The sequence below is a fragment of the Camelina sativa genome, chromosome 7 (genome assembly GCF_030686135.1).
Source record: "Camelina sativa cultivar CO46 ecotype springtype chromosome 7, ASM3068613v1".
In the NCBI taxonomy this organism is placed as follows: Eukaryota; Viridiplantae; Streptophyta; class Magnoliopsida; order Brassicales; family Brassicaceae; genus Camelina; species Camelina sativa.
This window is the reverse complement of record NC_141886.1, coordinates 20,735,310-20,879,488: the sequence shown is the minus strand read 5'-3', so window position 1 is coordinate 20,879,488 and position 144,179 is coordinate 20,735,310. Positions and strand designations below refer to the sequence as shown.

Sequence of the window (144,179 nt, the reverse complement as noted above, 5' to 3'; positions counted from 1 at the left end):
GGATGTTACTACTTACTACACATCTTTAGTTTCTTTGTGGGAAGAACACAAGAATTATGTAGAATTACCTGTTTGCACATGTGGAAAATGTGAGTGTGATGCGGCTGTTAAGTGGGAGAAACTACAACAGCGAAGTCGAGTGACTAAGTTTCTCATGGGGTTAAATGAGACTTATGAGCAATCTAGGCGCCACATATTGATGTTGAAGCCAACACCCACTATCGAAGAAGCTTTCAATATGGTAACACAAGATGAGTGACATGGGACTATTAAACCTCTTACACGAGTTGATAATGTAGCTTTCCAGACTACGACTCCTGCTTCTTATGATGGTGACAATGCTTATGTTGCTGCTTATAATACGATGAGGCCTCAAAAGCCTGTTTGTACACATTGTGGACGTTTGGGACATACAATACAGAGATGTTATAAGCTTCATGGTTTTCCTCCGAGGTACAAGACTGGTGGTTACAAGGGTAATGGTATGGTGCAGAATCAATCTTCTTACAACCCTCGTATGAAGACCACTCAAATGCAACCTCGGATGCCTCAAACTCAGCCACGAATGCTGATGGTTCCTTATGATCCTATTCAGAAGGCAAATGTTGTTGCAAATGTTTATGCAAAACAAGCACCTTATTCTTCTACGATTGGTCCTTATCCGTATGCAGCTCCTTCTGACATGTTTTCTTCTGCTCGGCTTGATGGTAATACTCTTAATACTCCACTCTTTACACCACAACAGTTGCAACAGATTTTATCACAATACAACTCTCAAGTACCAGCTCAAGAGCCTGTAGCTACTTCTAATACTGCAACGGTTACTGAACATGGTCTCATGGCTTCCACTTCCACTTCTGGTACTATCCTTTTTCCTTCTACTAATCTACGATCGAAAACCACATTCTTACTTTTCAAAAACATGTTCTTTCTTCTCTTCAACAATTTCTTGCACCTAATGATTGGATTATTGATAGTGGTGTGTCTAGTCACGTTTGTTCTGATTTAGCAATGTTTAGAGAATTAGTACCTGCTTCTAGTGTTACGGTTACTTTACCGAATGGTACTCGGGTTCCTATCACACACACATGCACCATATGCATTACCAAAACATTGATTTTACATAATGTTCTACATGTTCCTGATTTTAAATTTAATCTGATTAGCATAAGTTGTTTGGCTCAAAGTTTATTTTGTTATGCTCATTTCTTTCCCAATTGTTGTCTTATTCAGGAACTTTCTCAGGGCTTGATGGTTAGGAGGGGTAGACTCATCAATAATCTCTATATTCTTGAGACAGAAGCAAAGACCCTCTCACCATCTCTTCCTGCTGTTTGTTCTTTTTCTGCTACTGCATTATCTGATGGAGTTCTGTGGCATCATCGACTTGGACACCCATCTTCTGCAGTTTTACAAAGTTTAGTTAGTATAAATCCTTCTCTTAAGTCTATAGTCCCGAGTGGTTCACCATGTCAAATATGTCCTTTAGCTAAACAGAAGAGATTAGCCTATGTTTCTAATAACAATTTAGCTTCACAACCTTTTGATTTAGTTCATTTAGATATTTGGGGTCCTTTTGGTACTGAGTCTGTTGAGGGTTTTCGGTATTTCCTTACTTTGGTTGATGATTGTACTCGTGTGACATGGCTTTATATGTTAAGAAATAAGAGTGATGTTTCTACAGTTTTTCCTACTTTTCTTAAAATGATTTCTACTCAATATAACTCAAAAATTAAAGTCATTCGCTCTGATAATGCTCCTGAACTTGCATTTACTGATATAGTTAACGAACAAGGCATGTTGCATCAATTTTCATGTGCTTATACACCTCAACAAAATTCGGTAGTAGAATGCAAACATCAACACTTGTTAAATATTGCTAGAGCTTTATTGTTTCAATCAAATATACCTTTGAAATACTGGAGTGATTCTGTAATGATTGATGTCTTCTTGATCAATAGGATGCCTTCACCTTTGTTAAAGAATAAGTCTCCTTATGTTTTGCATCAACTCCTTTACATGATAGGCATAAGTATTTTCCAAGATCAAAACCTTGCATTTTTCTCGGTTATCCATCTGGTTATAAAGGGTATAAGACCATGTCCAGTGGCATGACTTAATGGGTTGCTATAACAGTTTCTGGATCAAAAATAAATCAAAAAGGAAAAAACAAGCCCAAAAACATGAGAATCGTTGCTCAACTAAGCATCAGAAGAACGGTTGAAGCAACCCTACGTGGAAACTTCTGGTTGGTTGTCTTTTAAAATATAAAAGACCAATTTATTTTTTTCCGGGAAAACGGTCTATTCCCCCACAAACTTAGTTGCTTTATCGTATTCATACCCAAAACATTGAGTTGTGCTTAGAGCTACATGAACTTAACAAAAATTTGAATTTCCTACACGAACAATGCAAAACTGGTGAAAACCCACAAATCGATAAACGGTGTTACTGTTACGTTAACAAATGCTGACTAGGATGCTTCGTTTGCAGTTTTAGATGCCACGTAATATATCTATATCTAAAAGATGTCGTTTCAATTTTTAAAAAACACAAAAACCTGAGAAAAATGACTATATCTAGGCTCGAACCTGGGTCTTCCATACACTTGACCATATAAGGGGATATATTAAAAGTAACAAAAGCCTTTTCTCTTCGTTCTTTCTCTTCTCCAGTCTTTTCTGTGATCTCAGTACGAATATATGAAACTTTGTTCAATTTCTCGCCTTTTAACAGTTTTCTTTTTTTTTTACAATTTGATTTGATTCAACAGTTTCTCTTTTGATCGATTTCTTTTACCTTAGGCAGATTCGGAACCTTAAGAAGTTGGGTTGAGGACGGAAAAAAAAGATTTTTCAATTGATGGATTGATCTGATTTTTGGGTATCACATGAAGAAGCTCCGTCCGTCCGTCGTATTGCTCATGTTGAAGAGAATGCAAAAAAGATTTTTTTACGTAGTACAGAATATATATATATATATATATAAACGTCTCGGGTGGATAGATAAATATGTTGATTGGCTCAATTGGTTGTGTGTAATGTTATCTGTACAAGAGTGCCCAGGTTCGAATCCATGGAATAGAGATATTTTTGTCTCCGTTTTTTTTTCTTCTTAATTTCAAATAATTGAAACAACAGCGTTTCGTGATATTACATAGCATCCTAGTCATCATTTGTTAACAGAAAAGTAACGCCATTTATCGATTTGTGGGTTTTCACCAATTTTAGGTTGTTCGTGTAGGAAATTCAAATTTTTCTCAAATCCATGTAGGTATAAGCATAACTTAAAGTTTTGTGTACGAATACGATAACACAACTAAGTTTGTGGGGGGGGGGGGGGGGGTATATGCGGTTTTCCCTTTGTTTTCCTCGGCTGCAAATGGTTGCTTAAAATTGAAAGAATTGAAAATTTTAAGTTGAACAAAATTGGGCTGAATAATATTCAACCCATTCATCTCCAAAATAGTGGTTGAACAAGTTGAACATTTTTGCAGTAGGATTAGTTTATTTTTTCAACTTTTTAGGTTGAATGAGTTAAATAATTATTTTCAACTTCTTCAACATCTTCCATTCAAATGGTGAAATTTGGTTGAATAATTTTTTTCAACTCCTTCAACTTTTTCAATTGTGCAACCATTTGCACCCCTCATTTTTTTTTCCTTTTCCTGACTCTTTCTTTCCTCCCTCGACGAACAGATGAGAACAGATGAATCTCTTCTGATTCTTTAGTTTTCATAGATTTCAATCGATTCACCTTGATTTTTCCGGCATAAAGATGTAAGATCGTTTACTCTAAAAACGATTTCTGGTTCCAATCGTTATTAATCTCGATCTGACGTTTCGGATTTGACGGCAATTGATCTCCGATGGACTTACGGGGACGGCGAGAGGACGGGGAGGGGACGCGAAGGGGACGGCGAAGGGCATCGGCAAGGTTAGTTTTCTTTGTAACTGTTGTGAATCAGTCTAGATTCATTTGAGAGAAGTATATTGTTGGAGAGTTTTGAGTTTGTTGTTGATGCTTATATTGTTGATTCATGGCATTTTTTTTGTAGTACAATTGATGAGTGTGTTGTGTTACTTAATCTTAATCTTGTCCAGCTCTTGGCAGAAGATTTTGCTTTGAAGAGATTTAGTCTCACAAGAAAAGTGTGCACAAACTTAAGAGGATTGGAGATGTGCTCACAGTCGTTGTTGCTGCAGGTATATCACTTTCACAACTTTGTCAAAGCTCTATAAGTAGTCTCAGTAAGAGATTCACTAGGCACACTTGATCGTTTACTTAAGGCTCTGCTGTTTTGTTGTTTATGTAATAAAATGATGAACTTAATAATTGTTTTGCCTCTTCTTGAAGCCAGCAGGAACGAAGTAGCAAGATATAGAGAAGTTTGTGCAATTCAATCGCTTGGTACTTGGTACTTCAACAAACTGAGAGTCTAAGACTCATAACGAAAGAGGTTAGAAAATTAAAATCTCCTTTCTCTTTTGTGCGGGAACAATTTTGACTGCATACCCATTATACTTGTGTGAATATCAAAAGCAAACAAATCTTTACTCTTTAGAAACACAAAAAGAACCGATCTTCTTTTTCAGGCTGTTCCAACTGCAAAGGGCCAACCTTTGGCTGATGAGTATGGAATCAATTTCTTTGAGACGGTAAGCTAGAAAAAAAACTTGTCTACTGTTTTCATTAACTATCGTCTGAGATTACTGATGTGACTACAAAATGTTGCAGAGTGCAAAAACAAACCTAAATGCAGAGGTAAGAACTGCAGGAATCTAGTACAATTACTCGCTCTTCATACCCTTATACTGACATTATACCTGAATGTTGTGTTGTTTTTATTCTGAAGTTGTATTACCTGAGGTGACTGGATCGTATGGTATGTCTGTGAAAATGATTGGTTATTGAAACATGCTTTCTAGTGTGGTGATGATGGAATGATATGATATGATGATGGATGCAAGGTGTTTCAATTACCCTTATGTAGTTGTAGCATAAAGGATGTCAAACCATAATGAGTGTGATGCAAGCAATCAGGATGTGAACACTTATCTAAGTTAAGCCAAATATGAAGGATGTTTGTCACTAACAACCTAATGATGATTATGAAATGCAGAATGTAAAGCTACTAAAACAGGATACTAAATGCAAAGTAAACAGAATGATCAAAGCAGTAATGAAATGAAACAGGAACATGAACTATAGTAAAGCAAAACAAGTAATAACACAAGATTAACAGGAACTAAATGAAATGCAACAGGAAAAGCAACTAAAATGAAACAGGGAATGAAACAGAAAGATGCAGAACATAAAACAGGAACTCTAGAATGAGCTCGAGCAAGCACTCGATCGGATGCTCTATCGAGTGGATGGTCGAGTTGATGAACGAATATCAGAAACAGAGCAAATATTGAAACAGAGCAAACAACAATCAATTAACAGGATTTAAAACAAGGAAATCAATAATCAAATAAAGGTCTTAAGGATGGATTCAGGGGATGAACTCAAGCTATGGTTATCTAAATTGGTCAACAAACCTCAATCAACAATGAGCTATCTCTAGACAATGATCTTCTAATACATGTTAATCCATTCTCATGACAATAACAATCAAGCCAAGATACTTTTTAGACCTAGCTCTCACTAGCTATTACATATCAAAGCAGGTATTAAACAACCAGATCATCAATGTCAAAAATCATAGTAAACATCTAATCTCTTAGCATGCTTCATGATAATCTCTAGTATTAGCCTTATCTAACAACTTAGACATTGGTATGATGCTCAGAAGCTTAAGATCTACCCTTACCCTCTCAGTATTAGAATAGCATAGAGCATATCTAACCGAGAAGAGATATTAAGCAATCAATCTTGATCAATCCAAACAACCATAACCATTATCCACCAATCCATCCTCAAGATCCTAAGCCACTACTCACAATCACAAAACATGATGAACAAAATCATAAACCCAGAAATCAATGAAACTTGCATTATTAGATAGATGAGATGAAGATCTACAATATTGAAGTCAAATTCTCAATACTTAGAAAGTTATGAAACCAACAAGTATCAAAGATTTCTTGTTTTTCTACAAAAGTGGCTAGAGAATCTTTGCAAAGAAGTGCAAAAAGTAGATAATTCTCAAAAGGGTAAATACTAGGTCTAGAATTGTACTCTAAAAAAGTCTATCTCTTGGTGGCTGCAGGGTACAAGGCCTTTTATAGGAAAAAGAAGGGAAGCCCTAAAAATGCTAAAAGACAAAATAGGTGGGCAGCTCGGTCAACTCGACCAGGTGCTCGGTGAGGGCTGGTCGAGTGGCCTCTTCTTCTGCTTCTCCCATCCGGTCGAGTCCTTCTCCGCACACGGTCGAGTGTTTGGTCGAGTGGGTGGTCGAGTGGACTTCCGGACCTTGATTCTTCAGCTCCAAATCCCTTGTTTCCTTCTCTTGACAGCTCCAATCTTCTTCAGCTTCACTTCCATGCTCCTTAGGATCCAAAATCACCTGTTTATGCAAGAAACTATGCAAATGCAATGCAAATCTACTCTAATACATAAACAGTTCTAAAGCTATACATTAATGGACAAATGAGATAGAAAATCATGCAAAAGATGTGAATATGCTAAGGGAAAACAGGGTAAAATATATGAACATCAACACCTCCAAACTTAGTCTTTGCTTGCCCTCAAGCAAATGAAAAAGACATAAGAAGGTAGGTGAAGTTTGAAAGTGGGATCTCAGCTCCTAAAGCTTGTTAATAAACTAGCTAGAATCAATGTCCAAGTTACTAGTACTATGATGCAAGTTGAATGAGTTGTACTTAAAGATTTTAGACAAGCCTATCACAACCTTTACTGATTTGAGCCTTAGATATCCACATGCATTCAAATCAACCATTTCCTTTAACATTCATTAAGCAAGAACATGAATCAACTTATGCAATGCTTAAACTCATTTGGCTTGGTAATAAAGGCTTAGAGACAATGATGGTCTCTCTTTCGAGTGGGGCTTATCAATATCAAGGTTCTCTCATAAAAATGGATTGAGCTTTAGAAGAATGCTAAAGGTAAGAACACTTAGACACATACAAGAACAAAACCTTGTCTACCCAAAAGTAACCAAAGTGTTTGACCCTATCATTCTAAACCCAAATCATCCTAGTTCTACCCTTTGTCTTCTTCTCTTCTCAAATACCCTTTTCTCTTTTGTTTTTAAGCCTTAGGAGAGGTTTCTTATTTGAATCAACTAGTGGAATGGGGATTTCTTTCTTATTGCTATGGTTCCCTTTTTCTTTTCATTTCTTAAGACATAAAAGCTTTTTGCTAGTCTCTTCTTTTCTTTCTTTCTTCTCTTTGATTAGAACCATCTTTAACAATCTCATACTTCTCATTCTTTCACTAGAGCTTAAATTTACTTAAACACATTCCCCTCCTAAAGACTATAACATTTTATTTCTTTCTTTCTCTTTTCTTTTTCTTTTTCAAAACAACCAAGTCTCAAACCCAACAATTAAACCACCTAGTCCTATCTAGTTTGAAAACTGCGAACTAGAACTACACAAGGCAATACTCTTGTCAGCTCAAACTCTAACATTTTCTACAAGCTCAATCCCAAAAAGGCCTTACACACACAAGAATAAACATGGCTTGAAAGAAGAGTTGGTTAAGGGTATTGGAAACTGATCGAAGATCAAATCAGCTACTTGGATCAACAAGAGTGGTAAAAAGGAGAAAGATGATCCAAATATGTATATGGTATCCATGAGTTTAAAGCAATGCACAAATTGATAATTAAAAGTCAATATTAGGTTCTTATAAATAGGAAATGGTATCAAATCACAACATGCTTCAATTTAGACCAAATACAATGCAGGAATTCAAGAGTTGATTCAACCTTATGCTTCTAACCACTCAACTAGCATCAAAGTACTATTAACTTGGGCATTGATCCTAGTTTAGTGAATTTAAACAAGCTAACAAGGCAAAACTCATCATAGATCTCTAATGCAGATATGAAACAGTCCTAAATGAAACATGCTAAACAAGTGCTAATATGCAATGCAAGCTACATGAACACTCTGTTTTTGTAAAGATTTTTGCAAAAAATTTCAAATTTTTAGGTTTTTTCTATGCCTTAAATGAAATGCAAGTACTAACATGATTATGCTAAAATTTTGAAATAAGAAAACAAAACACAGCATCAAATACGATCTCAAACCCTCCCCCAAACTTAAATTACACAGTCCCTTGTGTAAGATAAATTTGTAAGAGGATTCAAGACTTAAAACAAAACAAAACTAGAGATGCAATGGTATTTATAATGAAAAGGTGATGTTGTTACCTCATGGATTGTGGAAGAAGCTGTCCACATCCTCATTCATGCTTTCATAGGTGTGATGGGAGTCTTATGGTTGACTTGGAGGTGGAGAAGGAGGCAACTCGGCTATGGCCATCGATTGGTACTCGGTCGAGTGCCCGGTCGAGTGGGTCGGTCGATTCGGCTTGCGATCCTTCCTTTCTTCTTTTGTTTAGAGTCTCTTGCCTTTCTGATCATGAAAACATCAAAACAAAATCAAAATACCAAAAATCCTAAGCAATATATACAGAGATACCTTAGGGACTTCCTCCCTAGTGAGCTTGTTTAAAGTCACTAAGCTTGACTTTTGATGCTTTTTCAGGCTTGGTTTAAAGACCAAGGAGGTGATGAAATCCCCCCTGGTTCTACTTGATAAACTTGGTGTTGTTTCTTGATCACTACCTCCTTAACACTTGAACTTTGTTTCTTCTTAAACTTGAGTCTTGGTCTTGCCTTCTTCAAAGACCTTTTGTTGAGCTGAACTTGAAGATCCTTCACTAAACCAGCTAACACTTAAACTGAACCCTTTAGTTTTTGGACAGTCTCGGCTTGGGCTGAACCTTTAATCATAGGGTCCTCTCCATCCTCAAAAACTTCACAACTAGTTTTTTTCTTTACCACAAAGTGTTGACCTTCAATAGTAGGGTGATGTGTTGAATTATTGATGTCAAACTTCATAGTGAAGTCTTTAGCAAGGTGGAGCTTGATGGTTCCCATCTTAATATCAATTACAGCCCCAGCTGTGGCTAAGAATGGTCTCCCCAAGATGAGAGGGTCTTCTGGCTCTTGGTCCATGTTCATGATCACAAAATCAGTTGGGATTCTAGCATTCCCTATCTTGACTGGAAAATCTTCAATTACTCCAAGCACATCCCTCTTGGATCCATCTGCTAGGACAATATAGAGATTGCAGGGTTTAAAATGTTCATATCCCAACTTCTCAGCCACTGAGTATGACATTAAGCTCACTGAAGCTCCTAGGTCACATAGACACTTGTTGAAGTGCATATAGCTGATGGAGCAAGGTAGGTTAAATGAACCTAGATCTTCAAGTTTTGTTGGGATAATAGCTTTCCCAATCTCTTTCAAATCCTTCATGTCTTGATCTTGAGCCTTCTGCTTGGATAATTCAAGAAGCATGTCCTTGAGGACAGGATGTTGAGCATATTTTTCCAAGGGAGGTCCTCTCTCTTCCTCTTTCTTCTCAATGACAACCTCTTGTTGTATGGCCATCACTTCCTTCTTTTCAATCACTTCCTCTTGTTGCAAAGCCATCATTTCTCTTTTTCAATAATTTCCCTTAGTTCCTTTAGCTTTTGTGCTTTGAAACGTCCTGGGAATGGTAGAGGTAGTTTGTAAGCAGGAGGAATGTATCTAGCAGGCGTAACAGCTTCTGTGTCTTCAACTCGATCGGTCACTCGGTCATGTACTCGATCGTGTGTGTGGTCGAGCACCTGGTCGAGTGGTTTCTCTGCTTCAGTCTGCTGAGTAAAACCTTCACTTTGGGCTTCAATTAGTGACGAATCCTCCCCACCTTGAACCTCACTGTCCTCAGTGACAACTTCTTCATAGAAGTGAATCGCTTTAGCTGTAAACTCCCTTGGGTTTTGAATAGCTGGTCCAAGAAGTTGGTTTGGCTTAGGAGCTGAAGTGGAATCAATGTTGCTCTCCATGTACTTGACCTTAGAGGTCAGACTCTCAAGCTTGTTACTCGGGTCATTAGAATAAGAATTCAACTTTTGGGTTAGCTCAGCAAACTGCCTTGCTTCCTCAATCTGTTTATTGGCTTGCCCAAGCAACATTTGTTGCATCATAGCTCTTAAGTCAAGTGCTTGGCCTTGGTAGGTCTGAAACCCTGGAGGGGGACACAATTGAATCTGGAAACCTGGTTGCTGGTGCATGGGTACATAATGGAACATACTGCTTTGAAACATGATTACTAACTCGAACTGACACTCGGTCGAGCACTAGCTCGAGTTGAAGGTCGAGTCGTCTGAGATGAGAAGTCTATTTGAATCCAGGTTGTGGCTCGATCAGGTACTCGAACAGAACACGGTCGAGTGGTAGCTCGAGTTGTATGTCGAGTTGGTACCTGAGACTCAAAAGAACCAAGCAGATGAAGAATTCGAATCAGTAATGGTTAAAGGAGAAATAGAACTTAATCTTAGACTTGTATAAATCCTAAATGTCATAAACAAACACTCAAACAGGCAACAACGCCAAATTGAAACATGCTTTCTAGTGTGGTGATGATTGAATGATATGATATGATGATGGATGCAAGGTGTTTCAATTACCCTTATGTAGTTGTAGCATAAAGGATTTCAAACCATAATGAGTGTGATGCAAGCAATCAGGATGTGAACACTTATCTAAGTTAAGCCAAATATGAAGGATGTTTGTCACTAACAACATAATGATGATTATGAAATGCAGAATGTAAAGCTACTAAAACAGGATACTAAATGCAAAGTAAACAGAATGATCAAAGCAGTAATGAAATGAAACAGGAACAGGAACTATAGTAAAGCAAAACAAGTAATAACACAAGATTAACAGGAACTAAATGAAATGCAACAGGAAAAGCAACTAAAATGAAACAGGGAATGAAACAGAAAGATGCAGAACATAAAACAGGAACTCTAGAATGAGCTCGAGCAAGCACTCGATCGGATGCTCTATCGAGTGGATGGTCGAGTTGATGAACGAATATCAGAAACAGAGCAAATATTGAAACAGAGCAAACAACAATCAATTAACAGGATTTAAAACAGGGAAATCAATAATCAAAGAAAGGTCTTAAGGATGGATTCAGGGGATGGACTCAAGCTATGGTTATCTAAATTGGTCAACAAACCTCAATCAACAATGAGCTATCTCTAGACAATGATCTTCTAATACATGTTAATTCATTCTCATGACAATAACAATCAAGCCAAGATACTTTTTAGACCTAGCTCTCACTAGCTATTACATATCAAAGCAGGTATTAAACAACCAGATCATCAATGTCAAAAATCATAGTACACATCTAATCTCTTAGCATGCTTCATGATAATCTCTAGTATTAGCCTTATCTAACAACTTAGACATTGGTATGATGCTCAGAAGCTTAAGATCTACCCTTACCCTCTCAGTATTAGAATAGCATAGAGCATATCTAACCAAGAAGAGATATTAAGCAATCAATCTTGATCAATCCAAACAACCATAACCTTTATCCACCCTAATCCATCCTCAAGATCCTAAGCCACTACTCACAATCACAAAACATAATGAACAAAGTCAAATTAGATAGATGAGATGAAGATCTACAATATTGAAGTCAAATTCTCAATACTTAGAAAGTTATGAAACCAACAAGTATCAAAGATTTCTTGTTTTTCTACAAAAGTGGCTAGAGAATCTAAGCAAAGAAGTGCAAAAAGTAGATAATTCCCAAAAGGGTAAATACTAGGTCTAGAATTGTACTCTAAAAAAGTCTCTCTCTTGGTGGCTGCAGGGTACAAGGCCTTTTATAGGAAAAGGAAGGGAAGCCCTAAAAATGCTAAAAGACAAAATAGGTGGGCGGCTCGGTCAACTCGACCAGGTGCTCGGTCGAGTGCTGGTAGAGTGGCATCTTCTTCTGCTTCTCCCATCCGGTCGAGTCCTTCTCCGCACACGGTCGAGTGTTTGGTCGAGTGGGTGGTCGAGTGGACTTCCGGACCTTGATTCTTCAGCTCCAAATCTCTTGTTTCCTTCTCTTGACAGCTCCAATATTCTTCATCTTCACTTCCATGCTCCTTAGGATCCAAAATCACCTGTTTATGCAAGAAACTATGCAAATGCAATGCAAATCTACTCTAATGCATAAACAGTTCTAAAGCTACACATTAATGGACAAATGAGATAGAAAATCATGCAAAAGATGTGAATATGCTAAGGGAAAACAAGGTAAAATATATGAACATCAGTTATATTTGGTGTAAATTTGTTCCGTTCACCTGTTCATGAAGTTCTTTTTCTGTCTGCAGGAAATATCAAAAGGATCTGTGAAAACTTTATTTGGGGATCGTCTCTCAGTACATGGAAAATGTCGCATTGAAGATCAATGTAAAGCTTTAGTCATCTATGCTTCTTATTGTCCATGCTCTAAGTTGTTTCCAACATAAGCAAACCCTTCTTTCGTCACTGAGCCTTTTGGTCAGCCAAGTGACTGTCTTCAACTGAAGAACATGTTCGATCCTGCTGGCTCTTTTCTAAGTATGCCTTTGTAATGTTTGTCTCACAGTTTTAAGGCAGTGAATGTTTTAATAATTGAGAAACCTTCATAGGTTTCTCTAGTGGAATGATGAATTTTGTTGAAGTACTTAGTGAGTTACTTAGATTAGTTTATTATAAATAATATGATTAATTTATTTTTGGAGCAACCCATTGGCCATGCTCTAAGATTTTAGATATGGAGTCTCATTCAATATCTGTCTCTCGTAATGTCATTTTTCAAGAAAATGTTTTTCCTTTTAAGACATCAGAATTGTTATCTCAAGCGGTTGATATGTTTCCTAATAGTATATTACCATTGCCTCACCATTACACTTTGTTGATTCTCTGCATTCGCTTAGTGATGTTGATATTGATATCCCTGATGAATTTGATGCATCACATACATCTGCATCTGACACTGCACACTTGGACCCTGGTACAATTCGTGTAGCTAATCCTATCGTATCACGGTATACAGTTTCTTCTTCTCTTTCTGTTGCTAGGCCTAAGCGAACTGTAAAGACTCCCTCCTATCTTTCTGAATATCATTGTGCCCTTGTTCCTTATATTTCTGCAGATCCTCCTTTACTTCTTCAATCACTAGAATAAGCCATTTCTTCTAAACCTCATACTACACCTTAATCTCTTTCTTCGGTTGTTTCATATGATCGCTTTACTCCTCTTTCTCAATCTTATATTTTCACATACAGTCTTGAGACTGAACCTAAAACCTTTGCTCAAGCCATGAAATCAGTAAAGTGGACCAATGCAGCTGGTGAAGAGCTTCATGCTCTCGAGATTGCTCACACTTGGGATGTTACGTCTCTCCCACCAGGTAAAAATGTTGTTGGTTGTAAGTGGGTATTTACTATTAAGTATAACCCTGATGGTACAGTTGAACGGTATAAAGCCAGACTCGTGACACAAGGGTTCACACAACAGGAAGGTTTGGATTTTATGGAGACATTCTCCTAGTGGCTAAACTAACGAGTGTGAAATTTTTATTTGGTGTTGCTGCTAAACAAGGATGGAGTTTGACACAAATGGATGTGTCTAATGCTTTTCTCCATGGTTACTTAGAGGAAGAGATCTACATGAGTCTGCCTCAGGGATATACTACTCCACCAAATGTTGTTTTGCCACCTAATCCGGTTTGTCGACTTCAAAAGTCTCTTTATGGCTTGAAACAAGCTTCTTGACAGTGTTACAAGCGACTGTCTTCTATTTTCTTTGGCGCAAACCTCGTTCAGTCTCCTGCTGATAATACTCTCTTTGTCAAAGACATACCAGGTTCTTTTATTGCAGCATTGGTGTATGTCGATGATATACTCATTGCTAGTAATGATGACAATGCCATGGAGAGCTTGAAAGCATTGCTGCGGTCAGAATTCAAAATCAAGGATCTTGGACCAGCTAGATTCTTTCTTGGCTTGGAGATATCTCGTTCTTCAATCAGTATTTCGGTATGTCAACGGAAGTATGCCCAGAACCTGTTAGAGGATGCAGGAGTACTCGGTTTTAAACCAAGTCCTGTTCCTATGGATCCAAGTTTGCATCTTACGGCTACGAGGGGAACACCTCTGCCTAATCCTTGTTCTTATAGAGAACTTATAGGTCGACTTCTTTATCTCACCATCACCAGGCCGGATATCACCTTTGCTGTTCATCAGCTCAGTCAGTTCATCTCTGCACCTTCTGATATTCACCTTCAAGTGGCTCATAAAGTCCTCAAGTATATCAAAGCTAATCATGGCCAAGGCTTGATGTATTCTGCTGATTCGGACCTGAACTTGAATGTTTTCTGTGATGGTGACTGGGCGAACTATAAGGATACTCGACGCTCTATTACTGGTTATTGTGTATATCTTGGTAACTCTCTTATCTCATGGAGGTCCAAGAAGCAAGGTGATGTGAGCACCGGACCAGAGACGTGGCCAGGAACACTCGCACCAGACCCGGACACCAACGAAACACTTTTATCACCCGTAGGATAACTCGGAGCCAGCATGCCTAGGACCACTTCCGGTGCAACCACGCGGAGCAAGAGCTCATCCAGGGCTTCCAAGCAAAGGATCAATCACTTCGGCCAAGCCTTCATCCAAGAAGACCAAGAGTTCGACTCGACCAAGGAAATCATCGACGAGACCATCCGTACGACCTTCATCCTTACCCAGGATGAGGGCGCCAAAGACGGTAGGATCATGACTCATACTCTTTTTCTTACTTCGGGTTTTTCCCATGAGGTTTACCGGAGAAGGTTTTAACGAGGCGACAAGTCCTACCGCACAACATCGCGTTTAACCCAAGGACGCATGCAACGCCGCGTTTAACATCGGTAACGTGGCAACCCACACTCGGCCTAACGACGCGGCCTTTCTTTTCTGTCCTTTTCCTTTAAACTCTGCGTTTTAAACTTTTCTATAGTCTTCCCTTATGAACGTTGGAATAGTGTGACGTGTGTGGCCTTGTTTAAACAACATAGAGGGCGAAGTGTTCACCTTCTGTGGAGACGCGTCAAGGGCACACATGTGCGGACCATAGCGAGTCCGCGTGTCCCTAGTCCCCTCTAAACCTTATAGTATTTAAACTCCCAACGCCCCTTGCTTAGACTCTTTAGACTTGAATGAAATCATAATTTCCTAAAGAGAGAATCTTTGTTTCTTGTCTCAAATCTCTTTCTCGCAACATAGTCCGGGACTAGGCTTGAAAGAAACCCTAGAAGGATAGATCCGGGATCGCTCTTCTTCTAGTCGGCGTACGACGCTCACTACCGCTCGTGTACAATGTCGGTTCAATCCATACCACCATCACCACACGACGTCCGATTCCGATCGTTAGTTGTGTTCCACTTCGACTTCATTATTCTCTAGTGAACCGAGGTCGAGTTTCTTACTCGGTTCGCTAGCCGCCGTCCGATATCCCTGGCACGTCTGTCTGCTATGGCGTTCAGCCGTCCGTAACATCGTTTTCATACCCCTTTCCATTCTAATTCGTATTCTACTCGTCCATTCAACCCCAAATCTCGTCTCCATCACCGATCCTCACTCTACTCTAATTCCACCTCCCTTTGTCCGAACAAAGTACCTGCCTTTCCGTCCGTCCAATGACGTAGAACTCCGTCCGAGCCTTCAGGCCGTCCGGCGTTCACATCACAAGGTGTCACTAGTAGAAGCAGTACAGAATCCGAAGATCGCAGTATGGCTCAGGCGACTTGTGAAACTATTTGGTTACAGCAGTTGTTCAAGGATCTCCATCTTCCTGTTACAGGTCCTGCCAAAATGTATTGTGACAACAAGTCGGCTCTGCATATTGGTATGAATCCCGTTTTTCACGAGAGGACGAAACATATAGAAATTGATTGTCACACAGTCCGCGATCAGATCAAGGCTGGTACACTCAAGGTTTTCCACGTTCCTTCGGAGAATCAACATGCTGACATTCTTACCAAACCCCTTCATCCAGGTTCTTTTTATGGATTGCTTTCTAAGATGTCATTATCAAGCTTGTATCTTCCAAACGAGACATCTTTGAAGCTACAGACTTGAGAGGGGCGTATTAGGATACATGAGGATTGGTTATTGATTGGTTCACAACCGGTTAACCCTGGTACAATTAGTTTGGTTAATATGTTAGTATATAAGGAGATGTGGATTAACAGATAAGATTAAGTTTTGTAATATTCACATTATTTTCTGGTTAAGAGAGTTTGTTAGAACCGTTGATGGTTCTCTTCTTCTTCTTCTTCTCCAATATGTTTTCCGGTGAATCGAATTCTTAATAGGAAGTAGCAGCAACGCTCAGGGAGAGGAAGGGAGACAAGAGAGTAAAGATAGACCCACGAGAAAATGGTTCAACTGGAACCTCAATGGATCTGATTAAGCTTATTTGATCTCCGAAGGTGGGCCGGGTTTGTTCTTACCCCGGTACCTCGAATCTCAACTGGCTCATAAATTTTTTTCATTTGTTTATGTTGTGGTTCTCTAAGGTAAAAAATATGTTCATCGGAATGATCTTAAGAGAGAAAGATCGATAAGCTCTTTTATTGCAAAATTTTTGTTGTGGTCACAGGAAAGTGTTTCATTTGGGTGTTTAAGCTCAGTTTCACTCTTTATTAGGGCTACTCTTTATGATATATGCAACATTTGATTCATTGCAACTTTTAAGTAGCCTATTCACTTTGGGCCATATGTTGGTTACTGGTTAGAAAAGTAAGTTTGAATTCTTGTAGCATCGGGCCCTCAACTAGAACATTTGGACAAGTTAAGAATAAATTTCCAAAACAAAAGCTACAATTAAAGACATAGGATTGATCGTGAAATATTCATTTCATTCGATACAAAAAAAAAATAGAAGAAATGATGTATTATTAGTTTAGTATACATTATGTCTAATAGAGAGGAAAAAGTCGAAGTAAATATGTTTGATATGATTCTCAAACTTTAGTCTTTATGCGTATGCTAGAAGGTACTTGCTCTTTTCTTAATCAAAGTATTTATTTCCATTTTTAAAGTGATTGAAATGTCAAATGACTAGATTTCAACTAAACATCGTCAATAAGTAGTAAGGATGTCAAATTATATAAAAATCAACGCACAAAGTAGAATGATTATTGGGTTATGTTAATATTATTATAAATTTTCAAAAGATCGACTAATAAAAACGATAGACCTGTTTTGACTTTTTGAAGCTTTGGACTAAACAAAAATTAATGTAGTTACAAAGTATAATAGGAGAGAATAATTTAAAATAATTGTAACTGACTACCTGGTAATGTTTAAATGGCTAAAAACTTAAAACCATATAAACTAAAACAAACTAAGTATTTGAAAAAAACAACAAATCTTGTATTCTTTTTGTATCATAAAACGCAAGACTTGGGTAACTTTTTGCTTCAATTTTTTTATATTTTTAACCACTCGGTAGCATTTTCAAAACTACCAAATCTCGTATTACGTCAAATTTATTGCACATGACTGTTTAGTACGATAGGTTATCCACGAAAACTGTATATAGTATAAGCAAAAGTAAAACTGTTTAGTACGAATCAAAATCCCAAACCATTACCAACGACGTACATAGAAATTTTATTATTATTTTATGAAGGTAAATAAACTCAAAACTATAAAATCTAAAATGATTAACAATTACTACAAGAGTACAAGACATGATGAACTCGATGAAAATAATAACATAGGAGAGCGACCAAGCATCTTCGCACTGCACTGACACAATTCACGCAACTAGTGACCCAAGGTCCCAAACCACATGATTTCAGAATATAAAAGTAATTCAATAATTTGTGCCGGCGGCTAACGAAATGGCTATTGGTCAGATTCATGGTACTAATCAATAACTTGCACTAGATATGTTTTGCTTCTGATGTTTGGGATCATAATTAACTTATTTAAAAGAGAAAATTATGAGTTTGTTTTTTAATAGTTTACGCAGTAAGCCAGTAACTACAAATCCTGCCATAAAATAAAAAAAGAACAACAAAATATTGTAATCACTTTTTAAGTGATAAAATCAGTCTGACATACACTTGTGACTTGTTTACCTCTTCATCTTACGCAAAACCTAAGAAAATTCTTTTAAAAAAGTCTTAAAGAAATGTATATCAGCTTTCCATGGTTGCTTCCTCGATGTGAGGCATAAAATGTGGCTGTTTATTTTTAAAATATGTGTGGCTGCTTATATCTGGAAATCACGGATCAATATGGCACCGTCTTTGCAAGGCAACTATAGTGATCATTCGAATTGTTTATATATATACTAGCAAATGCTAAAGCACATGCACCACGGCTTTATCAGAGAACATTGCAGAAATGTGTAGTAAAGTGACTTAGATCATATGATTAATAAAACCAGTATTATTGTTCGACTTCGTATTAGATCTATAAACTGGAGTATTTGCATGACCAAAACATATGATTTAGTGATTTGTATTAGTATCACTATCTCTATCTAACATGCATTATGCATAGTGTTTTTCTAAAAAAGGCTGGAGCAATGTATTGCATATAATGTTTTATACGAAATCATATATTTTTAAGTTCTTAAATATGTGTATGAACTCAATTCTAGGTTTTGTTTCAGGTCAAATTATTTGAAAATTTTAAATATTTACAGAAATTTTAATATAGTCTAAAACATTTATGCTTTTCATTCAGTAGCTAATTATCCCCTCCATTTTGTCACATATTTAAAAACTTATAAAAATTCACTTTTAACCTTCATCAATACACAACATCAAATTTATTCATTGTTTAATACATTAAAAAAATAAGGAGAAAAATACAAAACTATTGTAAAATATAGTTATCTTGAAAATATAAAACAATATTTATTGTGAAACGAATCTGAAATTTTAAAAAGAAACTTAATTTAAAGTAAAGGTACTAGTAAGTAGCAACATGCATTAAGAGTCAAAATGTATGTGTGTTAATGCAACCACTTGACGTGTCCCACTTGGATTAATTTGTAACCCTAAAGCACTTCTGCTTTAAGAAAAGGAGAAAATAAGTGTAATTAAAGATTTAATTAGTTCGATTAGGTGGTCACTTGGAGTTCATAATGGGACTTTGTGATGAATCATCACACCCCACCATCTTTGTCTGGCTTAAGGAAAAGAAAAATATGCTTTGGAGATATCCGTTAAAGGAGATTTGGACTTGAAAAACCAAATGTCTAATTTTGGTTTTTTTCTTTTTCTTTTCGAAAACTGAAAAGTCGAGTCTTCCTGATGTGTGGGTTATAGAATAAACTAATCGCATTTGTGAACCAAAAGCCACATTATATTTTTATAATTACCCCTTTTGTGGGAGCGACTTTATTTTAAATGCATTAATTTAGTTTATTATAAACCCCATTGGTTGAATTATCGCTGCTAATCAAAATTTAGTGGGCCATAATTAGATCTTGGAGATCTTATAATGATAAAATATATAACATCATTTCTATCAAAAATTGATAGACATGACATTGGTACCTAAATGGTGCTAGACAAGAGCATCGAGAGATAGACAGCTGGTAGTTCAATTCGTCAAGTAATATCACTTTTGCCGGGACATATAAATTGGAAGAAGAGTTAACTAACGTAAAAGTCGAGATGAATTATGAGTTTTAATTAAAGAGATTAAACACCACTATATTCAGATTGTCAAACTTATGGGCTATTGGTTGTCATCACCACGAGTTGGGATGTCGCCATTTGTTTTGGAAAATTCTGTTTAACCCATTATTAGTCATGTGGTAGTATTTTTCAATGGAATATTTCAGAATTGCATGAAAGGTTCTGGAATGAAATTTTGTTTATCGAAGTAACATGACTTTCATATAAGATTGTTTCATTTGCTCTGGTCATATTTTTTTTTGCAAAATGGTGAATTAAAGATCACAACGGCAAAACATGAAACACAGCTTCAAAAAACATTTATAATTAAAAAATCATTTTTTTTTCAAATTATAAAATCATTTCAAAGTTCGTTGCTATGTGGTTTATCTATTTAAACCATTATAATTTTTATCTAAATTTTTTAAAATATGGTCGTCACATAAAAATTAAATATAAGTCTATTTGAATTATATTTTCGTTAGTATGTGAGTTACCCACCACAGACAAAAAAAAAACAAAAAAAAAAAACAAAAACAAAAACAAAGCAAAAAATATATTTAAATTTTGTTATACTCTTTCACATGGGATATTTATTAAAATGGAGTTTTTGTGGGCTAAATATTTGAGATTGGGTACTCTAGTCCGGACTCTTGAATTTGGACCTTTTTTGTTAAACAAAATTTCTTTTTTGCCCTTCTATCTTCTCCTTCGTTCTCTTCACCCGGCAAACAACAACCACCACTTTTTTTTCTGCGCCGATGACAATCCTTCTTTCTTCTTCCAACCATACCTTCAAAATCATGGTTTCTCATCTTCCTGCTTCATCAACACTATCTCCGTCACTTTGACACCAAATTTGTTGGCCTCCAAGATACAAAGGTCCTAACACATCTTCAAACCAATGGATTTAATCTATTTCTTTTTGGTTGAAGAAAACTAAATCCCAAAGAGATAATATCTAGTAAACCCAAGGGATCAATCATAAACATTGATCAAATCAAACTTCTCCTCTAATTTTCCATTAATCAAAGGAGATAGAAATAATTGGGTGGGTTTTTTACCAATCGGAATAGACGGCGCCCAGATACAACTGAGAGATATCTATTAATCTCTCACAGATCCAAAGAGTTTCATCTTCCAAATCATAGATTAAGTCAAGGGAAAAAAAATTGGTTCAGAAAAGAGAGAAAATCGTGAGAGAGAGAAAATCGTGAGAGAGAAGAGAGAATGGTGAGAGAGAAGAGGGGCAATTTTGTCATTTTTGGGTAAAATAAATACCTATTTCTGTAAATCCGGATAATAAATTAAGAAAAAAGGCTTATATCTGTAATTGATCCCTCTTTCACATGGATTAATGTTTCTTCTTTTTCTTTTCAATCGAATCATCAAAACACTGTCTGATATCCAAGAAGAATAGAAAATACTTACATCTCATATTTTTGTTTTAAACTGTTATTCATAGATTCATATAAAAAAAAAGTGGTGTTGCATATACAAAGATAGGTTTCTCTTGGGCACGAATATCGAAGCTTTCTCTTTACTAAAGATTTCCGACCCCGGCGCCGCTCTAGCTCGTCGGCGTCGGACCACCTCCTTCACTGTGCTAGTTTTTTCGTTTCTCCTTCTTTTAATTCTCTTGTTATGTCTTTTTCCCTTTTTTTAAAACTGGTTTCAACCTTACTTAACCCTACAAGCTTCAAAATCTCAATTACCTGTGAAGGAAAGATCTGGAATCCGGTGAATCCCCTTTTTCTTTATCTGTTGGTATCATCCCTGATGGCGGATGCAAAGAGCAAAGATCTGTTTCTGTTTCTTTTCAAAACCGGTTTCCTCCATGGGATCTTTCTCCCTTCCGCATCCCATCCTCATAGCCCTACTTTGTTGTTGTCCTGTTCACCGGAGATGTAGAGCTCTCTGCAAATCTTGAAACCATCTCTGGCCAGCCGCCGCACCACCAAATTACCATGGCCACCCACACTTGGTTTTAAAAAGCGCGCATGTGGCGCGCCATGGCGCGTTGCGCACTGCTGTGAGGAGATGAGGGAAACAGGACACTATGGCAAGGCGATATCCATGATGCGAGCGAAACGATGAGCCATAGCCGATGCGACCATTGCGTATGGCGAGCGCAACATGGTTTATGGCAAAGGTAAAAAATCATTCTGTAATATAGTAGTTTACTTATAAATCAAACGTATATTTGATTTTCTGAATAATATCTTTCATTATTGATTTTATGTAATCAAAAATCTTTGATTTGATCATTTTTTTCACCCATTATATATACGAAAACCCTAATTTATTTAGTCTCCTCATCTCTTTCATTCACGAGTCCTAAACGTGAAGACGTCAATCAGCTTTACTACACGTCTACAACTACTGCAAAAGGTAATCATCTACTAATCGAAACTGTTGTATACTTGTATTGGTGGAGGAGAGCTCTTTCAAGATACTATTTTGGATCGTGATGACTATGAGTTTGAGAATACTCAATTCGATTAGAGCCTTAGTGGTTTACTGGGTTTAAGAACTATCTCTGTTTTTTTTTTGTTTTAACTTTCTTAGTTTCTTTTGAGATGGATTGGATTGTTTTATGCTAGTTTATTCTAAAGTTTTAATAAGTTTCAGCAGAAAACCTCTTATTTTCTTTCTTTTAAACACCAAGTGCCTCATATCCATGTTGCGATGCACCGCATGCGCCATGGTGTATGGCACATTAACAGGATGTTTGTGCCACAGTGCGCTTTGCGCGATTTAAGCCCATGAGGTACTCTGCTTTTAAACTTGTGCTCAGTCTACAAGCAATGGCCTTTCTGTGATATAGCATTATATCGTTGTCATTGAGTTGGATGTGCGAGTATTATTCTGGAACCTTAGTCCACAGCGAGTCCTCTAGTACTGCATCGATCTATACACTATTTAGGCTGCTTGGGTTGTTACTCCTTGATCATAGTGATGAATCTGGTTTGAAGAATAATGGCATTATGACCCTGTCTCCAAGGAGAGAGGGTTACCAAAACTTCCTCAATCTTTCATCCCCGCTACACCGAGCTTTTGAACTTAATCAAGTGCTATTGCATATCATCTGGGAGTTTACTACGAAACTCACATTTTTGCGGAAGTACGACATTATGGTTTCCTCTCCAAGGAGAGGAGATTACCGAACCCTTCCTATATTTCCCACCCCTGGTTTTATCAGATACTGCAGAGGTACGTCTCTTACATTAGCATGTGTAAAGCTCAAGTTAGGTTTGGTAGAGAATGTATGCTTTGTTTCTAATCGTGGTGGGCATCCAATCTTGTGGTACAAAAGATTGCTTGCCCTGGTAGGGTATGGGGAATTTTTCTTCACACCCGTGTATGATAATGTATTTTCAAACGCAACTCCTTTAGTTCCGCTCCCTGTTTTAAAAATCGGCCTAGGCGGCCGTGTAATTGTCGGTTATACGCTCGGTGACTCCCTTCCGCCGCGATTTCAACACAATCAGCCAGAAAACCGGGAACTAAAAAAAAATATGAGGGTTTTGAAGTTTTAACCATGTTTTTTTTGTAGATCTATCATATGAGGACTAAATCTACAAGAATAACAAAGTAAAACGATGTATAGTTGCCAAGAAAATGAAAAGCAAGACTTAATTTAGGGTTTTCAGATCGGACATCACGAGGAAGAAGATGAGGATATTTTGGTCATTTTATATTCATTAAAGAAAAATTTTAAAAAAAGAGCAAAAAGAGGTTGGTACGGCTCAAACCGAAAAACATGAGTATTAAATCCTTCTGCATACCACTGGACAACGCATAATTCTTGGTAAAACATTACAGTTTTAATCTATTATATGTGTATACCGGGGTGTATATTGATAATGCTCCTAAAACTAGTCTCCGATTTAAATCCGATTATCCGATTAATCGCTAGGCCCATCTTCACTGCCCGACTAACGCCTATCGATTTTTAAATCGATACCTGCTTGGTCAAGTTGAGGTCTTCTCGGTAGCAGTATGTTGTGTTCTTCAGAGTGGTTTGATTATTATCTGTTGTATCGAGGCAAGTTAAATAGTTTTGCTTGGATGTGGTCAATGTTGAGTCCTAATGTGGAATATGATCCGTTAGTCCCTTTGTCCCTGAAGCCGTCAATCCCTTTGTCCCCGAAGCCTGCACCCTCTGTTCCCTTTTGCAACTTACTGCTAAAAGATGTAAAGCTTGGGTCTGGTATCATCATTCAAGACCACTTCCAATGCAAGCTTTGTGTGGATATTCTTAATCTCCATGACTTTGAGTGCCATGGGAGGGAGGACCCACCTGTCTTGCTTCGATTTGGAACCCATCCCTTGCGATCCCCGTTTGCAGCTTCATCTAGAGCCATGAGGTTAGTACTTGCACTACTGAAGGAATATGATCCTATGCTTATGAACCCTCCCTTAATGGCCAAAATCATGGTATGTGTCACCCCCATGGAACACCTTTCTCAACGCTCGATTGCGTCAGCCGCTAGAGCTTTTTATGATCACTCGGTGGTCAAGGATATCGCAAAGACTTTTTTCATGGGCGAATCCGCTTTGGTTCCAATAGACTTTTCAAACATTTTTAAACTCCGACAAGTTAAAAATCCCTTTGAAGAACTCATGGTGCCTCTATCTCTATTTTCTTTTGCTGTTATCGTTGTATGTTGTTTCGAACTCACCTCTTTGAGGTTCTACCTTGAATGAATGAAAGATCTCTTGTGACAAAAAAAAAAAAAAAAAACTGTTATTCATAGAAAAAAAAAAAAACTGTTATTCATAGATACATTAATTATTCTGAGCGCCTAATTAAGTCTCAACCTAAAGTAATTATACTAGGTCATATCTTAAAGTTTATTTGTAATGTAAAGTAAATCTAAACAACCCAAAAGTTAAGCCATAAATCATAGGCCAAATTATTGCTGATGAAACCAGTTCTCAACTGTCTAAGAAGATGCAAGTTTGTCTTAAAATCTGGAATTTTTGCAGTGTGTGTTCTACAAAGTGGGACCAAATGGCTTATGGTTTCTATAATCACTAAGAAAATAAATAGAAGAACAATCCAAAAAAAAAAAAAATAGCAGCTTATGAAAAAGATTATTAGATAGACAATTTGGATCCATAATCACATGTGTAATCCTTCATTAGTGGAAAAAACCTACGTGCCCTATGTCCACCCACTTTTTCATATTTATAACCTTTACCATAGCCCCTTTTTCCTTCTTCACTATGCTAGTTTCCAAACTTGCTCCTTCTCTTATATTAGCAAGACCTAAAACACAATATCTTTCTTATTCGAATCGTTCGCAGCCCCGGCTCAATAGTATTTAGAGCTCTAGGGCAAAAAAAAAAAAAAAAAAATTGAACCCTTTAAGCTATATATATTATATACTGAATTTTTAGTATATTTGGACCTATTTATGCTTAAAAAAAACTTGTTTGGGCCCTCTTGAAATTTATAAATACAAAATAGATTCTACTATACATTTAAATGTTATGAATTTAGGCTATTTTTTAAAAAAAAAATGGACCCCTAAACATAAAAAAAAATTGAAATTGTTGATGGTCCTATGGATCACTTCCCCTCTACCCTCCCCACTTGAGCCGGAGCTGATCGTTCGATCCATCTTGATACATTAATCATCCATATTGTGACAAGTAGACTCTAAGCACCACAACTTATGATAGGTTAGTTCACTTTCTAAAACAAATTTAATGAACAAATAGCTACAAAAATAAAATTGCAGAATTGGTTTTAAAGTGAGGTTCAGTTTAAGATATACACATAAAAGTTACTGCCTCCATTTTAATTTAGTTGTCTTTTTACGACTTAAATTATTTTGTTTTGTAATAGTTATTATTTTGATTTTCAAAGCAAATGATTGATGAATATATCAGTTTTTTTTTTCAACCAAACATTAAATTAGAAAGGAATTTCAAAGTTGGAAGCTCAAACAAGATAAAAAATGTTTATTTATGTAACTTCCAAGAGTAACAATCTAGATGACCTAGCAAGACAATTCGCTTTCAAATTCGACGTACGTGATATCTTAGACAAAGCGAAAAGAGGGAAGGCCGCACGAAGCAGGTGGAAGTTATCTAGATGATTAGAAAAAGCCGGCCAATCGTCACGGATTGAACCATCGCAACTACTTCTGCACAATCCATTTCGAAGCTCTGACAAAAGACTCCTCCAACATGAATACTCTCCATGGCCCATAGTAGAGCTTGCAACTCCGAATGTAGAGGAGACGGGCTTCAACCAACACATTTTGCTCCCAACAATATAATCTGATCGTCGCCGTTACAGCAACACCAGCCCAAACATGAATTGACGTATGAAACTTTCCATGAGCCATCAATCTGATATCGAGAAACCTGAACCTGATTATCCCCGAATTCCACAGACTCCGACAAACCGGAGATACACGAGGACTCTCCTGGTTGTAGTTGCGCGCCTCCTCCCATAATAATTTTTCACATAAAGCATGATTAATAATATCGTTTGGCTTTAAATGTGTACTTTGAAATACTTAATTATTCCTATCTTTCCAAAGGGACCATAATATCCAAGGTAACTGAAGATGGTTATCCTGATCTCCGGAAAAAGTTTCCCCCCTCCAAAAAATGAAATCCAAATTTGCGTATACTGACTCAACAGAAAACCCCATGGTAGAACCGTAGCCAGAGACAACTCCCAAACTTGACACGAACGAGGACACTCAAAAAGAGCATGATTAATTGTCTCCACCGCATAATCACATCTTTTACACCGGGTATCACACTGAACACCTCGATGAGCTAAACGGTCCATCACAAGATGAGAATCGAATGTAATTTGCCAGAAAAATGCTTAATTTTAGGTGCTACGCGAAGTTTTCATGCATGAGCTCTTAAAACTGAGCAAGTTGGGCCAATTTCTACCTCGTTACCCATGTCTCATGCTAGCTAGTAGTCTGATTTTACTGAATACTTGCCGGATCTTGTATGATGCCATACCAAACGACATGGCCTAAAAGACTTACTTATAGCCATAACACGAATGATCTGAATATCTGCTGGATCCATAAATTCCTGGAGAATAGGCAGATGCCACTCCATAGTGGCCGAATTTATTAATTGATTAACCATTAAATTTGGATGTATATACCTACCCCTACCATTGGTGGGACGGGGTGTTGATCGGGAATCCATGGATCTCGCCAAACTGAAACATTACACCCAGATCCTATCAACCACCTGCAACTAAATTTTTTGTAGAGAAAATACTTTTCCAGCCAAATGACGGAGCCGAAGGTTCTTAGCCAATAAAGGATGTGTATTCGTGTAATACCTACCCTTCATCATCCGAACAAACTAAGAATCCGGGTATGGTATGAGCCGCCAATATTTTTTAGCTAGCAATGCACCATTGAATTTATCAAAATCTCGAAAACCCAATCCTCCTTCACTATTACTTCTACACAACTTATCTCAAACTACCCAATGTAATCTTCAATCCTTATCTTTAGAACTCCACCAAAAATTAGAGATGACACTTGTTATAGTAGTCAAATCCTGAGGAAGTTTGAAACAAGACATAACATTGGTGGGGAGAGCGAGAGCGACTGCTTTAATTAAAATTTCCTTCCCACCTTTCGTCGGATATTTTGCAGACCAGCCATTCACCCGATCATTAAGCCTATCACAAACATAACTAAAACCTTGTTACGAGAGCCCACGAGATTTTCTGGAATACCCAGATGGGATCCCATACCCCCTTCTTTAGATATACCAATCACAGATTTTAAATGCTTTTTAGTTTGGTTTGGTACTTTCTTCCCAAATAAAATAGATGATTTTTCAAGATTTACCTCTTGTCTTGAGGCCTTTTCGTAGCCACCAATAATATTCATTATTGTCTTACACTTATCCTCCTCTGCTTTACAATAATATCCATTACTGTCTTACACTTATCCTCCTCTGCTTTACAATAATATCCATTACTGTCTTACACTTATCCTCCTCTGCTTTACAAAATAATAGACTATCATCAACAAATAAAAGATGTGATATAGGAGGACAATCACGAGCTAACGTAATCCCCGTTATTTTTTCCTGTCTCTCAGCCTTTTAATATTATCAATCAAAACCTCCATACAAAGAATAGATAGGTACGGTGATAAAGGGTCCCCTTGGCGTAAACCACGTTGCGGGAGAATATAACCCCTCGACTGACCAATTAATATAACTTGATAAGAAACCGAGGTTACACCACATAATCCATTTAATTCACTGGCCATCAAACCCCAACCGATCAGAACCGCTTCCAAAAAGTCCCATTCTACCTGATCATAAGCTTTACTCATATCTGTCTTAAAAGCCAAAACATCAGATTTACAATGTTGATTAGTATTTTACTGATGAAACATTTCTTGAGCAATAATAATATTATTTGTGATGAATCGGCCCGAAACGAAAGTCGATTGAGTTTCCAAAATAAAGGAGATTTTCTTGAGCCGGATACAAAAAAAAAATAGAAATAATTTTGTAACTCACATTACAAAGGCTGATTAGTCTAAAATCTGCCATACTTTGAGGCTTATCAATTTTTGGAATGAGACAAATATTTGTCTCATTTAACCTATTTTGGAATGAGATGAATATTTCAGTTTATAACTGCTTTTTAATGTTTTGACCAATAAAAAATAAAAAATATATTAATAACGAGCAAAACAGAAATTTTTTAAAATTTTTAAAATTTGTGTTACAAAAATCTTAAACGACAAGTTAAAAAAAATGGAGAATATTAATTAAAAAAACGTGTCAGCATCTTACATTAAAAAATTTAAAGATCTAAAATAATATACTATGTCCATCTATTTTAAAAATAGGATGCTTGGGTCAAATAGTCATATTTTAAAAAAAAATTACATATATATATATAACAAATTCTCTATATGTATATATTGCAAATTATCAATTTTTTTTCAAAAAATCGACCAATCATAAAAAAGGCTGTAAAATATAAATATTCACAAAGTATCAAATACACTTATAATTTGCATAGAAAATTAAATGAAATAAAATCTTTAAAACATCACATCTTTAAAAACAGATAAAATATTTATAGATATAAACAAATTGCTCACTATCAGTTACATTTAAATTGGAGGCCTACAAAATTTAAGATATTAGTTTGACACATAGGAGGACCAACGATTCAATGGATACTTATAAGAACATAAGTAATTAGCTAATTTTTGCTACAAAATATATAATCTGACGATAAAATATAGAATGAGAACTTAATGACAATGTCAAGTTCAGGGTAAAGAAATAATTTAGATGTCTGGTCCCCCCTATAAGAAAAAAAAAACCTATGACTTATATTTGAACTCTTAGGTTACATTTTAAAATTAATTGTAGGATAGGCCAATCCTTGTTTTAAAACCTATGACTTGGTGAAGATGGTGTCTTCACCGCACGACTGGCCGGCTTTCTCGACTTACCTACATGACATAAGGACGGACAGGGAGGAGTTCTCTTCCTTTTCCTTATCTTATATTTCCAGAGATGCAAATTCAAAAGCGGATCTTCTTGCACGCTATGCGCGCACTTCTCCGCAAAGTGTTCTGTATGTAAACAAGTTCCCTACGCATTGGCTCGTTTGAGCTAATCTATTGTTGTCAAAAAAAAAAAAAAAAAAAAAAAAGGATAGACCTATCTATATGATTGTATGTGTTTTTTTAAAAGTAAATATCCATACACACACATTAATTAATAGAGTCCTTGAGTTCCTAGGAGACTAGAAAGGAACATATTACTCGATGCTCAAAAACAATATTAACGAAAGTCACAAAACAAAGTTTCATTGGATCCGCTAAAGATAAAAAGCAGAACGTTAATTGCATGTTGTGCATCTTTTTGCTTTTAGTTACATCCAATAAGAATTATTTGATATAACATGATTATAAATTTATAATCATACACTTGAACAAGTAAACAAAATAGTCTAGCCTACATGAATAAATCGTACGCACAAATAAATTTAGGTCTTTACTATGCGAAGTCCACATGACATGTGTATTGCATATCGAGGAGCGTATTGCATATCAATTCTCACATTGCTCTAATACATTATATTAATTATTTATGTTTTCACCCTTTTTTGTTTATATAGAAATAGGTTAGTCTACAAAGTTAGGATTACATAAATAGTAAATGGTCTATTGATAGATGATTATCTTATACTACATGTTATGTTAACCGAAATTTACAACTTAAAAATGTGTTTAATCAAAATCGACGTTTGACAACAATTCAATACATGTTTTAGCAAACCTACCGAGCCAAATTCTATGATCAAGTGTGCTCCATTAAAGTGAGATATCAAGAGATTTATAATAATTTAAAGCATCCTCCACACACTTCTGAATGAACTTCATAATATCATTTTATATCCCCTAATCAATTCGACACAAGTGCTATATTTTATCCACCAATGATTTGTATACCCCAATGTAATACCATGTAAAAAAATTTGGTTGATTAAAGTAACACGTTATTTGATAAAGCACATACGAAAATTTATATGCGAGAAAGGATTCGGTTTATTGATGCCGGTTTTTCAATTGTAAGATATTCTATCTTCTTTTGAAAACAAAATGGCTTATTGTAAGCTATATTGTTGGTGTGAGAAAGAAATTAAAAGAAGATACACGGAAACAACCAAGTAAAACGAATTATGTAGTTTCTCGTGGAAGATATAATTAAAAGGGAGACAAGATGGGACATTTCTCCAGCCCCCTAACAAAGACTTTAGTTTATCAGGGTTTACACAATTATTAATTTTTAGTTTTTGTACAAAGAAAAGCCTTAATCAAATCATAAACCACCCAATTAACTTTTCATTGAGTTAGTAAGATTCGCAGATCTCTGATCCGTCATCTATAACATAATTATATGTGTAAGTATGATAATTGATATGGAAAAGGTGATTATGCCCGTGTGTGTGTGTGTGTGTGTGTGTGTATGTGTATGTGTATGTGAATGTTGACGTCAATCACGCAAACATACTCGTGGAACAAGGGTTAGTCATTTGGCACGTAATTTGTGGGGAACATGTTAACATCTGAGACTTTATTTTGGTCGTTCCTATTTTTTCCTCAACAAACCCCACTTTTAAGTAGTTTTCACATTACTTAGCTTTTGTCTTCAAATGCTTTTTTCCCCTAGCTATCTTACTTACTCATAGATTAAACTGAACATTCTTTCAAGTCTAGATCGATTTCAAACTTGTGATACATGCTGGACTCGAAATTATTTTTACTAGAGTTGAATTTGTGTAAATATAGTACTCTCTTATAAGTTATTAATATATGTATATATATATATTTACTATATATATATTTACATAACTTATAACAAGATGACTTGTGTTAGTGCCATTGACATTATTATATAAAATATAGTTATGAGAAGATACAAAATTAAACATGGTAAAACATGTCCAATATTTATTTTAAATTTAAAAAAAAAAATCCGAACATGAGTTCTTATCTTTTAAAATGACTCGATAATATCGAAAGTTAAATATACACAAGATAATAGCATGTACCACACACTCACTTTTCACTTTTGAATGCAATCTATATTATGATTAGTATATAGAATTATGTTGACTTCTTTTTTTTACTTTTAAGTATAGTTATATGTAGGTAGTGATTGGTGAACAAAAACAAAGTATTACAATTGGTACATCTTTGAATTTTTACCAATCATAAAAACTTTATCAAAAGCTTTATTAAAAGTTTTACTCTCAGCTTTTTATTCAGCTTTCACATACAACTTTTTCTTACAACTTTGCACTATTCCGTAACAGCTTACAGCTTTGGTTACGTTACCAATGATAATAAACATATTTTTTTTCTAAAATCAATAATTAAAGACAAAAGTTAAGCTTAGATGTAAGAAAGTAAACTGTAATAATATTCCATAAACGTAAGATATTTGACTTTGATAAATATTTTGAGATCGTATCTGAAATATAGATATGCACGATAGTGCGACGGGGACACGTGGGACACACAGAAGTGAGATGTGGGACTTTTGTTCTTTTTATTTTTCACATCTTCAATAGATTCTCATGTTTCTTTCTCACACATTTCAAACTTTTGGGCTTCTGGGTCACTTCAGATCACATCCCACACCCAAATTATGATATGCTTTGTTATGTTTATGATAACATTTGCTTGCATCTACTTCGTCTTGACTTTACTGATCACGTTCCGTCTGTCGGCATCTTTATCACTTTGTAATAGTATATTTTTTAGGTGAATTTTAAACAAAATACGAAATTGAATAAATGTGATAACTGATAACAATGTTCTTTAAGTATTTTCTTTATATATATATATATAATTAGTTAATTTATTTTTCAAGTTCCAGAAAATTTTAGGTAATTCTAGGCATTTCAATTAGGATTTGGGCTAAAATCCACGGTTGGTTTGCCCGGCTCTAAAAAAATACCGGATTCAGGCTTTATATATCAGAAAAATCGGATTTTTCGAGTTCAGTCTGTTCAAACTAAAAGATCGGGTTCGGGCTGACTCGAAAAGTCCTTAAACAAATATATTTATACCATTTTGTCAACATTTTTGTTTGATTGCAATATTTGATTAATGATTTATTTTAGATAAATTTAAAATCTAATTTTAGTTTTCATATTTACTTAATAAATTTACTTAATTCTTTTAATTTTTTATCTATTAAATTTTATATGAATTATATAATAGTTTATTTGCTTAAAGTATAAAAAGTTTATTTAGTTTTAATATTTTTTTAAGTTAAGTTAGTTTAGTGAATATAAATTATTTAAATTTTGATTGATTTGTTTTATAGTGTACCTTTAAACATTGCTTTTCAATAAATGTTATAAAATTATAAGTTTGAATTTTTTATCCATGAAAAACCCAAAAAATCTTGTAGCCTTGTTAGGACTGGACTGCACTTTAAAATATAGGTTCAAAAATATTTCAGACAGAACTGGTGTCAAATATATGTCAGTTTTATGGATTTCAAGATGGGCCGGGCCGGACAAGCCCGATTAACATCCCTAATAAAAAAAATATTTACAAATCCATTTTTTATTTATCTTATTTTATTATAAATGATAATTATACGACTGAATTTAATAATCTGCTGAATATGCGACCACAATTTCACAAACAATTCCGATATTGGTTGAAAAACCTGATGATTTCTTAGTGTGTATGCACATACTCCATGTACGAGACTCGCTTTCTTATATGTCTAATTGTATTTGTGTAAGTTTAAATGTTTGCGCGTCATTTCTTGATTTACATATGGAATAGAATATTGGAAGTTACCAGAATTATTAATCATAGGATGTTATTCCAACTTAGCTATAGCCTCTAGGTATCACGGAACTCTCTTGATTTTCCCATTGTATTTGGAGGTTAATATTAAAATTGACGTTAGTCTAATTTACATCTTTAGTCATTTGTTGGAATTAGGTCTTTGATCACAAGTACGCAGGTGGTTTTTTCACTATTTTCACCTTTTGGTTGTAGTTCGACTCTGCTTCCGGATTGTTCCTTTAATATGAAAGACATTTTCATAATGAAGTAAATTAAGAAGAGTTCAAGGGTTAAGGAGATGAATAAAAAAACTAATAATGAAAAACACGGAAAAAAAAAACGATTATTCAAGTAAGACTGTAAGACACAAGTATGCCACTTCAATGAAACGATAAGTTTGCCTATGACAAGAGAAATAAGCATGTTTCACAATCCACATAAATTTGTATCAAAATGCATTATTAATTTATTGATAATTTTTAAAGTTTATTTTTGATATTTTCATCGTAATTATTCTCTCTGCTTAGAATCACATTATAAATAAAAAAAAGTAGGTGGAAACATATGAATTTTCCCGAAGAGAACAAGTAAGAATGAACACATAAAAGTGGAGCCGAACTTGAAACTTTCCCTTCACATGAAAAAAATAAAATAAGGAGACAAATGAAATCCAATCGGGTCCCATTATCCATGTCGTCTCGGTTCGTGTGTTCCTCAAACTCCCACTTTCACTGTTCTTTTTCTTTCTTGGGATGTCCGAAAATTAAAACAAATACGAAGAAAACAAAAACCAAAGTTAATCAACCAAACAACAATCAATCTCTCATATCTTTCACACAACACACACTTGCACAGTGTCTCCCATGTTACTGTTCAAACTCACGCATCTCAGTTTATATATAAATAATACTGCCCCCTCCTCACTCATCAACCCTCCTCTTATTATAAACCTTATTCTCAACCCTCTCTTTTTTCTATAACTCTCTCTCTCTAAAGACATACATATATATTATAATGGAGGAGCTAGATTTCAGTTCTAAAACAACAACTACTTCTCGTCTAAAGCTATTTGGATTCAGTGTTGAGGGAGAAGAAGATTTCTCCGATCAATCAGTCAAAACTAACCAGTCATCCGTATCACCGGAACGTGGCGAGTTTCCGGCGGGATCTTCCGGAAGAAGTGGCGGTGGTGTACGAAGCCGAGGAGGAGGAGGAGGAGGAGGAGGAGGAGGAGAACGTAAGTACGAGTGTCAGTACTGTTGTAGAGAGTTTGGTAACTCGCAAGCTTTGGGAGGTCACCAAAACGCTCACAAGAAAGAGCGTCAACAGCTTAAACGCGCTCAGCTTCAAGCTACACGAAACGCAGCCGCGAATTTCTCAAACGCTGGATCAGCGTCTCAGTTTCTAAGGAATCCTATAGTCTCTGCCTTTGCTCCTCCGCCTCATCTCTTATCATCATCATCATCGTCTCCTAAGCCTATGGGAGGTCCTTGGATGTATCTACCACGTGTCTCTCCTTCTCAGCTCCACGTGTCACATGGTTGCCTGATCCAAGATGGTTCCGGTGGTGCGGGTGTGGGTGGGTTCTCGTATGAGTATGGAGCTCGTGACTCTGGATTTGGGATTGTTGGGTCTCAGATGAGACATGTTCAGGCCCATGGACCGAGACCATCGGTGAATGGGTTTTCAAGAGAAGTGGGAACTACGTTTGATGATGGTTTAGGGTTGGATTTGCATCTCAGTCTTGCACCAGCTGGTCATTGACATTTTTTTTCTTCCATTTAAGCTCTTTGTATATTTTTCTACATTTTTAATTAATTAATTTATTTCTAGTCATTTTTTCCAACATTTTAGTGAATTTAAATGCCTGTAATTTGTTTGTCTCAAAATGGTTAACCAATTCCTAAACTAAAACCAGAATGTAATAATTGTTCTGGAATATTTGTTGAGACTCCAGAAAAAAGAAACAAAATAAAACAATAGGACTGCAGACTATAATAATATAAAAATAAACGTTTAGAGTTAGGACATAACTTATATAAGTTGTGTCAGGTGTACTGTAAGTGATTCCATAGAATGTATAAAAACATACAAAATAATTCAGATCCATATTATATCTTAATTTATTGAAAGCCTTTTATCATAGTGGCCAATGTAGAATTCAAAGGTGAGTATGAAAACTCTAAAAACTTTTCTCACATACTCACAAGTTTGCAGCAGATTTGAGTTTAAAATTAGTCAAAAGGGCCACGTTATGCAATATAACCTTTTGAGTGAATGCCACTATGTGTAATTTACTAATTTTCCTAAACTCCAATTAGTATCGTAGTAAGTACGTACGGCTTAGTCAGATACGGTCCATGTTCTTGTTAGTCGATTACCCAATCTTATTAGAAGTAAAATTTGGTTAGAATTAAATTTTATCGATTACCCAATTTGGTTAGAAATAAAATTACTAATCTAACACAATTTGGTTTGAAATAAATTGTATACAGATTGTAGGACCACTCGGTTTTTTTTCTTTTTTTTTTTTTTTTTTTTTTTTTCAATTATGAGCATTAGATATGATATTATGATCCAACTCCAAACTATCAAAGTCAATTCCTCTATATTCTTAAGTTAACTCCCTTTTGAGAGCATACATATACACACTAGCAAGGTCGGCTATATAATAAAAAAAATTAGAGTTTGTAGTACAGTACATACGTTTTGACGAATAGTAGTGTATTATAAGATTTTTAAATTTCTTTTTCTGTGCTACAAAATTTGCCAATCACGGAAAACCTAATGAATTTAATGCGAATTGACTCGAAGTATGAGAGTACTCATACATACCAATATATGTGTTGGTATGTCGACGCACATGCATATAAACGTACATGAGTCGAAAGATATCAATTATATTTGTTAATTTAAGTGACTGATACGTTATTTTTATTTATTTTATTTTTTGCGACGTTAGTAAATATTATTAGGAACCTACATGTTATAAGTATAACTGTATAAGGTATAAGAGCACTTATATAATGGAGGAATCTAACACTATTTTAACATTTGTTTATTACCTGTATTTGATTATTTTCTTACGAATGTCGATGTGTATAAGCAAAACTAGAACAACTTTTCAAAAAACAATAGCTTAATTGACGTAACATCTAAAAATAAATATAAGTCACAACTCAGAAGCTAGGAAGGATCCCCGGGTACCTGAATTTGAAATAATAAAATCATTCTAGTCTACTACATATGATATATTATATAATATGTAGAGGGTAGACCAGCGCATTTCATGTTTAAAATATGAAATGGGATCCTCGTCACCATGAGCCAATAATATAAATTATAGGACACCAAGTATATTTTGTTTTAGATCTTTTGTAATGCAACTGGCATGTATTTATGTCCCTGTCTCTGTTTATATAGTATTGGGTATGGATGTGACAGGAATTGGGGCAGCTGGGCATTAAGATTTTTGTGCTCAAACCAAAAAGTTTAGAAAGCAGTTATGGACATTGATCGGTTAGTGACTTAAGAGGATGTAATGGGATACAATTTTAATTCGGGATCATAATGTTTCCACCTAAGATACTTTTCTACCGGTCGGGGACAAAATTGCGTTTTCAAATTTTATGTATGAAAGGATTTAAACTAATCCTGAGCAATGGTTTTAGGCGTTAAAACGTTGGATGAAGGGCTTAGATCGATACAATAAGCATACAAGCGCACAATGACTCAGGATGTCGAATTAAATAATATCTAGGTCATGTAACACTGAATTATTACTAATTCACTCTTCTGGTGTTACACTTTGCACATCAGCTATAACTAGTAATCATTGCATTTAAGCCTATTAAGCTCAATATCCCCTTAGTATTAAACCCCCTGTTCTAAATCATTGATCACTAGAGAACAACCTAATTGTAGGATCGACAAAAGAATAATAATAAAACATTTTTTTTGTAGCACATGGTCCTGATTAGGTTTCTGGATTCCACTTGGTTCTTTCAGCTTTAACCGATCGAGTCTGGTGGTCTAAAGCGTCTACGTATTTTCTGTAAGGGTAAAGAGAATACACAATTCAAACAACCCGCTTGGAAACGCGCCAAGCAAACACTTTTATTCAATCTTATAAAAAACTCGCGTTTGTTACAAGATATGAAACTAAGCCCACTCTCCTATCTATATAGCACAACATCCTGTGTAGATCTAAAAGAGTAAATCACACTCACCTTCTAAGCCTTTTTATGAATGCTTGAAGGTTTACAAATCTCTCGACTTTATCCTTACGAGTGCTAAACCTTTTTGCGGCTAGCCCACGCCTACTTATAACCCCACAAACGATCTCTAACCAAGATCTTTGTGTATCCAAAAAGGAAATATTCATTATCCCTAAGAAAATATCTTCCCTTATCTCTTCTTATCAAATATATTTTCAATATCTTCGAGTATATCTTGATCTCTTCTTGCTTCCTTCCCACGCATCTTGTCATCACGTCCACAATATTTCTCCACGTCAGCACGTCATGTAACGTCAGCATATCAGCCTTCTGAGATACTTCACAGCTGCCTGTTCCCTTCAAAGCTTTGTTGCACTTTCATTTTCTCCCGTGCAATAGTTCGTAATGCTGTTTCAAATAGTTTCTGGCTCTTAAAGTATTTTTCTATCAATACTGCGATATTCTTGCTAGCATTTCTCCCTTATACTTGCGACGATTCCCCAGTGTTAGAGGTCAAACAGTCATTAGATAAAGATGAAAAAAACATCATTTCGATCAAATAATGTTGATTTTTTTTGCATAGTACAACATTTTGAGAAACTAGTAGTGACTATGGCATTTGTTTGCTTCTTTGTCTAATTGACATTCTTTTCACTAGCTATATTTTTGACATTTTGCTATAAATATTGTACGTACTACAAAAGTGAAATTTTAAATTTGACTGAAATTAAAAAAAAAAAAATCAAATTGACTTATATAAAATAGCACAATTGACCTTGGTAAATTTTTTAAATCACATAATCGACCACAATAATTTTTTTTTGACCCTGATGTAATGATTTCCTAGTTCCGCCACTGTGCGTACGTACGTATCTACATATATTTTGGACGGACACAACAACATATCCAAAAGTAAAGATGGTTATGTTGTCATGAAAAGTGCTAATCCAATATTCAATTGACTATTTCCTAATGAAAACGAAAAAAAAACAACTATGAATGTGCTTCTATGTGTTATGTTTTGCTATTAACGGGCCACCTCATCCGCATCACTGACAAAACTGTTTGTCACCGCGTAGTTTCACTCGGTTCTTAATTACAATCGAGCAATGCAAGAGGATGCTCCTGAAACATTGTTCTATTCTTTTCTACTACTCTTAGCAATAGTCTTTCAATTTTCTGTTTTCGAACTAATTTTAAGCTTTTTTATTACTTTGCTTTAATCAATAAACTTAACATTGAAAATTAACAATAATAATTAATAAGTGTATATTGTATGAAGAAAAAAAGAAAGTGTATTTAATGTAGTAAAACTGTAAATTAAAAGGTACCTTTTTGGAGGGAAAGTTTTTTTATAGTCCCAAAACGTGCCCTTTCGCTGAACCATGTGTCCTTTTTAAGGAATCATCAAAGTCCTTATCACACCATCAATCATGCAATATATATACCCTAATCTAAAAGACACCCACTATAATATAACTATTGAGGGTACGTCTTATTTCTGCTTTTGCTTTCCCAGTCTGACAATTACACATTATACATTGCATATAATCTCATTGTCGTAAAATATCAAAATCTTTGGATCTTCAAGACTTCAATAATGTATCATGCATGCACATATGCATCCCCACTGAAAAAGAAAATAATATAGATAACAATGATTTCTACTTTATTATACACTTAGCCCGCAGTAGACAGTAGTCTTGACTTTTAACCTGGCGATAACAAATTCTCTAGCTAATAACAATTGTGTAATACACACATGAACAGGGACAGGCGCCGTACATATGGAAGAAAGTTCAGTGTTTCGTATGGTCCTCATCATGCATTTTGCAGTCCGATTATATCAAACACAAGTACTGTGTGTGTGTGTGTATTGCACGATTGTTATTAGAGAAAACATAGCATTCTTATATCGAAAATTGGGTTACACAGTTGTTTCCGATGTAAAACAGTTTATCTATTGTTTGTTCGAAACATAACATTCTTATACATTTTTATATCGGAAATTATTTAAGTCGAAATATATCTTCCACCTATTTTTTATTTTATTCAGTCTGTAATTTTTTTGATAAATTTAATTTCTCGATGATATTAAAAACAAAACTAATGTCTTCTTTAAACATACTAATTTGACTTAGTAAATTAAAAAAACTCAAAAAAATATAGAAAGTAAAAGTCATATGACTTATACGTATATATAGTCGTTTTGAATAAACATTATTTGCGTATCTTGTATTTCGTTGATGTGGATTACCGGAAGCAAGGGTCAGGCTGGTATGTGACTTCTGTTGGTACAAGTTCGTTGACATTTTTTTTTTTTTTTTGACATCGTTGGGAAAAGATCTTTAACACATGGTTTGTTAATATCCCCTCTAACAAACCAAGAAAATAATTATTTGTTTAGGAGTAATGTGGAGTTAGGGTAGTGGTTAAAGTACGTTGTGGTAGGTTAGGGACAAGCACTAAGATGAAAATTCAGATTCCATCCAAGTAACACGATAGGGCTTGCGTGGAAAGTGATTAAAACATTTTAAAGCAGGACAACCCCTAGGGTTCGGCTTTTGTTGACGTGAAATATGGAAAGAGAAGAAATATGCGTTGGATGTGTGTCGAAGCCTCGTTGGTTCCAAGTAAGTTTATGGCTTAAGTATATCCAAAGAAAGTTCCTTTCTCTCTTTAACGTTTTTGCAATGTAGTTACAATTACGATGTCGATGGATCAATTCAATATAGGATAAGAATAAAGTACTAGATCTTGTCGGGGATACAAATTTTTTGCTCTTTTGTTAAGATCATTCTCGTTAGTTAGAAAATTTGAAAAACAAATGAGAATGTTACATGTCAAATGTATAAGAAACAATCCAAATGAGCTTACGATCCATTGAAATGTTTCACGTAATAAGTATATGGATTTGAATAGAACATGGTCTGAGAATTTAGATTCGTACATACTGAAATAAATAAATTAGAAATAGTGGCCGTTCTAGTTTATTTGAAAACACTGATTGCTTGTACATAGGCACAATCCAAGAAGAATCTATAACTTTAAACTCACATGGGGAGGGACGTAATGTTCGCTCATTTTAGAGTTTATTGCTTAAGTAGTTGGTCCACATAAAGATATCTTTTGGGAAGCGAAGTGCCATGAGGACCCAAAAAAAACTAAAAACAAAAGTGCACGTATGTACGTGTTCGATAAATACATAACAAATTAACAGATATACTGTCACTCATGAAGACACTAATTGAAGTGGACTAGCGTACGATACTGTCCTACCAGTTTCAGAACACATTACGAAGCAAAAGTGGTAAAAGGACATGTCTTCCTGACTTCCTCTTGTCGATCTCTCATTCGTTGCTTCAACAAACCTCCTTTTCTATCTTTCTCCTGCTAATATATGTTATGGAACTTACTTGCGTATAAACATATTGACTACATCTTGCGAACATGCAACAATTCGACGGCCCAATAGGCTTTAGCTAATGGCCATAAGATTTTGTGATTAAAATTGTTCAAATATGGCCTATGCCGATAACTATATGTGATTGGAACTGTTTGGTTTTGGATTCCAAGATATTCCCCAAAACAATTTAAAGAATCAAGATCGCACAAATGTTATAATGGTTCACTCCAAACGTGAGAAAATTTTACTTTTACTTTTACTCTTTTTTGTCAACGGTGAGATGCCACTAGGTATGACTACAGTTATGATTATTACGATTATGGTTTATTAACCACTGGTTACGATTAAAAAATTTGTTTAATCTTAACCATAACCGTTTAATAAACGGTTAAACGGTTACGGTTAAATACAATTCCGGTTGAAGCGGTTACAGTTATATATAGTTACGGTTATTTGATAATATGATACGGTTAATATTATTTGATATTATTTATTTATAATTAGTATGTTTTTAGTGTAATCATATTTCTATATATCATATGATTTATATTAAATAAATAATTATTAGTATATTTCATTATATATTTAAAACGGTTACGGTTAACAAATTACGGTTTAACTATGCGGTTAATCAATAATTTTGATACGGTTACAGTTAATTAACGGTTATGGTTAATATAATTTAACTATATATCTACGGTTAACAGATATGGTTTTTAACCATTTTATATGGTTACGGTCTGGTTACGGTTCAGATACGGTCCAAAATACGGTGACGGTTTAATTTTGGTCATGCTTACATGTCGCTATAATCAGATTCGAAGTTCTTACAAAACTATTCGCTCTTTGGCGATCTCAACACCTATAAGGAATATATGAGAGGAAGGAAACCTGTAAGACAACCCAACATAAGTCTGAAACGGATAAAACACCTAAAATGTCCTTTTAACGAACCCTCAGGAGAAATAGACTCCACAACCCTCAACATAAATGAAGAGGGCTCCATTTCCAATTAGACGGGCCAATTTCTTTTCTTACAAGCCCAATGTAATTTCTTTTTTAATTTGCTTTCAAGAGCCTCTAATTCCAAACTCAAGCAAGAAGTGATAAACCTGAAAATTGTAAACTGATATAATCAAATAGAGTGAAATAAATGAGTCTCCAAAGGTCTCAAATACATGATGCGGAGACACTGAACAACAAAACGAAAAAACTAACACGAAAATAAAATATTCCAAAATTCAAAAAAGTAAATAATGTTTGGTCAATCACGCAAATTCCCTCGCCTGCATCCTCATCTCATCGTAGAATTTTTCAATGAATCTCTCAGCCTTCAAGTCAATTGAATCATCTTCGCTGAAGTAATCAAACGGCTGCGGAAGCTCCCTTGCTTGAGAAGCAACTCCGAGGGCATAATGCAAAGGCTCCATCTCCATCCAACTTTGTGTTATGGTATCGTCACTGTAGCCAATGCACCGTGAAAGAATCAATAACTCGTAAATGCGTTTAAGGCCCGCTCTAGTTATCCGAATTCGCTTCCTACAGGAACGAATAAGTGATGTACGTGAAGGAGAGAACTGATACTCTTGGAGAAAGTTATAGTTGTATTGCTGAAGGAGTTTGACCCTTTTGGATGACCTTCTTCGTTTTATGGGAATGAGCTTGAGTCTAGGGATGATGGGTCTTCTCAAGATCGACACTTTTAGTAGTTTTGAGACCCTCTGGAAAATGGGTCTTCTTCTTTGGGACATTTTGATATAAAAGAAACTTTAGAGTTTAATTCTTGGAAAGGACATCAATGTTCAAGATTTATAAAAGATGAAAAGTTTTGAGTTTTTAGATCTAAGCAGGAGCGCCAAGCCAACCTGTTAAAAAGCCATGGTCGGTTTGGTTGTCTACTTTTTCAATTATATGTCTATGTATGTAATAAGTAGCCGTTGGAGGTTCCTTTTCAATATAGTTTTTAATATATTTTTGATAAAGGTAATATTTATAGTTACCTTTTTATATAGGGTTGAAGTGGAAAACAATGTTCTTTGCTGTACACATGTATTTGTCTTGACAGTTTAAGTTATAAGTTAGAATTTGTTACACAGAAATATTTACTTTAAGTTAGGATTGTTAAATCAAAATCTCTAATTTAGGATAAATAGAGGTTACGTCTAAAATAAATAGAGCTAGGTTACGTTTATAATTGTTGGCGAAAAATTAAAATAAATAGAGGTTACGTCTAGGTTGAGTGGAGACTAAATAAAGATTACAAACTGAAGCAAAGCTTAATTCGTGGTTGTGACTCTGAATTGTCACTTTAATTAAACTAGATAAATACACATGCTATGTGCGGGTTATTGACTTACTATTTTTAACAATTTTGCTACTAATTTGTTTTTTATATAGAGTTTATTTATATATTTTTTTTTGTGTGGAAATTTTGAAAAATATAATTTGAAGTTAATTGTTTTCGTACTTCACATACGTTTTCTCATTTTGTAATTGAATTATTAGATGCATGAACAATTTTGTTTTGAGAGATTTAAACATTCTACAATTTTTGTCTAAACCTTCAAAAGAAAAATATTTTAAATGAAAGCTTGATTTAAAGATGCATATTTTGTAAAATAGAGTTTTTGGTTGATTTTTTTTACATTCACTCAAAAAAAAAAACGCTTAAGTATTTAGATATAATCATACTTAAACTTCTGAATTAAATACTATGAAACACTACCATTTTCTTTTATTAAGAATTGCAGGTTGACTAACTGTTTCATAGATATAATTAAGATAGACATCTTTCTTTCAGGTTAACTTTTCAACTTCTTGAATATAACTCTAAAATTTGGTTTTTAATAAGAATTTCATTTCAGTTTTCTTTTTGACAACTTCTAAATATTAAAATATATGAAAACCAATAATCATGAATTTATTCAACTATCTTCCTCTTTGTCTCTGTATTTTTCTAAACCAATATTCTATAGTTTTATTCAACTATCTTCCATTTGATAGTGAACAAAACCCCAATCTTCTTTATATATAAAAAATTGTTTTCTTAAGAAATTTTTTTTATGAATTTCTCTACAATATTAACCAATATCTCTATCACTACTGCAACTCTTTAAACTACTGACAAAATTGTAACCCCTAAATCATATGCCTATACATTCATGGTTTAGACCAAAAGGAAGAAGTGGCTCTTTGATTCACTTCTGATGCTCTTTTGTCTTCTGGTGATACATCTATTTTCTTGGAACATGTTCTAAGTCTCTCTAAATTACTTATGTAAATATTGAAATTGTTTATGATATAAAAAAAGAATAAAAGATATGAAAAATATTTCATATTCCTTTTAAATGTAGGTCTGTTTACTTTTAATGAGCATAGACATGTGACATTCTCTCCACTGCTGATGTGTCATTCATATGGAGAGAGTTGGCCATCTTTCATCATATAGATTATGGGAGCGAGTTTACAAACAATTTTAAACTGCGCACAACTTATTTCAGAGAATTTAAAAATAAATAAGAAAACAAGTATATAAAAAAAACTATGATTGATTAGAAAAGTTATACTAATTTTAAATAGTTAAATTTTTTGTTGGTTAAACTTGGCTTAAGAAATTAGAAGTAATTGTGAAGTGACCTTAGTGCAGTGGCAGGAGGTAAGTCCATTTGTAGAAGGTACCATCACACCCGGAATCGAGTCCCGCTTCCTACGAATATAGGAATTTGGCTAATAGGCCGGCAAGCTGTGGCCCAATGATTGGCAAAAAAAAAAAATAGAAGTAATTATAAGAGAATTTTGGCCTTATAAAACCAAAAAAAAATACAAAAATCCAATGGCCACATAATTTACATGGCCGTGGTCCAATTACACTTTGTTTTTATTCGGTGCACAAAGAATTTTTAACCCCTCTCAGTTTTAGGCTCCCATATTCCCATGTATTAAAAAAAATGAAGTCGATTTATTCGTAGATGATCCTACTAAAAATATTTAGCATGCTTTTAAATATGTCACGTTGATAATTTGTAAAACAAAAAGAAAATAATCGAAATATAAATATGTATACTTATAATTAGTGAAACGTATTATTTTATATAAAAAGTTTGATTCTCAAAATTAGTAATTCACCAAATCGTGACGCGTGTTAGTTTTAACGATCAGAGATTAAAGTTAAAAAATCACCAGATCGTGACAAGTGTCAGTTTTAGTGACTAAATATCCAATTTAATAACCCATCAGATCATGACACATGTCAATTTTAACAATCAAAAATCACATATAAAAGTTAGTAATTCATCAAATTGTGATACGTGTCAGTTTTAACGATAAGAAATCACAGTTTTCAAGGTTGGTAAAACGATGCATAAGATAATTGTAATCTTATTATATTAAAAAAAAACTTTGTTAATCCTAGAAAAAAATGATTGTAAATACATCCCTCTATATAAGCAAATAGATGAATACATATTTTTCACCAAACAAAATAATTTCGATTAGCTTTGTCTTTCTTGGTAAAATTTTATTCTTTGTTTTTTATTAACTTTTTGTTTGACACATCATCGTTCTTGAACAAGTCTCGAAAAAAATTTGTTTGTTGTTTAATTAAATTAAACAACTATTTAAAAAGATTCCTAGATATTACCACGTGTTTTCGTCGTCGTTTCTTTGAATTTTATTTCATTTCTCAATTTCATAATGCATACTATGCAATCGTTGACTTTGAAGTGTTAACAAAGTTTCTTATGCATAATAACTAAGGTGGGGTTATTGGTTATATGATTTTAATGGATTTGGAAATCCAAATAAAAATCATGTGTTATTCAATCATTGATTTTAAAATATTTATCAAAATTATGTGTTATTGGTTATATGATTTACAAATACTTGTTAAAATCTCATGTTATTCATTTAATGATTTGTTTTTGGATTTCAAAATCCACATTATGTTTTAATTGGATTTGAATGGATTTGACAGTGTAAAATATAAGAATTCAAATCCAAGGATAAAACATATTATTTTAAAATTGATATGTTTTGATTTCCATTATTTATGATTCTATATGGATTTAGAAATCACATCTCCAATAAGAGCCCCTAAAGTTTTTGGGATTAACAAATTTCTCACGGTATTATTATTCTTGTAACATCCCGACCGTCACCTCTCAGTAGGCCCCATGTCCAGTCCCAGTCCATGGGCCCACTTTCCTTAATGGGCCTCACGTCCTCTTACTAGGTCCGTGAGCCCATCCATATCCGACGGTCGGTTTGCTACGTCCGGGAGTTCTCTCATGACCTTTGACCGAAAAGATAGGTGCACTTTGGTGACATAGGTGACCAAATCAATTCTCTTAAACGTCTTCGCATGTCCCTGAAACCGGGGTATCACAATTATTTCTATTAATTTGCAGGACATGTAGCATAAAAAAAAAAGATGAATACACAAATGCAAGATAACAACAAAAATTATATAACACTAGATCAACTAAACAAAAAGCGTTCTTGCCATCAAACAATAGTACGTCTTACAAGAAAGTGGGAAGCAATAGGCTCATTGGAATAAATTTTCTCATAAAATAGAAAAATGATTAAGGAAAATATACAGAAAATTATTAATGCTAAAAAATATAAATACTCACTTTTATATAAACATAGATCGTCTCATACTATTCATCTAATAAAATAATTTATTCAAAATATTGTTTTCAACTTTGTTCTATTGGTCAAACTTTTTTAATGTAAAGACAAATTTTCCTTATATTTTAAACCAAAATATACTCCTACTTTCTACTTTTTCAATTTGGAATAGGTAAGATTAATATGTTTACCAAAAAAAAATGGAAGATTAATATATGCATCTTCTTTTTCTAATACTGTATTGTAAAATTTATTGTAGAAGTTTTAGATTGTTTGATTTAATTTATATTTTCATCTTTGAATTATTTGGGATTCATATATTACCGTGCTTATTATTTTCTATTATTTCATTAATTATATCAAATTTATTTTTTTCTAATTTCTCCATCTTGATTTGTTGGTCAGAGACTTTTTTTTGTGCAAACATAACTGTTACCATTCGTTCAATCTCAAAAGGAGATAAAGAGGAGAAGGTTATAAACCTAATGATTGGATAAAATAGGCTAATCAAACACAAGCCTACAACAAGCATAGATAGATTGGAAAAACATAAATCGCTGTTGATAAATTTTCATGAAATACATTTAGAAATTTAACATCAGTTATTATCAAAAGATTTTGTGACGTTGGAAAACGGTCTTTAGTTTTGTTTCAGGAGCAAGCCACTTTGAGATAGCTAAAAGACGTGAACATGTTCTCTCCACACATGAGAAGGGCAGAGCCGAGGTTCTCTCTATGGTAGAGGAGGTTGGACGCAAGGTTATCTCTCTAAAGGAGGAAGGTGAGGGAGGTTGGACGCAAGATTATCTCCCCAAGGGAGGAAGGCGGAGCGAAGGTTCTCTCCATGGTGGAGGAGGTTGGACGCAAGGTTCTCTCTATATGGGAGGAGGACAGAACTGATGTTCTCTTTATGGTCAGTCATACACTATTGTGATGTAATTTATTTTTTATTCAAAATGTTTTTAGTGATTAAAGAAACTATGCAAAAGTGAAAGTAAAGTGATATAATAGTTGTCTTAATTTGTTCATAAAGACATTTTCTAGGTAGTGGTAAATAATAAATTTGTAACATATAGTATACCTAGGTGTAAAAAATATAGTATTAATGGTAACATACATAAAAGATTTGTATATGGATATAAATCAGTATATTATAGTAAAAATAAAAATTATAAATAATGTACAATAAATTTTATTATATTTTTATGAAATTTAAATTTGTTTACAAAACTTTAAACCCGCACATCTGACGTGTCCTTATCTAATATAAATATATATATTTTGGGTTAGCCCTACACAAAAGAAAAAGAAACATGCCCTTTTCATACTATGGAAAATTCATAAGTAATAGTAATATGAAAAGATCAGATTAATTTTAAAAAAAAAATTGTTTTATAAAAAAAATTATAAGAAAAAATAACAAATAATGTTTTTTTCTATGTGAAAGATTACACCACATTAAAATATCATTTTGTTGGAATATAACAACACACTTAATAATTTACTTGTATTATTGAAATATATTATTCTAAATTCTTTTAACAACAAACTGAAACGACCCGCCCCTTTTTTTTAATTAATAAATAATAAATATAAATATAATATAACTACAACTAGTGGTCCCATATCCACTAGCCACATATCCACAACCACAGACAACAGCGGAAATAGCAATATCAATAAATATCCAATAATAATATAATCAATAAATATCCATAACAACAATCCAATAATCAAACATCAGGAAATATGAAACCGGCAACCTAACATTGTTCCTAAAAACCCAACTCTAGCAAACTAGCAATGCCAGACAACATACAATCGAGTCCCTAGAACATCCTCCTCTTCATCGCCTTGATTCCACGATCACACTTTGCCTTTACCTGCACCACAAACACATATTGAGATGCATGAGTATTTGATAAACACTCAGTGAGGCAATCCTCCCATCTACTGGGCTATACACACAAGCAACAATGATATCAATGTTCCAAACAATCAACAAACAAGACATACAAACCAGGAAATCGAACATGTCTCGCTGGAAGAGAGGTGTCGACCGACAGCAGCTAAGTGTCGACCGACACTGGCCTTGGTGTCGACCGACACTACCCCACAGTGTCGATTGATGCCTAATTTGCTGGTGTCGACCGACACCAAGTGGTGTTGACCGACACCAAGTGGTGTCGATCGACACTCCCTCTGCAATCGCGATCCGCTCGAAGCCGAGAGTCAAATCTCGCTACCAACCTCCTCCAAATTGCCCAAAACTCAAAACCCAAGCCGGAAATATCCTTAGAAACCTGTAGCAACCAATCCCCAGCAAGAAAACACACAAAACAACAACACACAAGCAAGAACAAGGAAATCAAAGGCTTAGATTAGCCATGATCATGCACTCACCTCTTTGCAGGAAGATTTGGACCAACAGCAACGAATCCTACACTCCCAACAACCTTCTAACACGTTCCTGGCCCTAGATCCTCACTCCCACAGCAAGATCTCACCAAAAACACCTTGAAATCTCACAAACTCTCTCAAGAACCTTTAGAAACTGTTTTCTCCTCTTTCTCTCACTCTCAAACGGCGTAAGACAACAAAAACACAACCCTAGGTCGTTTTCCCTCTTTTAAACTTCGGTTCAATGGTTTTCCCTAAACCAAACCGGTCCAAATCGATAATTAAATCAAACTGGTCGAACCAGAGAGTGTTGGTGTCGACCGACACCACCAATAATGTCGATCGATACCCATCCCAAAAAACCAATAATTGGTTCGCGGATGTTACACAAACTTACTAAACATTGTTAGTAAAAGTCCACAAACATATATAGTTTTAAGAAATACCCAACAAAGATAAAAGATCTCCTAAATTAACATACTAGAATGATCATCAATCGCTTCACTAACTTGTGTCGTGGACAGAGTCGGATCAGATAAGTATGTGACTCACTATTAAATCCATACACGTGAAAAATTTTAATCGTAATTAATATCTCACAAGCTACCCATAACATGAAGAAATGAAGATATTTGTCTTACAACTATCGGGAAAGACAAAGAACACGGAAAGAATGTTGTAGACCCTGCACAAACAAGGACGTTGAGAAAACTACAACGATACAAACACAAATGAGTTACCATCTTCACCCTTGTGCATTTCATGATTATCATGTCGATCGACTATCAAATGTAACAAGAAAAATGTGTTCAAATCACTAGGAGCTGCCACGTATATCTTTGGTGCATTTTTTTCCTCTATATGAGTAGGAGCTGCTACGTATATCTTTCATCTACTCTTAATTAGTATTTTCTCTAATATTTTTCAAGTTTTTGATTTTTCTCTTTATTCTCTATAGTTTAAAACATTTTTTTTCGATCACTATAACATCCACGAACCAAAATAGCTGGTTAAGAGGTGTGTCGATTGACACAAAAGGTTTGTCGGTTGACACAAAAGATGTGTCGGTTGACATAAGCACCTGCGGTTTAATCGATTTCGGTTTTAAATCATCGGTTCGATGCGAGTTGGATTTAGGAAGTCCTAAACTGGAGTATATAAGCTGGAATTCAAGATAGGTTTTGGTAGTAGCCTCATTTGTCGATTATAGAGAAAAAAAGAGAAAAAAATTCTTGAGAGTTCTAATTCGTTCTTGGTGAGATTTGTTCATGTGGTGTGGAGATCTGAGGCTGGGAACGTGATAGAAGCTTGCTAGGAGTGTGTTTTCACGGGTTTAGAATCAGATTCGTCATTCTCAAAGGTGCGTGAATGACCATGGATGATCTAAGCTTGAGAACCCTCTGTTTCTGTGTTTTGTTGATTGGTTGATGTTTTTACCGTGATTGTTGTGAGCTTTACTTGTTTTTGTGGCTTGGATTCGTTCTGTGAGTGCCTTGGACGAGTGGAAGGTCTTTTGGGACGAAGATTCTCGCAGTAGATCGCAGGAAAACGATGGGCGGCTTCTGTATCGATCGATGCAAGTAGTATGTCGGTCGACGAAAATGCGAGGATGGCGCAAGAAACCTAATGAGCATCTATCAACGCATGTGGAGGTGTTGGTTGATGCGACTTAGGGGTTTCAAGAAATGTCGAGCAGGCGTCGATTGACACAAGGAGTGTGTCGGTCGACACATCCTTCTGAAGTGTTGTTTGTTGCCTAGTTTGATTATTTTATTTGTTTTTTTATTGAATGGAGATTCTCAATTGCTTGTGTGTATTTATATAATACTCATGCATCTCATTTGTGTTGTGGTGCAGGTAAAGGCAAACTTTGATTGTGGAATCAAGGCGATGAAAAGGAAGATGTTCTAGAGGCTCAGTTGTTTTGTTCTATGCTGCTGATAAGTTGCTAGAATAGAATGTAGTGGTCTAGAATGGTTTTTTAGGTTGCTGGTTCATTGCTCTATGACTTGGTTTATGTTATTGGCATTGTTGGATAGATGTTATTGTTTTATTCGTTATTGGTTTTTTAATTCATTGGTTTAATGTTGGTTATTTCCGCTGTTTGGTTTGATTGGGGGTTAGATTTTTAGTGAGTATGATATTACTAGTTAATATTATATTAAAAACAAAAAAAATAGGTTGGGTCGTTTCAGTTTGGTACTAGAGCCCTTACTGTTCTAGGTACGAGTTCATTAGGCTTTATGTTGTTGATGTTGTGGATTCCATGCTTTGATTGATTATATGAGTTATTCAACTGTGTGTGGCATAGAGTCCTAAAACATCATCTTCGAGCCTTCAATGTGATTCCATGGTAAGTTTTGTTTTTGTGTATGGTTTCAGATTGTTTGCTTAGCCTTCTGTTCATGGTGGTTCAGATGGTTAGAGGTGGTGTTGTTGCTGGTCGTGGACGTGGACATGGTCGTGGTAGAGGCAGAGGCTCAGTTTCTAGTGACACCATGGACCAGAGTGTAACGATGGAGGGCATCGGCGAGTCGTATATATTCCAGGAGAAGTCCGTGAGTGTGACTGGTGGTGGTGTCGATGGGGCCATAGGTGCAGGTAGAGCCGGTGTGGGCAGTGTCTGTGCCGGGATGGCCGGTGGTGCTGGACTTCCGGATGCGAGGGTTGCAGTATGTGGAGCACTTGGTGGAGATGTTAACCTAGCGGGCTTGTTGGCATAGTTTTTGGAGCGGATGTTGGGAGTTATACTGGTACAGGCTGCAGTGGTACCACCTGTGGCGGCGGAGGTGCAACTGCCAGTGGTTGTAGCTGCGGGAGCTCATTCCTAGCATGATGAGGGAGATGGGTAGGATCGATATGGTGCTTTGCTTGGGTGGTACTGGCCCTACTGTGGTTGTACGTGGAGGACGAGACTGGAACGCAACTTCCAGTATTGGGTGGACATAGGGGTTCACTACTTGGCAGATGATGCTCACTTATGGTGGAAGTCGGTGGCTGCCAGGAGGGTGCAAAGTAAGGTGACCTGGGTTAATTTCGTGGAGGAGTTCAACGGCAAGTGTTTCCCTTGGGTGGCGCTAGACCGTATGGAGATGCAGTTCCTACAGCTGTCTCAAGAGACTTGGTATGTACATGATCTGGTCGTGGATATATAGGGTGAAGCGATGGAGTCTGAGGAGGCTCAAGTCTGGAGGTTCATGAGTACCCTTTATGACGACCTGAGGATCCATTGTAGAGGGCGAAGTTATGCTACGAGGGCGGAGCTGGTTGAGATCGCAGCTGAGATCGAGGAGGATATCTAGGAACATGTAGCGACGGTCAGTTCAACAGTCCAGCCAAGGAAGGCTCAGCATCTTGGATGTTATGGCAAGGACGACAAGCCTGAGCAGGGAACCAAGAGAAAGTGGGAGGCTACGCAAAGGCCGAGTGGTGCGAGATGCTACGGGTGTAGTAGCATGGATCATAAGGTGGCTAGCTATGCCCAGAGGAGTGATTCAACGACAGCTTAAACAGTGATTTGTGTTTGCTTCCACTGTAGGAAGGCTGGGCACATCAAGTCCAAGTGTCCCAAGCTGCAGCAGATGGCGGTGGCAGTGGTACAACATGGAGTGCAGCTGATTGCATGGATTGAGAAGGCGTCGCAGGTGTACACGACCGTGGACACATGAAGAACCAGTGCCGGGGTGATCTGTACAATCGTGAACCAGATTGTGGATTTTGGGGATGGGTGTCGATCGACACCAGCAATTTCTGGTTCGTCCAGATTGATTTAATTGCCGAATTGGAGCGGTTTGGTTTAAGTGAAATCTCCAAACCAAGGTATATAAAGAGAAATTCAACCTAGGGTCGTGGGTTTTACAGTTTGGTCGTTCCCGAGAGTTGGTGGAAAGGAGGAAAAATGGTTAGGGTGTTCTTTAGAGTTTTGGGAGTTTTTTGATTTGGATTGAGAAATCTGTTGTTGTGGAGGGAAGATCTTGTGCTAGGAACAAAGGAGAAGCCTTCTAAGGGTTGGATTCGTTGTTGTTTGGTCAGAACTTTTTGTAAAAGAGGTGTGAGCATGACCATGGCTGATCTAAGCTCGAGATTTCCTTTGTCTTGCTTCTTATGTGTTGTTTGTGGTGTTTTGTTACTTGTTATGGTTGTTTTAGGGTTCCTACGAGTTTATGTGGCGGTTGGTCGAGTTTTGGATGGATTGGAGGTGAAGAGAAGTGAGATTTGACTTTCAAATTCGAGCAGATCGCGTCTATGGAGTCAGTATCGATCGACACCAAGGAGCAGTATCGATCGACACTGTGGGGTAGTGTCGGTCGACACCAATAGCCTATGTCGGTCGACACCTCCCTTCCAGTGAGCAGATGATACTTATTTCCCTGGTTTGTGTGTTTGTTTGTTGATTGTTTGACATTGGAATCTTAGTTTCTTGTGTGTATAGCTCAGTAGATGGGAGTATTGTCTCACTAAGTATTCTTGATAATACTTATGCATCTCAATTGTTGTTTGTGGTGTGCAGGTATGTGGTGTGGAATCATGGCGATGAGGAGGAGGATGATTTAGAGTCTCGATTATGTGTTGTCGGTCTTGGTTATATTTATTAGTGTCAGAAACTGGTTTAGTAGCATGATAGGTTGTTGGCTAGAATGGTTTAGAATATTGTATTGTTGGTATTTTTCCGTTGTGCATGTTGATTTATTATTGGATTATTGTTTGAGTTGCAATTAAATATTATAGGCTATTTAATTAGATTACTATTATTTACAAAAAAAGGGTTAGATTGTTTCCAGTCCAAGTGTCCCAAGCTGTAGCAGATGGCGCTGGCAGCGGTGCAGCATGGAGTGCCGCCATGAGTGCAGCTAATTCCATGGATTGAGAAGGCGCCACAGGTGTACAAGACCGTGGACACAGGAGGAACCAGTGTCGGGGTGATCACAAGTATAATTTCTGAGAATAAGACTTGGTGATTTTCAATAGTTTCAGATTTTATGAATTGCTTTTGATAAAGCGTTAGGTTCTTAGCACATGAGGTTTATGTAGGGACCTTATTGGTGGGCGGGTTTAGGTCTCATGTCATGTTTGATTCTGGAGCAACCCATTACTTCATTAACCCGGAGTGCGCTGAGAGAGCCAATATCAGAGGAAATCCCAAAGAGCGAGCTGGAGTTGTCAAAGTCGCAGGAGTTGTCAGAGTCGCGGGAGGCGAGTTCTTGAGATTTGTTGGACTGGCGAGGGGTGTGGAGTTGCATGATGTTATCCTGGAGATGGACCGATTGCATCGGTGCAGGGTACATCTGAATTGTCATCAAGGTAAAGTGGAGTTTGAGTGTCCAGAAGGGAAGTTGGTATTTGAGGGAGTGAGACGGACTTCAGGGAGTCTTGTGATCTCGGCAAGGTAAGCTGGGAAGATGATCGAGAAGGGACGTGAGGCTTATCTAGTTACAATCTCGATGCTGGAGTTAGTGGAGCAGTCTACAGTTAGCGGTATTCAGGTCGTTGAGGAGTTCGAAGATGTGTTCCAGTCGTTAGAGGTGTTACCACCATCTCGGTCTGATCTCTTTACGATTGAACAGGAACTGGGACGACACCGTTATCCGAGGCGCCTTACAGGATGGCTCCAGCAAAGATGACAGAGCTGAAGAAACAGTTGGAGGATCTTTTGGTCAAGGGATTCATTTGTCCTAGTGTCTCACCGTGGAGAGCATCGGTGTTGTACGTTAAGAAGAAGGATGGGAGTTTCCAATTGTGCATTGATTATCGGGGTCTGAACCGGGTCACTATGAAGAACATGTACCCTCTTCCCGGGATTGATGAGTTGTTGGATCAGCTGAGAGGTGCTACTTGGTTATTGTGGAGAAGCTGCGGGAGAAGAAGATGTATGTTAAGTTGAGCAAGTGCAATATCTGGCAGAGGGAGATGAGTTTTCTGGGTCACATTGTCCCGGCGGAGGGAGTCTCAGTGGATCGAGAGAAGATTCAGGCCCTCAGGGATTGGTCTAGATCGCAAAATGCCACGGAGATCAAGAGTTTCCTTGGGTTGGCGGGTTACTATAGGAGGTTTGTGAGGGGGTTGGCGAGTAAGCCACGCCCGATGACTAAGTTGACAACAACCTAAACAACCATTCTAGACTACTACATTCCATTCTAGCAACCTAACAACAGCATATAACGAAACAATCAAGCCTCTAAAACATCCTCCTCTTCATTGCCTTGATTCCACGTTCACACTTAGCCTTTACCTGCACCACAAACACAAATTGAGATGCATGAGTATTGTCATAAACATTCAATGAGCAATTCTCCCATCTATTGGGCTATACACACAAGTAATTGAAAATCTCTAATCAACAAACAACAAATAAACTATCAAACCAGGAAAAGCAAGTATCAGTCGCCTGCTGAAGGGTTTGTGTCAACTGACACCATCCTGTTGTCGATCGACATAGAAACTTGGTTAAGGTTGCGTCGACCGACACACACCTTATGTCGATCGATGCAGGCACCTTGCATCGACCAACACACTCCTTGTGTCGATTGACGCATGCTCGATATTTTCCAAAATCCCTAATTGCATCGATCGGCACCTCCACATGGCATCGATCGATGCTCGTAGGTTTTGCGCGTCGTTCTCGCACTTGTGTCGATTAATACACACCTTGCTTCGATCGACGCAACTGCCGAGCATAGTCTTCCTTGAAGCTCCAAGTCAGATCTCCGTTCCTAATGCATCAAACTCAATCCAAAGCCACAAAATAGTCTCACAAAGCCTCAAGTACCATTAAAACACTCCAACAAACCAAAAAATCAACCACACAACACATAAGCACAAAAATCAGAGAATCTCAAGCTTAGATAAGCCATGGTCATGCACTCACCATTGTATTCCTAATGCATCAAACTCAATCCAAAGCCACAAAATAGTCTCACAAAGCCTCAAGTACCATTAAAACACTCCAACAAACCAAAAAATCAATCACACAACACATAAGCACAAAAATCAGAGAATCTCAAGCTTAGATAAGCCATGGTCATGCACTCACCATTGTAATATGAAAATTCTGACCAAAATTGACAAAAAAATATAAATTTACTTTGTACCAAGCCAAACTTATCTATTCCTTAATCGAATCATATCTTAATATGGTTTAAATTGATTTGATTATTAGTTATTTATATAAAAAAACAAATTTAAATGTTAATCATAACAAAATATTTTTATAAATTGATATAAAACATAAGTTTACCATAAAATTATAATACATTTCACTCAAATTCAAATACCAAACAAAATCAAAACATTTATCGACTCATCCACTTATATTCAAAATTATGTCGGATACTTTTATTTATAAACCATTTAAAAAAAATAACTTGCACCAAAATCAGGATTGAACATATTTAAAAAATTTTGACCAGAAAAATGTTATTTCATTTTTATAATTTATTCTATGTGATTGTATATGTGTTTCCTAAAGATGATATATTTAATTAGGCGCTATTCAACCCTAAAACTATTTAAATTTTAATATTAATAAGAGTAATTTAGGATAAACGATAATTTCCTAACAAAAACATATAAATTAGCAAACTTAAAAAATAACACCTGTTATTTTAGTTTCCTCATTATATATATATATTAAAATTCTCAAGGTAAGGTGATTTAAAAAAAAAAAAAAAAACTCAAGTAAAACTCATCACAAGTTCACAACACATGTGAGATTCCTAAAATTATAATCCAAAACATTAAGTCCCAATTGAATAAATCTTAATCCCCTAAACTAGTTATAGATTCTACAAAGATTATGCGGTAAGTTAAGATATCTACGGATACATTACATCACAAGTCAGAAAAAATCGAACGGTTATATCATATACCAAATAACATCATGAGTAAAAAAATACATATTTGTACTTTTGTAACGAAATATAACCTGTTAAGGTAAACACAAACTTTTTTTTATAAAGGAAATAAATGTATACCTTTTATCATTGAACCAAACTTATGTTAATAAGGGGTGTTCATATGTCAATAAGGGGTGTTCATTTTGACTGACAAAATAATAGATCTAATTCGTACTGAACCAAACTTATGTATTCATTAATCGAATCATATCTTAATATGGTTTAAATTGATTGATTATTAGTTATATATATATATATATATATATATATAAAAAGCAAATCTAAATGTTAAACATAACAAAATATTTTTAAAAAATTGATATAAAACATAAGTTTACCATAAAATTAAAATACTTTTGACTCAAACTCAAATACCAAACAAAATCGAAACATTTCTTGACTCATCAACTCATATTCAAGATTACGTCATATACTCTTATTTATAAACCAAAAATTTTGAAATTAAATAACATGCACTAAAATCAGGATTTCAACATATTTAAAAACCTTTGACTAGCATTTTTCTAATTTATTCTATATGTGTTTCCTAAAGATGATATATTTAATTGTGCGCTATTCAACCCATAAAACTACTTAAAATTTGATTTTATCTATTAGTAAGGGTAATTTAGGCATAAGTAATAATTTCATAACAAAAACATATAAATTAGCAAACTTGAAAAATAACACCTATTATTTTAGTTTCCTTATAATATATATGAAAATCCTCAAGATAAGTGATTTAAAAAAACAAAAAGAAAAAAAACATACTCCCTCCGTTTTAAAATATAAGATGTTTTAGAGAAGTTTTTTATTTCATAATATAGGATGTTTTTAAGTTTCTATGCAACTTTTAGATTAGTTTAGTATTTTATATTATACAGTATTGTTTTTGATTGGTTGAACTTGTTAAAAGTAAAGACTTTTTAATCTGCGTGCTTTAGTTAAAACATCCTATATTTTGAAATAGAGGAAGTAAGTAACACTCATCACAAGTTCACAACACATGTGAGATTCCTAAAATTATAATCAGAAACATTAAGGCCCAATTGAACAAATCTTTAACTCCCTAAACGAGTTATATAGATTCTACAAAGATTATGCGGTGAGTTAAGATCTACGGATACAATCACAAATCACAACAAATCGAACGGTTATAAACAAATCCCATCACTTGAACCGACATATCAAACCCGGGAAAATCTTAAACCTATGCGCCAAAGGCCCAAAGAAGAGAGAACTCATAGCGCAATTTAGCAAAACACCTCTCACAAACAAAACTTATACTTTCCCCAAAATACCCTTAAATGTTAAAAACGGCACTTCGTATATAAACCAAACTCTTCTATCTCTCAAAAGCCACAGAGCAAAAATAAATTCCCCAAACAAAGAAAGAAGACGAAAGCGAGAGAGAAGGTTTAGGTCTTTTTTTCTTCCAATGGCGACGACGACGGGACACGAGAGATCGAAGGCTCTTTCCAATTTCTCGCTACCGAACTTATGGGGCACTCGAAGACAACTAAGGTGTATGAAGGCCGCTGATGATTCCGACGGTGGTTCTAGCTCCGGCGGTGATCAAAGACTCCGACGCCGATCTTCGAATTCCGAATTAGATCATCGAAATCGACGGTCTCAGGTCGAGGAATCGTCTGAGAAAGAAGGAATCGAAGAGTTTAGGGAGAAGATTATGTTAGATCTTAGAAACGTTGCTGATAAGATGACCGAATCGGTTTTTAGGGAACAAGTCCTCGTCGGCGACGACCCGGAACCGGAGACGGAGATGGAGATGGAGATGGAGGATTCTCCTCCTCCGCCGCCGGAAGCGCCGGGAGAGACGGTGGAGGTACGGCCGTGGAATTTGAGGAAGAGGAGAGCTGCTTGTAAAGCTCCGGTTCCGAGGGTTGATTCGAATCAGTACAAAGGGTTAGGGGTTGAGGAGAACAAACGAGTAGTGAAGGATTCGGTTTCGGGAGTTAAGATGAGGTTTGAGTATACGTTGTCTAAGAAAGAGATTGAAGATGATTACATGAAGATCTTTGGGCAACGACCACCGCGTAGGCCTAAGAAACGTTCTCGAACCGTTCAGAGACAGATCGATGTAAAAGCTCGAATCTTTTTTGGTGTTTTTATTGGTAATGTGAAATTTGTTTTATTTTGGGGTTTTTGTTTTGGGTTGCAGTTGTTGAATCCAGCTTCTTATATAACTGAAATTACTGAGGAGCTTTACAATGTTCGTGACCAAGCTGAGAGGGGAAAGGTATGATTCTTGTTTTCTTTTTTTTTTTTTTTTTACTTTTTATGTGTTGAAGTTTGTAATGTTACTTTACTTTGTGTGTTTTGCTGAATTTGTGATTTTACTGATTCTGCAGAGATGATGATGATGGATTGAGGAAGGAGTTTCATTGCCTTAATTTGCTGACTTGTGGGATCGGGTTGAAGTTTGTGAATTGGTCTTTTTTTTTATTTTTAGTTATTCATTGTTTAGTTTTGGGTTTCTTGTTATGTTCATTAGCTGAGAATAACCTGTACAAATGATATGGGAACAAAAAGTAGGTTCTGTTTCATTAGATCACTACTCTTTTGTTTTTTCTTCAGTAAGGCAGCAAAGAAAAGCCAATATTAAATCAAATAATAAGATTTAACATTTTTATCAAATCTTGCCTTGTGTGATGAATGATGATGATCCAAGCTCCAACGTTTATATTGTGTTGAGTGTCATTTCTCATTCCAACTGATCGATGATTCCTCCTTTCCGGCGTATTGCCTGTGGATGATCGATTACTAGCCTATCCCCTTTTCGCTTGACCGTGGTGACACGAGAATGTGTTTGAAGACTTTTGTATGTTTTGCGGGTAATGATTCTTGTTTTTGGGTGCGTTGTATATTAGAAGAGGGTGCAGCAACATGTACGGTCAATGAAACTCATGTCAATTATATACAATTCAAGGCGTCTGTGCTTACTTATTATTATATACAAGAAGTGGACTAAATTATTCCGTGTGGGGGCATTCTTTTTCCCGCGTTGGGTTGTTTTCACTCAGTGTGACTCGGTCTCTACCGGTTTACTTTTTTCCGGTCTGATTCAATTTCGTTAACCCAATTATGGCTATGGTAAGCTAGTAAGAATCATAACAGTGTGAAATAAATCTTTATATTATTTACATTTTTTTCAGTTAACTAAAATGGCTATGATCAACTTTAATACTTAACTTTATGATTATATTGACAATACTAAAAAAAAATACAACAATATTATTACAAATTGAAAAAACCTATGATTATCTTTTTTAAAAGTCAATTATATATATATGATTTGTGATAAATTAACTAATCAAAATAATAAATATTGATAGTATTGCTGTTTAAAATACACTTGGAAGGCGACAATATTACTTATTACATTTTCTGCTGATCTTCCACATGAGAAAGTGTATAAATCTCAGCCTACAATTTCTTATTTAACAAAAAAAATATATGACAACAACACAAATTAATTTTTAGAGTTTTTGGTAAATTTATAGTTTTAGATATTATAGAGAATTTTAGATATTATAGAGAATTTCAATATTCTATCTTTGCAAAAAAAAATCTAGTCAACCACACAATGTTATTTTTTTTCTTTCAAGTTTCCTTCTTTGCAGGTTTTATTAATCATATGAAAAAAAAATATATAAATATAGTATCTTTTTATACATCATTTGATGTTATACAAAATCAATATATCTCAATGCACAATCTTGTAATATCTTCCAAAAAAAAGTATAGTACAAATTTTAAAATGTGATCACACGTAAGCAATTTATTTAAAAATTACTTCAAATAATAGATATGAGATTGTATTACCTACATTACCCTTTATCTACCTCTTTTATATAAATCTGATATTTTTTGTATATATATATAAACATGGTTTCTCTAAAAATATGTTTAAACATGTTTCATACAAAAAGTGCTGATCATGTTATGCAAAAGTTACTTCTCATATAAATATATAATATAAAGACAATTTGTTCTCTTACATTGTTTGCAAATTGCGATTGCACTGGTTTGAATTTGATCATACTAAAAATGTGTTTTCTTTTGGAGATTTTTTTAAAAATTTCTTTTTGGTGTGCCTTTTTCAAAAATATTCATTTGGCTGTTAAATCTGAAAAGTTTAAAATACCTCTGTTAAATCTGAAAAGTTTAAATTTTTTTTATATGGTCTATAAGATACTTCTAGATGGTAACTACTATTCGAAAACTCGTTACAAGTATTTATAAGGGTTTATAATGTCTCACAAGGTATTTGTAAAGTATTTAAATTTTATACATGTATAAAGGTAAATTTGTGTATACTTTAGTATGTGCCTACACATATTTGAGTAGATCTTAGACTTTTAGATGTATTTTTAATAATTTCTTAAAGATGAAACATTTTTGAAAAGTGGTATCAGAAATAGGACACTTTTGAATTTCCCTCTCTGGCTCTCTCCTTTTACTTTATAGTGCTATGGAACACTCCAAAATAACAAGATTCTGTGTGTGCATTTCCAATGCAATGAACTAATTTTTTTTGTTTTACAATTTATATGTACTCTTAAATTTACTATATTATTGTAGAATATGTGAGGAAAAGAAGTTTGCATTTTATAGACTTTTTATTTTTAATATTAATGTTTAACTTGAGTTAGAAATAATTTGGACTGTTTTCAAATGTATAGTTGTTGGTAATTTGGTATCCACTTTGGTATTTTAACATTCTCAATTGGCTATCCGCTATCAATAAGTTGAGGTTACTCCGCACCATATTCATATTCATGTGGATACTAGCTGTAAATTTGTAAAATTACTCTCTCTTTCACAAAAATTTCATTCTAGAGTTTTTTTTTTTTAATGAATGTTATTTTATATTTTTATTGTAATTTAAACACTAAAATTCTTCAGTTACCTTCAAACCAAAACTACATTTCAATAAATTTAATTAATTAATCATTTATTAGGTAAAAACATACATCGTTTGAAATATGTCAAAATGACATACTATACATATGGAGACTCGTGGCTAATTACCGTACCCAAGTCTAATGAGCCTAGCTCAGCTCTATTGCTATTGCGACCTCTCGAACGACGTAAAATGCCAGTCAAAGTCAACCTAAGAATATGCATGGACATATCACCACGAAGATTTCATGTATCTTTTTTAATCATCAATTTTATCACCACGACGATCCATTTTTCTTTACATATATCTTTTTCTATTTACGTGTTTACAAAACTAATCTTATTACCACAAAGATCCAATCAACGAAGTGTACCTATGCTTCTGCTACGCTTCCTAGTTTGTCAATTATTCTTGTTTTTTGGTTTTTGAAATTACAGACAAAACCCACATGCTGTCTAATCTTCACATGTGCTGTCTATATTAATATTCCACATTATACAAACAGTAAGAAAAATAAATAAATAATAAAGACATTTCTTGTTTGAACTTTTTTTCCCCCTCCGGCCACAAAATGCCAAAAGATGTTTTCATAATTTTGTCTTTGTGTTGGTCTTACCACTACAGAGAGATCCAATGCTGAAAAATCCGTTGGCGACGTTTGAGATGAACGCCGGCGGTGGGAAGTTCAGGACCGGACTGACTCGAATCCCACCGTTTCCGTTTCCGAAACTCTTTCTGCCCTGTGACTTGAGGTGATAAGGGACTGAAGAAGCTGAGAGCGAAGATGATCTTCTTAAAGGAGACGTGTGTTTAGGAAGATTGTGCGCCTTGTGAGTGTGATGGGTTTCCTTGGGGTTCAAGTTAAGGTTAGGGTTTGGAGTGGAGTTGCTGCGTGAGAGGAAATGAAGGGATCTTATCAGCCCTTTGCTGTTTCGGCCTTTGTCGTAGTTGAGACTTATGCTTCTCTTGAATTGCAAGAACAGTCCTCTTGGCTTGTCGTTGAAATCAGATTCAGGATTCAATAGAAGCTCTTTGAGTCTCATCTTCTTTTCGGGTGCTCTCGATGAGGATGAAGAGGAAGAGGAAGAAGATGATGATGATGACGAGAGAGAAGCTGATCTTTGAACACGGAACGTTACTGCCTGTGGTAAATCTTTCTTGATCTGTACGGGAAGAATCTTGCCATCGAAGAAGAGTTCATCAGCCGGAGACACTTCTTGAACAGAACAACTCGAGCCAAAGCAGAAATCTAAATCTGAACCTGATTCAAGAAGTGTTGTGTCTAATCTGACTTCACCGTCGTCCGTTGAGTCTACATCGTAAGAGAAAGAGATTCTTGGACTAATTCCAGAACCAGAGGCCTCCGAACAACAAACGTCAATAGCCATAACCTCTCTCCCACTCTCTCTTTTTCTCTTTGACACACACACAATATCTCTCTCTCCGTATATATGTATATGTCTCCGTTGGATATCATTCAAGAGCCAAAGCCCGGGAAAAGAATAAAGAGACCTTGAAGATTTGAAAACGATGTTGAAGAATGAAGAATGGATCGAAGAAGATTTTGAAGTCAAAGAAAAGAAAGAAAGAAATGAAGATTCTCAAGTCAAAAATGGCAGCTTCAGCTTTTCTTTTTAATTCTTTTGTAACTTGTCTTACGAAGCTAAGGAGACAATAGGAGATGGAGGGACTAATCAGTTGTTGTAGACTTGTACTTTTCACGATAAAACAAAAAGAAAAAGAAGAGGAACAGCTAAAGAAAAAGGAATAGGGAAAGAAGAAAACAAAATAGTAAAGTAATGTTGAGATTTCAATCTATTTGCCCAAAACGAATATAAAAAAGATATTTACCCATTATTATTTGTCCTCGTCTGTAAATAGATGCTTAAAATGTATGTAGCTGAGCAGTTTATGCAACATAAACTATTGTTGATGTGTTCAGCATAATCCATATAAAGACAAATGATATATGACAAAATAAAAAATGTTAATGATGAGTTGAATCAAACCAACTTTAGTTATTATTTTTAACTGTTTGAAATATGAAGCTAATGTAATCAAGAATGTGTCTTACAATTATCATGCAAGTCGCACGAATACACTGAACGGCGATCACTTAGAGGTTCTCGACTTGCACACAGTACATTAAAAATATATAAATGAATTAGACAAGTAGCAACACTGAGATATTTATTAAATAAATGATAATTGGAAGAATTATTAATAGATATAGCAAAATAAACATCCATTTGATAAATTCGATCTTAAGATCGGAAAATAACATAAGCCCTGTTGTTTCAGCGAACAAGGCTTATGTTACACTGACATCAATTGATTCTTTCTATCGCTCATTTTTCGTTTACTGTCGCTGTTTTCCTTTCTGCTCAAAATAACTGATGTTATTGTCCGTTACTGGCCGTCGCTGAATTTTTCAGCATCTCATTTAATGGAAAAAAGTATCTCTATTTTTTTTTATAAGATGCTTTATTGTTGGGTCAAAAATAAACGAATCAAATTAGTATTATTTTTGGTGTTGCTAAAAGATGTCGCAATAGATGTATCACCAAGTCCGGAAAAAAAACTCCATTTTTCTTTTAAACATTTGTTTATTGTTAATAACTTTTTTTGTTTCCTTGGTAGTAGAATTTCGAGAAAAGTATCACCAAGTAATTTCTTCTGTTTATCTTTTACCTTTATGTTGGAAAGGGCATCTGATAATAGTGTCTGTATTTTGAATCTACATAGTACCACATTATTACATTAATAATAACCGATGGTATCGTTTGATACATTGTACTTGATCATTGCCATATCTTATTTCTTAGATATTTTAGTATGTTTTTCACTATTACATAGATGTATGTAAAGGACAGTAATAATATCCACTAAGATCACTAAACAACATGTTAAAAATATGATTTAATCAGCAATGCATGTTTTCTGGTTTGAAACATTGCAGCTGTAAAGTCGCTCAATGATCTGAACAAATTGGTATATATATTATATATAATTCGCATATTAGGCTTTGAATGGTTGATACATATATTGTAAATCAGACTTTCCATAGTAATATTTTGATAAGCAAAACATCGGACTGTAATATATAATAGACAATAGTATACACTACAAGATATAACTAGTTTGGACTATTATCACAAAAACCCTGAAAAATGAGACTATATAACCTCTGCAAAGCTCCATTTTTTCATCTCACAATCATTTGCAAGAAAAAAAGCCATCTCTTCTTATCATTCTCTCATCTCTCTACCAAAAAAAAGAAAAACCATGGATGCCTCTTCAGGGTCGTGCCTAGACTCCCGGAAGCCTAAAGCAAAAAATAAAAATTTATACATTTTTGTGATCAAAAATGTTATAACTTATAACTAAAATTAGATATATTTTTTATAATAAATTATAGATAATTAGTACTTTGTTTTTAATCTATGAAAATAAAACTTTATGTTATATACTATAAATATATAATATTATATAATTTTTAAATTTATTTTCTTAATTAACACTTTATATCTACGAAAATACAATAATTTTTAAAAGTATATATTGTAAAATACTAGAGATAAATAGAGATACTTTTTAATATATTAAACAAATTTTTGAAACTTAAGAAAAAGAACATTGAAAATATATATTTTACTAATATATCAAATAATTATTTAAATTTGGGGACTAATTAGAAGGCCAATAAAATCTTAATATTAGGGGCCTGAAGCAAATGCCTTTTTTTTAACTCATAGGCACGGCCATGTGCCTCTTCTGCTGCTTACTACACACATAAGGATTTACCATTCAACGTTTAAAATAGATAAGGTATTGAAGTATTGTATTTTAAATCAAAGGTAATTAGATCAATAATACTTTTCCTTATGTATAAATGTGGAAGCTACTAATTGCTGGCGACACCATTATGTATATAGTAAATAAAGAGTCAGGAGATGTTTCTGTGAAATAATGGAAGTAATATGCTCTAATCATGTGAAGAGAATATAGATCACGTACGCGAGTTTTGCCAGTTTATTATATATGCGACTAGGGAGCATGTGTTATGGGGTTTGATCCCATCTCTAACTGAAAGATTATAGAATACCGAACAAGATCTAGAGAGAAGCATCTTCGACTTTTGTTAATTTTTTCTTATTTCTTAAACTGATTTTAGTATTTTAATATGGTAATCATGCAAATTCGTTTTCAGCTGAACAGTTCCATAACTTGCATTATACAAAACTGTTGATACGTTGTTTGTTGTTTTTTGATTTTTTTTTTTTTCGTTTTAAAATTTTAAACTGATACGTTGTTGAATGGTAATTGTATTTGCTACGCCAGGCCCTTTTTTTTTTTTTTCGGTTCAGCAGATCAGTATAGGAAAAATAATATAAATAAATAGAATGTATCTAAAGATAAATTAAAGCGTTAAACGTTTACATTAGTTTAACTTGCACTCTTCAATACAATAAAACTAGAATGTGTTGCTCTCCTTTTCTGACACATCAGTCTCAATTTTAAAGTTGGTATTGACATATCAATTAAAACAGTTAACCAATCAAAATATAAAAATTAATACAACTCATCATATACTACCAATAGAAATTGAACTATGTTCCACACATGTATAATCATGAAGGCATATCACACATATAGCCCTTCCTACTAGGCTTCAATATTCATTATGGCCCAAATAATTTGAATAAAATGATACGACGTCGTTTAACAGTTAGCAGTCTAACGTACAACCAAAGTATATGAATATCTTCATCGCTTTCCTCGATTTACCGATTTATGAGTGAACTATTTCTAAAGTAATGGCTCAGAATCATATACGTTTAATAAAATGAGGTACTTACTCTAAAATTTTTATTTTCTTTTGCGTGTTGGTTAAGGAATTTTCTCTTCTAAATAATATTTTTAACCCAAATTAAAAAATATTCACAGCCCAACTAAAAAAGAAAATAAATATTAAGGTATATTTTTCAAGTTCGTATATCTTTCCAAATAATTAAAAGAAAAAAAAATCTAAATAAAAAAATTATCCCCTTCTAGCAGCTGCCTCTTTCTATTTTTTTTTTTATTCGAATTCCATCGAGTTAAGCAAAAGCCGAGAATGTGGATCATGTGAAAAATAAAATGTGCTGCAATCTCCGAATCTAAGACTTTTTTATGAGTTTTTTTTTCCTGATTTATCTTTGTGTTCGTGGTTTTGGGTTGAAGAGAAATTTTAAGTTTTCCCGATTGAATCTTGTTATGAATTCGGTATTCGCCTTGATTCCAGGGTAAAAGGAAAATTTGACACTTTCAAAGTATTTCTTTGTTAGGTGAATGAAGATTATGAATAAAGTCGACAACTTTATAATGTAAACAAGTTATGGCTTGTGAACATTGTCCAAATTGGTATGGAACTATAGGATTTAGCTCAATGGTGTTTGCTTTAGATCTATTACTGAGTTATTTTATGAACTAAACTGCACTTTAATGCCGAATTGAATATGTGAGCTCATATTCATGAAATTTTAAGAGAATTTTAATGACTTTAAATAAAATCATGGAAAGTATAAAATTGAGGATTCTTAAGTGATTGTTTAGAAAATTGTTTAAAATCTTGCTGATTTGTTTTTCCTAATATTGTAAAATCACTCATAAAATCTTGTAATATCTTTCTAAAAAATATTGTTTTAAACATATTGTTGGATTAGAGGATGATACCAAACATTGTTTTTTTTTTTGGCTATAAACATTATTACATATGTTGTAGGTTTTCTCACATGCTACGATCTCATCAAATAGTGAATTTGCAATTGGTTAGCTGTTGATTTCTGTGTCATCGGAATCTCAGATTTTCCATTATAATCGCATATTTTGTTGATGCGTTTGTGTTCTCTTCATCGCCGCGACGAGTGCGTTGGCTCCACTTCTTGTTACGGAAGTGATGATACAAAATTTTATACAAAAAGGATGTCATGATCTAACATGTACACACATAGAGAAGAAAGAGAGATAAAGAAAGAAGAGAGAGGGTCGCAGTGAAAGTTGAGAGAATGAGAGAGAGATGAGAAAATAATATACATTGACTTCTCTGTCTCACGAGGATGCACATGCTCTTCCCTCTCTTTTAAAGTTTTTGTTTTGATTTGTATTTTTAGTGCTCCCTGTTCACATATGTTTGCTCTCTGCAAGATAACTAGTAAAATATATCTTCTTTCACAATTCACAACAGGTTTGGGTCGGAGCAAAAGCCAGAGCAAAAGTCGGTGGTTTGCGAAGCATAGGTGGAGCCATTTTGGTATTGCTTGACCAGACGGAGGAGGAGTTTCCGCTGGGTTTGTCATCATCGGACGGTGGTGGAAGGTCACCGTATAATCTACCAAGCACTTTTTTCGTCGGACGGTGGTGGAAGGTCACCGTATAATCCATCATCGGATGGTGGTGGAAGGTCACCGCTGGGTTTCTCATCTTTTCTTCTCCCCACTATTTTTTTCTTTCTGGGTATATGAGTTTGGTTTGCGACATCTTCGGTTCTTCTTCTCTGCCTCCCAAAAAATCATAGACTATGATTCACAAATCTCTCTATTTGATGAAAGAGTTTTCATAACTTTTTTTTATAAAGAAAATGATATAAAATCTTAAACCAATAACCGAATATTCGAATTCATTAACAATCCAAGATTCTTTTGTTTTATTTGAATAACATAAAACTTTTAATGACTTTATAAAACTCTTAATCCAATAACAATAGATTTATCAAGATTTTAGATTATTTTTTATAAATCCACAATTAATAACACCAAATTTTAAAAGAGTTTTTAAAAGTCTTGATTGAATAACAACATATTTTACATAACTTTTAAAGTCATTAAAATTCTGTCTAAATCCTAAACCAATACTCCCCTAAAACTGATATACATGACTAAATATAAATTAAAAGCATTAAACGTTTTTAAATAAATCGATCATTTTAAATGTCATATTAAATAAATTATCTTTCGAGACTAATTTATCATAAATATTGTTAAAATACTTAAGTTTCTAACATAATTGATGTATATGTATTTTATAAGTCCGCCACGTTCTTTTGTGCTATTATACTTGTAAACTAGGACCGGACCCGCGCTATAGGGTGGAGAAATATTTTAATGTTGTTAAAGCGGATAAGAATAAATAAGATGTTATAGTATTTGTTTATTATACTGTTTCTGTACGTCCTATTTGCTATTGTTGTTAAAAACCGATTAAAATTGAGCTATATTTTTCTTTGTCAATATTTGAGATTTTTAACACTATTTTTTTAAAAAATTTGATTTTATTAAAAGGAACAAAGGTGAGTGAAATATATAATGAGACATGATATAAATATAATGAAATCATAATTTACTTAACGGGTTGTCAAAACATGAGTAGTTGAATATTATTTTAAAAGTTTGTGTTTATTAATACTAATATATACATAATAGTAATATGTATTTATTTTTCTATGCATCATATTTACATGGGTAATGTATTCATCCAATGTGCCGATCATAGTATATATAATTAATTTGTAGTTTATGACTTTAAATTGTGGTTTTGCAAAATGTATTATAATTTTTGAGTAACAGAAATTGGGCTATAGTTTTAATTGCTACACTTAAAACAATTGGGTGTGGGTTTAATTTTTTGGAGATTTCCGATTTGGGCTTGGTTGACCTTTTTGTAAGTTTTTTTTAACCTCTGTCTGTTTTTTTTTTTGAACAAAAACCTCTGTCTTGATATCTGAAAAATGGATCGTTTTTTTTCATTTCTTCTATCCAAGAAAACAAACCATCGTTTCATCTCCATTTTCTATTTGATCAACCTTAGAGTCGTAAGTTACTTCGTGAGTTTTGACTCTTTTTGATTAAATTCACTACTTCTTCTTTCAAGAAAATATTTTTGAGAAAATTAAATTCATTACTTCTTTCCACAGAATCTTTTTGAGAAAACTGTTAAATCCGAAAAGGGGAGAAACTGCAATTAGTCGAAGCAATTCGGTGTGCTTATGGGGTTGATAAAATTCTCAATAAATTCAATTTTGACCCATGAGTTTTTCGAACCGATTAATCAATTCAATTAGGTTGGTAAGTTGATTTTGATTTTGAATTGCTTTTGTTTATAGGGATATTGTTTAGGGAAACCGATTAATCAGTTTCTTCGATCAAAGAAAACATCTTTCATCGTTTCTTCTTTATCTTCCATTCGATCAACCAAAGATCCCAAATCTACCAGTCTTCCAAATCTTTTTCATAGAGCTGTTAAATCCGACATGTTTACACAACCAATTACTCTAAAGCAATTCGGTGGGTTTATGGGGTTGATAAAAGTGTCAATCGGATTGATTCAGTTTCGCCCACATACTTTCCCGAATCAATTAATCAATTCAATTGTATTGGTAAGTTGTTTTATATTCTCAGCTGCTTTTCTTTATATTGTTTCGATTACATAAGACTATACTCTTACCCTATGTATCCAAAAAAATCGATCTTATATTTGAAAAACATAATTGTGTAGCCAAAACAACACGTGTATTGTATATATTTACAGTATTTTGTATATGATTACTTGACATATTATACATTTTATGCAGTATATGTTGATGAATATACAATCAAACCGAAGGATATATATGAAGACATCATAGTATCCGTAAGATAAGTAGTGGTTTTCCTAAAACATGTTTCATTGTTTTATTTGGAAGAATCTAAACGTGTTGCTTAATTTGGTTTACACAAAACTGCAGGAAATCAAATGAGATGTACTTTCCTACAGTCCAGTATATTACAATAGAGTCTATGTTTGGAAGGGAGAAACAGGAAGGTTAGTTTATAATCTGTCTATTATTTGCGCAAGCTGCTAAGATTCTCTCAGCAAGAATACCCCAAAGTGTACATGATAGACGGTCATCGCTACATATAGAAAAATAAATATGTATTTGAGGAACATTATATAATATATCTCGCAAAAGAATAGTACTAAGTTAAATTACAGTATGACTCTAAGTTCGAAAACAACTTTCTGTTTGTCCTTGTTGTCGACTTGGTAGATCTTCAGCTCGGCGACATTGACAACTTGACCAACTATATCTGTAAAACCACAATGTTCATAAAAATTCATATTATAGTATTACAATGAAATCCCTATATAAGTATTTGAATAAGAAACAGACTTACCAACTAAAATGTTCTCATTCAAACCAGCTTCGTCACTAACGTTTGCAAAATCTACCAGTTTCAGGAAGATGTCATCAGACAACACGGACATGGCGCGATGGAGGTCGTGTTGATCAGAGTCATACGGTAAACATGGTTCGTCACTCTGAATTTTCCAAATGATTTAGTCAATGAAAAAGTTTCAATGATTACCCAGTTTCCAGTGATTATCCGATTCTGGAATTTTTCAAACTGTGACTTCTTTACCGTTGCATGAATGAGGGTACCCTAGTTTTTTTAAAAATAGTAGTAAAATTCAAAAAAATATACAGCTAAATATAGTTCAAATGAAACAATGACAGTAGAGTAGAGAAAACTTACAGAAATATCTGCTAAAACCCTTTCGATAGTCTCTCCGAAGAAGACGGTATATTGCTACCAAGAATGAATGATTTTCACTTGAATTCTGTTTTGAATGGTTTGATTGTTAGCAAATCTGTGATAGGAGTGATTTTGGCAGCCATTGGAGAAAGTCTGCTAAGAGAGAGAGGAAGGAAGCTTAAAGGTATGGTGTATTGGACCTTTTGATACTACAATTATATTTATAGGAAAGAATTACTTATGAACAATTAGGTAAAATATTGTTCCTATAGTTTAGGGGATATTCATCAAATATCCATTTACCGTGAGTCAAACTATTGTTTATAGGTGTTAATTATAGCTTTCTCTCTATTCTTCGAATTAGGGAATATAAAAAGCAGTTATGGATAGCTTGCAAATTTGCAACCGAGATTGATATCTTTTTAGTATATTGAAGAGATTGTTTAGCGTAATGAGTGGCTTTGTTTTTGCGATACCTTTTAAGGGTAATCTTTTTAGTATATTGAAGAGATTGTTTAGCGTAATGAATGGCTTTGTTTTTGCGATTTTAAGGGTAATTATAAATTATAATGAGATTGATATTGTAAAGATTATTGCAATTAATTGTATATTACTTACATAATTTGAATTAGGGAATCTACGAAACTGTTACGATTGCTATCTTTTATATGAGATTTTTTTGCGAAATTTTGGGATTATTATTCGTGATATAGAGGTAAATTATTATATGGAAACCCAACTAATGTCGTTTTTACATGTTTTTTATGTTTTTTTATAGATGTTTGGAGCCCATAAAAATCTATGGAACTAGATAAAACCCAACCTTTGTCAAGTAAATCCGATTTTGAAATTTCGGGTTTGTTTTTTAATAAAATCCGATTGAACTAACACTAAAGTCAATTTTGTCCTTGTCGCTGATGTTGCTAGTTGTATGCGTGAAAGGTATTTTTGTCCGTTGTGTAAGTTGTACTTCTCTTTTACTATAATAGGGATAAGACATATTCACCAATAATATTTTCATCGCATATCACTATTTATATCGCTTCTAATAATATTTTTTAACAAAAATTTATAGTCCTAGATATGTTGCATTGACGACCATCAATGATAACAACAATTACCTAGCTTAAGTGTCTATCTAATAAGTGTCTAAGAAATAAATTAATAATACCAAAAAAACTATAGACCCGGGGTTTAATTTTGGAGTTTTTTTTAGATCTCCTTGGACCCGCATACGTGTCAGTCGTTACGTGACACAATTTTTTATTTTTCGCAAATCGTCTCCACCGACGAGTTCAGGCTGCCTCCGTCGTAATCGTCTTTTGTTACCAAGCCATCTTTGCTTCTCTCGTGGGTTCCTTCCCTTATTCGACGGCCACTGAGCGACTAAAGTCCGATCAGAAGCTTCTACAAGTAATTCAATTGACTCCGAGATCAAAACGATTCTTTTGATGCCGATGTGGTAATATCTCGTCTCTATCTCTTAGTTCCTGGAGAGAAAAGAAACGAATTTTGTGGCTACTTGAATAGTTAATAGTTTTGAATTTCTGATTAGAGAATTGCATGAAGCAGTGTTGAAAATTTGACAGATTCTCTGTGGTGAGTTTGCTTTACCCAATAATAAAGAAAGCTATAAAAGCTTCTTCAATGGAAGCTCATAATTAAATCGAACTGTAGACTTCTTATTTTATCTATGCCTTCAGCTCAATACATTTCGGAAATTTTGATCATGTATTTGCATTTTCACTTGCATAATCAATAAAACTTAAATGTTTCTTCTTGTTCTGTTTTGTTAACTAAGCAGTTCGCTTGAATCGAGTTACAGATTCACTTAATTCAATGGAGGATTTGCATGAAGAATACACATTTTTGTTTGAAGGAATGGTGATAGTGGCTTATATCACCTATGGTCTATGGAGAGGCTCTCTTCTTTTTATTTGTTTCTGGGTAATTTAGGGGGTAGCCATGGCTTTTGGTTCTCCTAGGGTGAAAGCCAATGACACCAAGGCTGAAGAAACTCCAAGTTCATCATCTCCTCCACATGATGACTCCTCTGAAACTGCATCATCGGAACCAGGTACTCTTCTCTTTATAACACACTAGATTCCATTTACGTAGCTTGTCGCTTATTTGGAACCATCTTGATTTATGGTAGCTTAATTTGATGATACATACAGAAAACGAGTTAGGGAATGTTGTTATACATTTGAATTTTGCATTTCTATGGCAAAAGGCTTGTCTTTGTGATCGTACTAAAGAAGTTACAGCGGCTTAACTCTTAGCTACAGGCTAGTGTATCTATTCTAGCCGAGGACTGAATGTAGCAGATTAAGAGTTTTAACTTGGTTAGGGAGCAGACAGTGAGTTGGATTTTCTACGCTTTGTTGTTAGGGCAGTTGGTTGAGAGTTCTGTCTCTTTTTGGTGAATTGGAATAAGAAAAGCAGTTGAATAGTTTTCTTCTTGTCAGTTTCCCTTGCTTCTCACGATTTTAGCTGTTCCCTGTTTTATATTTCTGTTATATGAGTTTTATTGCTTACTCAATTCTTTGATTGCTTGTAGAGTGTGATTTGTATCAAGGTAGTTGGTTTTATGACCCTGGAGGACCTCTGTACACGAACAACTCTTGCCCTGTCCTGACGCAGATGCAGACATGCCAGGGAAATGGAAGACCTGACAAGGGATATGCTCTTGAAGGTGTCACAAAACGATAGCTGCATCTTCCTGATGACTCAGGTCTGCCTTTCGGTTAGATTAATCTCTTCAGTGCTCAGTTTCTTCTCTATGTCTTGTGAAAATAAAATCTATTGGAGATGCTCTAAAAGCCTTTTTATTTTATTTTATAATGGCCATTATTGCCACGGCCCCTAATAGAAATAAAATCCAAAATGCTTTATTCCAAAACATTTTAACTTATACATAAAGATTCTTGCCTTTAAAAACAATAACATTAACATATATTTACAAACCCATAAAAACTGAAATTGATTCTGTAAAAACCTTTTAACTCCCTTCTTCGTTCGTTCATTACGCCGAATCTTCTTCTTCTTCTTCTTCTTCTTCTTCTTTAATCTCCGGTAAATATTTGCTGCCTCTTTCTTCGAAATTGTGAGGTTAATCCCTTTCTTACTTGATTTACTTGTAATCCTCTTTACCATCTCTAGCTAGGGTTCTTCCTCGTTTTCGTTTCCTTCTCTTTACCATCTCTCGCTCACTCTCGTTTGCTTCGTCTTCACCTTCTACTCGCCATCAGTAATACGAAATCGGTAACTTAGAGTTCTCGAATTATATATTGCAAAAAGATTCTTTGGATGTCTCTCTGTCATGATCTTTTGTACTTTATTTTGCTTTGGTTTCAGTTTTGGGTTGAACTAGTGTTGTTGCTTTAATGTTTGCTTGTGTTAATAGTGAATATAATTTGTAATCTGTTTTTGGGGGTGTGATTGTGCTTATCGAACCTAGATTTTTTATTGTTTCGTATTTTATTCTGCTTCTTAGTTGGCGGCCTCTCGTAAAAAAACCCTAGGGTGAAGAAGATGAGTGTTAAAGAAGAAACCTCAGCAAACTCTAAGGAGCTCTTCCTCAAGATTGGTTTGGATGAGGAAACCGCAAGCAACATCCGCAGCAAAACTATTACTTCTGATCTCACTGACATCATCTACGAGGTTCTCTTTTATCACCCCATAAGAAACGCTACTCAACTTGATATATCAGATTGGTCGTCTCTCCGAAATTTTTCCTCAAAGTCTACTGACTTCTTAGGTTTTTGTGCATGCTGGTGTGTCTGATGGATGTGACAGAACTATTGGGAATCTACTTTACTCTGTGAGTTAATGTAAAACCTAATATAGTTTGTTTGCCAATAATGGTGGTAGAAGCTTACTAATGGTGGCAATGATGTTTTGTTAGGTTGCAACTAGGTTTCCTATAGGTTCTTTTGTGCATCGTTTAGAAGCTCTTGTGCATCGTTCAGACTTGATCAAATACATCATGTCCTCTAAGGTTTGTTTTCATCAGTTTACATGATCTGTTTTTTTTTTTTTTTTCTCTTTTTCATCTATATAAACTAAACGTGTTTTGGTTTTCCTTGTGTATTATTACATCTGCAGATTAAGTTACCAGCACAGATGGATGCTGCGTTAAAGTATTTTAAGGATGTTGATTCTAATGGCTTCAACCTGAAAGAATTTGAAGACGCATGTGGTGTCGGTATGAAAATCTTTCCGATGCAATCATTAGCACTAAATGTATATTATTAAGCCAGTGACGACAAGTACTCGAAGTTGATAGTTTCATTTGATGTTATATATTGGAACAGGGGTTGTAGTTTCAGCTGAAGATGTTGAGAAAACTGTTAGTGACGTCTTTGAAGAGAACAAGAAAACAATATTGAAGAACCGTTACCGAGAAGGTTGGTCTTTACATAATTGATATTGTTGCTCTACTATTTGATTTTTTTTTTTGATTTTTATTTGCTTCTCACAGAACGTGATGCATTTATGTTTTTTTTTTTTTTTGTGTGTGTGTAGAGCGTAAACTATTGGTAGATGTCCGGAAAACGTTTCCATGGGCAGATCCTAAGATTGTATCGGTGAGCATATATTATGTTTTCTTAGATGGAAAAAAAAAAACCAAACTTCGATTTGCTGATTGAGATTCATGTTTTAATAGAAACTCATAGGTGAAAAATTGTATGAATTGCTTGGTGAGAAGACAGCAGCTGATAATGAGAAACCGGCAAAAAAGAAGGAGAAGAGAGAGAAGCCTACCAAAGTTGAGGTGAGTGTGCGTAGCTAATGTTCTTATGGTTCTTGTAATGATCTAAGTAAGAGTTTTAAGTCTTCATAACTTTGGAAAAGAAGACTAATGTGGAAGCTGCTTCGCAGCCTTCTGAAGAGGAGCTTAATCCATATTCTATATTCCCTCAGCCAGAGCATAACAAAAGGGTAATAAATCACTTGCCTTTAGTCTTTTGAGTTCTTTCTAAATACTTGCAAGTAGTCGTAGCATGAGAATATGAATAGAGACCATGCATATATGATTTGTATTACTTATAAGCTCTTATTGTGATGAAATGGAACAAAACTGCATTGTGAAACATATGGGAGATATGAATGAGTATTTTGTAAATTTGGTAATATAATTCTGTTGTAACCTTGAGTATATCATGAGTATTACATGATATATTATTTTTCATCAGGTTCACACAGAGGTGTCTTTTAGTGACGGCTCTGTTCTCAGATATAGCAACACTAGAGAACTTCTTGATAAGCATTTGAAGGTGACTGGAGGCAATGTTTACACCCGTTTTCCCCCTGAACCGAATGGGTATCTTCATATCGGACATGCCAAGGTAATAAGTCCATATATGAATGAGGTTTTTAGATACTATCTTATGGATCATAATGTTGTATGCTTGGTAAGACCAACATGTTCGTTATACTGTTTTTGTAATCTAAAACAATGTTTTTTACTTTCAGGCTATGTTTGTAAATTTTGGTCTTGCAAAGGAGCGAGGTGGTTGTTGTTATCTGCGGTAAGAGTTCTTAGCTTTTAGCATAAGATTGCTTCTTCTTCTATAAACACATTGCTTAGGATTCTTTTCATGATTTCTCAGGTTTGACGACACGAACCCTGGAGCCGAAAGAAGAGAGTATATTACTCACATTGAAGAAATTGTTAACTGGATGGGTTGGGAACCCTTCAAGGTATTATCATCATCTTATATGCAACAAATACTTACTAGTTTTGTGTTTAGAGTTGCCTCACCCTTACCTATATTTTTTCTTGTAGATTACATACAGCAGTGATTATTTCCAAGAGTTGTATGAGTTGGCAGTGAAGTTGATAGAGACAGGCCACGCATATGTTGATCACCAGGTTGAACAGAACTAAGTTTAAGCTGATAGTGGATTCGTCAATATCAAACTATGCGCAGAACCGATTCCTAATATAGTATATGGTTTTGTAATCTCAGACTGGAGAAGAGATCAAAGAGTACAGGGCGAAGAAAATGAACTGCCCTTGGAGAGAAAGGCCTATCTCAGAATCTTTGAAACTTTTTGAAGAAATGAAATGTGGAAATATTAAAGAAGGGACTGCGACCTTAAGAATGAAAATGGATATGCAGAATGATAATTATAATATGTATGACCTTATTGCATATCGTATAAAGGTAAGTGCAAAAACAGACTTGTCGCGTAATCAAGATTTTCATGTTTCTCTTTTGGTGATTTGATTTGACGTGTTCATTTTTTTTTGGTAGGTTACGCCTCATCCTCGTACCGGTGACAAATGGTGTATCTACCCAAGCTATGATTATGCTCATTGCATTGTTGATTCTCTTGAGAACATAACACATTCGGTTAGTCTTAGATTTTTATTAATATATGTATCTCTGACATACAATATTCTTATGTGTGTATTGTATAATGTTAAATGTAGCTCTGTACGCTTGAATTTGAAACTCGGCGTGCTTCTTACTACTGGCTATTACATTCTCTACATGCGTCATGTGTGGGAATATTCACGGTTGAATATAAGAAACACTGTGATGTCAAAGCGTAAGGTTGGTCACAAAACTGGAACCTGATCATACATTAACAGCTATGAAAGTCTTTTATTTTTCTTTCTAGAGAATAACGGTTCTGATTATATCATTTTGTTTCTTTTGTTGTAGTTGATTTACCTTGTGGAAAACAATCATGTCAATGGTTGGGATGATCCGCGTCTGATGACACTTGCTGGTTTGAGACGGAGGGGTGTGACTCCGACCGCGATCAATGCTTTTATACGGGAAATTGGCATTACTAGAAGGTTCATTTCTGTTGTTAGCTGTTTTGGTTCACTAGGAATATTTTGATCTATCTTAATTATTTTTTTTGCTAGTAAATCTTCAATTGTATATACTGCAGTGATGGTTGCATGATAAATGTGGATCGTCTTGAGTTTCATATTAGAACGGAGTTGGAAAAAACCGCTCCCCGAGCTATGGTGGTGGTTGATCCTCTTAAAGTGGTCATCACCAATATGGAATCAGATAAGGTCATAGAGCTTGATGCACAAAGGTGGTACGATGGTCGAAGCGACGACCCCTCGGTCTTTTACAAGGTGAGAACTCTGTTTTTAAGGACTTTTTTAATTTTTATCTATGCATAATGTGAAATGCCTTTGGTTTTGGTTTTTGGTAAAGGTTCCTTACTCTAGAGTTGTATACATTGACCGAGATGATTTCCGACTGGAGGATTCAGAAGATTACTATGGGCTTGCCCCTGGTAAATCAGTTCTACTAAGGTAAATGCAATGCTACACATAGACACATGAAGCTTTTTTTTTTTTTTTGGGCAAACACATGAAGCTTTTTTAAGTTACAAAAAATAATAATAATAGTAATGGTTCATGTTTTGCAGATATGGTTACCCTATCAAATGCACTGGTGTTGTTTATGCTGAAGACAATGAAAGTATTGTTGAGATCCACGCAGAGTATTATCCTGTAAAGACGACGTATCATCCTGATATGCCGACGAAGAAACTAAAGGTTCTTTTAACAAACACTAGAACTTTTACCTTGCTAAAAGTCCTCTTTTGGTCTTTATATTTTGAGTTTTCTTTGGCAGAGTTTACATTGGGTCGCTGAACCCTCCCCTGGAATAGAGCCATTGAAGGTCGAACTTCGGCTTTTCGATAAACTTTTTAATTCCGAGGTACGCCATTTTCTCTGTTTTTTTTTTTTCTTCTTTTTCTGTGTGTTTATGGATAATTTAGCCAAGACTTATCACCGTTTCCTGTCGTAAACAAATAACAGAACCCAGCAGAACTAGAGAATTGGCTCGACGACATCAACACAAACTCAAGAGAGGTAGTTTCAAATGCTTTTGCTGTACCAGCCCTTAAAGAAGCTGTGCTTGGGGACATATTCCAGTTCGAGAGGAAAGGTATATTAAAACATTAAAACATTTTGCGGGTGTTTGTTTCCTTTTTCGTTTATTGAAAATCAAGAGCTAGAGATGAAATATTTGAGTTTCTTAACAGGTTATTTTGCGGTTGACAAAGATTCTACCCCCGACAAGCTAGTGTTCAACCGGACAGCCAAATGGAAAGAGATCCCCGGTAAAGCTAGCAAGTGATAATATTAATATTGGACATCAGTTTTTTAGCGTATTTGTTACATATTAATATTAGTGATTACCAATTTATTGATTGTTTACTTAAAATTTGTTGTTTATACAATGTTTTAATACAAGTTTTCAAAGGAAATAAGAGGTCTTGATTGTTGATAATTGTTATACTATATTGGCTTGATACGCACGGAATCAACAACCGTTGTTGCCTTTGTTTTTTGTTTTGTTCATATCTTTAATGTATATTGAGAGTTTGTTCAAGTCTTTGGTCAAAAATTTTAGCTCGTCAACATTACGAGCCATAACCATTGGATCTTCTTTCTCTATCTGCTATAGTGTTATGTTGATACTTATGTCCTACAAAGTGGCCGAAAGCTTTGTGGTAGAGAGACTAAAGAGAGTTTAGTCTTTTCACGCATGTGATTTTGATTGAGTCGAAAAACTGAAAGTGATTGTTGTATATAACTTTTTTTTTGTTTTTTAACCTCCGTCGACATCATTCAATCTTATTTTCTACCTCTACATTGTCCAAAAGTTTAATAATTGGTTCGACGAATGTGGAATTTATGGTGTATATTCTATAGAGGACCATAGAGGCACATGGAAATATTACTGATTTAGGAAGGAATAAGGTGCCCTTTGCCATTGGGGTTTAAGGATAAGAGTGCTGCTGACGTTATTGTACTCCTTTCACTAGGCCTGATTCTATGCTCTCTACATGTGTTTCAGTGCAGAAGTGCATATGGCATCACTTATCTTTTTTTATTTTTTTTTATTTGTGAGTCTTCCTTTTTTTTTTTTCTTTTTTTTTTGAAATGAGACAGTATAATTTTTTTCCCAATGATCAGCAGGATAACAAGACGCAAACCCCCCAAATTATCGGTTCGAACGAAATAATTAAAACTGCATATCTCAAAGAAAAAACGAAATTTACATATGATAAGAAACAAACTTACTAGATAGATAACTTCTCGTGTGGTGCACATAAAATCGTTTGAATAGTTACTTTCATAGAAATGTAAAATGGTCAATCATGTTGTTCTTTGTACAGTTGATAGAATTGTTCACAAACGCACGTGCCAATACACAGTCGACATGTGAGAATGGGATACGAGGTTACGTCACTATTTACCGGAACATGATAATTTTTTCATGGCTTAGGTTTGACTAAAATTTGATCTTGAATAGTTTATGCAAGTGAGGATTACTTGTTTGAAAGAATGTGAACTAGATGAAACACGGAACAAGAAAATGAGTATGTTTATGCGTTATACGTGTAACGAGTGGTTGTAGGATTTGGTGCCAAAATAACACTGTTTGCTTTAAGAGATGGTCATACTCATAAGTCATAACTTTTGTTGTGTAACTTGTAAATGTCTTGTTTCATGAACCAAACCAGCTGGTCTTGTTTTTTTTTACGTTGGTGTCCCTTCTTAAACAACCATCTTGACTTTAGACTTTCGACTTTCTAATAGTCTTTCCATACTGACCTACCTAACCATACCAACAATTAGTATACCGCTCTACTTCAACTCATCATAATTTGTATTTCTTATCCAAAACGTATTGAATTTAAATTCAGTTTAGCAAAGTGTGGGCGGGGTCGGCTAACATATATTATTTTGTTTGAAGTAAACTAAAATGAAGGTGGTTAGAGGATAGTATGTTGGGAAAATATGAGTTTCTGGGATTAAAAGTCTAGTTATAGAGCTTTTTTGTTTGTTTGTTTGTAAGATAGTAAATATAGAGCATTTAAAATTAAACTGTAAGATATGCAAATGATTTGGCCTCGTGAATTATTTTCTTATAAAACTTACATCTATTTCAACTAACATTTATCCGTAATTAATGAATATTTGACCTATACAGTAATGTTTCTTTTCAAATTGGGTCCATTTTACTCAAGTCTTTTCTAAAAAGCTATTGGCGTTTATCAACCAGGTTTAGATATTAATCTACGCGACATAATGAGTATGATTGGTAAATTTGAAGTAATTTAGGCTCAGAGCAGCAGTGATTAATATCTGGATTCAATAATACAGTAATATATAGTATATTTTTACTTTATGTACTTTCTGAATTACTAAATTTTTACGTGGAAAGATTCGTTTATAATTCGAAAGAGTAACATGAGATATATGAAGTAGCATTTACATACAAAGTGAGTGTGATCTTTCGTTCATGACCTCTCAAAAGTGCATCAATGTTTGTTCCAGAACTTTTTAGTGTGGTACCTTTGGGTTCAAATATTGTGCAGTTTCCATGTACTTCTGAAAGGCTTTTTGAAGTGTCTTCCAATAATTCGATCCCATCAACAAGACTTCTCCAAAGCCACCTTTCTCTATCGTTGCAGTTGAAGCTCTTTTGGGATAATAACAATAATAAATAATTGATATATGGGACCTTTCTCCTCTATTATCTTAAATAAAAGCATAAGGCATTGAGCATCAACAAATTAACTGAGAGCGCAATCCATATCTATAATCTATGATTCGTTGATTCCACACACAAAAAACAATGATTTATGTCAATCAAAGCCAACTCTCCTATATCGTCAACGTACGTTCTTCCTGAAGGATCACATCAAATATTGGTGAAGAGACAAATGATTATGTCTCTATCCCCATCGTTAAGTTCTTTCCACCTGTTTAGGTGATCCTCTCTCACTAAAATACATATCTCACAAAGAATTCAAGACTAGGGACTACCTTTTCCTATTTACCCCAACCTTAGTCATTTTTTTTTCCATCTGAATTATATATATCCATTATATTATGCAAAACTGGTATACATGAAAGAATACTGTTTTGATACACAACACCGACAAAAGTCGAAGTCAATTCAAAAACTAAGCCGGCGAAAACATAAATATTCCTGGAAAACGAAGCCCAAAAAGGAAACAAACTATTATTATAAATACTTTTCAAAAGACTTTGATCATATACTAAAATGACAAATATATAATAAGTATTTGAATACTCACAACAAAGTTATAAAAAACACACTATAATCCTCGACCCGAGAAGAATATGGGTTAAGGTTAAGAACTTCTTGGTTACTAAAGAAAATTAAAAAACTAGTATAGTACTCTCTCCATGTTAAATAAAGCCATTGGTGGTGGACTCCACCCTCTCATCTCTTGACGACTTAATTATACTCCCTAAACTGCCAAATGTCATCTATGTTCCACATGGGATCCTGTGTGACATCCTCGTACGCTGAATAACCATCCGCCACATGGCACTGCATTGAGATGTCCGAGTTTCTCATGTAATCCTCCATGCCAGGGACATATCCTCCCAATTCTTGATCATTGCCTTCATGGAAAGACATCGAACCATCGACGATGTTAGTGTTGTTATGATCCATAAAGTGTGGTACTGTCCATGTTGAAGTACTAGAACCGTCCATGTTGCTGATACTTAGGTTCTGACTCGAGAATTCTGTATCTTTTTGTATACTCATCATGGAGTCTTGAGATTGAGAAGGAAGAAGAAGAGAGTTGTTGTTGTTGTTGTTGTTGTTTTGGGGACAACAATAAGTAGTAGTGGATGAGTTCTGCTCCATCTTCTCGATCAATCTTGGAACCCAAAAACTACGAACAGCGTCAAAGAATTTGTCGCTATTAGATTCGATGTTGAGTTGACGAGCTTGTTTTTGAACTCTTGTTCTCCAATAGTTCTTGATTTCGTTGTCCGTTCTTCCCGGTAAGTACTGTGCAATCTTGGACCACCTTAGCACACATATATTCGTTTAGAAAAAAAAAAAACAAAGAAACAAAAGACTCTTTGAGATATGAGAGTTGAGGGTGGCTCACTCACCTATTACCCCATTTAGAGTGAAGCTCAAGGATCAAAAGCTGTTCTTGAGGAGTTAGATTCCCTCTTCTGATGTCTGGTTTCAAGTAGTTTAGCCATCTCAATCTACAACTTTTCCCGGTTCTCTTTAGCCCTGTTTTATTCAAAGATAGTGATTATAGTACAATGAGAGAATCTAGCTAATATTAGCAAATCAGTATCATGTTTTTGATTTATTACCAGCACATTTGGCGACGTGATTCCAACGACCTTCACCGTTGTGGAGAATGTAATTTGTGAGAAGAGTGTCTTCTTCAAGAGTCCAAGGCCCTCTTCTTAGCTCTACATCTTCACTTTCTTTAATGAAGCTCTTCTTCTTCATTGATTTTTCCATCCTTATCTTTCAATCTTCACTAATGCCTTCTCTACTTTGTTTTGTGGGTTTTCGTATCTTTTAAGCTCTCTTATGCATGCATGACTGTATACATAGAGAAAGATAGGAAGACTTTTAGTGCTTTGAGAGGTGAAAGTGAATCCACAGCTTCTTGGGAATATATATAGAGACTCGTAGTATTGGAAAATGTTCTTACTTTAGCCATCAGCTTGCTTTTTTCCAATAAAAATTAGTTGTCACACGTTTCCAACTTTAATTAAAATTCTTACTTAATTGGCTTCTCATTCTTCTAACTCATTAAAGTACATATTGAGTATGGTTATCTTTATATACATGCAAGAATGCAAAACCATTTCTATTTTCTAGACAAAATTTTCGACAGATTTTCTAAATGAAATTGTGATGGTTTTTAACTTTTAATATTGAAAATTTCATAATCAAAAAATATATTATAACACAGAAAAAATATAAGAATGAAAATAGGTATAACAATTAAAAAAAAAAAAAAACACATATTACGTTTAGATAGATAATCTGTAACGGAGAAAATCACACATCTTATAAGATAATAAAACCAAATCATGTTTGAAATCAATTTGTTTGCTATCGCAAAATATTTCATTACCATTTTCTTAATTATAATCGTGTCTCTGCTCTCATCTAGTGCAATTTTTCTCTACAAATATTTTCCGAGCTATCATAAATTCAGAAGCCAACCAATATCTATATTTGGATTAGTCGAATCCTGCGATAAACCCTGGTCCAGGAATATACTTTATAAGAAGCATAAAATATATCTATACAGATTCATTTACTTTTTTTTTTGTGACGATGAAACAGAAATGGAATTTTGGTGACATAACTATATAGATTAGATGTTCACGTGTAAAGAATATGGAAAATAATTTTGGATGATGAAAGTACGAATGAGATTCTCAAATAAATTAATTTAACTATACTGAAAAAAAGTTTACAATACTATTCTATGCCAAAGAACTCATCTACTTCTATAATTGTCTTTACCACAACTTTGCCTTTATACTACTTTTATATTTGATATAATGTTGCTAGGACATAAAACATAATTATTGAGTATATAGGAAGAATCATACAGATCCTTATTCGAGCCAAACAAAATATTACAAAAAACCTAATAGATCATTGTCCTAGAAATTATTGATTAGATAAAAATTGTATGGAAGCAAACAAAAAAAATTGGTGCAAACACCCCAAATGCTTAACCTAAACTAGAAGTCTAGTTAGTGGTCATGATTCATGAATTACTGTACGTCGATGCGTCACTATCCCACACATTTATAAATGTATGTATATAAATATGTGGATCGTTACGACTTAGTCCATTATATTCTATGATTGTGGACACATTAGTTTTACATAGCATTTTAGAATTATATAAATTGAAACTTTGATATAAATGGTAAAAGCTAGAAGACACAGCTATTTCTTTTAACGAAAATTTCTAGAAGCCAGCTAAGTTTTGCTGACTTCGTATTAGCATATATCCTTTCAATCTTTGAATATTCAAAATAGTCTTCCTAAAATAAGTTTTCGTTAGCTCATAATTGTATTATATACTATTTCTATTAAACAAATACAGTAATTTTAGAAAAATAAGGAAGGGTCGTGTCGCTTTGGTCTACCGGGTACGTAAGTCAAAAATGTCTATGTGCATGTATTGTAAAACTTATGGTCTTGCTAATATACTCTCGTTAACTGTTCAATCCCAATCTTTTGAAGATGATGATAACTCCCAAACCCAAAAGAATTTGTAAATAAAGCCTAAAGACCAGGAATAAAGAAAAATAAAGTCGATTTTGACATTTGTGTCTTCATTATCATCTTATTAAACAATCAGCAAAACGACATTTTAATAAGTTGTTAGTATATGATGATATATTAGCTAGTAAGAATCGACTCTAGCCGATTCTTAAGTCGGTAAAGTTTATATTCAAAGCACCAACATTACGATGATTGCAACAGTCTATCAAAGCGTTACAAATTATATCCTTTCCAAAAATATCCATCTCGCCATCTTAAGTTTCCTTTTTGGTACAGCATAGGCATTAAAACAAGAGGATTAAATAATTAATATCTCATTCCGTGGATCAATTCTCACAGTTCAATGGTCTGCTTTTGCTTCATAAACAAGTTGCTGACTTTGTAATAATGCATTTAGAGATAGACGGAGAGAGATAAGTGAAGTACCCAACTTGACGCAATGAAATCGAAGTGACACTTCAACTTTTATTAAGGAAAGTGTTATTGAGACTTTGTTGAAATGATTGGGAACAAACTTGAAATCTGAGTAAGAATTACAATGCAAGTCCTAGTCGATGTGATGGATCAAAAATCTTAGCAGATAAAACAGAGACAATGTATGGATAGTGTAGTGTACTCTGAGACCAACAGGCTTGTGTAATCACTTGCTCACAAGAAAATTAAAGCAATTCACTCAGCTGAGGGAAGCAGGCATTCATCGACCATCTCCACGAGGTTTGGATTCTCCAGTGCAGCCGCAACACGTTCTTTGTCGTTTAGTTGTTTATTCACTGCATTGTAAGACCAAGAAACCAGACATCAGGTCTAAAAAGTGTAAACTTTTAACCAATGGTTTAAACAAAAAAAGATCCATTCCTTTAGGTATATTTCATTTGGTACTTTGAGAATCAACTGTAACAGATTTCATTGACAACAAAGGTGGATCTAAACCAAAACACATATGCCAACGACGATGGATAGATATTGAAAATTGGCATACCTGCATCCTCTGTTGCATGACTACCAGGTGCTACCCTTATGTCAATCTGAAGAATATAGAGCCGCTTCAGAAGATTGAGGCACATAAAACATTGGTCGTGTGTGCTTTTAAGGCAGTTACAGTGACTATATACTAGAGGATAAAGCTATATTCCGTTAGCAGTATCAGAACAGTTGCTTAAGAATGACACAGAAAAGGCCTTTCCCTCACATATCCAAGGACAATATGTGTCGGTGAACGTTTATTTAGTGTGATACTTCTATGTTCTTTCTTTAATTATGTTTAAACTACTCTCAGTATTGCTCAAGTAAGAAAAAAGGGCTTAGAAGAACATCTTGACAATGCTCAAAATACGCAAGAAAAGAGATCCGGAGCCAAATAACATGATTTCCACCAAATGTTGCTCAGTTTCGTTATGTTCAATTCAAACCACTCTCAGTAATGCATGAATCAGAAAATGAACTCAGAAGATCATATTAAAAATACTCAAAGATATGCAGAAACAGAGAAAAAACTACAGAACCTAACAAACGATGTAATCATAAATCTTTGTATACCTTGTATCGAGCAGGAAGGCTACGCAGAAGTTTCACGCGAACACAAAGACCAATAATGGTCGCCATGCTACAATGTTCCATAGTTGGCGTAAACGTAACCCTGAAAAGAAACGGCAAGAGCTCAGCAGATTGGCTCAAAGTAAAACTATTATTAACTCCATACAAAAAATAAAAAAAAGGGTTCAATCCCAACATTTACCTAACATAACTGTTGTCATCATCCACTTCAACTGAGTCTTCAGTAACTACTCTGAGATCTTCCAGAGTATTAGGATGCTCTGGATCTTTGATATCTCTTATATGATTTGTAAATTGTCAAGGAAAAAAGAGATGAACCCAAATATCTTTCTACTATTATCAACTAACACAAGCTTATGAAGCAAAGTGGGCATGTTCAAGTTGTTCCAAAAACCTAAGCCTACACTAATCTCAGGTCCTAAACAAACACACAAAATTAAGAAAACTTGATGATTGAAAAGAGTGTAGGTAAGTGCAAAATGAAATAAAAGGATATCAAAAATCTCAAGTTGATCAATTGGTTCTGGTGTAAACTCATCGGTGTTGCTTGAATCAGTTCGAAGACGCCTCTCTTTCTTCGGGTAAATGATTGGGTTCTCGTTGATTAACCCAGACACCATTTTTTTTATTCTTCCTCACCTGCCTAAATTGATCCAATTAGTATAACAGATACAGAGAGACTCGTCTAAGAACCAACGACAGCCAAAAAAAAAAAATCAAAAATCAAAGCTTTTCAATTGGGAATAACAAAACCCTAAAACAAAAATAAAAAAACCCTAAATACGCAGGGGAGAAGCAAGCGGCGGACTGAAAATGAAAGAAGCAGAGATACCCGACTTCAAAATCAATCAATCAGCAAAGTTTGAAGCTTTAATTTGGTTAGAGAAAAGAGGCAAAAGTTTTCAATTTTACGATTTTTTTTTTAAAGAAACTAAATTTACAGGAAAAATAAAAATATATGAGAGATAGGTCAAAGAAACATAAGAGTTATATAGGCTTACGAGTACGATAAGGATTTGAGGAAAGCTCTCTGTGAAACCTCGTCGCCAGAAGGAACAGAGATGATGATGATGATGCTAATTTATTTTTGACTCACTTAAGTAATTAAAAGATATATACATGTATACGCTTCCAAATTTAAACGATGATAATATGTTTTAACATTTTTAAACAAAAGGAATTGTAAATAATGAAAATATTAAATTTTGAAATAATATATTTTATTATTAAATTTGAATCATTTTATTTTACATATTCAAATCCATTTAAAACATATTGTGAATTATAATAAATCATTAAATAAATAACATGAGATTTTAACAAGTATTTGTAAATCATATAACCAATAATACATAATTTTGATAACTAATTTAAAACCAATGATCACATGATTTTTGTTTGGATTTCCAAATCTATTTTTCAGACATGATTCATGTTTGGATTTACATTTATGCAATCATGGATGTCTTGATTCCATGAACCGTATTGGGTTATGAGATTCAGATTAGCAATCTTTCTTCACTATACTATGTTCTTGCATTTGAGGGAAGATCTTGATATTGTCTCTGCCTGTTTTAGAGCTTGTTTTGGTGTATCTTTCAGCTTTATCCAGAAAAAGCAAGGTTGGATGGTCTTCGAATTTGCATTTTCTTCATTTGTCCTGATGTGTTTTAGGAACACCCTTGGCATTGCAACGGCAGAGAATTAAAATAAGTAATATGTAAAATGGTTACAAATATAGAGACTTAGAGAGTATATTACTTATTTAATTAGAGTTAATTAAGTAAGTAATCACGAGATATATGTATATGCGCTACAAGCCTACAACTAAAACGACATATTTTCGAGAATTGTAATATGATAAAAAAGTTATGGTTGTATTTATTTTATTTGAGACATTTTTTATTGTTAATATTGATGTATAGAAGTATATTAATAATTGTAAATTCGGTAATTTTATTGGTATAATATGGTTATTAGTATAAATTTGATTTAGTTAATATTAGTAGAGTTTAAATTTGGATATGACGAAATAATTGTATGTATATAGTTTTAATGCAGCATTAAGTCATATTCTAGACCAATTATATTCGAGCAAGCATATAATGACCCTTTTATACCAATTATTGTAAATGATTATACTATTTTAATTTGTTTGATTTATATTATAATTTTATATTGTTTGTTTGTTGTATTTGCATCATTATTTTTGTAGATAATTTTAATAGTTACCTTAATATTGTAAGTTTGAGAACATAAAACTTATTAATTTATCAATCCACATCAATTTAATTTTACCAATCTGCTGATATGAAACATTGAACACACATTATCATAAATTGAATAATATATCTTCGTTTAAAAAAAATCAGATCACAACATATACAAGAAAAAATCTACATATTTATTAATCATATATTCATCTAGATTATATGATAATTTGTAAATGAAATCAAATATTTACATATTAAATAATAATACTAGGATGACCAAAATATATGCATATTTGGTTGAGATTACTGTACAAAATATGTATACTTAGTCTTTGTGATGATTAGTAATGTAAGGAAATAGGAATTAAAATTAAAGATTTCTCTAACGATGACTATATATCTCAGATGTCTTCTGCTTCCATTGGTTTGTTGATAATCTTATAAAAATCTGATAATAGAATGATATAAAATTTGTGGAGGATAGCAAAGTCAAAGAAGTCTGTTACATGATTCTCTAATAAAAAAATACAAACTAAAAAGTTTTTAAAATTAATAATAGTCTAGACTATGAAATTTTATTAATATATTTATTTATTTATAATAGTATTATTTTGATTCATAAACTGATTTTAAGACCAGAAAAATATTATATATTAATTTATAGGTATTGATGATAATGAAGTTCTAGATAATTATCCACACATTATATTTCACAATACAATCTAATTATCTATTTCATAATAATACACCAGATTTTATTTATTTGCATTCCATTACAGAGACGAACTAAAAAGTTAAATGATATATGTATTATATCAATTTTATATATTAGTTAGAATTAAAAGTAATTAAACAATAAGAACATTGAAAAATCCATGAAAAGTTTTGAGAAACCAATATTTTAATATAACTTATTTTATAAGTCAAAATCTCATCCATAATAAATTTCGCTCTTGTTAAAATTATTTTTAATGATTCAATATATATATATATATATATATATATATAATAATGAGCTTATGGAAATCAATCTTCGATTACTTCATGAGAGTTTTAGTATATATATATTTCAAGTTTTTTGCTACATACATTAAAATTTACAAAATAATACCTAAGTAAGTTTTACTAATATATATACTCATCAAGTAATAAAAAATTATTTTTACAAACTTACTACCATTTTCCATTTTTTGTGTGTTTTACTTTAAAATGAAAAATACAATATTAGAATGATTAAATTCAATTTTTATCCAATTAACTTAATATTTCTTTATATTATTATTTTGAACTTTAACATACATGATTTATTGGTTTATCTAAACTAAATGATAAAATGATATTACATACCAAAATCTAATTGACTTTTAACACACATCAGATTAACCATATACAGTATATAAATACTCTTAACATACACATAAGATTAATTATATGCACTTCAACTCTTAGAATATTTGTCATGTTTAATCACAACTTAGCTTATATGATCCTCTTGAGTCTTGAATGTTCCCAAGAAGATAGATGAGATGATTTTTAGTTGTTTGAATGACAAAATAAGATCTTCAACGAATCAGTCAGTTTCTGCGTATGTAGATAATTAGATATATTAACATTGAGTATATTGCAGTACGTATAAGATTGATTAGTCAGATTAAGCATTGATTTAATTACAGGTCCGACTTCTTTGGTTCACCAGTTCCATATGTTATTGGCTCATCGCTTCTTCTTGAAGGATCTAGGACCATTGAGTTATTTCTTGGGTATTGAGGCTACAAGAACATCCAGAAGTCTTCACTTAATGCAACGGAAGTACATCTCCCATTTCATTCAACAAGGAGCATATCCATCGTAGTTCAGATACCGTATTAGCAACAGCACGGTATTCTGCCTCTGTGGATGATCTAGATACATTCCTCTGCTTATTCGAAGACCATGATACTGGACTGCCCCCAAAGTAAATAATATACGCATATGTGGAGACATAGGTTGCTTTGTCTCTTCCCCAATCAGCATCGGAGAATGCGTGAACCGTAAGGGGAGCATCACTGCGGAGAAAAATACCAAGAGTTCTAATGCCAGCCAGATATCGAAGAACCCTCTTAGCAGCCTGCCAATGTGCATTAGTCGGTTTATGCATGAATTGAGATAGTCGATTTACCGGAAAAGCAATGTCCGGTCGCGTAAAGGCCAAGTATTGCAAACTGCCAACCACCATGCGATACTTGGTAGCATCAATGAGAGGCTTACCTGACAACACTGTTAGCTTCGTAGAGGTCGACATTAGCGTAGGAATAAGTTTGCATCGAGCATATTCGTTTTGGCTAGAAGATTGGTGATGTACTTCCGTTACATTAAGTGAAGACCTCTGGATGTTCCTGTAGCCTCAATACCCAAGAAATAACTCAATGGTCCTAGATCCTTCAAGAAGAAGCGATGAGCCAATAACATATGGAACTGGTGAATGGGCTTCAGAATCGAAGTGATCTTGGGCCCGTTTTGTTCGAAGCTCGTGAGAGCAATCAGTCGACCGAGAAGATGTGACCGCAGTAGTAGAGGAGGAGGAGGTTCTGTCCGGTGAAATCTGTGATGAGGACGATGATGGCAGTGGCGACTCAGGCCGGAGAACAGAGCTCGGAGGTGGCGATACTGAAGATGGAGGTGAGGCGACCACTGATGACGGGGGGGACCAAAATCACACTAGAGAACTCGGGAGAAGAATGCGCCATAGGCATTGACGGTGGCGATGGAGCAGTCGGCATAGCAAACGGAAAGGACGTTTCAACGAATTGCACATGACGGGAAACGTACAGTCGACCACCAGCAACATCCAGACACAAATAGGCGCTTTGCGTGAGTGAATAACTGACGAACACACAAGATGCAGAGCGTGCCTCGAGCTTGTGACGTCGGTAAGGACGGAGCCATGGATAACACAGGCAGCCGAAGACACGAAGCTTCTGATAATTTGGTGGTGTATCAAACAAACGTCGGTACGGTGTATCACCATGAATAACATCAGATGGCATCCGATTTATCAGATAAACTGCTGTTGCAAACGCATAAGGAGAGTAAGAAGGTGGGATAGATGCATAACTGAGCAAGGCAAGCCCAGTTTCAACCACATGGCGATGCTTCTGTTCAGCGACTCCGTTGTGTTCAGGCGTGTGTGGCAGAGAAGTGAGGTGAGAAATGCCGTGAGACACCAAGAATTGCCTAAGAGCAATAAACTCGCCCCCATTATCCGAATAGAGAGTACGAATCTTTGCCTGAAAATGGTTTTCCACCAACGATTTGAAGGCCACAAAGACATCTTTGACTTGAGATTTAGCTCTGAGGGGATAGAGCCATGTATATCTTGTGAAATGATCAATAAGAACTAAATAATATTTGAAATTTTCAGATGAAAGAATGGGAGAGGACCATACATCAGTATAGATGTATTCAAGAGGTTGAGAGGAAACAATTGTGTTTGTAAAAAATGGGAGTTTATGACTCTTATTAAGAAAACAATATGAGCAAGACAACTATTTGTGTGAAGAAGAAGAAAGAGGTAAAGAGAATTGAGAGACAATAGATTTTTGAAAATTGAAAGGGAAGGATGCCCAAGTCGTAGATGCCAAGAGCTCAAATCCGTTGGTGGAGACGCTGAAACAGAGAATGCCGAGATTGATCCACCAGCCATCGGCCACTCATACAATTCGTTTCTATTTCTGCCTTGGAGTAACTTGACCCCCGTTCTCAGATCCCTCACCTGGAAAATTGCAGGATAGAAATGAACCGAAACTTGATTAGTCTTGCAAAGACGAAAAACTGATATCAAGTTCTTTTTAACATCCGGAACAAATAAAATATCTTTGAGATCAAGAGAACGAGATGAAGTGGAGAGCGAAGCAGAACCAGTGTGCGTTATTTTCAGGCCAGAACCATCCGCAATCTGCACCTCCTCACCACCGTTGTATGGTTGATGCATAGACAAATTCGCAAGATCCGAAGTTAAGTGATGCGTGGCACCCGAGTCCATGATCCAATTTGCCGGATTATATGGTTGCACAGTGGCCATGTTGGCACGAGGTTGCCACGGTGTTGAGGGTCCACCGGAAGAGTGATAGTTACCACCGGAGGGTTGGTATGAACCACCGGAAGGAAGCTGTGAACACCTCCTAGCACTATGACCAAACACCCCACATAGTTGGCAACGACCCTGATAACCTTTGCCGTTGGAGCCACGAGAGAACTGCTGTTGAGAACCACGCGAAGCAGATCGATTCGAACGAGAAGAGTTGTTGTGACCAAAGGACTTGTAAGAAGCAGCATTGGCCATGACAGGAACCACGGACGATGCAGAGACTTGCGCCTGAAGTTTCAGCTCATAATTAATGAGTTTCTCATGGAGAGCAGGCATAGAAGGAGGAGTATCACGTCCTTCGATCTGTTAAATAAGAGGCTTATAATCCTCCAAGAGACCACTGAGCAGATATTCAATCTGTTCTTCGTGTTCATAGGGCTTACCAAGCGTGGCAAGTTGATCAAAACGAGCCACCAAGCCCTGAATGTATTCATCAACACTCCGGGAACCCTTCTGCCATTGTTTGATTTGTTCCCAAAGTTGTTTAATGTGTCCCTACGTCGGCTTAGCATACATAGAGGAGAGGAGGCTCCAGATCTCCGTCGTCGTGGAAGCCTTGGAGAGCATGGGTTGGATCTCAATCGAGATCGCACCGAGAAGGCTAGCAACAATAAGTTGATCTTGCCGTTCCCAAAGATTATACTCTGGATTAGTGACCATAGTCTCACCCTGTCGCACAGTAGCTTCCGGTGCAGCTGTGGTGCCGTCAAGGTACCCCGCAAGACCATAACCCGCAAGTAAGGCACGAACCTGACGGTTTCACATCAAGTAGTTGGAAGCGGTGAGTTTAGTAACATTGGACATATTGATATTGTGAAGCTGAGAAGGAGAAGCAGGATTGATAACATCAGAAGGAGAAGCATGATTGATAACATCATAAGGAGAAGCAGCCATGGTAAACAAGATCGAAGGAGGAAGAGAGAAAGAAGAGAGGCGGCGAAAAAAAAAAATTTAGGTCTAGGATTTTACTGTTGTGATACCATATAAGGAAAGCTTGTATTATATATGTGAATGAGTTACAATATATATAGTGAATGGGAATAGGGTTATAACAATCCCTAATTACAACATTAGTCCTTAATATATCTATCTCTCTTCTATACTCTCCACGCAAGAGAAGTGTCTTGTACAAAATCAACCTTGTAGGTAAAGTGTAACCAAACAAGCTGTAAACAATCAAAGTTGACAAAAATAAAAAAGTCAGAAAGTTAAATCGACAAAACATTCGTCAGCAGTGATATTTGTAAAACATCTGCTCACTTAAACTCTTCGTCCATTAGATAAACCCGACTTCGATTAGTGGGAGACACCATCAATGACATAGGACGAGGCAGAAAACACATTGTCGTTGCCTGTAATTTAAAAGGTGTAAATACAAGATTATAACTAACAAATTAAAAACACAAAAATTTTCTAAAAAGCTGAGCCTCTTTACCTCAGAACGACCAACACAGAAGGTAAGCTCACCAGTCTTAGTGATATAGATAAAACAATTCATAACCCATACGCCATCTCGAACATATTCATCTTCGGTTACACTGGGAGTTTTACCACCTTCGCAATTGAGGTCAAGGATTTTGAACGATGAATCACTGACAATTGCAACTAGATCACCACTTTCAGAACAATATACATTCCGAGTCTGTAGCAAGAAAACATTAGCCGTGAATAAGAGACTTTGTGGCAGAAAAGAGCAGTATCAATCTGGTAATGCAGTTTACATTATTATCTACACTTCTGGAATTTTCACAACTTTGACGGTAACATCTACTCGCGAAATGACCACACATTTCTCCCAATCATAGTAGTCAATGAAATCACTTGAGCTCATTGCCAAAAACGTCCCACAAAAAATGCCCTCTACTGAGTAAGGAGGCGTCACAATCCCCTTCTTCTGCACACATATGTAATTCACATAGGCTGTGGGGAAAAAGAAAAAAAAAAAGGAATCACGAACCTCGAAGTTCTTGTTGAATATCTCGATGTGTGAAGAATCTCCCTTGACAGCATATCCCCCCTTAGATGACCAAACAAATTCCAGTGCCGAGCCAGATGATGCAACTTTCCATGGTAAGGAATTGTTGATAATAATGTACTTGCCATCTCCACAAACAACCACAGACTTATCATCAAGGCTGTGCTCTAAGCTCTGAAACATATACATGATAGTGGCTAGTTACAAAAGTTATGGTACAATTTATCAAACTGCTAGGAAAATAAAATATAATCTAGCAGTACATATCCAATAAAGGGAGTAACAATGTATACAGATTTGAAGGATGCAATGCATGCCACTTACTTCAGGATAAAAATCACAGGTTGTTAGCAAATGCTCAAACTCCCAAGGGAGCCTCTCAACATCAGTGACCTAAGTAAAGGTCACAAACCAAACCATTAAGCATTTCCCAAAATGAGCTAATATTCAAAAAATCTAAAAAGAAAAGAAAGCAACAACCGAAAATTTTGTTAAATCATTTAAACTCCATACCTCATCTGCGGCACTGAGCGTGGTGCTCCCAATATATATATCCTTGTGTTTAGCCAAAATAATTGTCCCGTTCTTGTCCATACTAGCCAATGGTATTTCAAGGCTAAATTTCACATATTCGGGTCCATAGAGGCAACCAACACTACAAGAAAACAAGCTGTTTGGGACTCCAAAAATCGTCCTAAAATGGTCGCAAATGCACTATATATGACTATTTTGTGACTGTTTTGAATAGTCGTTAAAATTTGGTCGCAAAATTTATTGGTCCCGATATAGTCACAAAATACTGACCACTATGTGACCTCATTTTATGTCTTAAATTTGCGACTACATTAAGATCAATATGTAGTCATATATTCCTGACCCTTTTGCGACAAACTACATAAAAAAAAGTAAAAAAAAAATATAAAAATTTATACAAGAAAATGAAATTAAAAGTAGTTTTTATTTCTTTCGTAAATTCATTATATATATACAATATATCTATATAACTATATCTATAGATTGGCAACTGCCGGAGATGTATTATTACAGCGACGGAGAACAAAACGGTGGCGGCGACCGGAGTGCCAGAGATGCGACTGTGCAGAAATCGAGATGTATTGATGGTGAACTGGCAGAAGATTCGAAATGTAGTGGTGGTGGTAAACGGTGCGAGCAACCACCATCATCTCCGACATCGTTGACACTGGGATCTTCAGATCCACCACCTCTGACGTCGTCGTTGACAATAGGGTCTTCAGATTCAACACCTCTGAAGTCGTTGTTGACACTGATTCTTCAGATCTGTGGTTGAGACCTAAAGTACAAATCAAATAAATAATTAAAACACATAGAATTTCTCCAGATCTATTCTCAGCAACGATGGGTTCAGAAACAGATTAAGAACGGAGAGAGAAAAAGAGACAAACTTGTTTCCACCGTCTACACTGACGCGGTTGCTGTATTAGATCCGACGGCCGGTATAGAAACCACGTTTAACTCTGCTCCTTTGGTATCTTCAGAGGAGAAGGCGACAAAGAGAGAAGATGAGGAAAAGAGAGAAAACAAAAATTGATTTTCTTTAGAAAGAAAGGGAAAGACACGATGAGTAGAAGGGAAGGAGAAAAGAAGATGATTTCTGTCCGTTGGATTGACTTCATCAATGGTGGATAATAAACTAATGACAATCTTTGCCATTTAAGAATAGCCAATGAGAAATTTTCCCCTTTTTTCTTTGATAAATTTTGGTAATTTGATTTCATTTTATGTTATAATTTAGATATTGGGGGTATGGATTTATAAAGTATTAGAATTGATTTAGATTTAAATTTTGATCTATTAGATTTCAATTAGATTTATAAAGAAAACATTTTGGTTTTTTTTAAAGTGATGGATTTCTGTTTTTAATATATATATATATATATATATATATAAGAGTTACATTATTCGAGTTTTATAATTATGATTAAAATAAAAAATGACTAGCAAAAATTGGTAACAAGCATTCAAAAGCACTTATAGTCCAAACTTATTATACATATAAAATTTTAAGTTGAAGGGCCACAAAGATTTACAAATGATTTTACAACTCAGATTAGAATTCTCAATGTAATTAGAAATTACATAAAAATCACAAATATTACATAAAAATCACATGTAACACTTATACATGTTATATATGTAAGTTGCAAATATATTTTCTAAACATTGGAAATTAAAGTGTTTTGGGTATTAGAATGATTGAGTGTCTAAAATAGTTCATATCTATGTAGAAACAAATAACTTAACATATTTTACAATTCTTTATTGTTGAATATATAAATAAATTCGTTAGGCCTTGGTAAAAAGTAGCAAATTCGTCACAATCTCATGTGTTAGTAGCAAAGTGGTGGCAAACTAGTCGCAAATATGTGACCGTATTAGTACAATAGTCGCAAAGTGTAACTGTTTTGTGACCTTATTCTATGAATCACAAACTTATACATATCAAATTTTAAGTTTAAGGGCCACAAAATTTTGCAAATGATTTTACAAGCACTCATATTAAGAATTATAACTACTATCTATGAGTGTAATAAGTAAAAACTTGATATAGTAAGTAAAGTTAGAAATTACAAAACAATCACAAACAAGATATAGAAATCACATGTAATACTTATACATGTTATGTAAGTTGCAAATATTTTTTCCTAAACATTTGAAATTATATTTCTTTTTGATATAATGATGATTCATTGTCTAGAGTGATTCATACCAATGTAGAAATAAATACATTCACAAATTTTATAATTCTTTATTGTTGAATATACATAAACAATTATTAGAAGTTAGTAAAAAGAAGCAAATTCGTCACAATCTCAGGTGTTAGTAGCAAAGTAATCACAAAATAGTCACAAATAATTAACAAAATAGTCTCAAAATGTGACCGTTTTGCGACACTATTTTGTGAGACAAACAAAAAAAAATTAAAGCCTCCAAAAAGAAAAAGAAAAAATATATGATTCGGCAATCACTCGTAGAATTATAAAAAATATTTCTTAAATTAATGAGTAAAAAATTGATATAAAGAAAATACCTAAAGTCACAAATAAGTAGCAAATTTGGGACTACTTTTGTGACTGAAACTCCCGACCATAAAAAGCGTCTCTAATTCGTCACAATTTACGATTATTTTAGGATTACAATGATATAGTCTTATAATAGTCTTATAATAGTCACAAATATGAGACGATTTGGAGACTACAACTGTTTGTAGTAATTTTGGGACTGTTTTGCAACCATTGTTTATGTAGTCTTCTATTAGTTATAAATTCGTCCCAAAAACGTTACAATTATTTGTGACCAAAAAAAGAGTCATAAACTGTAGTCTCAAACTGCATGTTTTCTTGTAGTGCAAATACAACCCTGAAAAGATATCGTATAACTAATGGGTAAATTATGTAAGAGTCACATAGGGATTAAGTATTGCCATATTAAAGTTTTAGAAACTTACTGGTATGAACCTTTCATGTGTCCGATAGCATAACATCTCGTACGGCTAAACTTCAACTTCAATGTTTTCTCAAGCCTAGATGTCAAATACTGATACTCAGTTAATTAATTTGGCGTATGAATGGAGGGTTTGTGAAAAAAGTGAAGGAAACTAATCAATAGAAGTTATTACTACAGATATGAGTCACGTGTCACCTGAACGTGGTGGCATGCCATATGTAGGCAGTTGCATCTTCGGATACTGTAATAATTATTGGGATCACTGGATGGAAACACACTCGGTAACATCGTCAGTATGACCTTCAAGTTTCTGAAGGCATCTCTTAGTTTGGTAGTCCCACACCTTAGCAGTCTGATCAGCCGAGCCAGTGATAAGGTATGGTTTATCGCTAAGAGTAAAGTAGTCTACACACAATACCCCTTTTCGATGTCCTTCCAGATGTTCCTCTACTAAAGTAAATTGTGGCAACAGAGAACCAAGACTCCATATCTAGATCAAGGAAAAAGGTTTAGCTTCTCTACTAGTGGAAAAAATAATGAAAAAAATGAAGTGAACAAAACAACAAGTAATTACTTTTGTGGTATTGTCAAGTGATGCACTAGCAAAAGTATTGTTGTCTTTGGGATTGAAAGTGATGTGCACACCAGAAGCAGAATGCCCTACAAAAACCAGAGTACAACACCAGTCCAAATCCCAGTTCCAGAGCTTGATTGTCTTATCATCAGATGATGACAAAAGATATGGAAGGGTGGGATGAACAGCAAAACACATAACGGCAGCAGCGCGAGCATCACTAATTACTTTTATTGGCTTTACGCTGTACCATTTGTAGACACGAATACAGTTGTTGTCAGATCCAGCTAAAACCCACTGCTTTCGTGGAACAAACTTAGCTGACCAGACTGCATCACAATGACATATCCACGTTCACAGTAAAGAAAGGACATGAACAAACCAATATATATATATATATATATATATATTCGAATATAATATCCAGAACGAATTCTTCTATTCATGCAAGTTTTTGATAATCCCAAATATTCATAGTTCCATCTGACAAACCTCCCAGGATCCTGTAATTATAAATTTAAAACATATGATCCTGTAACAATTTATATTGACTAAATTTAAAACATATAACAAAGATGTAATGCCGAGAGCGTACCATGGTTTATCTGGATGGAGATCCACAGAGAGTACTGCCGCGCCTGATGATATAGTAAATTCCAACTGATCCAAACATGTTAAACCGTGTCAACAAATCTTATTATAATAAAAAGATATGATAAAAGAACAAAAAAGAAGTATTCCAGTGTTTTTTTACCTCACTATAGAATCCCAGAGGCTGCCAAAGAAAAGTTAGTGTCGATCAGAGCAAGTAAAAAACATTTTTAAGTTGACAACATCAATATGTATTTAAAGCAAAGACCGACCATCTTTGCAAGTCGGAGATCAGCTTGTCATCAACGCCTGGGCAAAAGAAGATCAGAATTCTCGGTGAAGAAGAGCGCTGGGCGATGCCGCGATGGGTTGGGGTTGGGGTTGGTTGCCAAATTAAACTAGGGTTCAGAGAGCCAAACTAGAATAATTATGTGACGTTTTGATATATTTATTTTATTTTATTTTAAATTCAATGTATTAGTATATAATAAATTAATAATATATTAATTTATAAAATATTAAATATTTTTTTCCCAAGAAAACATTCCATAACCCGTCAAATGTAATCAAATTTACCTATACTCTTTTGTTATTTGCAGTTGATTATTTTGGTAGCAGATCAAAATTCATATTTTCTTAATTTGAATCTCTCTTTTTTGTTTTCTTGAAGAAGTTTAGTTTTATTCATGCCAATAAACATTACAACAAGGATAGTTTACAAAAATTAACTCTAAAGAATTTCATTAATAAAATAAGGGCAATTGACAAAAATAACACCATTTTAAGTTTTTCTTCTACAACTAACATATGTTTTCAAATATTCCAAAACTAGCACAAAAATTCTAATGTAATACTAAAACCAATACAATTATAATTAAAATCTCATCTTTATCTCTACAGATAAGCCCGAAACGTGACGAAGGAATGTTTCTAAGAGCCAATTGAATCCTTACTCCCACAAGACCTTGAAGCATCCCAGATCTCTTGCCAATTGATTTGCATCGTCGATCTGTCGTTGTCGTCGTGTTCTCGCCGTCGTGTTTGACTAACCTTTTCTCGGTTTATCGATTCTTTTCTCTATTTTTCTCGGTGGGATCGAAATCAACATTCCATAGTTGATGGTGATGTTGATGGTGATGACCGATCGAAGCTACCCGAGATCTCTCTTGTAACCTGAAGAATTCCATAGTTCAGTGGTTCAATCTACACTCGACTTGCTTTTGATGCTGATGTTGCGTCCTCTATTCCTTCCCTTTGTAATTTTCTCGGTTCTGATGGTGATGACGGCGGAGAGATTGAGAGTGAGATGATAGTTAAGGCACTTGAGATTAGGAGGAAAGTCACGAAGGAGATTATCAAAGAGTCTTTGGTGAAGAAAAGCATATTTGGGATAAGTATGCGACTAATGTGACTGATCGTTTGGGTAATTCCGTTGGTAATTTGATGATTGAAGCCGCGGCGTTGAAGTGGCTGCCAAAATTTCAGAGCCCAAGTTCTATCTTTGTGTTAGGACGGTTATAGAAGTCTCCAGTTTCGTGTCCTTATAAGGTCAAGCTTCATTTTTTTTGGTGCTAACTGTTAGTGTTTATTAGTGCCCATAAGGTGTTCGATAGTTGGCCTCTAAGAAAAAACAAATTAGATTTTTCTGTAATTTGAGCATAATGAAGATTTTCAGTATGTGGAATTGTTCTTGTTGCTTATTGATATGGTTTTGGAGCTGTGTTAAGCCTTGCATGCACCATCAAGCTTCTATCTTTTTGCTGTTAGATTTAGATGCTATCTAATGATAAATCTAAAGCATGTTTGCCGTAGAATTTGAACCTTGCCCAAATAACAGTGTCATATGTTTCTGTCTGCACTTTGTTTTAACAGTTACTGAGTTTCAGGAAGGAATATATGAAATTAAGGAAGAATTTTATCAAATTTAGGAAGGATTTTACAAAATCCAGGAAGAACTTTTTGAACTTCAGGATGACTTTCATAAAAACAATTTGGATTTCCTAATATCACAAAAATGATAACATTACCCTTGGCTTATAGAGTAATCTACTAATATTTGACACATTGAAGCAAAAGGCACATAAATATAAAGTTAGAAACACATTTATACAAATTTAGGGGGTTCAATACTATTGAAGATCAGCACCTTGAAATTCAGGATGATTTTCATAAACATAATGGTTTAAAGATTATATGAACCTTCTTTATTCCAATCAATATCTACAACAAGAGAAGCAAGCTGATACATAAGGCAAAACATAAATAAAAGATTCAAAAACTCATTTTTTTAAATTTATGAAGAATTTCATAATGTTTAGGAGGTGTTTCACAATGTTTAGGAATTGTGGACTTGTGTATCATAACAACACGTTTGACCAGTAATAACTCAGATTACCTTTTTATTTGATACAAGAAGGTTTAGAGTTCGTCCACTGCTTCATAATAACTCAGATTACTCTTATTTAACTACTTTTGTTATTTCACTCATTATTGAGGTTGTTCTTAGGTTTACTCCACGTTAATTTCTCATCTAGTGACTGTTACTAACTTGGTACTGCACAATGAAAAACTAATAAGAGCATTTCATCTTGTGACTGTTACTAATTTGGGATGAGTTTGGTTTGTTTGGTTTTTTTTACGAGTATTCAGATTTTAAGAAATGGAGGTGATGATTCAGATTTCGGATTCATAAAAATTATTTTAAATATGTTTACCCTATTGCTTTCATACGACGGAAGTGACATTACTTCTTTTCCTGGAAAGGCAGGAGCCGTCCCGGAACAATTTTCCTAGCTGTATCACACCATCATATAAAAAATAGAACAACATATGAAATATATATGTAAATATGAATGTTGTATATTCTATATAAACATAGTAAATATGATATATGTTCCATGTTATAGAACATATGTGTCTATCTTATACATTTATTATATGGTAAATATTTGTCCATATAATAATCTATTCTATGTCAAACTTCATATCAGGGTGGTCTACTCTATGTTAATATTGTATGTTTACCTGTTCAGGCACATGATCACCATTCACGGCTCCCTGCTTCTTCTTGTCAACAATCACAGACACATTGAAGAAAGCATAAGTCAGAAAGGAGAAAATGAAACACATATGATATATTCCCGTATAAGTTCCATTATAAACATTCTATATGTTAACTATGTGTCCATTCTACAATTCTACTTTATATGAAAAAACATGTACATATTTTTATCCTGTATGTTAAATCTATGTCTATTAATACTACATAAGTTACCATGTCGATTCTATGTTAGTACCTTATATAGATATATGGAATTACCTCTTTACCAACCGTGGCTTCCCTTTCTTCGGATGCTTCTCCACTTTTATGAGTAACATGTAGCATTACCTCTTCACCATCTGCGGCTTTGCTTTCACTATTAGAAGGCCATCCACCACTTACGTTATACAACCTGTGCATATTCCTAATCTCGCCCGTGATGTCCCTTATCTCGCCCTTCATTTCTCCAACTTGTTTCTCGCAAAGTTCTTCGAATGCCTCATGTACTCTTCATACATCGACAATGACTTCTTCTCATATACGTCGGCCATCTGACGAAGAAGAACTGGAATGTCCAACGATTCAACTGTCTTGTTAGCTCTACGTCGTTTCCTTACAGGTTCATTGGCATTGTCTGCTCTTTCTTTAATCATCGTCTCATCAACTCTGTCAGCATGCTCTGACGACTCGGCATACCTTGAGTTCTATAAAACAGCCTCATCTTTGGTGACCCCACCAGTCCATGTGTTCAGACGGGTAGTCCTCTGCTATTAAAGCAAGCATATTATCAACTGCAAGATCCTGACTCTCCTTGAACCTTAGTGACTCCTCCCATTGGTCTTTTACTAACAACGCCTTCATTGTTGCCTGTCCATACACAGATTATATTAGTAAGAGACATCAAGCAACATAGTCGCAGTACAACAAATATAGTATAACACACAGAAAAGGTACATGTCCTCTCCGATCAAGATTCTTTGCAGATTTTACATTGATGATCAACCTCTTAGCCAGAGCACTCTTTAATATGTCTTCTGCCGGTACCTCGTGTTCTTCCATATCTCCTTCTAGTACATTAGGAGGACCTATTATAGCAGGACAGCTGCAGACGGTTATAAGTACCATGGCTTGAGCAAACCCTTGCACCGTTTCTCAGTATCACCATCATCTAAATTCTCTAATTAGATCAACTTTCAGGTAAATTTTGTTAAGCTGCAGAAATAAGAAGCATAATAATTAATCTCAGAAATCCAACAAAGAAAATGTTTCCGAAAGACAAGTCTGACCCTGGAATCTCTGCAACGCATTACAATTCTGAAGATTTAGTATTCAAACCGAAATCACCAAGAACGAATAAAGTAGAAATAAACAAAATTGCAATTTGAGGAAGATGAAGTACATACCCAAGCACGGTCTTTGATTAGAAATCTTCGAAACCCCACTAATCTTTGATGGAGCAGAAGCGAAGTCTTAATTTACAAGTCCAAGCTTGCGACTAAGGGATGTAAAAAGAGACAGATAGACAAAATGAGAAAAAATTGTGTTATTTTGGTCAGTACCCAAACGACGAAGTGACGAAGAATTACAATTTTGAGAAGATGAAGCGCCCAAGACGAAGAAGCTATTTTTCATCCTAAAAAGTAAATAAAAATTGTGTCATTTTGAAAGGTGTTGTTTTAAATCATTTATTTTTTTATATTTGCATCAGATTTAATTGATGTAAATATAATTGGTATCACTTTAAAAAATGATTTATTATTTGTTGATGCAAACAATTTACATCAATTTATTTCAAACTGATGTTATATTAAATCAGTTATAACAAATGATTTTTAATTATTCTGTTAGTTTTTATAAATGATTTTAAAATTTGGTATCATTTATGAATAACTGAAACTAATAAAAGATTTCTTGTTTTAATAATAAGAACAGATTCATTTATTTTAAATATTTTGAAATTATTTTAATATGCAAAAATTGTCTTTGATATCTATTAAAATCTTTTCGAATCTGTACAAATATCTTTTATTAAAAATTTTATTTACAAAATAAATAAAAAAGATAATAAAATGCATTTAGTTTAATATAGATTCAACAACAAGAAAAAAAAACTGATATGAACTGATCAGATCATACATTCAACGTTAAATTACAAACGAAAAAAAAAACTGATATGAACTCAGATCATAAATTGAAGCTTTTTTTCTTCTTGCTGAAGTGTCACATGTATCTTCATAACTGTTATATGAAACACATATTGCTTTTGTTCCCTCCTTTTCTTTTACATTGTCTTTATTACATTGTTGTTTCATCTTCAGATTTTCTGACTATATAAACAAAAATAACAGAAGAAAAATTAGAATTTTATATTTGATAATAATAAAAAAAAAATTGATATAAAATAGGGAAAAGAAAAGAAGATTTACCTTTAAATGTTTTAGATGTGATGATTATATGTTGAAGATGTGCTGTAAATGCATAATTTGATTTACCATTGGCTTGTTGACATTCAAAGAAGAACTTCTACAAAAGTTGTTGTTTTGATTACTCTCAATTTTTTTTTTCTTATATAGATGGAGAAGCACTTTCACCCTTAAATAATCATAAAGATTTTTTAAGTAGTTACAAATCGTGAGTAGTGTAGGGAGTGGAAACAAATTTTCAGTTTTTTCTTAAACAGCTTAAATACATATATAAAATCACCCAATATTTTTAATAAAAGCAAGAAAAGTTGAGAAATTTAAAAAATATAAGAAAATAGGTTACGATATCCAAACAGATCTATTTTTTAATAATTATTATTTATGGAAAATATATCACGGATACTGTATATTTACAATTTTCTTAATAATTATTAATTTATGGAAATATTTGTGATATAATGATTAATTATTTTGAAAATAAAATATTTTTGCAGGTTTGTTAGGTGGAGAATGTTATTATTATATTTTTTAAATAAAAAATGAACATAATTATATTTTTAAAAATATAATTTTTTTGTATATTTAAAATAATTAATAATAGAAATTTCTAAAACTTATTTTGGGAAATAAAAGAAAATCAAAAGAGAGAATCACCGAAGCAACATAAAGGAACTTGTAAGCTGTAAAAGTCTATTGCTTACTTTATTTATATACAATGTGAGGACTCTCAGACCCAAACAGATCTGTTTTTTATAATAACTATTATTTATGGAAAATATATCACAGATACTGTATATTTACAATTTTCTTAATAATTATTAATTTATGGAAATATTTGTGATATAATGATTAATTATTTTGAAAATAAAATATTTTTGCAGGTTTGTTAAGTGGAGAATGTTATTATATTTTTTAAATAAAAAATAAACATAATTTATATTTTTGAAAATATAATTTTTTCGTATATTTAAAATAATTAATAATAGAAATTTCTAAAAGTTATTTTGGGAAATAGTAATATATGTTTGTTTTTTTTATGGAAAAATAAATGGATTCCTGTAGAATAAAAAATATTTATATTGAATATTTTGAGTTTTGATACATGTAAATTAATATTGACTTGCATCAGCTATTCGCAACTGATATAATAAAATTCTGAAATACATATATTTATTTAATTTAAATCGAATGAATTAACATTATTTCATTATTGATATCAGTTTTGTATCATTTATTTAATTGATATTTAATTTGTAACATTATATTAAGTGATGTAAATTATATTTTCTGTTAAATAGTTTTGAATTGATGCAAATTCAAATAAGATTGTGTCACTTTTATTGAACTGATGTCAAATTATTCGATTATGACATCAATAATAATAAATTGATGCTAAACACAATTATGCATTATTTATTAATAAGTTATTTAAATTGATATCATTTACTTTTGTGATTCTATTTAGGTGGTGTAATCAACCATTTTTTTTGTAGTGGAGATCTAGTGAAATAGTAGTAACATAAATATGCTCCTAAAACTCTTTAACGATCGATCTTCTATCTTGTGTATGACAATAAACCTGTTAAGAGAAAAAAATTATGTGGTACTCATTAGAAAAATAGACCTGTTGGCTGGAGTGTGAAAATTTTAAAGTCTGTCTATTATCATGCGGAGAAAAATGTATTAAGAACAACAACCATTTCTTCAAAGTTCAAACCAATGAGAGATTATAGAAGTCGCAAAGATGTGATTATCATTCTTTTCTTCTTTTGATTTTTGGGCATTTAATCATTGTTTTCTGTCGTCTGGCATTTAATAATTCAGTTATATATTTTATCTATATACTCTCTCCCATCTGAGATAAGTGTCGTTATGGAAAAATTCTATTAGATTAAATAAATATACAGTTTGACTATTTTGACCTCAGTATTAATACTAATTTACAATTTTATTTTTTTGTTTTTCATTTATTCAATAAATTAATTTCAGCTTTTTTTTGTTGTCACTTCCTTCATGAACTCCATTTCTCATCTTCAATTATCCTCTTTTTCGCCGACTACCTCCGTCACAAACTCAACCCCTCCGTTTTTTTTTAAATCAAACTTCTCCGATCGATTTCTTTCACCTTGGAGATGGAGATAAGAAGCTTCCTCTTTTCCTATCGCAAAATCAAAATCAAAATCTGGTGTGAAGCTTCCTCTTTTGTTTTGGAATTGACTTTCAGGCGGTGAGCTTCTTATTTTCCTCCTCCGTCTCCTCTGATTTTCCAGTGAGCTTCCACCTTCATCATAAGAACCATACAACCATGCTTGGTTATTGCAAGGAAGGCATAAACTATCAAGATTAAAGATTTTTTTATGACTACAAGTATCAAGATTTGCGGCAATATTTAGATGATTGGATACAACACATTATCATTTGAATACAGCTTTCGCCGGGAATCTAGGATATGATGACCCCGAGTAAGCTCGAATCTTCCTATCATTCGAAAATAAATGTGCTTCCATTGCTTGGTTTCTTCATATAATGATATGATATTTCATTTCATGTATTACTCATCAAACATGTTAACCGCGAAGAGCGATGTTGAAACGACTCGACCCGTTTTTTTTTAAATAATTAATAAATAATAATAATAAATAAACTACAACTACTGGTCCCATACCCACTAGCCATCTAACCACAATCACAATCAACAACAGAAATAACCATTATTAAACCAATATTATATCATAAACAATAACCAACTATCCAACATCAGGAAACATAAAACCGGCAACCTAGCAATGTTTCTAATGATCCAACTCTAGCAACCTAGCAATGCCAGACAACAACCAATCAAGTCCCTAGAACATCCTCCTCTTCATTGCCTTGATTCCACGATCACACAAATTGCAATGCATGAGTATTTAATAAACACTCAGTAAGACAATCCTCTCATCTACTGGACTCTACACACAAGCAATAGAGACATCTCTAACATCAACCAACAATCAACAAACAACAAATAACAAATCAGGACTCTGCATCGACCGACACCAACATGCATCGACCGACACCACATGGGGATGCATCGACCGACACAAGGGATGCATTGACCGATGCAAGTTACACATGCATCGACCGACACTCGCACTGCATCGACCAACGCATGCTCGACATAACACGAAAACCCTAAGGTGTTCCCCGAAGCTTTTCGCCGGATCTTTGTTCCTGCAACCACAAAACTTGATCCCAAGCCACAAGAAAGCTTCCTAACGTCCCAAATAACCATCTAACAAGCCTAACAACACATAAACAAGAAGATCAGAGAAGTTCTAGCTTAGATAAGCCATGGTCCTGCACTTACCTTTGCCAAGACGAATCTGAACCTTAAACCAACAAGAAAACACTTCCAGGAAGCTCCTACAACGATCCCAGCTACAGATCTCTACAGGAACAGCTTCCAATCTCAAGAACACTTAAGGAACGTTTTCTCCCTTTTCTTTTGTCTCTAAAACGGCTAAACACGACTAATGAGACAAAACTCGAGTTAAGAGTTTTTCTAACCCAAAACGCGGCGTTTAACTTAAGTCAAACCGCAGAAAAAATGACCTTGCATCGACGGATGCACCTACTGCATCGACCGATGCAATCCCTAAACCGGGATTTCGGTTCACGTGTGTTACAGATGTCTACATGCTTCTGATTGGATTCTTTATCAGTCGATGTAAAAGAATCAGTGGTATTGTATATGCTTCCTCTGATTCTATTTCTGATTCTTAATCTTCTCATGTCTGTACCTTTGTAAGATTCACAGATTATACAAAGTTAATCATTGCAATTTGGCCTTTTAGTATTCTTCCCAGTTTCAATTAACAACTTTTACTAAATTAAATACTGCAATTCAATAGAGTATACACGTTTTTGACTACGATGATGAGAATAGAAGTGGGGGGGGGAAAGAAAAAATTTTCATGGGAAAAAAAAAAAGAATAGAAGTAGAAGAAGAAATTTATTGGGGGCAAACATTAAAATTCAAATATTTTTACATTTCTTTATATTTGGAGTAACATGGAAGTTGATTGATCATCTTCCATGGCTAACTTCGATCTAAACTTTCCACTTTCAGAAAATACAAAACATTCATTTGATTTGAATACCATTCCAGCGAATAGTGATGATCATGATTCTGAATTTGGAGGTTTAAGAGATGACGGTGAATATGTTCATGTGTGTGAGGAAACAATGGAAGAAGATGTAGAACCAGTTGTAAGGATTATAGCATCATCTGAAAGTTCCGTCGTAATCCATCTCAATGTCAATCCAACAGAAGAATCAATTTATGATATTTTGGAGCTACATGCCGATGAGTTGTATGTAGAAAGTGAAGATAACATTGGAGACCAAGGTAAATTGAATCGTTATTTTTTTTGTTTGTTCCATGTACTGTTATTGATACCAATCCGTGTTCTCCACTTTGGACCAGGAGCAAACGAAAATGAAGAAACTCAAGATCACTTTGTTGGAGAACAAGGTTAGTCTTCTTGTTAACTTGAATAGCTCGTGATTGTGATTTAAAACTAGTATGTAGCATTGCACGTACACTTTCAATTACAATTGTTGATCTATGTTTCTACAATTTGAAGAAGGACATAATGACAACTTGGTTGAAGAGGAAGGTAAGTGCTCTCGTAAATTTTTTGATATATACTGATTGTGCATTGTGATTTGATGATGCATCTGCCAATTTGTAAATCAATAACCGCTTGGAGCAGGACCTAACACAAATGGTAATGCCACAACTGAAAAAAAAAAGAACTACACTTATGGTCAAAGGTGGGCAGTCTATTACGCTTTACTTGAAAGGAGTGTGAGAGGATATCTGAGTAAACGTACGACACAAGAGGTATTCGATTTACTTTCAGTGCATATTCGGACAGTTCAAAGGATATGGAAATGAGCTAAAGACACTCTTGCTGGTGAATCTGTTGATGTGTCTCAAAGAAGGAAAAAAAGATGTGAGCGTAAGAAAATTCCACTAAACAGATCATCAATACACCTCTACATCGACGGACGACTTTGAGGACATTGGATGAAGCCCTTGGAATTAGTTATTCAGCACTATACAGACGTGTGAAAGAAGGTCTTATGCGACATCATTCAAACGAATTAAAACCACATCTTAGAGAAGAAAATAAAGTAGCAAGGTTACACTTTTGCTTTTAAATGTTGGATCCTTAGAGTTTGAGTCATGAACCACAATTTATTGATATGTACAACATTGTATATATTGATGAAAAGTGGTTCTATATGACCAAAAGAACTGAGTATTACTATCTACTTCGTGAAGAAGATGATCCCATATGGACATGCCAAAGTAAGAACTTCATTGGCAAAGTGATGGTGTTAGTTGCAATGGCTTGTCCGGGATTCGATGCTGATGGAAATGAAACTTTCTCGGGAAAGGTTGGGGTTTGGCCTTTTGTTACAATTAAACCTGCAAGAAGAAGGAGTAGAAATAGAGAATCTGGGACAATGGAAATAAAACCAATTATATCGGTCAAGAGAGATGATGTGAGAAGAATGTTGATAGAAGAAGTTCTTCTCAATATTCATGAGAAATGGCCTCGTGAGGATGTAGATAAAGTTATCTACATTTAACAAGATAATGCAAGAACTCATGTGGATCCAAGCGATGTAGAATTCAAAGCAGTGGCTTCACATAACTGTTTTGATATTCGATTGATGTGTCAACCGCCAAACTCTCCAGACTTGAATGTTCTTAATCTTGGATTTTTTAGTGCTATCCAAGCATTACAACATAAGGTATGTCCAAAGAATGTTGAAGAGCTTATTCACGCTGCAAAAACGGCTTATGAAGATTATCCAGCGAGAAGGATAAACCACATTTTCTTAACTCTGCAACTTTACATGCAAGAAACAATGAGAATTTGAGGGTCTAATAATTATAAAATCCCACACATGAGGAAAGAAGCGTTGGAGCGAGAGGTTCAACTTCCTAACCAAATAAAATGTAATCCTACAATAGTAGAAAATGTGAGAAATCAGCTAAGAGAGTAAGGTGATAACTCTCTAATTTATATGTTTTAGGCATCCCTTTTTGTCCATATTTTGCATTATATATACCCTAACCTTAGCATTTTTAGGTCATTAACTGTAGGAATCCACATTTAGGCCATTTAGGGTGTTGCATTCTTGAATTTCACATTTTGGATGAAAACAGATGCTTTAGGGCCTAAAATGGAGAGAAACAAGGTCAAATCCGAGCATGTATGAAGCAGAAAGAACAGTCCGAATACCAACCCGATCGAAGAGGATCCAAGGGCAGGAAGAAAAACCTGAAGACCTATCCGAGGAGTAACCCGACCACATCCTCGAGCACCGCCTCGAGCAGACCCTCGGGCAGGACTGGGCAGCTAGGTTTAATGGGTTTCCATATATAAACCCCCCTCTTCTTCCTCTCGCCCTAGCACACCGCATACACTCAACATAGAGAGAGAGAGCTTCTGAGAGAGATTGATATAAGATTGGAATCACTCCAACTTAAGATCACGCAAGGATCAAGAGATTCCAAGCTTATCTTACGGAAGGTGGAATTCACGAGCTGGCTCTGAAGCACTCTCTCGTGAATCAAGGGGTGGTACAATGGATAGATGGGTGATTGACTCGCTCAATTGGTGGGATAATCGATTCGCTCGATCAATGAACGTAAGAAGGATGTTGAATCACTCAACAAACTTAATCCGCAGGATTATGAAGCACTAAGTGAATCACTCACAAAGTACTAAAGAACAAAGCAATACAATGACTCAAACTTTGTAAAGAAGAAAACGTTTCTATTACTTTAAAATGATCAAGGGTCATTTACAAATGAACGAACTATGAGCATATATAGGCTCAGCTACACTTTCTAGTGTTCTAAAACAAGAAACAAATCACAACAATTAATGAAAATATGGCATTGGAACATTAAGTGTAGAATCGGTCCAAATAAGGCAAGTGAGGTGTGCCTTGCATCTCGTTAACTTGGGAAAGAAGTGGTGATGTCTTGGAAGCTTCTTGGATACTTGTGGAAACCCAAATATGTACAAGAATATAATAGGAAGTAGTCTTTGTGCATTGATGACAATCGGGTCCGAAAAAGGCAAGTAATAAGATTGAATCTGCCTGATCCAATGACTATTATTGCTTGTGAATATCCTCCAAATATTCTCTGGTGGTTGTAGAGGTAATCCTGGTTTCCATATGTAGCTTTGGGTTACGTCCAAGTGAAGGTAAATGAAAGTTTCCTTATCTGGCTTCAAGTAGATCAATGGACATGATTCAAAGGGTGGTTTGGACTTGGGTCTTCTCGTGGGTTGTTCTCAATGGGCTAGGGACTTGTGGTGAATCAAATGGGTGTTTGGACTTCCTCCAGGGCTGGTACAAGTGTCAAAAGGCCAAAACTCTTCATAGCTTGCAATGATGTCTGATTCATCTCCGAGTAGTTCAAGTCCATCAGCGAGTAGTTCAGCATGTCTATCAGCGAGAAGTTCAGCAGGTCCTTCGAGTAGTCCAACAAGTACTTCAGCTATGACTTGTTGTGTCATCTTTGAATAAAATGAATGGTAAGTGATTACTTGATGAATTGGTGTTGCCTCATTAAAAACCTTTCTAGGTAAACCCAGTGGGAAAAACCCTAGACAAGGGAAAAAGAGTGCAACAGTCATATCCCAACAATAAGATAATTTGACTTGCTGATGCTTGATCCCTCTTGAACCATTGGACTCCTTAGGGTTAATTTGATGATGAATAATTAACCCTTCTCTTTGTGCTTGATCAGAACTCCATTTGGGAAAAGATTCTCCAAGATGCTCTTTGTGGACCGGTTTGGTGTGTGGACCGGTTTGGTGTGATGGGCAGATTTTTTTTTCTCTCTCTTTAGGACATTGATAATGGTATTCCTTCGTTGTTCCTCTATCATACTCCATGTCTTCTCTCTTCTTGAAGTGGTTATCATTTCCTGAAAATTCATAATTGGGGTCAGTGGAGATTTTGAACCATGTCTACAAAAATCATCTTTAAATTTGATCCATGGTTTAGAATATCCTTTATTGGTGTTGTATGAGTCGAGTGCTTCTGGGTCTGGTGATTCACGATCTGGTTCATCCCTTGAATCAGAAGCTGAACTACCATCTCGTTGCCACAAAATAGCTTCATAGTTGTCTTCCTCATCTGACGTGACTTGATAGGGCTCTTCTCTTTCGATTTCTTCATCCGAATAAAACTCAATAGACTCCATGTTTGCTCTGGTGTTCGGGATAGAATAATCTTGCACAAGCAAAAGAAAGATGTATCAAAAGTAAATCAACAAATAATGAATAAGGGACAAAATAGAAATGAATTTTTTTTCTTTTTTTTTATAATAAATCCGAAAAATTCAAATAACAAATATGAAAATCATTTTTTTTTCTGGTTTTATATAATAGGAAAAATTCAAAAATTAATTAAAATAACAAAGATATGAAATTTTTTTTATGGCTATTCTTTAAATAAATAGGAAAATAGCAAATATTTTTTTTTGTTTTTGTTTTTGTTTTATGAAACTGAAGCAAATAAACAAGAACAAAGCAAGAAGCAACAATTCTTTTTTTTTTTTTTTTGGTTTTAGATTTTATAAAAATTAAATAACAAAAATGGAAAAAGTTATAGGTGTAAGAGATACAACCTTGGGGATATGAGCTTTTGAAGCTCTGATACCAGATGATATAAGATTGGAATCACTCCAACTTAAGATCACACAATGATCAAGAGATTCCAAGCTTACCTTGCGGAAGGTGGAATTCACGAGCTGACTCTGAAGCACTCTCTCGTGAATCAAGGGGTGGTACAATGGATAGATGGGTGACTGACTCGCTCAATCGGTGGGATAATCGACTCGCTCGATCAATGAACGAAAGAAGGATGTTGAATCACTCAACAAACTTAATCCACAGGATTCTGAAGCACTAAGTGAATCACTCACAAAGTACTAAAGAACAAAGCATGCAATACAAAGACTCAAACTTTGTAAAGAAGAAAACGTTTCTATTACTTTAAAATGATCAAGGGTCATTTACAAATGAACGAACTATTGAGCATATATAGGCTCAGCTACACTTTCTAGTGTTCTAAAACAAGAAACAAATCACAACAATTAATGAAAATATGGCGTTGGAACATTAAGTGTAAAATCGGTCCAAATAAGGAAAGTGAGGTGTGCCTTGTATCTCGTTAACTTTGGGAGGAAGTGGTGATGTCTTGGAAGCTTCTTGGATACTTGTGGAAACTCGAATATGCACAAGAATATAATATGAAGTAGTCGGTGTGCATTGATAACAATCGGGTCTGAAAAAGGCAAGTAATAAGATTGAATCCGCCTGATCCAATGGCTATTATTGCTTGTGAATATCCTCCAAATATTCTCTGGTTGTTGTAGTGGTAATCCTGGTTTCCTTATGTAGCTTTGGGTTACGTCCAAGTGAAGGTAAATGAAAGTTTTCTTATCTGGCTTCAAGTAGATCAATGGACATGATTCAAAGGGTGGTTTGGACTTGGGTCTTCTCTTGGGTTGTTCTCCACGGGCTAGGGACTTGTGGTGAATCAAATGGGTGTTTGGACTTCCTCCAGGGCTGGTACAAGAGTCAAAAGGCCGAAACTCTTCATAGCTTGCAATGATGTCTGATTCATCTCCGAGTAGTTCAAGTCCATCTCCGAGTAGTTCAAGTCCATCAGCGAGTAGTTCAGCGAGGAGACTCGCAGGTCCTGCGAGTAGTCCAACAAGTACTTCAGCTATGAGTTCTTGTGTCATCTTTGAATAAGATGAATGGTAAGTGATTCCTTGATGAATGGTAAGTGATTCCTTGATGACTTGGTGTTGCCTCATTAAAAACCTTTTTAGGTAAATCCAGTGGGAAAGACCCTAGACAAGGGAAAAAGAGTGCAACAGTCATATCCCAACAATGAGATAATTTGACTTGCTGATGTTTGATCTCTCTTGAACCATTGGACTCCTTAGGGTTAATTTGATGATGAATAATTAACTCTTCTCTTTGTGCTTGATCAGAACTCCATTTGGGAAAAAATTCTCCAAGATGCTCTTTGTGGACCGGTTTGGTGTGTGGACTGGTTTAGTTCTGATGTCCGCATCAGAGATCTTGAGCGACTCAAACTCTTTTTCCACTTTGTTAGGATTTATTTTACATTTATTTCCTATCCTTTTAGATTTCTACTATGTACTCTTACTGCTATCTTGTTTTTCAATACAATGCAATTTTCGTTTATCTTTGTTTTTATGTTTTCTGCAATGAGATCTGAGTAGTGAAACAAAGTTTCTAGGGATGGGATAGACAATTATGTGTTCTTGATCGGTTAGGATGTCTTAGCTTGGTTGTTTATTTTATATAAGTTCCCTTCTAGATTGGTGTTCTTAATGTTGTCAATAGACCGAGAGGTCGAGATTAGATCTAGGGTGTTTTGCCATCGAGAGATGTAGTTGAAATGCTTGAATCAATAAATGCTACAGATTTACTCACTTAGCCTAAGAGATTAGATGTTTAAGGAGTTTATTGACAATAATGAATCGGTTTGTATTGCCTGTTTGGTCATGTTTCTCCAACGAGAGTTAGGTAGGTGAGTGATTAAGACTGATTGTTTCTATCACGAGAGTGTTTTAACAAGATTTTAGAGATTCATTGTCTAGGGAATATTTACTTGAGGCATGTAAGACATCCATACTGGCCAAGAGCACTTAGGAGTCGATTACCCCATCCTTAGGAGCTTTCGCATTTTGATTGTTTACATTTTTATTCATAACTCGACCCTATACCTGAACTGGTACTCGATCACCAGCTTCGTGTACACCTTCGAGCTGTTCTTACTTTTCTTCTTTACCCGATCACTCCACCCGATCATGTAATCGAATACTTGCATCGAGTACTTAGGTCGTGTGGTTCTTGTTTATTTATTTTCTTTTAATTATTTTAGGATTGTTAGATCAAACTCCAACTATTGCTTGGCTTGACTTGTTTGTTCTGATCATATCTTATCTGCTAGCATAACAACCATTTGGATTGATAACCTTTTGTACTACAACTGCATAGGGAATTGATACCCTGGGTGAGAATCATCCTATCAATTTGGCGTCGTTGCCATTTGATTGAATTTTATTTGCTACGTTTAAGATTTCAGCACTTGCTAGATCAAGTTCTTTTCTATACTTTGGTTCGGTACTGACTTGTTTACTTTCGTGTTTGTTTGTTTTGCATTTCAGGTACAACCCGAGTACCAACCCGACCCGTCACTCGATCACTTGGATCGAGTAGACCCTCGTGTACTCACTCGGTCAACTGATTGTGCATGCAAACACGATCCAAAGGTAGCCAACACTTAAGTACTTTCATCAACAACATTGACAGACCTAGGCTACTACGTCAACAACAAGTCCAGCAACCACAACCAACTACAATTGAGGAGGAAATGAATAATCAGAATGGTCCACCAGCTCCTCAAGAGAGGACCAGGAGATGTTCCATCTACTCACACTCAAAGACATGGCATTGTGATACCTGCTATCCAAAACAACAACTTTGAGATAAAGAGTAGTCTCATCCAGATGATTCAGAGTAACAGGTTTCATGGACTGCCAATGGAGGACTCATTGGATCATCTAGATGAGTTTGATAGGCTCTGTAGCCTAACCAAGATAAATGGAGCAAGTGAAGATGGATTCATACTCTGGCTTTTCCCATTCTCTTTGAGAGACAAAGCACACATCAGGGAGAAATCACTTCCCAAGGAGTCCATCACCACTTGGGAAGCATGCAAAAAGGCGTTCCTAGCCAAATTCTTCTCCAACTCTAGAACCGCACGGCTGCGAAATGACATCTCCAGCTTTGTTCAGAAAAGCAATGAGACATTCAGTGGAGCTTGGGAACGTTTCAAGGGATACACTATATCAAGGTGTAGTACCTAAGATCAAGATGTTGCTGGACACCGCAAGCAATGGTAACTTCCTCAACAAGGATGTCGATGAAGGTTGGGATCTAGTAGAGAATTTGCTCAATCTGATGGGCATTACAATGAGGAGTATGATCTCATTGTACGATCTACTGGAGAGAATGATGCCAAGTACAAGAGAGACATGAAAGCCCTCAATGAAATATTGGATAAGCTCCTCAGCCAGCAGCAACATGTCCACGCAATCTCAGAGGTAGACCAGTTTCAACAACAAGATGGGGAGAGTGCTCAGTTGGCGGCAGTGCACTTCATCAATCATCAAAGAGGTCACAACACAGGGCACAGAACCTACATCCCCAATCACCAGACTATCAACCCAACCACTTCACACACTTCCTCCTCCCTCGATTTGATCTCAATGATGCACCAAGTACTGTCAACTCATAAGACAAATGCAGTTCAAATTAATATCGACCAATTATCAGCAACTACACAACAGGTTTGATACTTTGATCTCTCGAATTCAGATGCTTACAGATAAATCAGCTTCAACTTCAAAAGTCAGGAGTCTGCGCTCGCAATAGCCCTACGGAGTGGACGACACTTACCACCTCGGGAGGCACCACCAATCATTCCTGCAGCCAGCAATAATCTAGATGGGGAGGATCTCCGTGAATCGCCCACTCCTACTCAACCACCAAGCTATTCCATAGAACAACCCGACCCTACACCCGATCATACCACCCAGATAGACAATCGGGTGGACATACCTGTAAGCCCACTACCTGCAGACAAACAAGGAGGAGAGAAACAGAAAGAGAGACGATTCATCCCCCCGCCTTACAAACCACCCTTGCCATTTCCTGGACGGTTTCGCAAGGAAATTCTTGAGAAGTACAAGGAATTGTTCGAAAAACACATGCAGTAACTCGGGGTCGGGGTCGTTCACATCCAGAGGACTACTGCACCTAAGAAACTGAGCAACCCGGGGTCGTTCACATTACCTTGCTCGATTGGACCTTTTACGTTTGGAAGATGTTTCTGCGACTTGGGGGCATCAGTCAGCTTAATGCCTTTAACTATAGCCAAACGTCTTGGATTTGAGAAATTCAAACCCACCGACATCCAACTATTTCTGGCAGATCGAACTACAAGGTTACCAAGTGGAGTATTGGAAGACTTTCCGGTCAAGGTAGGATCAGTAGACGTACCAACCGACTTCGTGGTTTTGGAAATGGATGTAGAACCAAGGGATCCGCTTATCTTAGGACGACCATTCTTAGCCACCGTAGGAGAAATGATAGATGTGAGGAACAGGAAGATCGATCTGAAAAAGCCCACAATCGCAGGCAAACCTTCTAGATAGAGGAATTAGAAAAACTGCGTGAGGAGGTGTTTGAGGAAGTAACAATCGGGGATTGTTTACAAAAAGCACTAACAAAAGATTGCGAGGAGGGATTCATACACCAAGAAACAGAGCTCTATAAGGAATTGCTCGATAACACTCGGGAAATCATTGAACCGGAGTTAAAAAAGACATGGAGGAGGCTGAAAAGGAAAGGATGATGCTCGACAACCGAAGCTTGAACAAGTCAGCTGTCACTTCCTGCGTCATGTCATGCAGCTGCCAAAACCAGACCACCCGATCAACAGCCCGATCACTAATACGACCAATCCACCGAGCAAGGTGATCGAGCACCACTCCGAGTCGCAATTACAAGCCACTAATGATTGGTCCGAGTCAAAGGTGCCTAAGGTAGAACTCAAACTTCTTCCATCTGGGCTAAGGTACGCTTTCTTAGGACCTAATTCAACTTATCCAGTTATAGTCAATTCTAGCCTGCCCGAGAAAGAGCTGAATTTGCTTTGCACTCAGTTAAGAAATTATAGAGGAGCAATAGGCTACACTCTAGATGACATCAAGGGTATATCCCTAGATCTCTGCACCCACCGGATAAACCTAGAGGACGAATCGTATTCTAGTGTGGAGCCTCAACGTCGGCTAAACCCGAACCTGAAAGAAGTGGTGAAAAAGGAAATTCTGAAGTTACTCGATGTTGGAGTTATCTACCCCATCTCTGATAGTACTTGGGTGTCTCCAGTGCACTGCGTTCCAAAGAAAGGTGGAATAACCGTTGTCAAAAACAAAAAAGATGAGCTAATTCCAACTAGGACAATAACGGGTCATCGAATGTGTATTGACTATCGGAAGCTTAATGCAGCCTCTAGGAAAGATAACTTTCCCCTGCCTTTCATCGACCAGATGGTGGAACGTCTTGCTAACCACCCCTACTACTGTTTCCTTGACGGGTATAGTGGATTTTTCCAAATCCCTATACACCCTGCCAACCAGGAGAAAACGACATTCACCTGCCCTTATGGTACCTTTGCATATAAGAGGATGCCCTTTGATTTGTGCAACGCTCCCTCAACCTTCCAAAGCTGCATGGCGTCCATCTTCTCGGATTTAATAGAAGAGATGGTGGAGGTTTTCATGGATGACTTTTCAGTATATGGAGCCTCTTTCTCATCCTGCCTTTCAAACCTCTGTAAGGTGCTCAAAAGGTGTGAAGAGACCAACCTAGAGTTAAACTGGGAAAAGTGCCCATTTATGGTTCAGGAGGGGATAGTCCTAGGCCACAAGATCTCAGAAAAGGGGATAGAGGTTGACAAGGCTAAGATTGAAGTGATGGTTCAACTCCAACCTCCTAAATCGGTGAAAGACATCAGAAGCTTCCTAGGTCACGCAGGGTTCTATAGGCGATTTATTAAAGACTTCTCTAAGATTGCCCGACCGTTAACGCGGCTCCTTTGCAAAGAAGCAGAATTTATTGTCGACAAGGACTGTTTGGATGCTTTCAACAAGATAAAGGAAGCTTTGGTGAGTGCACCAATAGTTCAAGCACCTAATTGGGACCATCCTTTCGAGATTATGTGCGACGCATTGGATTACGCTGTGGAGGCAGTACTAGGCCAAAGGATAGATAAAAAGCTCCATGTGATCTACTACGTTAGCAGAACCATGCACGATGCCCAGACAAGGTATGCGACGACTGAAAAAGAGCTCCTTATTGTGGTTTTTGCGTTTGAGAAGTTCCGGAGTTACTTGGTCGGATCGAAAGTGATTGTCAACACGGATCATGCCGCCCTAAGGTACATTTACTCAAAAAAGGACACCAAACCTAGGCTCCTCAGATGGATCCTTCTTCTACAAGAATTCGACATAGAGATTCTGGATAAGAAAGGAATCGAAAATGGGGTGGCGGACCATTTGTCTAGAATGAGAATTGAGGATCCACTTCCAATAGATGAATCAATACCCAAAGAGAGACTGATGCACATCGACTTCTTGGACGAAATGAGCCACACGATCGGACACATGATAGCTCACTCGATCCCCGAGTCAACCGAGTTGATCGATTTCATGGCAATCGATTCGGCTAAGCTACCCTGGTACTCAGATTTTGTGAACTACATGGTGTGCGGGGAAATTCCTAAGGACTATGATGCTCACAAAAAGAAGAAGTTCTTCAGAGATGTCAATAGCTATTACTGGGATGAACCTTATTTATACAAAAATGGGACAAATGGCCAGTTCAGACGATGTATAGTAGAGGAAGAAGTCCGAGGGGTACTAGAGCACTGTCATGGGTCCGCCTATGGAGTTCATTTTGCTACCTTCAAAACCTTCGAAAAGATACTTCAAGGTGGTCTTTGGTGGCCAACCATGTTCAAAACGCACAGCTCTTCATAACAAAGTGTGACCCATGCCAGAAAATGGGCAACATCGGTAGGAGGAATGAAATGCCTCAACAGCTGATCTTAGAAGTCGAAGTTTTCAACGTTTGGGGAATATATTTCATGGGACCTTTCAACCCACCCTCGAATGGAAACATGTACATCCTGGTGGCCGTCGACTATGTCTCAAAATGGGTGGAAGCAATCGCCAGCCCGACAAATGATCACAAGGTCGTAATGAAGATGTTCAAAAACATCATTTTCCAGAGATTTGGAATCCCAAGAGTAGTGATCAGTGATGGAGGAACCCACTTCATTAACAGAGTTTTTGATGGCTTGTTAAGGAAGCACGGAGTCAAGCATAAAGTCGCAACAGCTTACCACCCACAAACCATCGGACAAGTGGAGGTAAGCAATAAACAGATCAAGGAGATATTAGCCAAGATCGTGGGAATCACAAAAAGGATTGGGCATTCAAGCTAGATGATGCGTTATGGGCCTACAGAACAACCTACAAAACGCCGATTGGGCGAACACCTTTCCAGCTTCTTTATGGAAAAAACTGTCACCTGCCAGTTGAGGTAGAATATAAAGCAATCTGGGCGACCAAACTCCTGAATTTGGACATAAAAACTACTCAAGAAAGAAGAGTAATGGATCTCCACGAACTTGATGAAATACGGTTGGAGGCTTATGATAATTCGAAGATCTATAAGGAACGAACCAAAGCCTTTCATGACAAAAAGATCCAATGCAAGGATTTAAGAGCTGGAGACAAAGTCCTTCTATTCAACTCGAAGCTTCGACTGTTTCCCAGGAAGCTCAAGTCAAGATGGTCAGGACCCTTCGCAATTAAAGAAGTTATGCCCTATGAGGCAGTGACTTTACTCGGGAAGGATGGAACTGAGTTTACCGTTAATGGGCAGAGAATGAAGAAATAAATGGCAAATGAGAGCACAGAGGTGGGGTCATCTCTGTATCTCACCGATTCCGCACCAGTCTGATAAGAGTCAAAAGTCAAGCTTAGCGACTATAAACAAGCTCACTTGGGAGGAAATCCCAACGGCAGAGTTGTAAATATAACTTTCGTTTTTAAGTTTTTTCTCTACTTAGTGTTTTCGTACTACCCGATGACCTACGCGATGCCTTACCCGATCAACACCTCGGATGCTGGTCTGAGCAGGTCATCCGTGCACATAACCGAGCTCTCTGACGAGAAGACCCCAACAGCTGCTGAAGCCGGTGACGGTCCTGGGTACACCTTGGCGAGCATGGAGGCTGCCACAACCTCCTTCTTTACTAACCCATGAGGTACCACTTTCATCCAAACCATTGTTTATACCATTGCATTTTATTTCGTTTCATTTTGTGTGATTCTCAGATTTCTTTTCCAGACTTTTATTTACACAAGGGACTATGTAATTTAAGTTTGGGGGAGGGCCTGAGAATGTATATAACATTGTGTTTTATTTTCTTAATTTTCTTATTTCAAATTTTTGCATGCTAATTTTATTTATTTGAGTCTGCATCTATTTGCATAAAAACACACAAAAAAAGAAAGATAGGTGGTTAGCTTAGAATCATTTGGACTAACAAATAGAATCGGTTTTGAAAGATAGGTGGTTAGCATGATTATTTGGGGTTGGGTTGAGGAATAAAAGAGAAATTTAAATAGAAAGTCCCTGAGGTTCGGTTTAATTAGCTTTAAGTCTCTAAGTAAAAAAAAAAGAGAGAAAGAAAAAAATCTTGTTATAGTCTCCTAGAAAAAGAAAAAAAAATATATAGAAATTTTATTAGGAGTTTAGCAAAGAAATAAAAAGAGTTTAAAAAAAAAAAAAAAGGAGAAAGAGAGTTAGATGTTTAAAGTTTAGACCTTTGGGATTATAAAAAAAAAAGTTAAAATCAAGGATGTAGGTAGTTCTATTCTAGGGGGTTTGATAAAAAAAAAAAAAAAAAAAAAGTGAATGAGAAAAGGGTAGATTATCAAGAGTTAAGCTTTGTATGCCCAAAAAAATCTTAGATAGTTTTCACAACTGTCTATCATTCCATCTTTTGAGAGAAAACCACCCAAAGATATTGTTTGAAACCACCCCACCAAAAAGCCTTACCCTTGAAACCGATTGAGCTTGATTCACTTTCCATTTGTAAGAATTCGCCAAACACTTTAATGAATGTGAAATAGATGTTCTTTGAAATTGCAAGTATTTACTAATAGTTGGAGGTTGAACTAGATCGATGCATGGTAATAAGCATAGAAAAATATTTGTAAGTATGTTGATTGATCTTAGCACCATTAAACTATCTTTAAGGACTATAGCTTGAATCCTTCACTTAGCTCAAAAGGTTATGAGTCCCATTTTTAACCCTCATCCTCCTACTTCCTTGCTAGAGGACTAGCAAGATTTAAGTTTGGAGGTCTGATAACTCTCTAATTTACATGTTTTAGACATCCTTTTTTGTCCATATTTTGCATTATAGATACCCTAACCTTAGCATTTTTAGGTCATTAACTATAGGAATCCACATTTAGGCCATTTAGGGTGTTGCATTCTTGCATTTGCACATTTTAGATGAAAACAGGTGCTTTAGGGCCTAAAATAAGGAGAAACAAGGTCAAATCCGAGCATGTACCCGAAGGAGCTATGGAGCAGGAAGAGCAGTCTGAATACCAACCCGATCGAATAAGATCCAAGGGCAGGAAGAATAACCCGAAGACCTATCCGAGGAGTAACCCGACCACATCCTCGAGCACCGCCTCGAGCAGACCCTCAGGCAGGACTGGGCAGCTAGGTTTAATGGGTTTCCATATATAAACCCCCCCTCTTCTTCCTCCCGCCCTAGCACGCCGCAGACACTCAACACAGAGAGCGAAAGCTTCTGAGAGAGAGATCTTGAGTGACTCAAACTCTTTTTCCACTTTGTTTGAATTTATTTTACATTTATTTGCTATCCTTTTAGATTTCTACTATGTACTATTACTTCTATCTTGTTTTTCAATACAATGCAATTTTCGTTTATCTTTTTTTTTTATGTTTTCTGCAATGAGATCTGAGTAGTGAAACAAAGTTTCTAGGGATGGGATAGACAATTATGTGTTCTTGATCGGTTAGGATGTCTTAGCTTAGTTGTTTATTTTATATAAGTTCCCTTCTAGATTGGTGTTCTTAATGCTGTCGATAGACCGAGAGGTTGAGATTAGAGCTAGGGTGTTTTGCCATCGAGAGATGTAGTTGAAATGCTTGAATCAATCAATGCTAGATATTTACTCACTTAGCCTAAGAGATTAGATGTGTAAGGAGTTTATTGACAATAATGAATCGGTTTGTATTGCCTGCTTGGTCATGTTTTTCCAACGAGAGTTGGGTAGGGGAGTGATTAAGGTTGATTGTTTCTATCACGAGAGTGTTTTAACAAGATTTTAGAGATTCATTGTCTAGGGAATATTTGCGTGAGGCATGTAGGACATCCATACTGGTCAGGAGCACTTAGGAGTCGATTACCCCATCCTTAGGAGCTTTCGCATTTTGATTTTTTACATTTTTATTCATAACTCGACCCTATACCCGAATTGGTACTCGATCACTAGCTTCGTGTACACCTTCGAGCTGTTCTTACTTTTCTTCTTTACCCGATCACTTCACCAGATCTTGTACTCGAATACTTGCATCGAGTACTTAGGTCGTGTGGTTCTTGTTTATTTTTTTTTTAATTATTTTAGGATTGTTAGATCAAACCCCAACTATTGCTTGGCTTGACTTGTTTGTTCTGATCATATCTTATCTGCTAGCATAACAACCATTTGGATTGATAACCCTTTGTACTACAACTGCATAGGGAATTGATATCCTGAGTGAAAATCATCCCATCATAAGGTTTGTTTTCGCTACAACTGCATAGGGAATTGATACCCTGAGTGAAAATCATCCTATCATAGATTTTCTTTAAGTCTCTACATGTTTGCCGCAAGTTTATACTCTACAAATGCTATCTAGTTTACAAAGATTGTCTAAACCTGGAACAGGAATTGAAAGTTAAAATTTATAGGTACTTGCAGGTCTTAAAGATACATGTAGACATATGCAAAGTATGGTTTTATTGCAGCCGTGTCATGGATACTTGGGTAACCTTGCCGACAATGCAGCAGCCAGCAGAGATACACACGAAAATGTTCAGGTTCATTCCCTTAGTGTAGGTAATAAAGAGAACATCATTGAGCCTGCATATGTGATATTGGACCATGGACAAGAGTTGGAGCTCTCTGAAATGCATGATGCAACAAACAACCAAAATGATGGTCCTCACGAATTAGACGAAGGATGTGAGGAATTAGAGCACCTCATTAAAGTTATTGTATCGGACTCTTTGAACGTAGAAGTTCAACGCAGGATGGGTTCAGCTGGCATGAGACAAATTAAGTCTCAACTCAGTAAGGATATAAGAATGGTGGCAAAGACATTTTCTTATTCTAATGTATATGCAGAACCTACTTGGACTTTCATAAGGAATAGCAAAACTTCCAATGGCCCTTCTGGAAAAGTAGGTAAACTTCATGGGGACGCTATCATTAGGGCAATTGCATCTGCTGTCCATGAGGCGCAGACAAGTACTGCCTATTGGTGTTGTTGTTGGCTTTGTTTTTGCTACTTTGAGAAAATATTTTGATGTGTCTACAACAACCAATAGTGCTAAGAAAGATATTGTCCCGGGTAGAACACAAAAGTACGAGAACAATGGTGCAGTGAAGAGGGTTCTGCCTGACAAAGTGAGCAAGGAGACCCAACAAAACAACTCGACCATTGGAGAAATGATGGAATCTGGCCTGCAAAATATTAACAATGAGGGTGTCATGGTTAGTGACAATGGTGCAACAACGAGTGTTGTGCCAAGCAAAGTGAGAAAGGAGACCAAACAAAACAACTTGAACATTGGAAAATGGTGGAATCTGGCCTGTAAAGTATTAAAAGTGAGGGTGTCATGGTTGGTGTTGTAACAACTACTTTGGGAGCATCTGCGATGCTGGCTCAAGACGAGGTATTGTTTAACATTAGCATTCAGATAAATATTTAAGCAAAAGATCATAAATATATGTTCGTCATTGTAATTAGTGTCTCTTGCACAGGATCCACAAAGAGGTGGCTTCATGTCAAAATCATCGGAGAAAGATAGTCAAGAATCGGGAAAGCTCGATCAGAGCAATATGGTGGTTTTATTGCAGGTCTTAAATATGCATGTAGACATATGCAAAGTATGGTTTTATTGCAGCCGTGTCATTAATGCTCTATGTTTTCCAAGGAGATGGCTTGGATATCGATCATATCTAGATCAAATTGGTCAGATTTTACATGTATTAAGGTCAGATTATCTTGCTTTAATTTCTCTGTTTTTCGTTGCTTGTTTTTGGTATGGAGATGTAAACCTCTGATATTTAGAAACTGGATTTATTTATTTTTATTAATTGGAAAACAAACCATAGAAAAACTTATTGCTGATCATATGAAGAAGAGACTACTAGTAGAAAATTCAACAGCAAAATCTAAAAACATTTTGGAAAATAAATTTTTAGAAACTGTCAGTATCACGTCTTGAATCACTTTGTATTCAAGGGCTAGTTTGAAGACTATACAAATTTCATAGAACCAATTTAGTATCTTTTTGTTGCCCTCTAATCCGCCTGGTTGCAGGGGCATTGCGATGAGATTGCTACATCCATTTCAAGGTTCAGCTTACATGATATTGCTAAAAATAACATTGAAATTGAGAACATGACCCATCCTACATCAACTTTTTAGAAACTACATTATATACGGTAGTTAAAAGGGAAGATGATAGCTTAATCACTTACAAAACTGAATGACAACTTTTTGTCTCAAGTATATTACGATGGTGGTCACTTACAAAATTGATTGACAACACTTTTTCTCGAGTATTTTAATTATGTTGATGATCATTTTACAAAATTGATGGCTCAATCATTTACATGTTTATTATTATTATTATTTTTGAATATTAATTATATCATGATAAAATGATGCAAAATCAATTTATCATATCATTTTCCCGTAAATATATATTCAAACTAGATTATGACCCGCAGTACATTGCGGGGTAAGTTTTTTTAATATTTTGTCAATGTACTATTTTAATACTAATTTTTTTTGTCAATGTAATATTAACTTTATGTTTTATATGATGATTCACTACATTTAAATTTTAAAATTAAAAGAGATGATAGGAGAATATTTTTTTTTAATCTGAAATAAATCTTTTAAATATCTATATTAATTATAGAACATTGTATATATGAATATTTAAATTATTTAAATTGTGTTTGGTTATAAGGATAATAGAGATTGTTAACTAAACTTGTTTAGATATGAATATAAGCATTAAATAGCATTCAATGTAAAAAAATTGAGCAAAAACTGCTGCAAAAAATACTAGTATAGATTATGTGAACATCTAATTTTTCTTTAAATAATATAGGTAATTTTATTTTCTTTATTACTTGCTTACTAAACACAAGCTAATATATAGTATTTTTTATTTAAAAATGGAAGTATAATATATAAGCAATTTTTGTATAAACTGCTTTATTAGGAAAATAAAATTAGATAAGAAATTAGTTATTTAAAGTGGTGACAAAAAAAGAAAGTCTTATTTGTTCAACAAAACATTGGATACATGAAAATGTCAAATTTAATCTAAAATTTACGTGACTCGTTAGTTATTTCCAGTGAATTATTTGGTAATTGTGTTTTTTTTTTATCATCTGAATCTTTTCATTGCCATGTATAAAAATTAACTCTTAAAAGTTAAAAATGTCATAAATAAAAGAAAGACGAATTAGTATATATCAAAACCAATTTCTCCAGAACAACCTCGTGCCTTCCTCTATGGATCGACGACACGTCATACATCATTCTGACTTCACCAAGTCAAAACCTCTTTCGTCTTCTCTTCTTCACATTTTCAACTTCATCGAACACGATCACAGACGGCGAAGAAGAAAAAACCATGGCGGAAGAAGAGAAAAGCGTGAAGAAGCAAGTGATGGTGGCGATTGACGAAAGCGAATGCAGTAAACGCGCTCTCAAATGGACGCTAGAGTATCTCAAAGATAGTATCGCCGATTCCGATATCATCCTCTTCACCGCTCAACCTCCACTTGATCTCAGCTGTGTTTATGCGTCCTCTTATGGAGCAGCTCGTAAGTATCTTCTTCTTCTTCTTCTTCTTCTTCTTCTTCTTCTTCTTCTTCTTCTTTATTAGCAATAGATCCCATCGATTTGATTTGTTAAACAACTTGTTTATGGTTTGGATTTTGAATTTGAGTTTTGGATTTCTGTGGTGTAGCGATTGAGCTTATAGACTCGATGAAAGAGAATCATAAGAACGCTGGATTGAATCGGCTTGACCAAGGGGTCAAAATTTGTGCTGAGATTGGGGTTTGTTTCTACCACAACCATTTTTTTTGTTGTTGTTGATTTACAATCTTGTTTGTAGTTATATCATGGTTTGGTTGATTGTGTATCAGGTTACTCCAAGAAAGGTGATGGAGTTTGGAAATCCTAAAGAAGCGATATGTGAAGCTGCTGAGAAGCTTGGTGTTGATTTGCTTGTAGTTGGAAGCAATGGTAAAGGAGCAATACAAAGGTGTGTAGACAATACTTTGATGTTTTAACTTGTTAACCAGCACATTAAGATCGCTGAAGAGTTGAGTTTTCGATGATTATAATGTGGAGTTGTATTCTCTTGTGTGTGAACAGGACTTTCCTTGGAAGTGTTAGCAATTACTGTGTTAACCATGCTAAGTGTCCAGTTCTTGTGGTGAGAAATAAGGCTTGAAGACCTCTTCTCTTCACAGAGATTGATAATACCTGCCTGCTGTATGTGTTGTAAACGTATTGTGATATATAATGCTCTGCTTGTTTAAGAAACTTTGTGAGTACACATAATTTATTTTGTTTGTTAAATAAAGAGCTTTGATGTGCTTGGAGCTTGCAATCTGCATTCTTAGTTTCAACATGCAGTCTTTAATCTGATACGAAGAGACTTATTAGAGACATCAAATGTTATAAACTCGGCTTCAACCGAAAATCCTGTTTAGGGTAGCTACCAGTCTCACCCCTCCTTGTGCTAAGCGCTGATACACTATTGGTAGACGTGAATTAAAGTATTCATCTGCAAAGGATACATTATGTTTTTGTTAGCTTCTATATCATTGGCTCCTCATTGTTTTTGGGTGAAATGTTTACCTTCTAGTGTGTCTCCTTCAGTTACCCCCTTGTATGCCCAGTCACAGGCTGCTTGAATTCCTTCGGATGCGTATCTGTATATGAAGTTAACAGGGGAAAGCGTGTGGAAGTTAAATCTGGTTCGTGCCGGCTTGAAGAACAATCACTTCTATTCAAAGGTACTGTAATCTTGTATCTGACTTACATATCTGGGCAAGCTGTCTTCTTCGTGCAACTCTCCCATCTCTTCACTTGATCCGCCCATTCTGTCTACATTTTAGTAAAATATGTCAGAAACACCTTGTAGCAAACAGGTAGAGAACAGTCCAAAGTACCGTGATATTTTTTTTTTGATTGCATCCACCATTCCTTCTAGTTCAGAGTTATAGAGATCAGCTTCAGCTGTTTCTATTATGCTGGAATCCCATATCTGTATGAATCTAAATTATAGAGGCTTGTATTATCTGGCTTAAATTATGTACGTTTGGCAGTTCTTACATGGTGGAGGTTAGCTTTTCTCCTGTACCAATGCACTTCGATGGTGTTCCCTCCTTTGTCTGAAGCATAACCAACATGTAGAGGCTGCATTTTAAAACTATTCTAGTTAGACATATCAAGCTAAGAGAACGGTCATCTTGATCGAGTTTATAATTATACCTGATGGATATCACCCATGAAATGAGACACGAAGAGCAGGGCCTCGGTTAAGTTGTCTGTAGATAAGAAATTTAGAAAAGGAACATGAGAGGGAGATAAAAGATGAGCGAATTGGTAAATAGCAAGAAGTTGGCAATGTTTTGGTACTACATTGTGACTTAGACGAAGCTGCAGTGTTGTAGGAAAGAAGCTGTGTGGTGTAATTGTAAATGGCTCCTGCAACACATCTTCCTTTCTCTCCATCTTCATCCTTGCAGTCCCCTTTAGACCGGAGAAAGTCAAAATCCATTAGAAACTGTGGTTTTGGAACCTTCTCACCTATGTTTTTGATAGTTTTATATGAAAAGGGTCTTATGAAAAACTCACTATTGTATTGGTAGGAACATACATCAGGAGTGTTGATGTAGTGAAGAGGAGAAGACCAGTGGTATCTAAACTTGACACGATCAGCCCATAGACACAAGCTCGACAAATCCCCTTCTGCAGATTCAGGTAACAGCTCTTTCACCGCCTTTGCTGCGATTCAGGTAACAGCTCTTTCACCGCCTTTGCTGCAGTTTCATCTAATCTAGTCTGTTCTTCTCCTTAACTTATTAGTTCTTACATTATATTGATCAAAACAAAAAGACAGAAGAAGACTAAACTTCGAAACCTGCGCGATTTTACAGATGATTTCATGACCTTCTTTCCACCAGCCATGGGTGTTAGGTGCTGCATAAAGAAGCCAAATAGTGATGATGATCATCACTACATGTATTTGGTTTGCCATTTTAGAGTTCTTTGAAAAATGTGTTGTTATTTTTCTATGATATGATTGAGGATTCATTTGGCTCTTGTATATATGCTGATGAAGAATAGAGACGTATAAAGGAGTAAATCCAGAGATCAATGTGTTGTGTGTGCGAAATGAAAGCTTCTTTGGTTTTTATTTTTTATTTTTTTATTTTTTGGGCCAAGTGTGTGAAAGCGCTATTAAATGTCAAAAGAAAGAGATTGTGGGTATATTATGATTGGGTAGATACGGTATCATCTTTTCCCTTCCTGTTTAGGAAACGAATCGTGTTTGAAATCAAATGGATTCACTTTAAAACAGATGTTACTTCTTTTGGATTTGGTTCAGTTGAATCTGTGATATGTGTAACGGTACATACATTGGTAGTCCAAATGCCTTTACTTCCCTCTCTCTATCTATTTGACGGTTACATACACCAAGGTTTTATAACATAATGATAAAAGAATATGCACCACATCGTTGTATATGTACCCTTTATATATGTACCCTTTATATCTCTATAGTGTAAGAAAAATATTTAGGGGTGAACTTTTTTGTTCACCTTCTCTCCTCTCAACCAATCAGAATTTTTTATTTAATATTTTATTTAAAAAATAAAATCAAAATTAAATAAAAAAGCAAAATAAAATAAGAAAATAAATTTTGTATACTTTTAATCAAGAAAAATTAATTATTGGTTTGGTTTAGATTTTAAAAATTAGAACAAAATTATGTGTCGGTTTAGGTTTACAAATAAGGTGATTAGAGTTTAGATTGTGCAATGAAAACAACATTATATGTCGGTTTGGATTTACAAATGAAATGGCTAGGGTTTAGATCTTACAATTAGAATGAAATTATATGTCATTTTGGGTTTACAAATAAGATGGTTAGGGTTTAAATTTACAACTAAAACGAAATTATGTCGGTTTGGATTTACAAATAAGGTGGTTAGGGTTTATATTTTACAATTAGAACGAAATTATATGTCGCTTTGGGTTTACAAATAAGATGGTTAGGGTTTAGATTTTACAATTAAAACAAAACTATATGTCGGTTTGAGTTTAAAAATGAGATGGTTAGAGTTTAGATTTTACAATTAGAATGAAATTATATCGGTTTAGATTTATAAAAAATTGGTTTAAGTTTTTCATTTTATAATAATGTGTACATATTTTATTTCTTTTTTATAAGGGGGTGAATGAAGAGGTTCACCGGCCCTAAGGGTGAATCCAAGTATTATTCTATTTCTAAAAGAATACTAACGAGGGTGCCAAAATTGTAAATAAGTTGGGAGGTTTATTATTGGTTTATTGCAAGCAAAACCATGTGTTACACAATTATTGATTTTAATTACTTTTTTATTAAAACAATTTATTATTGGGTCTATTAATTATAAATACCAGATAAAAACTTATGCTATTTTTTAGTAACTATTATTGGAATTTTAAAATCCACATTTGATTTCATAGATTTAATTGTACAAAATGCAAAGCCACAAATTTTTATGTACTTGCAAAATCGACATGTCTAATTCTAAAATCATTGATGATTTTCAAATATCATGTGAATTAATAAAATAATATATATACATAAACCAATAAAATACTCCTAATAGTTAAAATCGCATGTTATTGAATAACACATATTTTTATGGATATTGTTTTACATATATCATGTTATTTCTTCATGATTATTTGCGATTTTTTACATGATATCATGCTTTACCAAAACTTAGGAAACTAGTCATGTAAAATCCTTATATACCATTCTTTTTCGTAACTTTTTTACATGTCGTAAATTTCATAAAAAGTAATACATCTGCCTTTTAAAACTAATTTTCTAATTTACCCATAATTCAAAGGAACTTTTTATTGAGTTTAGGTCATCACATATGCTCTACCAAAATTTATGACAAATAATGATGTAGAATTATTTACACCAAATATTATCGACCCCATATCTATAATAATTTTTCGTAAATATTATAAGGTGTATTTGTTGTGCAGTTAGCTGCTATTATCTTAATCTAACAACGAAATTATGTTGTAAAGTACTTATTTGCCGTACTGTATCATTATTTGCCATATAGTTAGCTACTTTTTTCCCAATCTAACAATGAAATTATGATGAAAAGTACTTAACATAGGAATCATGTATAAATTATACCCTCAAAAATATTACTTGGATTACAAAAATCTGACTGTTTAGCTTGTAACTAACCATCCGAGCACAAGAGAAACTACCTAAGCTAAACTAGTTTCAAAATTTACTTTCATTTTTTTCAATGAATTTTGGAAGAATGAGAACATAGTTAATCCCACTTTGAAGAACTTTTCGAGGTAAGGTCTAAAAATGTCATTCATCATACTTTGAACTATGAATATACCTTTAGAATTCAAAAAAAAAAAATCACCAGAAAATCAAAATGAACTTTAGGGATCTTGAAAATTGATTTCTCTACGTCACATCTCTTTTACCATGATTTAGTGATGATGAGATTTGAGATCAACATGGTTGTGTCTATACAACTCTTTAATGGTAGGTATTTGGTACATGTTCGAGATGACTGCTTTATTTAAAGCATGATAGCATATTCTTGATATCAATTACATCGATTCTCTTGACGACTTACGAGTTACATATATCAGTTTCAGTTTTTCAAGATATACATGATAATCTGGTTTGATATTAGGATATAATATTTAGACTATTTAGTAAATAAGCAACAATTTCTAATTTTATATATCTTTGTAAGTAAATTATATATTCTTAATTTTCATAAACAATATAAGATATTTAACTAGATTATGTATAGAAATAAAAACTACACTCTAGCAGTTTAATTCTTCAAAATATACATTGACAAAACTTGGATGCAAAACTCAAAAGACGGTTCCAAGACCTTACCGTTCTTGATATATTGGAAATGGAGATATTCAAACTTAGTTATTTTTACTAAATAATCGAAAAATGTCAAATATTTCAATTGAAAACCGGTCAAATATAATTGGTATTACGTAAGTTAACCAATTTTGTTGGTTCAGCATTATAAAAATAATATATAAAAAAACTGTGATTTCAAAAAAGTTCACATCGGTTTTCTCGAAAAGCCGGAGATGTTTCAGGTAACCGGCACGGCGGCTCCGGCGACTCCGTCTACGTCTTTTAAGTTTCCCAATTCGTGGAGACGACCGCTGATCCTTCCTCTCCGGAGCTCAAAGACCTTCAAGCCTCTAGCATTTCTCGATCTCAAAGGAGGCAAAGGGTACTCACACATCTCGCTAATTTCACATTTGCTTCTCTGCTGAAATCGGATCCGTAATTGTGAAATTGCGCTCTTGAAGTCAGTGATGTAATGTTTTCTGATTCAAAAAAATCTTTAATTTGAAATTTTTGGTAATTTGCAGAATGAGTGGGTTTCATGAGGTTGAGCTCAAAGTTCGTGACTATGAATTGGATCAGTTTGGTGTTGTGAACAATGCTGTTTATGCAAACTACTGCCAACACGGTTAGTTTTAACTGTTGCTGCTTTATATTGTTGAGAAAGTGTTTTCATACATTTGTGAATTTAGGTGTGAGTATTGGAACCATCTTGCTACTGAGTTTGGATTCTTGTGAATGTGGTTGAGTAGAAGTTTAAGAGTATTGGAAGAATAGGTGTGAAAAGAGCTTGCTAGAATATTGAATAGTTTAATTCAGTTGCAATGTTGATGCTTCAGATTGTGTCAAAGAGGAGATTCAGATGTTATGCTTGACAGAATCTGGAATACATGATCAAAGTTACTCCTTTTATGAGTCTAGTTGGAACACTTGTGATTGTGAATGTGGTTGAGTAGAACTTGGGAGTATTGGAAGGATAATTGTATCAAGATCTTTCTACTAAGTTTAAAGTCTTGCTAGTGAATCGGTTTAGTAGTGATTGTGTACATAGCTATGGTCAAAGAGGAATTTAAGATTGTATGCTTGAAAGAATGTGGACTGCATAATCAGAGTTACTTTCTCAGTCTGATTGTAACATTTGTGAATGTGGTTCAAGTAGAACTTAAGAATACTTGACGAATAAATGTGTCAAGATCTTGCTACTAAGTTTATAGAGTCTTTCTTGTTTGGAATCTTGCTGCGTCAGATTTTGTACATTTCTATTGTCAAAGAGGAGTTTCAGCTTTGCCTTTTTGACAGATTCTGGACTGCATGGTCGATAGTTACTTCATACATGTTCTGAATGTGATTGGACGAATTAAATTTGTTAAGATCTTGCTAGGTGAGTTAGAGTCTTGCTTTCTCTGCATTTACTTTGGCACATATTGGGAAGTGGATGGTTCTGTGGTTAGAGTCCAGGCGTGTGCTACTTATAATCTATATACCACATTTTTACCAAGTATTCGTTTGTTGATATATTTCTAACTGAAGGTCGACACGAGTTTCTGGAGAGTATCGGTATCAACTGTGATGAAGTAGCCCGTTCTGGTGAAGCCTTGGAATTTCAGAGTTGACAATGAAGTTCCTTGCACCTTTACGTGTAATAGTTATAATATCCCTCTTCTCTAAAACTTAGTACCTCACAAATTATGCTATGTCAGTGTCTTGTGGTATGTTCATTTCATCTCTTTGAACAGAGCGGAGACAAGTTTGTGGTGAAAGCGAGGATATCGGGCACATCTGCTGCACGTATTTACTTCGATCATTTGATCTTTAAACTTCCAAATCAAGAGGTTAGTTAATATTCTCATTAAGCCTTTTGTGTTTTGGCTGCTAAGTTTTGTACTTAGTTACTAATATGAATTCTTTTGATATGATGATAAACAAAGCAGCCCATATTGGAGGCGAAAGGAACAGCTGTGTGGCTTGACAACAAGTACCGTCCGGTTCGAATCCCATCTCGTATACGCTCTAAATTTGTTCACTTCCTACGTGAAGACGACGACGTTTGATTTTCCCTCATCAGCCCAATTAAACGTACTTAAAGGGCCTGTAAAATTAGCTCATATTTGTTTATAAATATTAAAAATCTGTTTGGATATTTAATATTTCGGATAATGCAAACAAAATGCAACATTGGATCTCTTTCTCTCGCCTACAAGCCAACGAACATGCACGTGAGGAAGCAAGCGGCCGCATGAGAAAACAAAAAAACACACAAATAGATTATTAAATCATAGTAAAAAAGGAATACAAATACATAAACCAAATATTATATGTGAAATTCATGTGGCTAAATGTTGCATTGAGTCATGAGGCTCGTACGTTCATAATCTCTAGACGAAAAACTTTATCAGTAAGATTGACTTAAGAGTTAAGACAAAGGAGCCACATGTTTAACAATGAAGCTAAATGAAGATGAGTGGTTAAAATACTAGAGTGCGATGCAAGATATTGTTGTGAAGAGAACTAGAGAAGTGGGCTATATAAGAGTATTAGAATTTCTATCCGTGCATGCCTCCAATTTCAATTTAAAATATTTTTTATCAGTAGAAATTGTTGAACTCAAATATAATTATTCCAATTTTTGAATATAAATCTATATAAATATTAAATTTACTTTATTCAGTGATATACAACATATATATTTTTAAAGATAATATTTCTTTGTTATATCTATTTGCGATTTTACGTGAGATTTTAGTTAAAATTTTTATCAATAAGAATCATTGAATATAAATATAATTTAAAGATTAAAAGATAAATCTATATAAATGTCGTACTTACTGTACTAATCTATATCTTATATAATATGACAAGATTTATTCTAATTTTACTTATCGATGCGACATTTGGCATTCTATTTTTGCGACAAATGTATTTTACATTAATTTCAAGTTTGATATTTAAATTTAAATTTATTTACTTAGAAATGTTCATCTCTTTATCTTTCTCTACCAAATCTTTAATTATTTTGGGTTTGTATTATTTAGTATTACTTCATAGCAGTACTCTACATAGTACTTTGAAAAAAAAAGTAATCCATTTTACAAAAATATATTTATTTTCATTTATATAATTTGTAAATTCTTCACTAATTTTCCTTTAAATTTCTTTACTCTTCGTTTAACAAATATTTAATTATTTTTGGTTTTTTATTTAGTATTATTTCATAGCAAAAAATCTCTATAGTTTGCTTTTGTTGAAGAAAAAGCAATCTATTTTACAAAATTATTTTTGGCATACTATTTTTGCGACACATGTATTTTACATTAATTTCAAGTTTGATCCTTTAAATTTAAATTTATTTACTTAGAAAAGTGCTCATTTCTTTTATCTTCCTCTACCAAATCTTTAATTATTTTGGGTTTGTATTATTTAGTATTATTTCATAGCAATACGCTCTATAGTACTTTGAAAAAAAAGTAATCCATTTTACAAGAATATATTTATTTTAATTTATATAATTTGTAAATTCTTCACTAATTTTCCTTTAAATTTCTTTACTCTTCGTTTACCAAATATTTAATTATTTTGGTTTTTTATTTAGTATTATTTCATAGCAGAAATCTCTATAGTTTACTTTTGTTAAAAAAAAAGTAACATATTTTACAAAAATATATTTATTCTATTTTATTTTTACGATTTATAAATTCTTCACTAATTTTTTTATCACAACCATAACTTTATTAATTAACTATTTTTATCGGTTTCACATGTCAATATGTACTATATATTAAACTATAATAAAGTAGAGTTCTGAGAAATTGTCATTTGGCACCACTCTATTTTGTTAACATGTGTCCTTTTTCAATTTTAATGAAATAAAAGACACATTATTGCTAATCTACAACTAAATTGTCTACACATATTTTTTAATTTGAGATATTTTATTTGTTCAATTTCGTTAGGTTACATTTACTTCGCTCAATCAATTACCTTTAAGACATTATAGGTGGACGTTTTCTTTTGTTCAAACTGTTCATGTTGCAATAATGAATATGATATAAATAATTACAATTAATATGCTTTATAACTGTATTTATTGTCATGAATGTGTTTACTAAGAATAATGTGTCAATGGAATTTCTTACAAACTTCACAAAATGTTTAGTGTATTATATAAGATCTAATGCTCATATGACTTTCTTTACCCATCATTTCCCATTGTTATTTTATTTTATTTTTTCTTATGAAGTTTTTGTTTTAAAAATGATGTCTTGCAGTATGATGATTAACATATTAATAAATTGATGACTCTTTGAAGAAATCATATACAAAGCAATGTCAATGTTTTTTTTTTTTTTTGGTATCAAAGTCTTGTCAATATTTATTAGCCTTTTTCAAAGGATTATGTTTTATGATAGTCATGATTTAAAGTTTTTGCATTGTTTTATAATGTGTTTTTTTTCTTTACTTTCAAACTATAGTTGGAAGTCTTTAGTGATGAAGATGAGCCCAATGCTCGACTCCTAAAGTACAATCTTTTTTGGCTTTAAACATTCACTCATAATATTATAGGTGTAAGTCCCTTTAAATTTCTCTCTTAAGTCCTCTGATCTTCAACTACAATATATTTCTAAGTTTATGTTTTGTAAATTTGTTTTGTTTTTCGTTTTTAAAAGTTTTTTATCCCCATTACAAAAAAATACTTTTTAATTTGCTTGTTTTACCGTGTAATGCATATATAAAATGCGGCCTACGCGGGTGCCTAGGTGGCGTTTATACGCTATACGGTGACCGAGCGTTTCAAATTTTAGCTATGTGGTAATTTAGGCGGTTTTAAATAATTCGGACGCCTAATAGGGTTTAGGCGGACATTATGCGGTCTGCGCGGACGCCTGTACGGATTCTAGGCGGTATGTTGACTAAAATGGTTAAAAATATTGTAATTAAATATTTTTTAGAATAATGTTTGTTTCAAATAAATATTCTAATTAGCCTCTAAAGTCTAAACTTATGAAATTTAATTTGGTTCCAAAGTAAGTATAAACTTACATTTTGTCAATTTTTCAAGTTTTTGAATGGATTATGTTTTTTTTTTTTGGTTTAAAATGTGAGATTATTATAGATTTTAAACTATTTTGATAGATAAGATTTTATTGAATATAATATTTGATACTCTATTTTTGTTTTATGTTTTTCTTAAATTAAAGTGTATAAGTTTTCATCCTATATATATATGTAAATATTATTTTTATATAAATATATATATATTCATATATCTAAAATATATAATCCGCCTAGATTCCGCTTGGGCACCCGCATATACGGCTAGGCGCTAGGCGTTTGTCCACCGCGTAGCAAGCGCATATCGCGTTTTAGAACACTGATACATGGTCAAAAGATCATGTACTTCTTTATGCGTCTTTCAAATCACTTCCCAAACTTTACAACATCTTTTCATATTACACGGAAAAACATTACAGAGACCTATTGTAAATATTTAATATATATATATATACATATTATAATCTCAATACTTTCATCATAGATATATGTCAATCGTTAAAAGTGGTATAAATTAACAAGTAGATTAATCTGTACAAAGCAAGACTACTTTTATATCGCATTGGTATTGTTTGAGTTACCAATCATACCTCATGTCTATTTTCCTGTAACCCTTGCTACATCCGTCATTATGCCAAAAAAGATTACACCATTTCCAATGGTTATCTATATTTTTTTTTGGTTTGAATTTCTATATTATATTTAGGGTATAATTTTGAAGAGATATGATTTAGTATTTAAAGTATAAGATTAAAAGTATTATGCTATTTTAGTATTTTTAGAATTTAAGAAATGATGTGCTAAATTTAAAATAAAATGAAATTTGTGAAAATTGTCCTTCTTTTAACATGCACACTCCATAATTATAAACTTTTCTAAATGTATATATTTAAATTCTTTTCAAGGCATATATAATTAATACGTGTACATTTCATATATAATTTAATGAAAATTTTATTTTACATACAAAATATTTGATTTTATAACCCACACATCATGTGGGTAACTATCTAGTATAACATATATTTTCTAGTGTCGCAATAATATTGTCGACAATCTTCTGACTTTTTATCTTTAAAAGAGTTCATTCCATATTCATATCCCATGAAAACATAATTTTAAAATTTCTAACGTCAATGTCGATCGTTGACCTAATTATAGAGACCATTTAAACATATCGATATCCTATATTAAATGCGCATATACAAAGTTTCATGAACAGTTTTAGTGTTATGTCGCTACAAGGAGGTTGTCCAAATACATCATTTGCCATAATAGAATTTCCGACTAAGTCAAGAATGCTTAAATGATGAAACGTTTAAACCCCACAATGAATATATATTCACTAATCCAAGTTATATATTTATCTAAAATCTCATATGTTATTTGAAGATGTTAATTTTGTGATGCAACCCCATCTTCGTCTTCTAAAAAAAAACATAGTATACTTTAAATATGTTGTTTTTGACAATGTTTTGGGTTAAAAGCATTTGATAATATATATATGTTTTATATCATATTATAAAATTGTAGCTCCAATTGATAATATATCTTATGAGATATGCTACACAAATCACATGCCACCTTTTGTAACAGCTTACATATCATTTTTTCCATAATTTATGACCATTGGTTTTGTTTTTTTAGATAGATTATTTTTTCAAAATTCTTTTTCATAGTTTTTCCAAAAAAAAATTGTGCCCCTTACAATGTCTTCGCGTTGCGTGGGAGAAGCGAGTGACCCGGCTTGAATTGGAGGTTGATTCGCGAGAGGTGGTTAGTTTTATTGAGAAAGGGATTGGTGAGGCTCATCCTTTGTCTTTAATGGTACGCTTGTGCCATAGCTTCATATTTAGGGAGTGGTGTGTCCGTATTTTACATATGTATAGGGAGGTAAATCGTATGGTTGATGGTTTGGCAAACTATGCTTTCTCGTTGGGGTTAGGTTTTCATGCTTTTGAAGTTGCTCCAAGTTGTCTTGCATCACATAAAAGAATAGTGTGACAAAAGAATAGTTTGCATCGACGGATGCAGCCGTACATCGATCGATGCACATCTAAAAATCAGGATTCCGGTTCACGGATATTACAATTATCCCCCACCAGCATAGATTCGTCCTCGTATCTAACACAAAGACCAACAATCAAGGATCTCCCGTGCAACCAACATTATGGTCTGCACATCCTCCGACTACTCCATGAGGACTCTACCTGGCCAATAATCCATGTCTCTGATATTATTCACTCTCAACTCATGCATCTCCCTCGCTAGCCATGGGCGTTTGGTTCTTCGGTTCGGTTTGGTTCGGTTCTTAAATTTTTTGGTTCTTCGGTTCTATCCTCTTAGGATCCATAAGGGAACCGAAACATTTTCGGTTCGGCTTGGTTAGACGTGGGTTTGGTTCGGTTCAGATACAACAAAAGAATACCTATAAATAACCGAATTAATTTTGGTTTGGTTATATTTGGTTAAAATTATCCAAAGAACCGAATAACCGAAAATAACCAAAAAATTTACAAAGTTCAACTGACCACATCCATACTACAACCCTTGAAAAACAACAAAAGACAATCTCCAAATACATAATATAGTGTTTACGAAGTTCCAAATCCATCAAAATCTGACCATGGATTGGAAATCATCAAAAAAATATAGAAGTAATAGTCTTAAAACTTAAACGAGTACATTTTACAAGCTTTTCCAAGTACTTGATCTTACATTCCTCAAACTTCTTCAAGCCCTTGATCTTCAAAAAAAAAAGTGGCATAGTGACACAGTTAAAGACTAAGAATTCAACAAACAGGCATTGAAAACTTGAAATAGAGCAGAGTTCAAAAGATTACGTACATATGCTTGTAGGTTTTACTGATGGTTCTTACTCCTTTAACATTCTCATAGGCCAAACTCTACAAACAAAGATGAGGAGTTAAGAATCATTATAGTTAATCAACAATTCAACACAATGAACAACAATTTGATATAGATTTCTAGAAGACAGAATGTACCTTTCTAAAGCTTATCTTGTAACTCGATGTCTGCTAGTAAATCAGAATTAGTGACCACCCCCCTATCATTTAAATGAATCTCACACTTAAGCCATTGTTCAGTGCACATAAGAACTTCTAAGGTATTGTGAGTAAGACAACTCCAGTAAGGGTCTAGAATACGGCCACTAGTGCTAAAAACACTCTCTGAGGCAACAGATGAAAATTGCATATCAAGTACATCTCTAGCTATTTCAGTGAGAATGAGAAACTTTGGAGTATTGAGCCTCCGCCAGCCAAGCACATCTTACTCTTTTCCCAGCATCAGATTTGGACTTTCAACAGCTTCCTTTAGATAAAGCTCCAACTCATTGCTAGCATCGTAAATTCCTTTCTGCTGTACCATCTCATTATATACGGAGTCCATTCTTTCATAGCCGTGAATCACATCGAGAAACTCTAAATCATCCCTTTTGCTTTCTTGTGCACTGTAACTACAAGACTGAGCTTGAGACTGAGAAGCTGATGTCCCTGGAGTGTGAGCAGATGATTCGTCAATGCTTCCATTGCTATATCCCTCAAACAATCTGTCCATCAAAGATAACACTAATGCATGCATCTGTTTACCATCTGCACTCCCTTTACCATATAGCTGATCAAAGAAAAGTTGCGGAAACTGCATTTTTTTGGTTGGATCTAAGACAGGTGCAACAATCAGAAGCATGTTGATGTTCTTCATACCTTCCCAGTACTTATCAAACTTAGCTTTCATAGCTTCCGCCTTTGTTTGCAACTCCAAGTCTCGACTATTACCAAGTCTGATCAAGTTTTTCTCAATGGTACATATCTCAGCATAACACTTATGAAAACTCAAAGAAGTAGATGCAGAAACAACCAATGTTGAGTGATAAAAGATGTGAAGAAATTGCACCATTCTATCGATCGCTTCCCAGTTAGTTCTAGTCACAGGTCCCACCCTTTGGGTTCCCTCTTTATCCACTATTTCTAGAAAATAGTCGTTGTACAACTTGTCTTCTGCCTCCATCCTATCAAATGCTTTTCGGTACTTGAAAGCTCTTGTTAACGTCTAATAAGTTGAGTTCCACCTTGTTTTGCAATCCAAAGACAAGCTACCTCTAGTCACATTCTTATATACTTCAACCCTTTGCTAAAAAAAAATCATTCTGTTTGTAGACGATCTCACATATTGCACACCATTTCTGATAGCAACCACACTCCTCTGCACTTCATTCGATCCCTCTTTGACCACTAAATTAATGATATTAGCTGCACACCTCATATGCAACAACTCACCACCTAGAACTAAAGCTTCATTCCCCAAGTCCTGAAATCTCTCGACGAATCTTCTTAAAGCTGATGTGTTGGTCGTTGCATTGTCCACTGTTATGGTGAACACCTTCTCAATACCCTAATCCGCCATAAAGTTCAATAAAATGGTACAATTGTTTGATCCTTTGTGGTCAAGGATGTTCTTAAACCCAATGATAAGCTTCCTTAATCTCCAAGATGCATCAATGAAGTGAGCAGTAATCACCATATAGCTTACTCTTGTTGTAGGAGCAGTCCAAATGTCAGTGGTTAAAGAAACCCTCTGCTTAATCTTCCGAAACACATTCTTCATTAATGCTTTTCTGGTGACATACATTTGTACAATATCCCTGGTAGCTGTTTGTCTTGAATGAGGTTTGTACAAGTTAACTTTCTCACAGAAATGACGCCAAGCCAAACACTCAACAAATGCTAATGGTAATTCAGCCAACACTAGCATTTCATTAGTAGCCTCCCTAAACACTGCCTCAGAAACCTTAGCTAACTTCAAATGACCATCAGGGGTTATGGCTTGTTGTTTACCACTTTCAGCCATCCAAATTTTGTACTGCTTGCATGATTAATCAAGATGTTTCTTCAGATTTGATGTTCCTGAAGTGATCAAACAACTCATAGAGGCACCACAGTAATGACATTTGCATTTGTTATCGTTCCCCACCACTCTAGTAAAATGCTTCCAAACACCGGATCTTTCTCTAGGCTTCTTTCTCGGAGTAGGAGAACGAGCATCGCTTACTCCTGGATTCAACTTCTTTTTCCGGCCTTTCGCAGAAATTGGTCGTATTGGTGACAATAACTCATCTTCAGTCTCAGAATCTGACTCTGAAAGTACCACATGTTCATTCTCATCTTCATTCTCTAATCTAGTTTTCGAATTATCCATCTACGAAAACCAAACATATAAAACTATTGTTATATACTTATATCTACAAAACAGGAAAGAACAATACATAATTAAGATTTAAGAGACTAAGAGTCTAAGACTAAGAGACTAAAACTGTAACTAAAATGAACTAAAAATAAAAAAGTATAAGACGAAGAAGAAGAAGAAAAGACAAACCTTAAGGTGATGAACTGATGGTGGAGAAACAAAGACGATGAAAGGAGATGATGTGTGGACTGTGGAGCCGTGGAGATGATGTGTGGAGTGTGGACTGTCGAACAGAAGAAAACGCCAAGAGAAAATAAAAGACAAGAAAGGAAGAAGACACTAGAATTAGGAGAAAATAATAGGGTTTTGCTATCAAATTGTGTTTTTTTTTAAGGCTTCATCGGGTATAGATTAGGAGTTTAGGACCATTAGGCTAGATTAGTTAATGGGCTATTGGGCTTTATTTCTA

General features: G+C 34.8%; 7 protein-coding genes, 5 long non-coding RNA genes and 8 pseudogenes across 23 annotated transcripts; 11 read left to right on the top strand and 9 right to left on the bottom strand.

Annotated features, from left to right (window-relative positions):
• The window catches only part of LOC147941515 (uncharacterized), a 2,461-nt pseudogene extending 473 nt beyond the window's left edge, over positions 1–1,988 (top strand).
• The window catches only part of LOC104701460 (chaperone protein dnaJ 15-like), a 21,294-nt pseudogene extending 4,758 nt beyond the window's left edge, over positions 1–16,536 (top strand).
• Positions 3,642–5,095, top strand: LOC104701459 (uncharacterized). 4 transcript variants are annotated; one of them, XR_015560933.1, is made up of 6 exons: positions 3,642–3,936; positions 4,104–4,205; positions 4,357–4,459; positions 4,596–4,658; positions 4,738–4,764; positions 4,856–5,095. It is a non-coding gene; the product is annotated as an uncharacterized LOC104701459 (long non-coding RNA). The 4 variants fall into 4 exon arrangements; XR_015560934.1 differs by having other exon boundaries at positions 4,364–4,459; positions 4,738–5,095; XR_753823.3 differs by having other exon boundaries at positions 4,361–4,459; positions 4,738–5,095.
• Positions 16,537–21,066: 4,530 nt separating the features above from the next.
• LOC147941514 (uncharacterized) lies at positions 21,067–22,353 on the top strand. Its single transcript, XR_015562720.1, has 2 exons — positions 21,067–21,867; positions 22,026–22,353. It is a non-coding gene; the product is annotated as an uncharacterized LOC147941514 (long non-coding RNA).
• Positions 22,354–33,832: 11,479 nt separating this feature from the next.
• LOC104701458 (zinc finger protein GIS3 pseudogene) lies at positions 33,833–34,915 on the top strand (annotated as a pseudogene). The gene has a single exon (XR_015560870.1). The product of XR_015560870.1 is annotated as a zinc finger protein GIS3 pseudogene (transcript).
• Positions 34,916–41,811: 6,896 nt separating this feature from the next.
• LOC104701457 (uncharacterized) lies at positions 41,812–42,547 on the bottom strand. Its single transcript, XM_010417153.2, has one exon. The coding sequence runs from the start codon at positions 42,451–42,453 to the stop codon at positions 41,971–41,973; it is 483 nt and encodes a 160-aa protein (XP_010415455.2). The 5' UTR covers positions 42,454–42,547; the 3' UTR covers positions 41,812–41,970.
• Positions 42,548–57,967: 15,420 nt separating this feature from the next.
• Positions 57,968–59,280, top strand: LOC104701455 (uncharacterized). 2 transcript variants are annotated; one of them, XM_010417152.3, is made up of 3 exons: positions 57,968–58,723; positions 58,805–58,882; positions 58,995–59,280. In XM_010417152.3, the coding sequence occupies exons 1-3, from the start codon at positions 58,064–58,066 to the stop codon at positions 58,998–59,000; spliced, it is 744 nt and encodes a 247-aa protein (XP_010415454.2). In that variant the 5' UTR covers positions 57,968–58,063; the 3' UTR covers positions 59,001–59,280. The 2 variants fall into 2 exon arrangements, with proteins under 2 accessions (XP_010415454.2, XP_087312596.1); XM_087456470.1 differs by lacking the exon at positions 58,995–59,280 and having other exon boundaries at positions 58,805–58,888.
• Positions 59,281–61,857: 2,577 nt separating this feature from the next.
• Positions 61,858–63,426, bottom strand: LOC104701454 (uncharacterized). Its single transcript, XM_010417150.3, has one exon. The coding sequence runs from the start codon at positions 62,935–62,937 to the stop codon at positions 62,137–62,139; it is 801 nt and encodes a 266-aa protein (XP_010415452.2). The 5' UTR covers positions 62,938–63,426; the 3' UTR covers positions 61,858–62,136.
• Positions 63,427–65,900: 2,474 nt separating this feature from the next.
• On the top strand, positions 65,901–128,900 carry LOC104701446 (universal stress protein A-like protein). Its single transcript, XM_010417143.3, has 5 exons — positions 65,901–65,923; positions 127,783–128,117; positions 128,264–128,355; positions 128,445–128,563; positions 128,677–128,900. The coding sequence occupies exons 2-5, from the start codon at positions 127,925–127,927 to the stop codon at positions 128,753–128,755; spliced, it is 483 nt and encodes a 160-aa protein (XP_010415445.1). The 5' UTR covers positions 65,901–65,923; positions 127,783–127,924; the 3' UTR covers positions 128,756–128,900.
• Positions 69,314–69,828, top strand: LOC147941513 (uncharacterized). Its single transcript, XR_015562174.1, has 3 exons — positions 69,314–69,398; positions 69,501–69,577; positions 69,690–69,828. It is a non-coding gene; the product is annotated as an uncharacterized LOC147941513 (long non-coding RNA).
• LOC104701452 (glutamine--tRNA ligase, cytoplasmic-like) lies at positions 72,290–79,379 on the top strand (annotated as a pseudogene). Its single transcript, XR_015562173.1, has 25 exons — positions 72,290–72,562; positions 72,926–73,177; positions 73,661–73,834; positions 74,597–74,763; positions 74,861–74,923; positions 75,008–75,100; positions 75,208–75,307; positions 75,417–75,509; positions 75,628–75,689; positions 75,770–75,877; positions 75,985–76,044; positions 76,299–76,451; positions 76,579–76,634; positions 76,716–76,806; positions 76,892–76,978; positions 77,076–77,273; positions 77,364–77,462; positions 77,543–77,666; positions 77,778–77,914; positions 78,013–78,208; positions 78,291–78,391; positions 78,508–78,637; positions 78,717–78,803; positions 78,905–79,034; positions 79,132–79,379. The product of XR_015562173.1 is annotated as a glutamine--tRNA ligase, cytoplasmic-like (transcript).
• On the bottom strand, positions 82,114–83,544 carry LOC104701450 (transcription factor MYB62). The gene is made up of 3 exons (XM_010417147.3): positions 83,258–83,544; positions 83,042–83,171; positions 82,114–82,953 (listed from the first exon to the last, which is right to left on the bottom strand). The coding sequence occupies exons 1-3, from the start codon at positions 83,409–83,411 to the stop codon at positions 82,368–82,370; spliced, it is 870 nt and encodes a 289-aa protein (XP_010415449.1). The 5' UTR covers positions 83,412–83,544; the 3' UTR covers positions 82,114–82,367.
• LOC104701448 (protein AE7) lies at positions 85,652–87,905 on the bottom strand. Of its 4 annotated transcripts, none has more exons than XM_010417144.3 (6): positions 87,767–87,905; positions 87,262–87,408; positions 86,947–87,052; positions 86,748–86,847; positions 86,191–86,236; positions 85,652–85,981 (listed from the first exon to the last, which is right to left on the bottom strand). In XM_010417144.3, the coding sequence occupies exons 2-6, from the start codon at positions 87,383–87,385 to the stop codon at positions 85,881–85,883; spliced, it is 477 nt and encodes a 158-aa protein (XP_010415446.1). In that variant the 5' UTR covers positions 87,386–87,408; positions 87,767–87,905; the 3' UTR covers positions 85,652–85,880. The 4 variants fall into 4 exon arrangements, with proteins under 4 accessions (XP_010415446.1, XP_010415447.1, XP_087315118.1 ...); XM_010417145.3 differs by having other exon boundaries at positions 87,262–87,404; positions 87,767–87,876; XM_087458992.1 differs by lacking the exon at positions 87,767–87,905 and adding an exon at positions 87,598–87,735.
• LOC147941512 (uncharacterized) lies at positions 96,019–96,924 on the bottom strand. The gene is made up of 2 exons (XR_015560872.1): positions 96,504–96,924; positions 96,019–96,391 (listed from the first exon to the last, which is right to left on the bottom strand). It is a non-coding gene; the product is annotated as an uncharacterized LOC147941512 (long non-coding RNA).
• On the bottom strand, positions 98,563–100,917 carry LOC109125645 (uncharacterized; annotated as a pseudogene). The gene is made up of 7 exons (XR_002032756.2): positions 100,885–100,917; positions 99,894–99,914; positions 99,735–99,799; positions 99,632–99,642; positions 99,140–99,468; positions 98,761–99,055; positions 98,563–98,641 (listed from the first exon to the last, which is right to left on the bottom strand). The product of XR_002032756.2 is annotated as an uncharacterized LOC109125645 (transcript).
• On the bottom strand, positions 100,458–104,384 carry LOC104701447 (uncharacterized). The gene is made up of 5 exons (XR_753818.3): positions 104,174–104,384; positions 103,725–103,982; positions 103,050–103,637; positions 102,755–102,793; positions 100,458–102,523 (listed from the first exon to the last, which is right to left on the bottom strand). It is a non-coding gene; the product is annotated as an uncharacterized LOC104701447 (long non-coding RNA).
• On the top strand, positions 110,447–111,256 carry LOC147941511 (uncharacterized; annotated as a pseudogene).
• LOC147941510 (small nucleolar RNA R71) lies at positions 117,091–117,168 on the bottom strand (annotated as a pseudogene).
• Positions 128,802–130,708, bottom strand: LOC104704735 (endonuclease 2). Its single transcript, XM_087458995.1, has 10 exons — positions 130,454–130,708; positions 130,348–130,374; positions 130,168–130,312; positions 129,952–130,062; positions 129,802–129,857; positions 129,643–129,726; positions 129,483–129,574; positions 129,350–129,415; positions 129,166–129,239; positions 128,802–129,091 (listed from the first exon to the last, which is right to left on the bottom strand). Exons 1-10 carry the CDS (start codon positions 130,625–130,627, stop codon positions 128,997–128,999), a joined length of 924 nt encoding a protein of 307 aa, XP_087315121.1. The 5' UTR covers positions 130,628–130,708; the 3' UTR covers positions 128,802–128,996.
• A 2,896-nt stretch (positions 130,709–133,604) lies between these two features.
• On the top strand, positions 133,605–135,640 carry LOC104701445 (acyl-acyl carrier protein thioesterase ATL3, chloroplastic-like; annotated as a pseudogene). The gene is made up of 5 exons (XR_015560855.1): positions 133,605–133,841; positions 133,984–134,084; positions 134,987–135,095; positions 135,193–135,288; positions 135,388–135,640. The product of XR_015560855.1 is annotated as an acyl-acyl carrier protein thioesterase ATL3, chloroplastic-like (transcript).
• Positions 135,641–144,179: the final 8,539 nt, after the last annotated feature.

What these genes read in the sequence shown, in the direction of transcription:
- LOC104701457 (XM_010417153.2), bottom strand. Translation starts at nt 42,453, where the DNA reads ATGTCCCAAAGAAGAAGACCCATTTTCCAGAGGGTCTCAAAACTACTA.
- LOC104701455 (XM_010417152.3), top strand. Translation starts at nt 58,064, where the DNA reads ATGGCGACGACGACGGGACACGAGAGATCGAAGGCTCTTTCCAATTTC. An exon ending in CCGTTCAGAGACAGATCGAT is followed by an intron (nt 58,724 to 58,804) that starts GTAAAAGCTCGA and finishes TTTGGGTTGCAG; the next exon opens with TTGTTGAATCCAGCTTCTTA.
- LOC104701454 (XM_010417150.3), bottom strand. Translation starts at nt 62,937, where the DNA reads ATGGCTATTGACGTTTGTTGTTCGGAGGCCTCTGGTTCTGGAATTAGT.
- LOC104701450 (XM_010417147.3), bottom strand. Translation starts at nt 83,411, where the DNA reads ATGGAAAAATCAATGAAGAAGAAGAGCTTCATTAAAGAAAGTGAAGAT. An exon ending in TCACGTCGCCAAATGTGCTG is followed by an intron (nt 83,172 to 83,257) that starts GTAATAAATCAA and finishes TGAATAAAACAG; the next exon opens with GGCTAAAGAGAACCGGGAAA. An exon ending in CACTCTAAATGGGGTAATAG is followed by an intron (nt 82,954 to 83,041) that starts GTGAGTGAGCCA and finishes ATGTGTGCTAAG; the next exon opens with GTGGTCCAAGATTGCACAGT.
- LOC104701448 (XM_010417144.3), bottom strand. Translation starts at nt 87,385, where the DNA reads ATGGTGTCTGGGTTAATCAACGAGAACCCAATCATTTACCCGAAGAAA. An exon ending in TGATCAACTTGAGATTTTTG is followed by an intron (nt 87,053 to 87,261) that starts ATATCCTTTTAT and finishes GACAATTTACAA; the next exon opens with ATCATATAAGAGATATCAAA. An exon ending in GATGACAACAGTTATGTTAG is followed by an intron (nt 86,848 to 86,946) that starts GTAAATGTTGGG and finishes GTTTCTTTTCAG; the next exon opens with GGTTACGTTTACGCCAACTA.
- LOC104701446 (XM_010417143.3), top strand. Translation starts at nt 127,925, where the DNA reads ATGGCGGAAGAAGAGAAAAGCGTGAAGAAGCAAGTGATGGTGGCGATT. An exon ending in GTCCTCTTATGGAGCAGCTC is followed by an intron (nt 128,118 to 128,263) that starts GTAAGTATCTTC and finishes TCTGTGGTGTAG; the next exon opens with CGATTGAGCTTATAGACTCG. An exon ending in GGTAAAGGAGCAATACAAAG is followed by an intron (nt 128,564 to 128,676) that starts GTGTGTAGACAA and finishes GTGTGTGAACAG; the next exon opens with GACTTTCCTTGGAAGTGTTA.
- LOC104704735 (XM_087458995.1), bottom strand. Translation starts at nt 130,627, where the DNA reads ATGAATCCTCAATCATATCATAGAAAAATAACAACACATTTTTCAAAG. An exon ending in AAGACAGCTTGCCCAGATAT is followed by an intron (nt 129,240 to 129,349) that starts GTAAGTCAGATA and finishes CTTCATATACAG; the next exon opens with ATACGCATCCGAAGGAATTC. An exon ending in TGAAGGAGACACACTAGAAG is followed by an intron (nt 129,092 to 129,165) that starts GTAAACATTTCA and finishes TATCCTTTGCAG; the next exon opens with ATGAATACTTTAATTCACGT.